This window comes from Fusarium keratoplasticum, chromosome 14 (assembly GCF_025433545.1).
Source record: "Fusarium keratoplasticum isolate Fu6.1 chromosome 14, whole genome shotgun sequence".
Taxonomy (NCBI): Eukaryota; Fungi; Ascomycota; class Sordariomycetes; order Hypocreales; family Nectriaceae; genus Fusarium; species Fusarium keratoplasticum.
The window spans coordinates 565366-704732 of record NC_070542.1 but is presented as its reverse complement, the minus strand read 5'-3'; the positions used below and the strand labels follow the sequence as shown (position 1 = coordinate 704732).

At 49.9% G+C, this 139367-nt stretch overlaps 25 protein-coding genes and 1 pseudogene across 26 annotated transcripts, besides 1 other annotated feature; 10 read left to right on the top strand and 16 right to left on the bottom strand.

Moving 5' to 3' along the window:
* Positions 1-1452: 1452 nt before the first annotated feature.
* On the bottom strand, positions 1453-3201 carry NCS57_01481600 (uncharacterized protein; the record flags this gene model as incomplete). Its single annotated transcript, XM_053064402.1, has 4 exons — positions 1453-1654; positions 1707-1923; positions 1989-2461; positions 2510-3201. 4 exons carry the CDS (start codon positions 3199-3201, stop codon positions 1453-1455), a joined length of 1584 nt encoding a protein of 527 aa, XP_052906286.1.
* Positions 3202-13693: 10492 nt separating this feature from the next.
* On the top strand, positions 13694-14950 carry NCS57_01481500 (uncharacterized protein; the record flags this gene model as incomplete). The annotated part of the gene is made up of 1 exon (XM_053064401.1): positions 13694-14950. One exon carries the CDS (start codon positions 13694-13696, stop codon positions 14948-14950), a length of 1257 nt encoding a protein of 418 aa, XP_052906285.1.
* A 1062-nt stretch (positions 14951-16012) lies between these two features.
* On the top strand, positions 16013-17180 carry NCS57_01481400 (uncharacterized protein; the record flags this gene model as incomplete). The annotated part of the gene is made up of 2 exons (XM_053064400.1): positions 16013-16025; positions 16192-17180. 2 exons carry the CDS (start codon positions 16013-16015, stop codon positions 17178-17180), a joined length of 1002 nt encoding a protein of 333 aa, XP_052906284.1.
* Positions 17181-18933: 1753 nt separating this feature from the next.
* NCS57_01481300 (uncharacterized protein) lies at positions 18934-19580 on the bottom strand (the record flags this gene model as incomplete). Its single annotated transcript, XM_053064399.1, has 4 exons — positions 18934-19049; positions 19107-19149; positions 19242-19309; positions 19412-19580. 4 exons carry the CDS (start codon positions 19578-19580, stop codon positions 18934-18936), a joined length of 396 nt encoding a protein of 131 aa, XP_052906283.1.
* Positions 19581-23521: 3941 nt separating this feature from the next.
* NCS57_01481200 lies at positions 23522-24996 on the bottom strand (annotated as a pseudogene). The gene is made up of 5 exons: positions 24890-24996; positions 24614-24673; positions 24092-24548; positions 23661-24016; positions 23522-23573 (listed from the first exon to the last, which is right to left on the bottom strand).
* Positions 23522-24996: a sequence feature.
* A 998-nt stretch (positions 24997-25994) lies between these two features.
* Positions 25995-26343, top strand: NCS57_01481100 (uncharacterized protein; the record flags this gene model as incomplete). Its single annotated transcript, XM_053064398.1, has 2 exons — positions 25995-26233; positions 26325-26343. 2 exons carry the CDS (start codon positions 25995-25997, stop codon positions 26341-26343), a joined length of 258 nt encoding a protein of 85 aa, XP_052906282.1.
* Positions 26344-29652: 3309 nt separating this feature from the next.
* Positions 29653-30924, bottom strand: NCS57_01481000 (uncharacterized protein; the record flags this gene model as incomplete). Its single annotated transcript, XM_053064397.1, has 3 exons — positions 29653-29998; positions 30053-30176; positions 30231-30924. 3 exons carry the CDS (start codon positions 30922-30924, stop codon positions 29653-29655), a joined length of 1164 nt encoding a protein of 387 aa, XP_052906281.1.
* Positions 30925-37401: 6477 nt separating this feature from the next.
* NCS57_01480900 (Fatty acid synthase subunit alpha) lies at positions 37402-38060 on the top strand (the record flags this gene model as incomplete). Its single annotated transcript, XM_053064396.1, has 2 exons — positions 37402-37896; positions 37950-38060. Exons 1-2 carry the CDS (start codon positions 37552-37554, stop codon positions 38058-38060), a joined length of 456 nt encoding a protein of 151 aa, XP_052906280.1. The 5' UTR covers positions 37402-37551.
* A 3699-nt stretch (positions 38061-41759) lies between these two features.
* Positions 41760-42050, bottom strand: NCS57_01480800 (uncharacterized protein; the record flags this gene model as incomplete). The annotated part of the gene is made up of 1 exon (XM_053064395.1): positions 41760-42050. The coding sequence occupies one exon, from the start codon at positions 42048-42050 to the stop codon at positions 41760-41762; it is 291 nt and encodes a 96-aa protein (XP_052906279.1).
* Positions 42051-45830: 3780 nt separating this feature from the next.
* On the top strand, positions 45831-46163 carry NCS57_01480700 (Espin; the record flags this gene model as incomplete). The annotated part of the gene is made up of 1 exon (XM_053064394.1): positions 45831-46163. One exon carries the CDS (start codon positions 45831-45833, stop codon positions 46161-46163), a length of 333 nt encoding a protein of 110 aa, XP_052906278.1.
* A 5451-nt stretch (positions 46164-51614) lies between these two features.
* Positions 51615-52795, bottom strand: NCS57_01480600 (Vegetative incompatibility protein HET-E-1; the record flags this gene model as incomplete). Its single annotated transcript, XM_053064393.1, has 5 exons — positions 51615-51658; positions 51712-51756; positions 51807-51851; positions 51901-51949; positions 51995-52795. The coding sequence occupies 5 exons, from the start codon at positions 52793-52795 to the stop codon at positions 51615-51617; spliced, it is 984 nt and encodes a 327-aa protein (XP_052906277.1).
* Positions 52796-59574: 6779 nt separating this feature from the next.
* Positions 59575-60145, bottom strand: NCS57_01480500 (uncharacterized protein; the record flags this gene model as incomplete). The annotated part of the gene is made up of 4 exons (XM_053064392.1): positions 59575-59652; positions 59710-59796; positions 59856-59998; positions 60055-60145. 4 exons carry the CDS (start codon positions 60143-60145, stop codon positions 59575-59577), a joined length of 399 nt encoding a protein of 132 aa, XP_052906276.1.
* Positions 60146-62795: 2650 nt separating this feature from the next.
* Positions 62796-63566, bottom strand: NCS57_01480400 (uncharacterized protein; the record flags this gene model as incomplete). The annotated part of the gene is made up of 2 exons (XM_053064391.1): positions 62796-63220; positions 63275-63566. The coding sequence occupies 2 exons, from the start codon at positions 63564-63566 to the stop codon at positions 62796-62798; spliced, it is 717 nt and encodes a 238-aa protein (XP_052906275.1).
* Positions 63567-65206: 1640 nt separating this feature from the next.
* NCS57_01480300 (uncharacterized protein) lies at positions 65207-66525 on the bottom strand (the record flags this gene model as incomplete). Its single annotated transcript, XM_053064390.1, has 4 exons — positions 65207-65395; positions 65449-66025; positions 66110-66219; positions 66271-66525. The coding sequence occupies 4 exons, from the start codon at positions 66523-66525 to the stop codon at positions 65207-65209; spliced, it is 1131 nt and encodes a 376-aa protein (XP_052906274.1).
* A 921-nt stretch (positions 66526-67446) lies between these two features.
* On the bottom strand, positions 67447-69547 carry NCS57_01480200 (uncharacterized protein; the record flags this gene model as incomplete). The annotated part of the gene is made up of 3 exons (XM_053064389.1): positions 67447-67878; positions 67927-69381; positions 69437-69547. The coding sequence occupies 3 exons, from the start codon at positions 69545-69547 to the stop codon at positions 67447-67449; spliced, it is 1998 nt and encodes a 665-aa protein (XP_052906273.1).
* A 13340-nt stretch (positions 69548-82887) lies between these two features.
* NCS57_01480100 (Na-H-Exchanger domain-containing protein) lies at positions 82888-84777 on the bottom strand (the record flags this gene model as incomplete). Its single annotated transcript, XM_053064388.1, has 5 exons — positions 82888-83758; positions 83821-84365; positions 84426-84532; positions 84610-84678; positions 84729-84777. 5 exons carry the CDS (start codon positions 84775-84777, stop codon positions 82888-82890), a joined length of 1641 nt encoding a protein of 546 aa, XP_052906272.1.
* A 2891-nt stretch (positions 84778-87668) lies between these two features.
* Positions 87669-88590, bottom strand: NCS57_01480000 (uncharacterized protein; the record flags this gene model as incomplete). Its single annotated transcript, XM_053064387.1, has 2 exons — positions 87669-87965; positions 88456-88590. The coding sequence occupies 2 exons, from the start codon at positions 88588-88590 to the stop codon at positions 87669-87671; spliced, it is 432 nt and encodes a 143-aa protein (XP_052906271.1).
* A 248-nt stretch (positions 88591-88838) lies between these two features.
* On the bottom strand, positions 88839-90437 carry NCS57_01479900 (Na+-exporting ATPase; the record flags this gene model as incomplete). The annotated part of the gene is made up of 3 exons (XM_053064386.1): positions 88839-89575; positions 89633-89883; positions 89956-90437. The coding sequence occupies 3 exons, from the start codon at positions 90435-90437 to the stop codon at positions 88839-88841; spliced, it is 1470 nt and encodes a 489-aa protein (XP_052906270.1).
* A 4702-nt stretch (positions 90438-95139) lies between these two features.
* NCS57_01479800 (Na-H-Exchanger domain-containing protein) lies at positions 95140-97050 on the top strand (the record flags this gene model as incomplete). The annotated part of the gene is made up of 5 exons (XM_053064385.1): positions 95140-95188; positions 95260-95328; positions 95388-95494; positions 95562-96145; positions 96216-97050. 5 exons carry the CDS (start codon positions 95140-95142, stop codon positions 97048-97050), a joined length of 1644 nt encoding a protein of 547 aa, XP_052906269.1.
* Positions 97051-101749: 4699 nt separating this feature from the next.
* On the top strand, positions 101750-103312 carry NCS57_01479700 (Amino acid transporter; the record flags this gene model as incomplete). The annotated part of the gene is made up of 3 exons (XM_053064384.1): positions 101750-102035; positions 102091-102868; positions 102922-103312. The coding sequence occupies 3 exons, from the start codon at positions 101750-101752 to the stop codon at positions 103310-103312; spliced, it is 1455 nt and encodes a 484-aa protein (XP_052906268.1).
* A 2107-nt stretch (positions 103313-105419) lies between these two features.
* NCS57_01479600 (uncharacterized protein) lies at positions 105420-107898 on the bottom strand (the record flags this gene model as incomplete). The annotated part of the gene is made up of 3 exons (XM_053064383.1): positions 105420-106415; positions 106476-107660; positions 107731-107898. The coding sequence occupies 3 exons, from the start codon at positions 107896-107898 to the stop codon at positions 105420-105422; spliced, it is 2349 nt and encodes a 782-aa protein (XP_052906267.1).
* Positions 107899-115181: 7283 nt separating this feature from the next.
* NCS57_01479500 (Cation-ATPase-N domain-containing protein) lies at positions 115182-118607 on the top strand (the record flags this gene model as incomplete). Its single annotated transcript, XM_053064382.1, has 4 exons — positions 115182-115430; positions 115545-116427; positions 116475-117916; positions 117966-118607. 4 exons carry the CDS (start codon positions 115182-115184, stop codon positions 118605-118607), a joined length of 3216 nt encoding a protein of 1071 aa, XP_052906266.1.
* Positions 118608-122339: 3732 nt separating this feature from the next.
* Positions 122340-123727, top strand: NCS57_01479400 (HAL protein kinase; the record flags this gene model as incomplete). Its single annotated transcript, XM_053064381.1, has 2 exons — positions 122340-123530; positions 123594-123727. 2 exons carry the CDS (start codon positions 122340-122342, stop codon positions 123714-123716), a joined length of 1314 nt encoding a protein of 437 aa, XP_052906265.1. The 3' UTR covers positions 123717-123727.
* A 4066-nt stretch (positions 123728-127793) lies between these two features.
* NCS57_01479300 (Phosphate transporter) lies at positions 127794-129655 on the top strand (the record flags this gene model as incomplete). Its single annotated transcript, XM_053064380.1, has 3 exons — positions 127794-128258; positions 128336-129407; positions 129465-129655. The coding sequence occupies 3 exons, from the start codon at positions 127794-127796 to the stop codon at positions 129653-129655; spliced, it is 1728 nt and encodes a 575-aa protein (XP_052906264.1).
* A 1366-nt stretch (positions 129656-131021) lies between these two features.
* Positions 131022-133752, bottom strand: NCS57_01479200 (Potassium transport protein; the record flags this gene model as incomplete). The annotated part of the gene is made up of 8 exons (XM_053064379.1): positions 131022-131262; positions 131325-131380; positions 131442-132162; positions 132224-132338; positions 132415-132885; positions 132941-133342; positions 133396-133653; positions 133716-133752. The coding sequence occupies 8 exons, from the start codon at positions 133750-133752 to the stop codon at positions 131022-131024; spliced, it is 2301 nt and encodes a 766-aa protein (XP_052906263.1).
* A 2911-nt stretch (positions 133753-136663) lies between these two features.
* Positions 136664-139094, bottom strand: NCS57_01479100 (uncharacterized protein; the record flags this gene model as incomplete). The annotated part of the gene is made up of 2 exons (XM_053064378.1): positions 136664-136870; positions 139083-139094. 2 exons carry the CDS (start codon positions 139092-139094, stop codon positions 136664-136666), a joined length of 219 nt encoding a protein of 72 aa, XP_052906262.1.
* Between the last annotated feature and the right edge of the window lie 273 nt (positions 139095-139367).

Sequence of the window (139367 nt, the reverse complement as noted above, 5' to 3'; positions counted from 1 at the left end):
CAACGAGTCCAGGCAGGGACATCTTACGAATCTATCGAATCGAACGCCAAGAAATTCTTGTCCTGTAGATTCGCATCGAATCGAATGTGTCCTCCGTAGATTCGATATCTATCGAATGCCAAGATTCGATCGAATTCGATTCGAACCCGATCGAACGTAGACCTAATCCCGGCGGAGACCGAAACACCAATAGGACCTAGGACCAAATGGATCGTTGTCATCATCACCAGGCATTCATGACTTCATACCCCGACGTACGAAGGGTAAGAGATGCAGAGGGGTTTTAGAGAACATCACGGCTGTAGATGAGGCGTCGCAGAACATTTTCAATTGTGCAAGGCAGGTAATCAGCGCTCGCAATAGTCCAGACCATTTGGACTATTAGTCCAGACTGCAGATCAGGGCAGGGAATACGGACGCCCGGTGTGGACGCTAAGTACGCTAGGTTGTTGGCATGGTGTTACAAAACCAGGGTACCCATGATTGTTGCTGCGCCAACCATTTGTTTTGGATATTTCTGATCAATTTACTGGTGCGATCCGGATCAACAAGGCTTGTTTCAAGGGACGCATCATCCTAGTCGTCAATCCACGAACGCCCGTCGTGGATTGATTATTGATCTTAGATTGCAGTCTGGACTAATAGTCCAAATGGTCTGGACTATTGCGAGCGCTGCAATAAGATCACACAGGTTTCGCCTACACGAGGCTACGCGATGGAGCTTGGCGCCGCCATCACTGTCCTGCTTGCGTCGCGACTCGGCCTTCCCGTCTCGACCACCCAGTGTTTGACAGGAGCTGTTGTCGGGGTTGCCCTTATGAACGCCGACCTGGGTGCCGTCAACTGGCGCCAGTTACTCTGGATTTTCAGCGGTTGGGTCTTGACGCTTCCGTCGGCTGGTCTGATTGCTGGTCTGCTAACCGTCATGGCCTTGAATGCTCCTCAATTCGGTTAATCTTCATCAATATGATGGAATGCGGATGTTCCTGTATGCTAGTTAATCCAGGTCACTTGTTATGGCGCCGTGAGGTTCCAAAAGGAGGCACTCAGCTAGGCTGGTTTTTCAGCCTTCATCTGAATACCATCCACCTGTCAACCTAGCACCGATCCACGAATGCAGACATTGAAATAAAAGATCAGTGTAGATTCTATTGTTCCCCCATATCTAAGGAGCGACGAAGGTTGGTCTCTTATACTCGTGTTCAATCTGTTGATCTCATAGGCAGCAGGCTGCTGCCTGATGCTAGTTGAGGTCGTTCACGATGATCGTGATCCTTGCCTAATTTTGGCCTCATTCCAACAACCTGATCTTGACAAGTTTCCTCCAACAGTAAGTGAAGGTCTCCGGAGCTTGACAACTATTGGTCTGGACTATTAGGAGCTCTGACTGAACCCTGGTTGGACTACCAAGCCGGTGCAATGGCCATGATCATCATCATTCTAGAAATGGAATCAAGCTTTTTTAAGCCCCACCCAGAGATCATTCGCAAGTTTCGTCGTGATGGCCATGTCATGACGCATCGGCCTGTCGTCCCTCGCCTCTATGCCCTCAAACATCTGAAACAGCCTTACCAGGACATAGCTCATCTGCACAAGCGCAAACTGTTGCCCGATGCAGATCCTCGGGCCACCCGAAAACGGTACGTATTCCCACCTACACCGGGCGTCAGAGACAATAACATCTAATGTGGCCAGGGGCAACTCACAACACGCGCAGATCGTTCCATCGTTCAGGTCGGAATTCCTCCGCGTCGGGACCGAACAAGTCCTCCCTCCGCTGCATGCTATAAAGCGACCATCGGGCGGCTGTTCCCTTGGGGACGAAAAGGGGTGACGTTCCGTCCCGTCCTCCTCCTACAGGAAGGATCGTGTCTCGCACCGCCGAGCGGGACATTGTTGCCACTGGTGCGTAGAGCCGTAGGGCTATGGATGTTAGTCCATGATGCACAAACTTTCGATAGCCGATCGGGGGAACCGTTACGACATACCCTCCTTGAGTACCATATTCAGATACTTCAGATTCTTCATTACCTCCCAAGTGGGCGACCTGTCGTCCAACTCCAAGATCTCCTTTCGTAGGTCCTTGACAACATCAGGACGCCTAGCCAAGACCCAAAACAACGAAGAGAGAACCCCAGCCGTCGTATCTCGGCCGGCAAGGATGAGCGAGAGCAGCTGGGATCGGATGTACAGAGGGCTCCGTTCTGAGTCCATCATTTCATTGAGGAAAACGTAGCCGCGTTCCGGGGTTTTCTTCTCCGCCCGCACCTTTTCCACGTAGTTGTCGACGAACTGGTGGACGATGCGGAGCCCTTCGGCGAACTTCTTGTCGCGGTCTAGCAACGCCATGATGCCGAGACGAGCGCGGGTCGCTGAGCGGGCATTGACATAGTCAAACATCTTGCAGAACTCGACCGCTTCCGGCGAAGGGTCTGTGAGCATGTTTGTCGAGTAGCCGAACCTGCGCCCGTCAGCCCCGTTGACTAGCTCTGATGTAACTGAAACTCACATGAAGTCCGTCGCTGAGTCCATGGTCATCCTGTAGAAGAGGTCCTGCAGATCGACTGTCTCGCCGTTCTTGGGGATAATGTCAAGCAAACGGCCGACATGCCGCTCGAAACATGCCAGATCTGCGATCTGGTTACGGACGAAGGCGGGCCGCATCATAGCCCTGCTGTCATGCCATTTTGCGCCATTAGACGAGAAGATGGAATCCGGGCCGAGGATAGGCAGGACCGCGTCCAGACGTGGTCCAGCGACGGGCCAGTCGTCGAAGGACGTGGAGAGGATGGCTTTTAGGTTCTGCGGGTCGTTGGTCATGAGAATCCACTTGCCCATCGCCTTCACCCAAAATGTGTTCCCCACGCGCTTGAAGGTGCTCTGCCAGGTCTCCAGCAGCGTGTTGCTCTCGAGTGCCTTGAGTGAGAGGCGCAGCCAGTCGAGGCCAAGTATGGGCTCACTATGGAGATAGACGGGGCAGGGACTGCAATTGTGGGTGCGCATCTTGGAAAGGTACTTGGCCTCGTTATACAGGGCCATTGCAATGGGGATGAGAAGAGCCGCAAGACTCGAGCGTGTGATGTGGTGAAGAGGCGTCGGATAGATTGTCCTAGTCAGGGACAGGTAAGTTTCAGCCGCTGTCCAGACGATATAGGTCGTCAAGACGGCGGACAGGGCATAGTAGAGGTATTCTCGCGTCATATCCTACTGTCTGATGTCCGAATTTCTCGCAGTTATGGAGGTTCGTTTTACGCTATATGGAATAGGATGTAGGGAGTGCGACCGATTATTTAAGTAACAACACTCAAGAGGGCGAGTCCCGATCCACGTAAGCGAATGTTACATTCATGATGACGTTTAGTGCTGACGAATTGTGAGAGTTGTGGGACATGTGAGACTAATAGCATACCGAAGCGGGCTTGAAGTTAGATGTGTGGGGAGCAGAGAACTTGCCAATCATGAATCTGACCATCCCACCACCATTTGCGCCCTGTACCCAAGCCTGTCATCTCTGTCTCACTCAGCCGCACGATTCCATGGTATCCGTGGCATCAGCTTGCTCAAGTATCAGCAGCAGCAGCAACAGCCGCTCAGCGAGCCCGGCGTTAGAAAAGCCACAACAGCACCGTATGTGCCGGGAGGTCAAGACAGTCAGGGACTTATGCAGAGAGTGGACAGCTGGGCTACGAGGCCAGGTAGCTATTTCTGCCCTCGATAGCCGCTGGGGAAGCGGGTGGCGGGCGGGCCGGCAGAGCGAGCTGCAGTGGTACTCCTTACGGCTCGAGATCATTAAGGAGATTCGACGTATAGCGCAGGCACAGCGTACAGGCGAGGAGGCTGCTATGCACGCCATGAGCTTGCGGCAGCAGCAGATGGGCTGCTCGCTTGACCAGCTCTGCAAGCTCCTCCGGGCTAATAGAAAGGCCCGGCTGGCTACCCAGAAGAGGAAGAAGTGACGCAGTGACGCAGTGACGATAGGAGTACCGGTAGTAGGTAGGGAGATATTGTATGAGAAGGGTTATCTCCTGGCCACCTTGTAAGGGAGAAGCGAAGATAGAGAGCATATACGTGGAGACCCCACCTTTGGCCAGCACCCCCCTTTAGCCACATCATCATAGACTTCATCCTTGGCGATGCGAATAATTAAGTTGGCCACAGAATTATCATTTTACGTCGTATGAAGCTCAAAATTATATTATTATAATTGGAAATGGACAAAGAACGTGAATATCGAATTTCTTGCGCTCTCAAAGACCTCAAACACGCTCCGCTCGTGCAAGTTGCTTCTACGCACGCCATCTCACGCGGGAGTCTTCGCAACCGCAAAAAAGGCGGCACCAACGCTCGCGATGCTCAAATTCCGGCTCAAAAGTTGAATCCGGATCAAGAGAAGAATCTAGTCAGTTGGATTTTAAACGAAGAAGCTGCTGGCCGCGGCCAAAGCAAGGCAAATATACGCAAGTTTGCGGACCTCATACTCAAGCACGATGGACGAGACGAACACGTCGGCCATAACTGGGTCAACCGCTTTATTGCGCGCCATAAGGACATCAAAATGAAGCCACCACGACCTACAGACGCCGTACGAGCGAATGAGACTACGGAGGAGCAGTTACAGCGCTTTTTTCGACTCCTGGAGCACCAAATCGAGGATAAGGATATCGACTGGACCACGTTGCACAATATCGACGAACATGGAGTTGCTGAAGGGGAGACTAAGGCCGGAAGAGTCGTAGGGACTTCCTTTACATCCTTCGCAACCGTCTCAGCGAGCGATTCTCGTACCTGGGTCTCGATAATCGAGTGTATTTCAGCTTGTGGCACCAGTACGACGCCGGTGGTGATTTTCACCGGTCAGAACCTTCAGGGCCAGTGGTTTGACCCTCCGTGGCCGGATTGGAAGTACGACTGCACATCTACAGGCTGGTCGAATAGCCTGATCTTCAGGAAATGGTTCGTCGAGGTGTTTCTGCCGGAAACAGAGCCTGCTCCCGGGAAATGGCGACTCCTTATTCTCGACGGCCACAGCTCTCATGTGACAGTAGAGATAATGTTCCTGGCTTGGTTAAATAAGGTACAGCTTCTTTACTTACCGCCACACTCGTCTCATACCACACAACCTCTCGACGTTGGGATCTTTGCGGTTCTCAAGCGATTTTTTCACCAGGAGACTGAGAAGTATGCAACCTTCGCAGCCAGGTCTCCTATTCAAAAACGACGCTTCATATACTCTTATGAAATAGCTCGAAAGAAAGCCCTGACCGAGAGAAACATCCGACACTCATTCCGGGGCTCAGGAATCTATCCTATCGACATTGAGAAGCCGATGAAGCAGATTGTCAATACCAAGCGCCCTCCCCCGCCGGATTTGACACCATCAACACCAAAAAAGCAGAAGCCGCTAGCTCGTGATAATCTTCGTACGCCAAAGAACGAGAGGGATGTCAAAAGACGGCTAGATCAGGCCCGGTATGGCGATGGCGGCGTCAATCGTGAAGCCCGACATCTAATTAACCAGAACGGCAAGCAGATCACTCATTTAAATAGCATTATCGCCAGCCAGAAGCAGAGAATTGAGTTCCTAGAGGACAAGCTGGAGTCGCAGAAGCCCACCGGCAGGAAGGCCGTTGATTATGACCCTAACGAGAGGTTTGCGCGCATCGAGGAAATTGCGTACGCTCATTATGAGGCGGCGAAGGCACCTACGGAATACCGCGACCGTGAGGCGCCCAAATTACAAGAGAATTCCATCAGAGTAGCAGAAAAGAAAGAGCAGGGTCTGCAGAGTGTATTCCAGGGTCAACTGAATTGATTACATTATTTTTCGTTGAGAAATTGCTGATTTACGTGATGTGTGCATTTTGGTGTTGAGGCAATTTCCACTGGCCAGAGGGGGGTGGTGGCCAAAGCTAGGGTCCCCACGTTACAGAACACGTACCGGTAATTACAACTTCAATCATCAGCACTCTCGCCTCCAGAGATCAATCAATCATTCATCTCCATATCCACTCCATCTTCCCTCCGTCTTGAATATATATGCTTGAATCCGATAATAGTTATTCCCTCGTGCGACACTCGAGAGGGCAAGGAATTGCGCTCTGGCTGGGTGGCCGTGGAGAGGGGTGAATATTGGAGTGTATCTGACGCAAGCTGACCGGCCGTGCATAAGGGATCCAGCCCATCGTGCGAGATGTTGGGGCCAGCCCTGCTCACGGAGTCGCAGAATTAGTCTGTTGCGCATCACTGTGTCCAGGGTTGAAAGCCACTCCACTCAATCCACTGGCTGCTCGAGTGGAGTGGGTAGATCATAATCCACTGAATATCTCAGTATAGTGGATCCACTGGAAGCTATCGTGGATTGGGTGGATTGGGTGGATTGGCAAGTGCCTCTATTCTTGATGCCATGATGGTGAAGCTATTCCCGAAGCCCTTGCCCACCTACGTCCCTTATTCCAACTTCCACGTGAGACTTATCTCCAACTGGCTTCCATCTCGCCTTGAACGCCCACCACCTGAGTGAGCCACTTTGTTGCCCATCCTTCAAGCTGTTGATCTGACATCTGAGCCAATTCGAGGTTGACTTTTTCTTCGTCTACCGAGATAAAAAAGGGATCTAATTCATGAATAATACCCGCCCTCAGCCATGAGCGCAATACCTGGCACATCCCGATAATCTGGGCTTCAAGCTGGTGGCGCAGAGGGTTCACCATCCGACCTGCTGCTGAGAAAAGACGCTCACACTCAGCAGACATTGGTTGTATCGTGAGAAAATCAAGCGCCATTCGCGATAAGTTTGGATACTTGAATCGCTTCTAGTGCCAGTAAGCGAGAGGATCGTCAATGGAGCCATCGCCACTTTCGCAGTGCGTAATCCAGTGGAGGTATTCGTCTTCGCCTGGCGTGAGGCCATCGTGACCTGCTTCTGGCGCTGTGTAGCGGTTTCGTTTAAGGTATTCTTGGAACGGATTGTCCGAAGTCTTCCGCTGCTTGGGAACTGGCTCAACGGCTAATGGCTCCTCTCCAGGTAATACGGCCTCCCGATACTCAAAACGCCAGACATCATGAACCATGTTTTTTGCCTCGTCAATCCACTCTGGGCGGTCAGTCCAGTTGCGTTCAAACCATTTCCATCGGTATGCCGGATGGAGCGCTAGGCCAGTGTAGTAGATGGGCGTCTCGCTCAATATCTCGTAGTACTCATTCAACTTCTGCCAGCCCAAATTGATGTTGATCCTGAAGTGTTCAGGATCAGGGAAGTCCTTCGCGATATCCTTGAAGCGTTCAAGCTGCTCGAGAAGGAATTTGAAGCCTTGAATAACGTCCCAAATATTGCCATATGACCCAGTCCACCCATGCTTCCGCTTGCGGATCTGGCCGTCGCCTTCAAGCATTTTGATCGTGGCTTCGTAGTAACCAAGGATTTGCGCAAATAATTCGACCACCTCCCAGTCCTTATCGGATAGCTGGTTCTCTGGCTGGCAAATAAAGGGCAATGTGAGTGACTTCTTAGGGCCGCCCCTCTTGGTCTTGTTCTGTTGTTCGAAGTCGATTCGATGGTGGGCAACGAGTCGCTCGATATGGTCGCGAAGCAGTAGAGCTCGTCGTATCATATATACCTGCGATAGCCATCTGGTATCGTTGTCCAAAATGACATCCAATGGCTTTCTGGCTTTGAGTTTGGGGTCAGTTGACTTGTTGAAGGCTTCTTGTTGAATATTGCGAAGCATGCCAGTCAACAAGTCAGATCTATGGATAGCTACCACAAGATTGTGCAATTTGCCTGCTGGCCCCTTCTTGCGCCAAATCAAGTGTTCTGCTTCAGTAAGAGGCTCTGCCCCTGATATCCGCCGCTCAAAGGCGTCAGCATCGTGCCCGAATAGAACGGCTTTGGCGGAGAGGTTCAAGGTATGCCCAAAACAGCGTCCTCGCCTGCGGGCCCCTACGAAGCCGAGCTCTCTACCAATAATCTCCATGGCGGTATCATTGTTTTTCGCGTTGTCAAGCGTGAAATAGCCAATCTTGTCTTGGATCTGATACGATTCAATTACGTCGAGGATTTCGGCGGCGATATTAAGCCCAGTGTGCCTGGCGCTGACTTCGGGGAGCCCGAGCGTAATCTTGCAAGGTTTGTTGTTTTCGTCCCTAAAGAAGCAACAGATACCATATAAGGCGTGCCGGTTTCCAGACCGCCAGCCGTCAAAGGACATGTGGATAAGGCCAGGCGCCTTGCTCAAGGCCTCTATCACCTTCTGCTTGTTTTGTTCGAACCCGGCGACGATCTTTTCTCGAACTGTTGTGTGGGTAATATTGGCTTTACGTGCCGAAACTGACGGGTTCAAGTAATCGAAGATAGCGTGGAGTTCTGCCTCCTCGGCAATTGAAAAGGAGTGATTCCTGGCCACGATCCAGTCGATCAGAAGCCTCCGGAAGTGTTCCTTGTCGAAGCGTTTGATGAAGTCGTTCGCAATTGCTTGTTCTCGTGGGTCGTGTAGATCGAGCTTCATGGATTCAGCGAGAGTCCGCTGCCCCGGAGGCTTTCTGCCCTTAGAATTCGCCTACTTTTCAGCAGTTCCTTTGGTCATCCCAGGAGGAGCGCGAATCCCGTGATCGTTGAACAGATGATTGTACGCGTTGTGAATGCCATCAGCTTCGAAATGACGCGGATGTGGATTATTCTTGCGAATGCACGCTCGACATATCCATCTGCGGTCGTCTTCCTTTTGGATGTCATATCCAAATTGCCAGGCCCAGCAACGCGTCTCTCTGGCTCGCTCAGAGAACGCCCAGCCTGGGAAAAGCCTCCAGAGCGTACGTTCGTACTGTTCATCGCTTGCGGGAGAGGTCGTCAGAGTCGAGACAGGGGTCGAGGTTGAACGGGTAGGATACGGCGTCGGGCAGGGCGTTGATTCGGCAGCGGACCCGAAGCCGCTGTCGGAAATGTCAAAGCAGGAATCAGGCGAGGTCATGGTAAAATAATCTCTTTGTCATGTCGAAATCGCAAAATATGGTGCAGTGATGGGTTAACAACAGGCCGTCAAGTAAGCGCGCATGACGCGTCCAACGCGGTCAGTTGGCACAATAGGCCCTTATCCCGCAGATGTTTCAGATACTTCCTTTCAAGCTAATTTGTTGTGGACAAGCACGTAGCCAGTGTCATCTTGGGGTCGCGTAGTAGATAAGTCCCTAACAGTCTTCAAATCACGAGCTTGACGCGAGTAGTGTCGCTTGCAATTTTTCGCGCAGTATTGAGAAATCGAGGGATCTAGACGCGTTTTTCGAATCAGCTTGCCGGAAGTTATTTAATAGTATAAGTGTTGCGTTATAAATCTAAAATATGGACAGTCGAACCGGATATGTGCTGGAAATGTCATTGTGTAACAGGAAAATGTATAACTCTTGATGGCTCTCAAGACGATATGGCACTCACGGAGCAAGGCTTAAATATACCTATCAAGACTTGTGTTACCCCAATGAGAAAGCCAAGGACATTCCAATGATACTCCCTGAATTTTATGTATTCTAAAATTGCGTTTGTTTAGAAGCTTCATGGTGGTTTTGACACAGGGTAGCAACATTGTAGAAACGTAGGGGCACATCAGGCTCTGTTAGAGGCATTCTGCCAAAATATATGGGCGCCCTTAACTACCCCACTTCAAATCCACCCAATCCACCCACGACATCGTCGAGTGGATTCGGTGGATTAGCCAATCCACTGGAATTTTGCCAGTGGAGTGGACAGTGGAATCCACGAGTGGATCCACTACGTGGATTGAGTGGAGTGGCTTTCAACCCTGGGAATGAACAATTACACGATATCCGAGATATAGACCGATCTCACTGCGGTCGACGCTGGGCAAGATCCCTCAGCCAGCCATTGCAGACAGGGTATCTTACGTTTAGGAGGCGTTGGAGCTGTCACACTCAACAGGGGATTTTGACTGCGTTGAAGCTCTTTATTTCTAAGTAAATGAATGACTGAAGTTGGTCTATTTTATCCTTCCTCGGATATGGTCGTATTCGTCAGCTGTGACGGGGTTTTCCTCACGATCTGTTTCATCCAATCTTGATCGTGTGGGTCACACAGCCCGTGTCGGGGTAGCCCTAGTGATACGATGTGACAGGAGCAAGTCTACAAGGAATGGAGGGCTCACAAGGTCCTTGGCCTGGGCAGCTTCGAGAGTAAGGGTGCTGATGACAGAGCATTCGACGAGAAATTACGCAAGAGCGTTACGCCAAGAGGTATACCTTGCATGCGCGCCTTCTATTGAACAGACAGACATCTGAGAGGTGGGAGCTACCGCAGGTGGGTCTTCCGCATGGATCACTGCTTGCCTCTGTTGTTGTGGGGAGAACCGTCAACACAAAATTTGGCTCGTGGATGACTACTCGCCCTAGGCGGGCAGAGGAGGCAAATTCTCAAAAGCAGATCGACAAGGCACTTATCAGGCGGAGATACCCACACCCTTTTTGATGCACTGGGAAACGAAGAAGAAAAAAAAAGAAAGAAAAAAGAGAGAGAGAGAGAGAGAGAGGGAGATTAAACTATAATCATTTTGTCTCATAATCCCAATTAATCCGAATACGCGAGGTTGAACGGATCAAGGAGTGGCTTAGTTTCTCTTCCTGTATACCACATCCTCCTCATTGCCAGCCGCCTTATTCTCCCATACCGTCGCGTTCATAGCCTTGGTATATTCCCTAGATGGAGTCGAGGGGCATGGCAGCGGCAGCAAATTCTTCATAGGCATTCCAGCACCTGCGGTCTAGTATTATAGTCGGGGTCAGCCTAGGAAGGACTCAATTGCGCCTAGGAGTATCAAACCAGACAGAAATCGCAACGGGTGCCGAACATCAGAACCCTATTGCGGCACTTGATAGGGCCCTCTTCGCGATCAATACGCTGGTCTTCGAGCCAGCTATGGAAACTCACATAGTAATTCGCGCAGGGGCTGGTCATCTTAGTGAAGATGTGGTCGATCAACAATAGCCTGGTCGTATGTTGATTGTCCAACAGAACGAAGGACAAAAGTGTCAAAGGATCAGAAGGAATGAGATCAAGGATCCGGAGGATCCAGAGGATTAAATCCCGCTAACACAGCCTTTAACACAACCCGGCTACAGGGATTAACTGTAAATTCTGATCGTTGTGCACTTTTTAGATACAACTCAGGGGCTTTTCTACATGTTTTTTTCCATTTGACCTTGCGACAAAACGGCTGAAAGTTTATGTCTCTCTACCACACGACACAGCTTATGGGCCGGGATGAGAATACTGCAATTTTAGCTGAAACAAAGGAACGTGAATTAACTAAAGTCCCAATCGACTAGTACGGATGTCATTCTGACGGCAAAACCCCCCAGCAATGACGGTATTGCTGGATAGGTAAAGAGCACGGTCCCTAGCATGACGGCACTCATCGTTCGGCACAATCTATATGTATGTCGATTGAATTGGAAGATCACCTTTCTGTCACAAAATTGGCACACAAAGAACGAACAGTCCTCTGGATCTAGCTCTGCTAAAAGCTGATCAAGTGGAGCTTCGCTGTTCGTGCCGTTGCTTGTACGATTTGGCCGTGGCTGTATCAGTTAGGCAATTCTTGCGTTCAGTTGGCGGGTGGCTGGCGCAAGGACCCCTACTAAGCTCCTAGGAGTGCCACAAGGACCCAACTGTTGGGCTCCGGGCCGGTGAATGCCTCCCCATTCGCCCAACGGCGCACTCAACTGGCCCAGCAGTGAGTTCCGCGTAAGTAGCACGCGGAACGTGGCTGTTGGGTCGAAAGCTGCCGAGACGAAGAATAATCTTGCTTCATGGAGCCGGTTGTAGTGTTAATTCTGTGTCTGTCTGGTGGTGGGGAATCAGTTTCTCAACAACCGAGCCAAGATCCTGAACCAATCTCGAACCTTCCGCTAATTGCGGTGGTAGCCGCTTGTTTCAGAAAGTTCGCCGTTACCATGTCATGTCGTTGTACAGGGGTATGAGTGACAGCTCGCTGACCAAATCGTGCATATGGAAAGATCCGTGCACACTGGCTCATGCTTAGCTGGCAAGTTGGAAGGCTAACCCTATTGCAGCCGAAGCAGTTTTGTGTACATCATGCGAGCCCTAACACTTTAGCTAGGCTTGTAGTCTCGCAATTCGCTTGCTCCTTGGTTATGTAGACATATCTTTGTGTCTCCACAGGATGATATTTTGCACCGAAAGTTGTTTCATAATAGCTGCTCGTAAAAATGTATGCTGTACGCTCGCCGATGTTCCCGCGACATTCAACAGGCATGTATCGTTAACCCTGACGACCACAACACATTTCAAGATGTCACAGAGGCGCCCCCGCTTCTCCCAGTGTCTGCGTCGGTGGCTTACGCCGAGCAAACCCGGGGCACCGTCGATGCTGGCCACATTGTACAGCTCTCCAGATGGAAAATGCGATTGAGTCGCTCAGCCTGGTCGCAATCATGATTTTTTTTTTCTTTTTAAAGCATGGGCAGCCCAACATGCCGTAAATGCCTAGCCCGAGCCTTCTTATCTGAGAAAAAGCCCCTCCTTGAATACCCGTCGGACCATTGGCCAGGCTGTTTACCCGAAAATTTTACGATTAGATAAATATAAGGCTGATACAACAAGGCTCTCTAGCGTGGGCGTTGGCACCAGCGATGATGGAATGAACAGGGTGCCTTTGCGGGTTACGTGGAAGCATTCTCTCCAATGGCCTTTGGTCCCGGTGCCAAAGGAAAACGATACAGAATGCTTGGGCATACGGCACTTATGATGGCGGCGAACTGAGATGTCTGTTCCAGTACTGCATGAACGTAGCACTCAACAATGTAATCTAAGCCAATCCTTCCTCCATCCCACTCCATCTGACACCTACCTTTAACGCACGTCCTTGCAGCTTGTTCAGCTTGTTCCGGGTAAAGCCACATTAACTTTCCCACGATAAGCCGTGTCCCAACGTAAGATTGTCCAGCTCTTGAGTTTGCATGGCCACAGAGCACCTAATTGATATAATGACGCAATCAGACATCTTTGACATGTGAATTATGACTGGAGTGGCGAGTCCATTCACATCATTTGGTTGTACTGCAAAACTGCTGCTGAAGTTCTACTAATTTTATCTGGTCGATCAAGCTGGTGATAAAACATGTGAAACTGGTACTAGTGAGAGATAATGAAGGTAGATATTTGACTAAAGAGGAATCCTGGCCTCTGGCGCATTCGACGGCGACATGGATAATCCCTTTAATGCCAGCCTTAAATACCGAAGCTCCATCTCCTCCATTGCTTTGCCGCCCTCATACTTTCCCTCCACCAGCAAATCGTCAAAACCTCCTTCCCTGCCTTAACTATCAACAGCAGGCCTAGCTTAGCCGAATCCCGCCTCTAAGCCCATTTAAGTTCTACCCTGCCTATTCCGTCCCTCTCTCCCTTGCTTCTTTGCGCGCCGCCCAGTCTTCCTTCCAAAATCGCCCTCAGACCACCTTCATATCAATGCCCCATGCTACACTCAGATTGATCCAGTCTCGCCATCTCAATCTGTTCCTCTATCCATTCCAGATCGAGTGCTCTCGCTTTCATCTATAACTCCTCTCTCAAGCATTCCTGAGTACCTCATCGGCGCTCCCCAATCCAAATAAGTCTTAGCCGACGGCGCACCGCCGGCGTGGTGAGACTTATCAGGAGGACCGTGCTATCATGGACCAAGTTCGCCAAACATGGGGGACGGAGAAGACAATCATGTTGCGAGAGATTGAGGGTCTCAAGGAACGTGTTCATCGCCTTGAAGGTGAGAACTCGATTCTCAAGTCCATCGCCATCCAGGCCACTGGTATCGTGTGGCCAGTGGGCAGCCAGCAGGGCGGTAGTAGTGGCGCTTCAATGGAGAATTCATACTCCTCTACGACCTCAAGTCAGTCGACGTCACGATCCCAAAACCCATCCATTCCGGTCAGCTTCTCCAGGACAGACCCTTTCTCTCTATCTCTAGGCCTCGACGGTGCACCCTGTCGGGCTCACTTCCGCAGTCCTGGCGGCTCTTGTATGGCACCCAGCCGCCCGTCCATCCCTGCGCCCATCGTCCCCTTGGATCCTCTAATCCAGCCCGAAAAATCCATTGACAAAAACTTCCGCTCTTCTCCATCAGGGGATTTCTTTGGGCCGGCTGCGAGCATTGACGTGCAGGACCCCAGGTTGGACGGCATCACCGCCAAGGAAACTGCCGTCAAGAGATATACCTTTACTGTTGGTGACGAGCATGCTGAAACTCCCCCATCTCCAACAACCTCACCTCCAGTCGATGCTGTCCATAACCCGGACAGGAACCGAAACTCCTCCATCGACGGCCCATCATCAGGGAAGAACACTCCATTCGCCCTCACACTCGCAGAACCCACGCGGATGGCAATACATGTCAGTCACACATCCTGTCGCCCTCTCTCACTCATCCCCACCGTCTCTAGCACCGAGATGAGTTCCCTCCATGACCGAAGCTATACCACGACTCCGACACCTGAGATGGTCGCAGATGCGTCAATGCATCCCACAGAGCCGGAAAACTTTGAAAAAAGCGCCACTGGCCAACGATCTCATGAGGCATGGCGAAACGAGCATCCAAATCATCTAGAGCCCATGCTCGACTCCGTGAATAACAAACTACTCAAGGGACCTTTGATTAAGGACATTCGTACTCTAGATGAGATATTCTGTGAGGTGGTCAACCAGAAGCTCAAGCCGGTCGGGCGGAGTTTGCCACAGAGCTCGGAGTTTAATCCTGACCCTCAGGGCATGGATGCCCCGGATTATAGAAGATATAGTTGGTGGAGATCCAATGGCGCGCATGCAAATACCTATGATGACGACTGCGACATACCCGGTCGCGAGAGCGTGGAAGCGGATATTCCCCTCAAGTTCAAGTCCACGTCAAATTTTGGGGCACCATTTGGCACAGTCTAGAACACTGTGTGTCAGACAATTGGTTCCGCAGGGATCTGTCAGACAGCACGTGTATTCGGTCCATTGGTTGAATCAGTGTATTCGTGTTGTGTTCGTTGAGTGTCTGCCCCTGAAGGATCTGCTTTTAATCTTAAGATCCTTGACCCACACGTGACACCCCACATATTCAACAGGATCATTACTGTGGGAGTCTGCAAATGGAGGGTTGATTCGCAAAAAAAAAAACCGAGGTACCTACATTTGTGTAGGTACTCCACCAAATACGAGGTACCATGTTTTTAATACATAAACCCACGGATAACGATTTGGTCATATGCTCAACCCCGCCCTCAGTGAAGCTATCCCTGCTTTTGCGATATCACCACCTTAAACCATTCAGAGTAACTCAACCACAACTATTGCAATTGTGCATCAATTCGCGATATGACTACATCAATGAGCAGTGAATCTTCTAAAGATTGCATAATACAAAAATGGATCAATCCGGCCACCGGGATGCCTAACTTTTTACGCTTTAACGTTGAGAACATTAAGGAACGCACCGTCGCGGCCGTGGAGTTATACGAAGCCGGTTTTTATCGCTCCGTCAAGAAAGCATCCGATGAATTGAAGGTTCCGTATTATAGACTGCGCGGGCGTCTCCTCGGCGCCAAGCCACGCAGCGAAAATGGCGGTAACTGCACGCTTTTAAAGACAGAAGAGGAGGAATCAATACTCTGCTGGGCATACCGCCGGGTGACACAGGGACTGTTGAGATCCATTGTTTAACGGATCAATGGCTATTCCGATCCATTGGTGGCGAGGATGTGGATGTCTTCTTGTCAATAGTTTCCGCTGGTTAGCACCGATCTTTCTTCTTCTTCAATTAACACAACATGCTCATTTCAACACTTTCGGCCTCCCGATAGAGGTTGCAGCGAAATCCTTCTAGCAGTGACGGCATCTATATCGCTTGCTTTTCTGGGGGTTAGAGCGGCCGAGGTCGATAAACTGTCGCCAAACGAAGGTAGCGCTAGCTTTAGCGGGGGCCATCTTTTTGGCGATACCTTCAATTGGGAGAGAATGGCAGAGTTACGTTGGGTTGTCAAGCCAGCAAAGTTTTGTACAGCTAGCTCCGTGCTTGTACGATACGACCCATATATTCCTATATTTGGTATATAGTGGGTCTACCCGTACGTATATAGTACACGTACGTACAACAAGGTTGTACATACTGTACAACATCACTAATAGCACTGCAGTTATAAACCGCAGAACATCTCTATCGCCCAGGCTCTCCGCTTCGTCTCGGCGCTCCAAGTGCGACCGCCAATACTCGTTTGCCTATATCCGGGCTTCCAACCCCTATGGAGAGTCTGACGAGGACGAGATCATCGAGGCTCTGGGACACACCTACGTGCTTCCTGCGCAGTCGCGCCTCAGCAATCATCACGACCGCCGACCCGCGCCATACACTCAAGACTTTAAATACGATCTGGGATTATACACTAATTACGATCACGACGACGGCCCAGAAGCTACCGCCCCCACCGCCTATTATAAAAAGCTCCACGGTCGAGAGCAGATGCCTATGCTCCAGCCCCAGCCTCCCACCAGTTTCATGCATAGCCGCCGTTCCTCGACCGCTGCCCTGCCAACCCAGTCCCAACTCATCCGACCTACCAGCTGCCACTGCATCACAAATCCGACTTTGGCTAGTCCCAAGGCCACCGAGGCTGATGCTAGAATGCACTACATCCCTCAGGGCTACTCACTTAAGAATTGGGATCCCACCGAAGAGCCCGTCTTGCTGCTGGGCAGTGTGTTTGATGCCAATAGCCTTGGCAAGTGGATCTATGACTGGACTAATTACCATCACGGCCCGGCTACCCCCCTCTCCGATATGGCCGGTGAACTCTGGCTTCTCCTCATTCAATTGGCCAGCAAGATGAAGCGAGCTAAGGAAGTTGTGGGTAGGGCGCGTAGCGCTAAGAACCGGGTCCTTGTTGGGGAGTTCATTGACGCCGGTGAGCGTCTTCGTGAGAAGCTGAGGGGGCTTCTTAAGGCCTGCGAGTCCTCCATGCTCAAGGCTGCCGAGCGAAAGACATCAGGTCCAGGCAAGGATGCCGGCATCAAGTTCGTCGAGACGCTCTTTGGCCGGGACAGGGAACTCGACAAGACTGAAAAATTCATGCAAAATGCGAGGCTTTTCAACCTTCGATTCGACGCCATCTGCGAGGAGATTCTCTAGGAACGCAACCGAAGTAAGCGGCCCCACCTCTTTTCATAGCATCTTCTAGAATTTCATGTCTCTGTTGCTTCATGTTTCCACGAACACTTACTCGACTACTTACTCGTACTAGAAGATTTGAAAGGTCTTCTATGGCGTCTATGCTAGAGGACGGAGGGAAGCACTGTCTATTAGAACCCAGCGGGTTATCAGAATATGTTACCTCGGGATCGTTGTGTTCCTTGTTGGTAATTGCAGGTTTAGGGAACGTCCAGCTAAGAGAATTGCGAGTATTGCAGCCTGCGTTCTACCAGCCTCAAATCCTTTCGAATCATCTTAAGCGGGCCCATGAACATGAGATCAAACGTACCGGGGTCAACTGGTCTTACCAAGAAAGGTCTTCGGACTGATGGTGGTACATACATGCTGTCTACATCGTGTCCCCGGCGGCTTAGCCGCTTGGAAACTGATCTAGATGAGCTAAATAGAGCGCCTGGTTGTCTCTGGTATGATCATATTCTGGCAAGAGAACTTCTCCTTTCGCCCTCTTTTTGATGTGGGTTGCGCGACTCTTCGTTAGGTGCGCGGCGGATGGTGACAAGCTGGGTCGATCCTCATCCAGATGAGAAGTATCGGTATATTGGTTTGCAAATCATGCAAGTCGCGTTGCGGGCTACAGACTACAGGAAGTAACCCCAATTGCGAGTCAATACCAATCATAAAACACGACTGATTTGGGATAATCGGACACGTCATCAAGCTTGGGCCGATGGCGGTGAAACGGACCGAGAGAATATGAATGTCAGAAACAGACAAGGACTGGTGTCAGAAGGGTGCACCCTCAGTTCCGAGACTTGTGCCTTGAACGCCTCAGTTTGCAATTAAACAGTGTATATGTCTCGCTCTATTCTGGCCTGTTCATCATAGGCAGCTCCCTTCGTTCCCCTGTTTTCATCACACTAGGTGAAAGATCTTCATGTTACCGGTCACAACATGATGCTGCTTACCCGCATGCAAACACGGCCCTTTTTATCTAGCGCCGGGATGGTAAGTATCCTGTGAATCTACTAGCTTCCGTTACCAAGAGGGAGATTAGACGGAATAGGACAGATCAATACATTCTAACAAAATCAAGCGGCCTCCCTTCATATCCATCAAGCTTAATGCTATGACGGAGACAGGCTTTATAACATACCGCAAGGCAGGAATGAAAAAGAAAAAGAAAAAGAAAAAAACCGATCGTCATCTGCACAACCCACTAAGTAGACTGTAAATTGAAGAGACGTAACTTAACAGGCCGTTGAACCACATCGCCACCGTCCGCCAAAGAAAGTTCAGCCATAATAACATAAACAGCAAGAGAATGCGGCAGTCTGACGGCCCGAAGAGAATGGGAACGCAAACTCCGGGGGCCCTGCCAATCCCATGTGTGCACCCTTGCACCCCAAGCCCCGATTCGCCAAAGTATTGACCACATCAGAGTCATAAGCGGTCCGCCAAGTCTGTGATACTCCGCCAAAGACAATCCACAAGGTGAGGCTACTAAATCAACTAACTGGACTGTCCCATTCGAATACCCCGTCAAACAAGCGAATACGGTCTCGAAAGAGGCATGTAATGCCTGCTCGGTGATAGAAAGAAAGGAAATCCACGAAACCAGAGACGCCGTGAAGATATAAAGGAAGAAAGATGAAAAGTCAAACCGAGAGCCTCGTGAGAAGGAAAGGTCTAAATTGTGGCCGGGGTTGGGGCCGGGTACAGCCAAGGAGTGTGCTTATTGTGGGAGCAGATTCTTGGACTCTTCGTCGCTGAGGAAGATTGCGTGAACAGGGTCTCGGCGGTTCTCAAGCGGAACGTAGTCGCAGTCGACGTAGGAGGGAAGGAAGATCTCTGTGGACGTCACAAATCAGCCCAGAACTGAAGCATATGTATTGTACGGCAGCATACCTGGATTCCAGGCGAAGCCCTGGCTAGAAGAGAGGTAAAAAATCTAATTGAGGTATTGTCAGTACAAGCTAGCAAAGACAGGCATATGTCTCCTCATCTTCTGGGGAGCGGAGGTTAGAGCCTAGACCAACATACCAGCCAAGGCGGACCATCCGGGTCGCCGATGTTGATGACGGTCCATTCTTGCACGGAGATGGCGGAGCCTAGGACGACAGTCAGCAATGTTACGCATGAATGAATGCTGATCAATAATGTCATGCCATTGCCGCTACAGTCACGTCAGATGGGGAGGAGGCTCGACATACCAACAAGGCTCGGTCGGCGGGTGTGCAGGGCCTTGTCCTTGCCGGCCGATGGCGGGGCCGACGAGGGCGAGCTCAAGGAGGAGCTGTTGGCAGAATAGCTGGTGCGCTTGGGCGAGCGATGATATGGTGTAGCTAAGGGGCCAGCGGAAATGGCAATGGAGGACGGCATAGTGTGAGGCTGTAAGAGGCAATGATGAGGCGGGCAGGCCGGCCGGAACGGGAATGAGGGGATATACTGTGTGATGGACGAGGGATGACCTAACTCTTTCTCATATAAATAAGAGTAAACACGAGTCTACGACATACTGTATTCGGTGCCAAAAGCGGGAAGTGCCGTGAACCTCTTGGGTAGCAAGAAAGCGGGGATTGCAGCGAGCCTGACATTCATGAATGCCTCATTACGATAAATGATGCCATTAAAATGACTCGGTCTTGGCGACAATGCTCGAGGTCATCCTGCTTGACTCCTTGTGCTAGGTCATAAGCTTGTCATTTGTCGTACCTCTGGCCCAAGCAAAGAGGCGAGATCTAGGAACAAGATACTCGCCGGCCAACGTACCCTGTCTATCTGACTTATGCTCTCTACAGCTTCCATGAGCAAGGAGTTTACAACGCTGGATGTGATGTCGCATTTCTCGACACTGCCTCATTCTCATCCGACTTGTAGCCATGGTGTGTGGGCGTCCAGATCGAACGGATCCGGGGCAGGCGGGCTGGTCTGTATGTGTCAGACAACTGGCTCCACAGGGATCATTGATGGCACCAGTCAATTGATGAGAATTATCTAAAGAACAAAAGAAATCGAACAGCCATGTGTTCGGGCACAGCTATTTAAGCTCATGTCGTTAGGATTATGCGACAGGCCAGATGTGAAACCGGATAGTTACATCCGGTCACACGAATGTTATGCGACAGTATGCTAATAAAGTAAGGAAGGCGCTTGGACTAGTGGGCAAGGGCCGGCCCGCTTGATCTAGGGTCGCCAGAAGGCTTCGCTCGAGAGCCATCACCAGCATCTGCCCGTGACTGAATCGCCTAGTCCCTTCGTGCCAAGTACATCGTGAGCCTAATGTCGCTGCTGGCTACGGGTGACCCCGAGCTCCTACCGCTGTTTGTCAGCCTAAGCGGCTGGCGGTGAGCACGCCCCGCACACCAACGCCCAGAGCGGACAAGCTCCAGCTCTCCAGCTGGCCACACAGGCGGTTGCTCAAAGAGGGAAGGGAATAAGCCAGTAGGGGCCGAGACTGGGCCGCTCCGACCTCTTAGAGGGAGCAAGTGGAGGCCAAAGTGCGAGAAAACGAAAGTTCGCGCTATGTTTCAGAGATCTGGTAATTAGCTCACGCCTGGGACGCTGGGGAGTCACCAAAGCTACGAGAGCATGACATCATCGGTCAATCAGCGCCGTTCGATCAATGCCGACAGCTTTTCGGGCCTGAGGTTCGAAGCCTTGTCAAGTAACTGTAAGGACAGAGTGAGCTTGATAAGAAATAGTGACTATTAAATCTCGGGCTGACATTGAGATTAGCCCGATTACATAGTGCCTAGCTGTGTCCAGTTACGATCTGAGCGCGACGATGTGAATACGCGCTTGAGACTCCTCAGCCTGTGATGAAGCGAATAATTGTCAGTGATGTTGAAAGGTCTAAGTTACATGTGTCTGAGAGGAGCACAGCTCCTCACATAGTATCCACATCCCTGCCACCAGCAGATCGGACCATCTTAGTCATACAGTCTCAACAGCCTGGCATCGATCCTAGGATTGTTAATGTGAAAGCAACGTGCTTCCAAGTCTGTGCATTGAACAGGACAATCCGTGGTTATCGCTTGGATCATGTTCTCAGTCTAACCGGTGAAATTAACCTCTCGGGTGACTGGCCGCGTGAATACCACGGTGTCTGCCCCGAGCTTTCCGTGTTGACTTAACGCCGATTCACCGGGTGTCCTCTGCGCCCTGGGAGGGGGCTTCTTGCTGGGTTGTTACACTGCAGCGTACGGATAAAGCGATTGCAGAGGTTTCTTCACAGCCAGGGCCCGCCTTGTCGCTAGGACTGACGAGGTGATAGGCTTTCTTGTGCGACAGGGGTAAACTGATGTGAAATGGAATTGGTTTTCCGGGAAGTCCCATGCTCATTGACGCTTGTTTCAATTTCCCTTTTGTTGCGGTCGTGGCCCACTGCGTCACCGTCAGTTCCAGTTCAGAGTAAAAGACAACGCGACCTGAAGAGAGACGGGATTCATCAGGCTGGGCTGGGGTGGTGCGCCGGAGGTACGAGGCCGAAGTACCGCCCGTTCTCTTACACCGCATCAAAACTGAAAAGGCCGGCAAGTAATATCATGGATCCATGCCGAACAAGGAGAGACCGGGGGCCCCGCTTCAGGTACCTGAAGCTAAAGAACCTACACTGACGTATCTACCTCGTACGAGAAGCCCAAGTCCCAAGCCCCACACGAAAACGGGGGCGTGTGTCTTGCCAAACACCTCCACCTGACGTCTGGCGGGGCGCTCATCATGTCCTGGGGGTAGCGGGCGTGAAGATACTCCCGTACCCCCCTTCTCCCTGTCCCGATGGTGCCCTGTATCTTGCGCCCTGGGCTGCTTTACTTCAAGATTACCTTTCACCCGGCGGCACAAACACCAGACCGGCGAGGAATACAAGAAGGGTAGCGACCTCCCTCTTCCCCACGAGGAAGTTGTTGATCATTCTCACCATCGACTCATCAAGAAACTATTTAGGCACTCACCATCGCCTCTTTTCAGCTTGTGCTTCCTTGCAATACACTCGCGCCACTTAACTCTCTCATACAACTACTATCACTACTGCTCAATATTACTCGACACTCAACACTACCAAACATCACGAACTGAGCCAATCGTACCTGGCTCTCTTCACAACTATTCGAAGCTACTCAAGCTACACCACACCACAATCAACATGCCTGCTCAGCGACCTTCGCAACTCCCTCCTTGCCCCGGCCCGCCTCCCAGCCGCCCTCTGCCTCCTCTGCCCAAGCGAGGCTAAGCAGATGGACAAGTCTAGCGATGGTCGAACAACAAACTTCTCACGTCGCCTCAACCTCTGGGAAATCATCGGCTTCAGCCTCCGCCTCTTACAACAACATGACTCTTGGCTTTGACCGGTTCCAGCAGGCGCAGCAACCTCTCGTCCTCGGTTACACAGGCAATGGACAAGGTTCGCCCGGGTCTTGCCAGGCCTTCGCGATGGCGCGCGTGCGCAAACGCACATGGGAGTCCCATCTCCAACACAACACCAACCCGTTTCCACATGCACCTCATGAATCACAACCATACTAGGTTCTTGTGAGCTGGCCTTGACCTGGTCAGTCATCTGCCAATAACACAGCCCCCCTCATCTCATCGATTTGGCCGCCGAATCAATCTACCTGCCTCTACCGGACCTTCACAAAACCGTCCTAGGCCGCTCACCCAACCCAGGCGCTCACGACCCGGCCACATGGCCGGCCTCTTACAGCCACACACCTCTTTCGTCCTTTTTGGCCGGACCGATCGGACTCTTTCAACTTCACTTCTTTGCGTGCGCCTTTCATCACGAGCGCATCACCGTTTCAATACCCCCTTGTCACTATCTAATCACCTTGACTTTTATCTCACTTTTCCCCCTTCTCTACTTCGTTTGATCACTATTTGGGAGGAATTTGTTCCACGGGTTTCAGGAACTGTATTAATAGAGAGGCATTATCACGGCGTCTTACACATACACCGCAAAGTCTGCTGCGTTAGCAATCTTTTTCGCATTGCGCTGTGTTACGGTGGTCGCGATGGAAACGAGGGTGGATTTTTTTAAAAATGAACACGTCGGCTGGGAACATAGATGTCATTAGGATGGGCTTATTTTACCCCTTACTTAGGCGCAAATGGGAGCATGCCCACTGATCACTCAGTGTTGACGGAAATGGAACAGGATACCATTATCATCACTCCGACTAAAATGCTCGTCCATATAACATACCCCGTCCCTTTATCATATGACCTCAGTGCCGCACAGTGTCAAATACGTTTCGTACCTAAGACAAACCCGATAATATCGCTAGCCGGGGGGCAGTATAGAATAAACGCCTTGCGTCGGGCTTCTACAGCCTTAAGACGCCGTCTCCGGTTTCCTGGCATAGACGTTGGGCCTCCCTTGCGTGTCAGCCATAGCCCAGAACGTAAAGACAACTGAAAGGGAAAGGAAGGAAAGAAACAAGAAACAAAAGCAGCATTACTTACACAATATAGTACGGCCTGATCTTGGCATTCCGTATGGATTTCCGCATCCTCGCCACGAATAGCTGGATCTCCGCGTACTCCCACCCCATGATCTCCTTTAGCATGAATAGCGCAAAGCCCTCTAAACTCTCATCCAGGAAGGCGAGGTTGTATAAGCCGATCTGCTTCAGCTTAGGGTCGCTGCTCCACCCGCCGATGGGTACCTGGTTATTCTTCTCGCGAATGTCCACGAAGCTAGCCGCCTCCATATGTTTGCGCATGTTGCCCTCCAAGCCGATGCGCGCCGTCTTGCCCATGCGGTCCGTCGCCTCGAAGAATACCTTAGCCCACTGCTTGAAGATGTGTTCCGGGTCGTTCTTAACTGCGGGGATGTCGCTGTATAGCGTGATATTGAACTCGCAGTCCTCAATCTACCCGCCTGGTAGCAGCACCTTGTATGCCTGTCGGTATAGCTCGGTCCAGTCGTCAATGCTGCCATATAGTCCGCGGATGTGTACAAAGTCGAAGGTTTCCGGGGGGTAGGTCCACTCAAGCTGCGCGTCGTCGATGTGGAACTTGCAATTCGGCGGCACCCAGGCGGGCTGGATGGGGCTGATGTCCGTGCCAATGACCTTAGCCGACGGGTAGGCATCGGCCACATCTATGGCCCAGATGCCCGTGCCCGTACCCACATCTAGAATCTTAGATGGGTTTTTGCCAATGGGTGCCTCGAATAGTCGGTCGCCCTTGAGCATCGTTACGACGTGGTGCGCTATATCCAGGCCCTTATTCTGTTTGTCATCGTTGGGCCCCCAGTATTCGGTTGTCTTGGACCTCTGGAATGTCCGACCGTGGATGTTGCGATAGTCGAGAATGCTCTCTGAGAGGGAGACGGTGGAGGAGATGAAGCTGTAAACGGTTAGGAAATACTCTCGGGGTTGGGCGCGAACATATAAACTGATCGTTAAGTTTACCTTAACTTACCTCTCGTTATCCCTAAATCCGGAAATACCTTCGTCGTCGTCGTCGTCGTTCTAGACGATATTATTTGTTAATACGGAGTCCACCCACGCAAACCACCCAACCAGATAACTTCCCCTGCGGAGAGGGCTATAAAAAAAAAAAAAAGTGGGAAAAAAGGAAAAGCAACAGAGAGGGAAGAGAAAGAGGGCAAGGGAGCGAAACACATACAAAAGGAATCTGCGTGTTAGTGGGGTGTACGCCGCCTGTTTCTGGTGGCTGCTCGTTACCTTCTAGGGATTGAGGTGACCCGGCCAACGACCGGGTCTTGGGACTGTTCTGGCTCCTCGGGCTCGACATGGCAGCCTATGCCTATGCTCTGCGACGCTATGCAGAATTCGGTTCAGACTTGAACTAAACAAAGAGTCTATGGTTGCGAGCTGAACTGTACGGGGCATAGACGTAAAAAGAATTAAATACTTGTTGCCGTAAGGGTGGGGCAACCATAGCCCAACAACGGGCACCAGCGGAACCACGGACTCAATCGCTTATACTGTAGCATCGGTTCGGCAAGGCCTCGACGAATGAGGACGAGCCACGGCGCAGCAGCGGCAGAGCGAGAGGGATGAGGAGATCTCCGACTGGATATCACCGGGCCGATGCAGCGTGACGGGGCTGCAGATTTAGGTGGGTATGTTGCCGTGCCTAATCCTGACGTAGATGGCCAATATTGATTGGCTATCGACAGCCACGACCAGAGATCGTCCGGCAACGTGAACAGTACGTGTGTGTGTGCTAGCTCTCAAAGATGGACTTAAAAGTTCCGAAGTACCAATCGCAGGGCGTTCAGTACTCCATTCTGAACTCTAGTCTGTTCCCGGGAAAGCTTCAGTTCAGAGTCCATAATCGTGGTGAAGTCTCCAGTCGGTGGTGGAAGTGCTAAGCGCGGGGTAATTTGAAGCTCGTGATCTGGGCTGGCCGTCTCTCCGCACGCCCTGTGGACAAAACCCTGCCACCAACTGCGTCTTGGGCCGTTTAGTTGCTCGCCTGCTGTCTGACTGATCAATTACCCCAACTACGGCATCCAAGCACGACGGCCACAGAAGCGGAGCTAGGAGCAGTAAGAGCTGCTAGCATGTAGCACAGTTTGCAAACCGGATAAGTCTCGTGCTGTTTCAGGAACCACTTCGAGCCGCCCTGCCCCAACAAATCTCTGCGGAGAGAGTCACATATACCACCGCATTACTCCCCTCCCAGCCGTTTCTTCTCAGCCTAGCCTCTTTTCCGCGAGGCTCACGACAAATGATCCCGTTTTATCGGCTCCATTTTCGAGCCACACACGATCATATGAGATTCCCTCCACAGAATCGGACCGAGCTATTCTATATATTTAACATGACGAGGACGGACGGGCAGCATCCCCTTCCTAGCTCCGGTCACTACGATCCACATCCAGCCATGATCGGGTCGGTTGGTTGGTACCAGCCACATTCGTCCATTCGTGCTCCTGGCCAACACACCAGCGAGCTTATCGAGACGACAACTAAACCAGACGGCATGCGCGCCATGAGCCCGCGGATGGCAAGCGACGATGTTGAAGCGTTGGAGCGTGAAATGCACGCTGAACTGCGCCGGTTAGTGTAGACTATGGAATCTGCCGTGAACGTTTGATGTGGCCGAGGATGGCCATCTTGGGAACTGCTTATTGACGTTTGTTCCTACTAGGCATGCGAAGGCGTTGTAGGACTCGTTCCTCCTCATCTTTAACCGCGTCGAGGCAGTTAAGAAGGGACATGAGAAGCTAGACAGCAACAACAAGTTGCTGCATAAGTATATTGGGATTTGACTAGCATGCGCTAGACCGTGGCTTAGGGAACCACGAGAAGTACCGAGCCTTTTGTGGGCGGTTTTTGTCGTTCCCCCGAGACCGACGCGCAAATAACCACGACTGGAGCTCGACTTTGAACTTGGTTCCGACAACTGGAAATAAAATCTTTTGACGACTGGATTTCTGTTGTGGCGTTTTGTAGTCTCTAGACGTCCTGGGGCTGAGCCACGAGCCAGCCCATATCTTACATTCAGAAACTCCCCCCAATAAACTGTACTGCCTATTACTAGCGCTTATCTGTCTTGCTTAAGAGACGTCCCTAATCGTGGAAATAATCGTTTGTTGCCCCACCCTTCGCGACGCTGATATTCTCTAGACTATGTAAGCCTGTAGATGAAGTCCGTTGAATAATATAATTGGCTAGGTATTGCTTAATGCTTTTGAGCTTGTCTGCACGTTTGTCCGCACGTCCCCTACGCGCGCTGCGGCCGTACACTTCACTGCGATAAATTCCACTAGGGTTCGTAGTCTGATTCCCTATACTTGTGACGCGAGATAGGGCCGTGTCGCTCCACTCGAGGCCCCGATGCTTAAAGCGCCTGGTGGCGCCAACGGCGAACTGTCAGCGGTTTCGGAACCATCCCCAATCATCGAAAATGCTACAATGGCATCGGTGAACCGTAACGAGTCTACGACGAACTCTATCAGGGACCTGTGCGCCGGCGGTCATAGTAGAGTTCACGTGGGAAACTTACGAAGAATCGAACCGCAATTAGTGCGTTGTCGACCTACTACTGATTGATCCCCGCGACGGCAAGGCATGCGATGGCATCAAGCCATAGGATACCATCACCGAGTGCAATAACCGAGCCCAAAAACCCGTGGTGGCGTAGAGAAGCTACGGTTATTGATCTGTTTGAGAAGCTGGCTGAGGTGGTGAATGGGCCCTATTCGAGAGATCCGGGAAGACCGAACCATATAGATCCATCGCAAACGGATTCGGCATCTGTGGAGGCCCCATCATGGGGGATTGCCATATGGTACTCGTCCCGGCCGGCGCGGGGTAGTTCGAACCATCTAACATAATATCGCTTATCCCGCTCTGGCTCGTCGTGCTGAAGGCGGACGGACTAGATCCGTCCACCACGTTTTCGTTCGGTCGTGTACGGGGCGGGCGATATCGTCTCTCGGGGCGGTGCAGAGAATGGGATTCGGTGGCGTTCCGATGATCGAGCTCTCGCAGCGCGTTTTTTGTCAACACCTGTTGCGAGAAGTTATCCCAGAATCGTGGAGGAGGAAGTGCGGGATTCTCGAGCTTGTGTTTCTTGGTAACGTGTTGTGCCTTTGACGCTTCTGAGGGCTTTTGCACTTTGTCGAGGGGAACCGAGGATCGTGTAGCATAACCATCCTCGTCGATTAAAGACGGTTTGGAAGGCTCCCAGAGTGGGAACCAATAAGATCGGACATGTGGAGACTCTGAGGTTGCCGTTGCCGAAGCTTATCCGGCCCGCTTCTGAGAACGTGAAGGATGCGAATGGGGGAAGCAGAGCCTTTTTGTATCTTGGGACGAGATATTTTTAATACATGCTTGCGTTATTATATAAGCATGCCTGCGTACGCAGATCTGGCCGCACGCAGACCAGCTTACGCAGATTCTATCGTAGGCAGTCCTGCATACGAAACCTACTGCTTAAGCAGATCTGCCCGTAAGGCATTCCCCGCACGCAGGTCTACTTGCGCCAGCATCCGCGTACGCAGCCCCATGGCTTTTTGCAGGGGCAGCGTCGCCCACGCCCAATGCTGCGGAAGCCAGTCATCGTCTACAGATTTACGCTAGAGCAACCGCACGCTAGATATTACTTCAGTCCGTGTTTTTATTATTATTATTATTATTATTATTATTATTATTATTATTATTATTATTATTATTATTATTATTATTATTATTATTATTATTATTATTATTATTATTATTATTATTATTATTATTATTATTATTATTATTATTATTATTATTATTATTATTATTATTATTATTATTATTATTATTATTATTATTATTATTATTATTTTATGTGCGCTACCGCCCACAGGAGACAAAATTCTCGAGGCATAAGTCAGAAAGAGGTGTTGGAGAAGTGGCATGCATGATGATGTTACACAGGCAGCCACCTCAAGGGAAGATGTCACCCCATGATACCTGAATTGTCAGAACAGCGTTACAGATCTGTTACAGGATCAGCAGGTCTAGTATCTTGGTCTTGCCCCCTCAGATACAAAGACAACGAGGGAGAACGAAGAACAAGGAGGACGAAAAAAAAGGAACCTCATCAATACACTCAAGATCATCCCAATATCATCTTTCATCATCAGTGACCTAGTGAGGGCGCGCTGTCTGACAAGAGGGCGCTGACGATTGCGAGCATGACGAAGTCTTGGAAGCAAGCCTTCTCATTGGCCCGGCGATTATTTGGCCCGATTCCGAGGAGTTGCGCCATTTCAAGGAGAGCCATCACAAGCGAGATGCGGTCTACCCCGCCTCCGCATGAGCAAGTGAGTGGCCACGATTATCCTGGAATTAGCGTCTGCCACCCTGGAGAGTTGCGACATTTCTTTGGCCGCCTATTATTAGTTACCCACGGATTCCTCCTGTCTCTGGACACTGCGTCTAACATTCGAACTTCGAAGCTCACATAACTTATCTCCCTCCTGGACCATGGCTGCAAATAACGCTATCAGGATTCAGCTCCTATGTGTCCCTGATTGCCTATTAGTGGGAAAGGTTCGCAGTATCGTCGAGCATTGCTTAGCCGAAACGAACATAGACACAAAGATCGAGGAACTTATTGGGGAGTATAATTCTCCTACCCTCCTCATTGACGGCGTTGACGTCACGGGTCATCCACCAGCTCCAAAAGGGCAAACTGCATGTAGGCTGGATATTCCGAGTGAAGAGCAAGTACTCGCTGCTCTTCGGATTTGTCGCGGCCAGGCAGAGCCGAGTCGTGGAGGGAAAGCCTGAGAGGTAGTTGTATACGTCCGGGTAGCCGAACTTCTTTCTGACACTGCGTTAGTGAAGCTTTCTTAAAGCTCCAATGGTGCCGAGGTCTCCTGCACCGCTTTGAGCTATGAATGTTCTTGATGGGGTAACTCTTTTGCTCCTTCTAGGCCAGATGACGGACTATCCACGCGTCTGCGATGAAGTGCAGCCTGGAATATCTGAGACTAGTTAAGGCCAGATTGTTGGTTTGTGTTTGAGCCACCGTACATGGGCATTCCATTCTGACCTGGAGGCATACTGTAGCCAGGCATCTGCTGGTTGTTTATCGTGTTCGGGTCGGTGCCGTAGGGCTGGGAAGCACCCATAACTTGACCGTTCATGTTGCGTCTGTCAGCGTTGTTACTGTTGTCAAGGCGGCCGAGCGAGCTGGATCGAGAGAGCTGGCTCTGGTCCTGGGCCATGTTGTTTATGCCGTCCGAGACGGGGACCATGCTAAAAGGGTGGACCATGTTGTCTCCGGGCAGGTTGTTTAGGCCATTGAGATGGTTTAGGTCTCCCTCGTGGGCGAGTCTAGTAGCCTTCTGTGCCTGTTGGTTCTTCTTGGCATGGGCTTAGGGGTAGGACAAGTGACTAGCTCCAGTGGGGTTTCCACGGCGGATAGAATACTTCTGGAAGTGGCGCTTTAGGATATTACTTCGAGAAAACGTATCGCGGCAAAGGACACACATGTAGGGACGGTCGCCAGTGTCTAATGCGCGCATGTTAGCAATCATTGTTTGGTCCGTAACTCATCTATACTTACGTCGCAGAAGGTGGCGCTTGAGGTGCTTGGCGTGGAGATATGTCTTAGTACAGTGAGGGCAAGGGAATCTGCCGTTAGCGTCCTTCATAGGCATGTCTGTGTTCCTGGTTCCACCGGTGCCAGCAGTAGGAGCAGCAGGCCGGCTAGGAGCACTGGGCAGAATGCCGCGTCGTCCCGGGGAGCCTATGACGTGGGTAGGCTGCATGAGGGAGCTGGGGCCGCAGGGCGAGGAGACGCCAGGCTGGGATATAATGCCGCCGGGAGGCATGGGACGAAGCACAGGAGGCCCTGGACCACCGGCGGGAGCGGGAGCGATCGGCTGAGGGTGCGATGCGGCGGTTGTCGCCTGGGGCATCATGGGCGCAGAAGTTCCATAGGCCTGAGGAGGCGGGTATTGACTCTTAGGCATTAAGTAGAGACCGGCGCAGTTGGCAGGCTGTGATGTCTGCTGCTGGTAGCTAGGCAGGTTGGAAGCGGAACAGGGCGTGTTTGGGGTGCCCGGAGTCCGCGGTGTGTGCGGATGGCTGCCGTAGATGTTTTGCATTGCCGAAGTGGGAGGCCATAACGGCGGCAGGGTCTGGGAAAGAGGCGCGCCGGTTTGCAGCTGGGTGGGAGACATAGCGGTAGGCGACAGATATGTCTGACCAGAAGAAGTCGTGCTTATATCATTGGAGAGGTACTGCGAACGGTCCAAGCTACTCTTGGTAGACGCGAAGTTGGTTACAAGGGACGTGTTGAAGAAAACCGCGACGTAAGACGCCCGGGGTTTGATGGACTTTGTCGGTAGATGACAAGTCTAAGCCGAGGATTGCGGAGAAGGAGAAGGAGGAAGAAGGGTCGAACGGATCCGAATAGAAGTTTGCAAACTTCGACAGTAAACAAGGATCAAGCAAGATGCCTTGTAGAGCTCCGCAGACGAGGTTCCTAGATGGTGGGAGATGAGGCTCGTGGCAGGTCCCTCTTCGAAGGTGGTGTTTGGAGCGGATGCGCAGACCGGAGAACTGGGTCTCAAACCTTTTTAGTATTTTTTTTCCCCTTCAGGCGGGCAAGCTGTCAGGGCAGCCAGGTCGGAAAGGAGGGTTGCGTTGAGTGGGTTTTTGCGTGGGTGCGAGGGCGTGAAAGGAAGAGACGTGAGGGACGGGGAAAAAAAGAAGTGGGTTGGGGCGGGTGTGAGAAAAAGAAGCGTTGCGGTAGCTGCAGCCCTGGCACAATGACGGCTCCTTGTTTGGGATGGGGCCGAAACCCGACCCCGACGGTTTGGCACGAGTTCCGGAAGGAAGCCTTCATGACGTCAGTATACACCAGCCCGAGCTGCAGATGTGCGCACTGAAGCCGAGGATTACCCGGCGGATTTTCTGGGGCATGATTCACCGGCTTCCTTGCACACACCATATACCTAGCTGCCTATTAGTCGCGTGTCGCATAACATTCGTGAGACTGGATGTGCCTACCCGGTTTCACATCTGGCCTGTCGCATAATCCTAACGACATCAGCTTAAATAGCTGTGCCCGAACACATGGCTGTTCAATTTCTTTTGTTCTTTAGATAATTCTCATCAATTGACTGGTGCCATCAATGATCCCTGTGGAGCCAGTTGTCTGACAAAGACCTAGAGGATATACTCTCTTTAAAGAAAGCGGCCGTCAAGGAGGAACTCGACAAGGCTATTACCTAGGTACATATCAGCTTCGATCTCTGGACCTCTCCAAATAGATTAGCTTTCATTTCGATCTTTGGTCACTATATTGATCAGAGCAACTTATACCCAGGGTGGGGAATCAATCCACGACTTCCACGGTATTGATCAATATGTTGACTTCAATCCACGTCAACGTCAATCCACGAGACCTGTTGCTACGTAATCAATCCATCCACGGTTGAGGGCTCATGGATTGAGATGTGGATTGACGTGGACGCTAGTCAGGGGTATGGGTACCCTGATATATTTCGTTAATATTTGCTATGTATGTCTGCGCAAATACTAATAGATCTAATCAGGCAAAATATCCGACGCGTTGTGACACGTCGCGACGCGTTATAACGCCTGAACCCAAATGTCTCCTCCCTTACTCGATTCCTACGGTCGGTGAACCTTTAATTTCGAGATGGCGGACTTACCTCTTGACCCTGAACTACCGACCAACAACGAGGGGCATGCCAAAGTCCCTCGGCGTTCTCTGGATCCAGGCCCCGAAGTCCGCTAGCCTTCTACTTGGGCACCAACAAGTGATGAGGAGCGGAGAATCTTCCGCGTCTGGAAGGGATTCACGCTGGCCGAGCGCAGCAAAGATACCCTATCATGGGTATGGAACTACGGGGTCGAGATTTAATCCAAAACATCCCGACGATGGATCTGTATGCCATGTGTGCGCCAAAAGACCCCCACGCCATAGTCATACGAATCCAAAGGCACCCAAAACGCTGAACTCCACCTCTAGAAAGCTCACGGCTACTGGGATCCATCAGGACGACGATCAACACCGTCAGAGAAGAAAGGAGGCAAGAGGGTTCTTGCTTCTATTTCGGACTTCATGAGCCTCAAACGTTCCGATCCAAAGGAGCAAGCGCTGGCCAATAGCTTGATCAAACGCTTCGATCGAGGAGAGTTCCAGAAGCTCATTGTCAACTGGATAGTCGAAAGCCAGCAATCGTTTAAGCAGGTTGAACACCCTCGATTGCAATAGATTTTCGAATACCTTAATCCGGCGGTTAAGGTTACGAGCGCGCATATTACGGCGAAGACTGTGCACAGACTGGCGGTTCAACAATTCGAGCGATATCATGGCACGGTCCAACAGGTCTTGAAGAGGTCGCCGGGTCAGATCCACATTGCCTTTGACGGCGCAAGGACTAGGAATCGTCACGCGTTATATGGCGTGACGGCTGTCTTTAGAGACCACGAGAATTAGCTCCAAAAAGTTATGCTCGGCATTCCGGAGCTGGTAGAACGACATACTGGCGAGAATATTGCCGCCGAGATCCTCGAGATCATTAGGTCGTTTAGCATCGAGGACAAGGTCGGTTACTTCACTCTCGATAATGCAGCAAATAATGAAACGGCAATGTCAGAGATTGCAGAAGAGCTAAAGTTCGACCCGGTTCAACGACGAGTTCGATGCATGGGACATATCCTCAACCTTGTTGTTAAATCCCTTCTCTTTGGAAAGGATATTGATGCGTTTGAGAAATCTCTTGTCAAGGAGGAGCCTTTAGCGAGAGCAAACTATGACCAGTGGATGCAGAAGGGTCCTATCGGGAAAGCGCATAACTTCGTCGTTTGGGTCTATCGGGCCGACTTACTGACTCAGTTGCTTCGTCAACTGCAACGAGACTCATTTGCAGCTTCTAACGATCCTAAAAGTGGAAAGCAACGGCTAGTTGACGTTATCCTTGACAACGATACTAGATAGTTATCCCAATACTACATAATAAAACGAATGCTTCGCTTGCAGCCCATCTACGAAGAATTCATCGCCAAAGCTAAGAGGCTATTCCGAGACGCTCGGAAAGGTAAGGGTAGATAGAAGCTTCCTCCCTGCCTCGAGGAGTCGAGCTTTATTAACGAGAGCGATTAGGCGGTGCTAAGGACATTTGATGAGATACTCTCTGATTTCCACGTCGTTATGCAAGTACTTCAGGGAGATAGACAGCCGCGATATCGATCGTCTGGAGTTAGGGAAGCTTTTGGTTCCATGACTAATGTGCTGGAGGCGTTTGAATTCCTACTTGGGAGGCTCGAGGACGCAAAATCGCGTATTGAGAGGCATCCTGAACCGGAGCAATTCTGTGTCAATGTCAACCTTAGTTGGAAGAAGCTCGATAAATATTATAATACTCTGAGGGACTCGCTAGCATACTACGCCGCCGCCGCCTTGCACCCTAGCCTACGATGGGACTATTTCGACGAGGTTTGGGGTCAATAGCATCCGGGTTGGGTCGATGAAGCGAAGGAAACCGTGCAACGTCTTTGGGATACGGAATACAGAGACCTACAGATCACAGACACCTCTCCTGAAGGTCCGGTTGTGAAGAGGCGAAAGACGACTTTGTCCTCCTTTGATCGGTATCGTAATCGATACCGTCAAAGCCAACCCTCCGCTGCTCAAGCGGATGAATATATCCGCTGGCAGGCCAGTGTGTCTGGGAGCGAGAAGGACGTCGCAGACCCAGTTGAGTATTGGGTCCTTAAGAGGTTTGAGTATCCAAGGCTATCTCGAATGGCTCTTGATGTCATGATAGTGCCGGCCATGAGCTCGGAGTGCGAGAGACTATTCTCCGCCACCGGGTTGATGGTCACGCCCCTCCGAAACCGCTTAGACGCTGGGACGATTAGACTAATCCAAACGCTGCGATCTTAGTTACGCGCAGGCATTATCAAAGATGTCGATAGCATACTGCTTGACGATACAGCGTTACAGGAGGCTGTTGGACGGGCTGGCTTGGAGGAGCGCCAGGAGTAAGGCAATAGAAAGTTGTTGGAGATTATAAGTGTGAGGCGACTAAGTCGGTAGCAAGGTGTGGAAGAAGGAGGAACATTCTATAAGAAATCGGGCCTATACATAAATAGTGGTTCCCTTACTGCACTTTGAGATAGAATTAAGCAATTAGCATCTTCTCATTTCAACAAAAGTTTTAGCGACGGGTTCCTGAATTGCCTGATTAGGAAATCCGAGTTAATGTGACAGGGGTCTTCCACGGGTTCAATATTATGGACATCAATCCACAGATGGCTTCGTGGACATCAATCCACGAGCACTTTGCTGAGTAAGCCGTCAATTCCATCCACAAAGTCGGATATTGACGTGGATGGATTGATTCCCTACCCTGCTTATACCAAAGCCGGCTGCTGGCTTTCAGGAGGCAGATCGGGTCTCACGCCGGCGAGAATATCGCCTACACTATAAGGAATGTCGTCCGTGATTGGGGGATCGATTCGAAGCTTGGGGTCTCGATCTGTGATAATGCGACCAGCAACGATGTTTGCTTGCGAAGCCTCTACACAACTCTCGATGCCTCGATGACTCGAGCGAATACGGAGGCACGAAGGATGCGATGTTTCGGGCATATTCTAAACCTTGTTGCCCAAGCTTTCCTCTATGGCGATGATGCAGCTTCTTTCGAACTTCAATCTGAGGCTTATGGCATGCTGGAGCGGGTTGAAGAAGACCTCGAACACTGGCGAGCTAAGGGTCCAGTTGGGAAGCTTCATAATATCGTCAGGTTCATCCGAGCCTCTCCGCAACGCACCGAAGCATTCAAAGCACATGCCAGGGAGCAGGAGGAGGCGGAACATACAAGCTTGCAGAAGAATCAACGGCCGAGCTTGAAGTCATACAGAACAACGCTACGAGATGGAATTCGACCTATATGATGATCGAACGCGCCTTGATCAAGCAGTCTGAGCTCAATAGCTTCATTCAAGAGCTAGGGCTGGAAGCAGACGCCTCAAGAAGGGTTCCTACAGCTGACATCCTGACCTCTGATGACTGGAAGGTCCTCAGGGAAGTTAGTCATATCTTGGAGCCGATCTATAATATGACGATGAGAACACAGGGATGGGGTACAAGCGGGGGTCACGGCCGGCTCTGGGAGGTCATGACAGGGATGGAGTTTATTCTGGAACATCTCGAAGACTGGAGGGTTCTCTACGAGGATGAAACTGCTCATCTAGCTGCGGAAGTAAGGCATACGATCCAGGGAGAGGAGCCCGAACCAGCTACGGGTGTGAAATCAACATCTGCGCGACCATCAGCAGTCGGACAAACCCGAGAGCGACCCTCACGCCAGCCACGACTACCATCACGACTTCAGGGGTATGAGATCACGCCGTTACGCCGCCGCCGCGAAATAGCTCTTCCGGCCCATCCACTTGTCAGCCCACAGTTTAATGAAGATGCCCTCCCTGCACATTCTCGAGAGGACTACCTACAGGGCGATGCTCGTTCCGTGAGCAATATTGCTAGTATGGAGGGCCAAGAGCGTGCAAGTATTAGGGCAAGCATCAATAATGCTTGGATTAAGCTTAACGAGTACTACATTCTCCTCGGGCGATCGCCTCTGTTTGCGGCCTCTGTTGTTCTAAATCCGGACCTTGGCCTCCGGTGGCTCGAGACTAACTGGACCTCCCCGGAGCAGCTACAATGGCTTCGGGATGCAAAGGATGGCATCAAAGGCTACTTTGAGCGTTGGTACTCAAACGACGATGATGCCTCTGAGGAGAGTATTTTCGCCACGCCCTCGTTAACGCCCCGACCTGAGCAAAGTAGGTTTGAGCAGTGGGTAAAAAGCCGGCAGCCTAAGCTCTCAGCAACAGGCAGTGAGCTTGGACGATACTACAGGCTTGAGCCGGAGCAGGTGAATGACCCTATTCAGTGGTGGATTGATCATAGGAACGCTTTCCCGCGTTTAAGCAGATTTGCATTGGACGTCCTTGCTATTCCGGCCATGGCAACTGACTGTGAGAGAGCGTTCAGTCTTGCGAAGCTTACAGTCACCTCACAGCGGCATTCCCTGCTTGGATCGAGCATTGAGTCGGTCCAATTACTGAAGAACTGGATCAGGGGAGGGCGTGTTACTCTAGGGGGCTTATGCTTGAGCAACAAGGCCAGTTAGAACCTAGGGCAGGATGCCGAAGCTGGGGATAGCTTCACGCGACCTATGATATATCAGATATCTATCAACCAATCAATCAAATCAGATATAGAGGGCAAATTATCAGTTCAGATCAGATTTGGGTCCTGATCTGATTTGACTGATCTGACGGCAACCCTGCATGCTTGCGAGGGCTGCGGAAGAGATCTGACGACGAGAAGAGGTTATCCACAAAGACGTGATATGTCGCTTTTGGCAGCATATTTGCTAGGGCAACAACGACGTTCTGGGTCGAGTTCAAGGCGATAGGCTTGTCTTCTATGGCAGGCTTCTTCCCTGCGGCCTTGGCTGCACCCTGCCTCTACCGCCTCTTCGCCCTCCCTGGCCTTGTGTAGATGACTTGTTGGAAGAACTGTTGGAAGAACTGAGAGTTCCCCCTTAACTTCAGGATCAAGATTAAAGTTTGAAGTCCTACGATTAAGGTTCAAAGTCCTAGATGGAATCACTCAAGGATATAAGGCCCCAAAGGGCCTCTCATTGAGATCATGAAAACTTAACTAAGAATAATTACAATCACGACAACAAGAACTACCTTTTGTCAAGTGCACTCAGCATCCCTGCGCGACTCAACAACACGCTAAGGATCAGCTCAGCAAGGTATTACTAAACCCTGACGCCCGCGTCTCGGAGGATAAGAAGTCTACCGAGCTCAAGTTTAGTACCGACTTCATGAAACAGTCTGAGAAAATCGTCCCCAGCGTCAAGGCCAAGGAGACCCAGCAGGTCATAGAGGCTCTTGCCCAGAAGGTAACCAGCAAGAACAGCAATATTGGTGTCGACGTCGAGGACATCTCGGCCGTCAACATCAACAACGAAACTTTCGTGGAGCGCAACTTCACCGCCAATGAGATTACGTATTGCCGACAGGCTCCCAGCCCCCAAATCTCCTTCGCCGGTCGGTGGAGTGCCAAGGAGGCCGTGTTCAAGTCACTGGGTGTTGCTAGCCAGGGAGCTAGCGCCGCTCTGAAGGATATTGAGATCATCAAGGGTGAAACTGGTGCTCCCACAGTTTCGGTAAGATCCCCAACAAGCCTTGATGGGTAAACAATGTACTAACAACTCTCTAGCTCCATGGCGATGCTGCTGCTGCTGCCAAGAAGTCCGATGTGAAGGATATCACCGTGTACATCTCGCACTCTGACAGCCAGGCAATTGCTGTTGCTGTTACCAGCTTTTAGGTGCATAATGGATGAGGGGCAAAGAAAGGTGCATGTTCGGACTGGGATGATGACTACCGGTAGGCTTTGACTAAACGTAGGAATTTATCGGATGGCGTGCTTTTAAGTTATGAAAATAGCCAGGGTATTAGGCTTTTAGGACACCAGGGGATAAAATGCGTCCTTATGTGATAAAATAGCTACGTATTTATAGCTATAGAGCATACTAATAGAGAGGAAATATCAGGCAAGATCATGTATGAGTCTGAACCCTGACTCGGATGCTGATGATATTTAGGCACGAGAATTGTGAGAGTCGTTGAGTGACACATGTTCATATATAAGGGGCAAGATAAGATGGCATGCCCACTAGCTTAAGGCACCTCTAATCCTAGACTTGCATTATAAATTCTCCTCGAATAGTAATAGCAAAACCCTCCTATTTTCTATATTTATATCCTCCTAATTTCGTCCCTCCATAAACTCCGCACTATCGCCCGCCCGCTAGAGGTACCATAAACTGACACTCCAAATCTTCTCAAACCTCTCATCTTCCTTATGTTTCCCACGCCTAATTCACTATCTCCCTTCTATGCCTAATAAAAGTGCCCCTTAATAGCCATAGTATCTCATCCGCCGCTTATTTTCTGAACCATAACTTTACGCGCGCGGTATACCCAACATAGAAACTTAATATATATATTGAGAAGATGCGATAGAGGGGCAAGGACGGAGAGTAGGAGGAGTTCGCAGTGGAGGTAAGCGAGAAACTACGCTATATCGCCGTTTACACCTCGCCTATTAAGCTAGCCGAATTCCTAGTTAACGAACGTAGGTGTCTAGTTATCTACTTCGTTAGGGGATTGCATAAGGATAGAGCTTTGGGTGAAGTCGCCTATAGTCAAGGACCAGGAGTAAGTTAACGTGGGGGCGCAAAAGTCAGCCTCAGCGCGTGCGTAGAGCTTCTCCGCGTTATGAATCTCCTTGAGACGGGAGAGTAGGGGCTTAATTGCGGCGGCATAGATGATACGCGATGTGAGGGAATGCATAAGCTTTGCGGCGACTTAAGGATGTGAGGCTTAGACTTAAGTGGCTGTCTCAGGGCTATGGATCGCTGCGAAGATAGTTCCGAGGTTATACGCTAGCTTTGTTATATTGGGCGAGATTTCTTCCTATTGGCGATGGGATTAAGCAATGAGGAAGTTAAAGAATTAATAAGGTTGCCGAGATCGCTTAGCACGAGGACCAAGGTTTCTTCGTTAGAGGGCGTGAGACCTAGGGCTGATCTTGTGCCTTCCTGGTGGTATAGATACTAGGGTAAGTTCCAGTAGGGTGTTTTCCCTAAAGAGAAAAGCGCGCTGTCTCGAGAGAAGAGGTTAAGAAAGATAGCTTTAATTTCCTAGGCAATTATAAGTAAGCTAAGTATTAACTATGTGGGAAGGGGTATTACCTGATGCTTAGTGGTGAATGCCTATTTGGGGCCCGCGGCTTTAATATAAGGTCTTGTATGCTTGATAATGATGGACTTAGGTGCGTCGGTGCTGAATTAGGACATTTGTGTTGTACAAACGGTGGTGTTGACGAGGCCACCTGAGAGGCGGGTCGTGGACTATGTTGTGTTGGGGTAGAGGGAAGAGAGGTATTTGTTGTAGTCTGCTACTACTATGTTGTTTCCCAGTCGCAAATATTTTATGTTGAGTGGATTGAAACTAAAGTCAAATGGTTGTTGGTGGTTACCCGTTGGCTCATGTGGGGCTAGGGCCCCAGGCGATCCAACCTAGCAAACTAGGTTGGTTACGGCAGGCTATAGGGGGGTGACTGTTGCAAAACCCCAAAATCCACCTCGAAAGTGTCGAAATGGGCTAGCGGTATGGACACCCCGCCCCGCAGTACATTGCTCCATGTACCTCAGCGTAGGTTACCTGCATTTTTTTTGCCTTCCAACAGATGCAAGTAAAGCAGCGGGGCCGCAGCGGACCAGCAAAGCGCATTTTCATTCCCGTTCTACAGACATCGTTGGAAGAAACTGCGAGTTCCCCTTAACTTCAGGATCAAGATTAAAGTTCGAAGTCCTACCATTAAGGCTCAAAGTCCTAGATGGGATCACTCAAAGATATAAAGCCTCAAAGGAATAATTTAACCAAGAATAATTACAATCAGTACAATAATTACTTTTTCGTCAAGTGCACGCAGCACCCCTGCGCAATCCAACAACAGATCAGCCGCCACCATGGCGGTCGAATCGGGAGACACCAACGCTTAACTGTCCTCTTCCTCTTCCTCCTCATCCGGCTTGTTGAGCTGCTGAGCGTCGAGTTAGCAGTGAAAATGTATTTGACGACTTGATCCTGTTGAAATGAGAAGATGCAGGTTGCTTTTTTCATATCTCAAAGTGAAGTAGGGGAACTACTATTTATGTACAGGCACGATTTCTTGTAGAACGTTCCTCCTTCTTCCACACCTTGCCACCGACTTGGTCGCCTCACACTTGTGATCTCCAACAGAAGGCACTGGACAAGGGCATCGATCTCTTTGCTTGCGCGAAGACATCCAACGCGTACTCGCCCCACTGCTAACGCACTATCTAAGTGTCTCGAAAGTTCAGTAGAGGGTTGTTATTATCATATTGCAGCCAAAGTGAGCTAAGTGAGCCGCTAACCATAATTGGTTTAGATCCTTGCACAGTACGCGTTGGATGTCTTCGCGCAAGCAAAGAGATAAGCTAGAGGGGAAAAAAAAAAAAAAAGGATAAAGGTCATGAGTGGTTACACTACGGCGATCACAAGCTCAAGAAGGTATGCCTTCCCCATTTACAAGCACATGGTCGCTGTCAGCACTCTCCTCGTCACAGATGGCACGTGCCAGATGTGTGGCACCCCTGATGATAACAGCATTCCGACTTTCGAGCTGCTGGATGGGGCACTTTTACCACTGATACAAAATGCAGGAGAAACCCACCTGCCGAAAAGCCGGATTGCCCGAAGTACCGATGCGGTGGATGCTGCAGGAGGCGGATGTGGGCGTGTTCAAGACTGGAAGGCCAAACAAACAACAATGGAGCAAAATACCGTAGAAACTCGAGAAATTCAGGCTCTTGGCATTTCCACTTTTTCCTCGCTTATGCACGATTTGCCCCAGAGAGCCCCGCTATGCTGACTTGAGCCAATCACAACTACAAGAGATCTTGCAATATCCCCCTTATTTCCAGAGCAGCCATTGGGTTCCAAGGGGCCCACTTTGCCAAGCGCCCGAATTTCTCGAGCTTCTACGGGTATGTCAAGGGCAAGGATCACTACCATCGTGAATAGCTTCACGGTCAGTGTGAACGCTACACCATAACTAGCATGAGGCAACAGCCTGCTGCCTATAGGATTGGCAGACAGAACACAGGTATAAAAGACCGACTCTTGTCGCTCCTTTAGATAGAAAATTAAGCGCTCATTTGATCCTCATGGCCCATCAGTACTTGAGGGGGCCTATAGTCCGGCCTATTCCCGTGACTCGGTCTTCCGCAACTCCGTTGTGCTCGGAAGACCAAGCACGGGGGGGCCGTTGACTAAGGAAAGGGGCTCTTGATTGGGGAAAAAAGGTACTTATATTCATAGCTAATTACAGTGGGAATAGAAGTCACTTCATTATGTTCAAAAGCACACATTACTGCAAGTCAAAAATGAAGCTATTCACATATGCGATGAAAATCGACAAACCATTAGACAACCCCTATGAGCTTTCCTCCTCTTTAGGCACCCAAAAAGGCGTCTGACAGACTTCAATAACGTCTCCAATAAGCACGTCGTCGTCGTCGTCGTCGTCGTCTGCGCTTATCTCTTCTTCGTCATCGACGATTTCCAACCCATCAGACTCGAGAGACAGAACCTTCTTTCCCTCGTGCCGTATCCGCTCCTCGTCGGCAAGCAAATCCACTGCTTCTTGCACAACCTCGCCGTCGTAGTCGAGGGGCATCGTGATAGGAGGTTTCCAGTGAGGAAGAAGTCCTTGGTCTTCTCTCATCTCGCGATGCAGCGCGTATCTCTTGCTCATCCACTTCGCGGACGAGAGATAGAGACGTCTATCAGTCTTAGTCCACCACTCTCTCCGTGGCCGGCCTTTGAGTCCTTTCCAAGCAGTCTGAGAGGAAGCCAGATAGATGTTCTCAACCTTCAGCTTCTGGATACTCTCACGGACGACTCCTCGCACCCTCATAACCCACCTCCGTACATATATCATCTCGTCCTTCACGGCTTTCTTCCTAACCCGCCGTTCCTCTTCTTCCTGTTGTGATTGTCGATTGTAATCGTCTTTGGCGACGCGCAGTCTGGCATCGCTCATGCGAATTGGACCGTAATTAGCCACGATTGACGTCCCCTGGTCGCGAGCCCGGCGACTAAGATTCTTCTCCTTAAGACGGCGCATCTCCTGAGTCGCCGTGATGCCATTGATCGCCAGTGTTGTAGAGGCTTTCCTTGCCTTTTCATTGACGTGCGCCACGGATGGTGTCAGCGCAACCCCGGACATGATTGACGCATCGATTCGAAGCTTCACATAATGCTCGTATTGTTGAATCCTATGTATACGGAAGGGGGGGGTCTCCAGGGCGCCCCAGTTGACCGTTGGAGGCGTAGAGGGCATCATTATAATCTCCTTGTCATGAGCTTCATCCGGATATATATTTTGGAAGGCATCGTCGCCGTCTTCCTCCTCATTTTCGTCATGAGAGTCAGAGTCGTCATCAGAGGAAGACCCAAAGGAGGTATAACCCGGAAGTTGAGTCTCAGCCACTTCCGCAGTCAGGGACGACAACGGATTCACCATGCGGTCTAAGACAACAGCTGGATTATAAGGAAAAAGACCGCACTTCTGCCATGAAGAGAGGATCGTCGACTTCTTTGTCGTGCGCCTTCGTATCTCCTGAAGATGGAATAGAAAGTCCGCTTTATTAAAGTCGGTTGCACCGTCCGCAATCTCCCTCGTCAGGACCTCCTGATGCCAGTGTTTATAGCAGCTAAACATACCAACATCAAGAGGTTGAAGGATATGTGTGAGATGCGGAGGAAAGGGGAAAAGAGTGATATTATGAGACTCGCAATGTGCGAAAAGATCCTTCGTAAAGTGAGATTCGCAACCATCTAATAGGATAATCCTTTTCTGCCACTCTCGAGATGGCTTCGTATGTCTGACGAAGTGTTCAAACCATTCCAAAGCGATAATATCATTAATATATCCCTTTGGAGATGTCGTGATGACAGCCTCGCCGTCAAGATCATTATCAACCCACTTGGACGGGATTTGGACACCGGGCATAATTATAAACGGCGGTATCACCGCCCCGGCTGCCGATATAGCTTCAATAATCGTGATGGAGATAGTCTCGTGGGCGTCAGTCAGGACTGGCTGGTTTATTTCGCTGAAAGTCCACACGAAGATACCATTTTTCAAGTATCCGATCTGGAACCCTGTCTCATCGATGTTCCAGATATTCTCGGTTTTCACGCCGCTGCGGGAGAAGTAATACCACTCCAAAAACCACTTCTGAATAGAGGCACGATCCTCCATCGCTTTACGCTGTGCATCTCTCGTCGTCGCCTTTCTTCTATGAAAGATCTGACGATGACGTCTCATAAAGCGGCGAGCCCAGAAGCGCGAGGCCGTAGCCTTCCTGCCGGTGGCCCTAAGGATCGCATTGGCATGTTGACGAAGAGTACGATATTGTATGTGATGTCCCTGCGTGACACGCCGCCAACACCACACAATTATCGACTGTTCCTCTTCTGGTGAGAAAAGAGTGTTGTTCCCGCCATTTTGGCTGCGTGGATTCGCTCCTCTTACCCTCGAAAGAAGTCTCTTGTATGAGACTTTAAAGGCCCGGGCAGCAGCCGCGACAGAGGGGAAAAACCTTGACTTGACGAGAGCTGCTGCGGCGACGGTACGTTCTTCGAGGTTCTCGGAGTTAAGCGGTGGAAGTGCGGCAAACCGGTCTCCGGGTCAATCCACCTTTGATGAATAGAATCTCCAGAATCGTGGCTTTCCAATGATGTATTCATATCTCGGATTGATGAAGAATTGCAATTGTTGTGGTTGAGTGAAGTTGAGGTGGTTGGAAGAGGTTTGTCGTGATGCCCTCACGACGGGTGGGGTAATGACATATTAGGAGCATCATCGGTGCAGAATACGGGACAATCGCAATAACCGAGTGACTTCTCTTTGTGTGTAATGCACACGTAATTAGAAGTATCTTTCTTATTGCCCTAATCAACCGGCCTTTTCCTTAGTCAACGGCCCCCCCGTGCTTGGTCTTCCGAGCACAACGGAGTTGCGGAAGACCGAGTCACGGGAATAGGCCGGACTATAGGCCCCCTCAAGTATCACTAGTGGGGTCGTGCAGAACAAATCGGACATTAGTCGTCTCGAAACGAGCCGGCTATGGCGATGGTGATCGTCGTGGAAGAGGAGAATTATCCCCGGGATTGCTTGGATCGTCCAGGGTCATGTTGGTTACCTTGAGTTGTGTGGGAGGATGAGCGGGACCAGGAGCAGGAACTGCACCCGGAATTGGGCCTGGAGCCATGGCTGCGACTAACTTTGTTACAGTTTTCTAGGATTGTTCCTCTCCTTCAGTCACGGCTGCCTGCACCATTCCGCAATGAAAACGGTCTCGTGCTAGACGATAAAGTGAAAGGAAGGGCGACGCAGACTGCGAGTTTGCCCTGTCAGTCGGAAGGAGGTTTGCCTGGGTTGGGTCCTGAGAACCTAAATGAAAGACGCGCGTGGCCAACAGAAGGCGCAGGTCCTGACTGAAAAGCGACCTGGCGCGGTTAAAGACACGAGTGAACCCACTGATCCAGTGAATGTTTCGCAAACAATCCCTCATGCGACGAGCCAACGATGCCGGCCGATCTAGTTTGCGCCTCAGACTTTTGTTAGGTTGTCTGTGAGGCTCGAGATGAAAGTGGCGATGTTTGATTGTCCAGCGGGTGTTGAGAGTCTGCAGGGACTGGCCGGGGGAACGCGTTCACCAACAGCGCTTAGCGCGTCTCACCGGCCACACCTACGGAGGCCGATAGGGGAACACTGTTGCAAAACTCCCCTGTCAGTTGTCTTTAGGGCCCCTTCCCACTATTAACCCAGATATCACCCCACACCTTATTTGTCCAGATGGGCATGACTAGCAGAGCGGGTACTGCAGACCAGCAGCGGGCCCGCGCGACGTTCTAGAATCTTGATCTACACATTATGGTCTAAGTAGTTTAGTTCTTCCAAGCAATTCTTAGCGAGCGACACGATATTCTAATCAACCTGATTTTCATTGGCTGTGGTTGAAAGTCGAACGGCGCGCTGTGCCGGATGATAATCGCTTTGTCCGGCTTCAAAAGCTGTGGACGTGTATATGCCAGCGTCCCCTTTTCTACAGCCTCAACTTTCAATTCAGCGACTCGCATTGCGAACCCCATTTGAGCAACAGGCACTGTCCTTGCATAAGCGATTTTCACTCCAGGTGCCAACATCTATGTGTGAGCACTCAGCACCCCTGCGTAATATTCACAACAATTGAAAGCTCGCACGCAACAGGGTAGCAGTGCGGCTAAACTTCGCTAGGCTTGCGCGCCAACCATATTAGGAAATGTAACGCTCGACCGATTGTCAACATGCCGCGACAGTAATAGTTCTAAAAAAAAAAATAGAAGTGTTTTTCCGTATTCTTTAGACAGTAAATCATACATTAAAACTACATTTGAGTCTAACAATTGGCTGTGATCTTGAAAACCTAAGTGCTGATTCCCCCCTGGAATAGCAATGAATGGCCGCCATGATATGGTAAAGTCGTTGATTGAGGCAGGAGCGGCTATGAATATTCTGGACGCATCTGGAAACACGCCGCTACTCTGGGCTTCATACAAGGGGCATATGAGAGTCGTTGAGTATCTATGGGAAGACACGAATCAAAAGCTGCGAGACAATGACGGCAGGACTGCCTTGCATCTAGCAGCGACAGCGGGAATGGAGGAAGTAGTACGGTGGCTCATTGACATGGGTGCCGATAAGGAGGCCAAGAACCGCGCTGGTAAGACGCCGCTGTACTATGCCGCTAGGAATGGGCATGAGGCCGTCGTGGGGATGCTCGAATAAGACGTGGCAAGTGGAAGGCCTAAGAAAGTGGAAGAATATTACTTCGCTCGCATATGTTGGATTGTGGCATGCGGCAATCAGGCTAGCAGCGCTCTGCTGGCATCTCATAGTGGCATGGATTTTCAGTCCAAAGGGATTAGCAGCCACAGGCTCAATGTTCGCTCTCGACTGGTCTGGTCGGGGAAGAAGACATCGGGAGGACGGTCTGAAGAGGGTGTTACTATGAGAAGTTGCATGCAGAGCTCATTTAGCTAGTTGGTAAATGGTAACGGTGATGATAATGTCTCATTGACTGAAGCTCCTTCTAGTAGGCTCACTTGGAGAACAGCATGTTCCTCCGCCACAAGAAATGGCCATTGCGGGACTCGGGGTTACCAATTACCACAGAATAGAATAATAGGTAGAAGATTTGTTAACCATACTCTTAGCCACATTCTGTATTGAGTGGTCATCAGAGATCGTCGCTTGAGAATCCTTTCCATCCTTTTTGATCCATTGCAGTGCGTCGGTAAAGCGATGTAATCTCTACATAACCGGGAGTATCCGAGCAATTTTGAAATGAGACATCGACCAGTGCCCCGTCATCGCAACCGGAAATGGCCAGATATTCCAACACTCCAGGTATCTGTTTCAGCATGCTTCGCTCTGTTGGAGACCTGGACCAAGGCAAGTTGTCAGCGATGCTCAGACAATGTTGACCGTGTCGAGATGGCTCGGCTTCTTACATTCGTCCTAGCAGGATGTCTTTGTCGGCTTTTATCTTTTCGTCCGAGGCGTCGAAATGCTGCCATGTCCTGGTCTCGTTCTCTGGCTCCTTCCTCTCCCACAGTGCTCGGATGATATTTATCATGCTCTCATTGTGGGCGAGGTATGCCCGAGGCACGTCCTCACAATGAAATTCAAACGTCTCGTCGTCCTCGTGGAAGCGCGTTATAAAGACGTCGCCATACCAGAAATGTTCGTCGATTCCAAGCGTCTCAATTCCTAGGAGGGACATCAGGCTTTGGTTTGGCGAAAGCGCGGTGTTCCGACACCAATAGAAGAGGTATTCCCCATCAAGCTCCTCCAGATTTTGTTTTGCGACTGTGATCCGACGGTACGCGCGCTCAAAGTTTGAGATGCCCCAGTAGGCTCTGAAGTCAGGGATACAGAAGGGCGAAGGCTCACGGCCGTGATAGTCATCAGGATATCCGTAGAACTTAATGCTCACAAGATGGGGCGACTCTCCGGTGGCAGGAATTCTAAGGCACTCCCGAGAACAAACGAAATCTTTTAGAATATGGACATCAGACTTTATGCGCTCTGGTTTTGTACAGGACTCGGCTAGTCTCTGTTTTGCAAGTGCACACCGTTTAAGCGGACCTCCCGCAACGGTAACATTCGCGGAAGATTCAGCCACTGCGGGTCGCTGTATGCGAGATAAGGTCTGGAGTCGCTGAAGCATCATGCCCTGGATATTCTGGAGAGTAGCAGAGAGGTAAAAATGGACGCTAGGGTCGGGGGCCGGTTCAATTGGCAGTGCGATACGCCAGAGCGGGTAGACTCGGCCATGGCAAAATCTCGTTTGGTAAAGGCCTGTCGTTTGCGATCTCTTGTCCTTGTAGAGAGAGAGAAGCTGGTTACATAGCCAACATGACTTCTTGCTGCATCCAATATACGGGAAGGGCTCTGCCATAGACGGTATGCAACACTCAAAATGCATAAGGATCTGGGCCTCGGCGTGGCAAGGAGTCAACACCGCTGCCCCCTCCCCGAGAGCGTTCGCAATACGTCCTTTTTTGGGCCTGGGAATGCCATTCTTCCCTGCCAGTTCTTCAATTCGTCTCTCATATTGATTTCTTGGAAGTCGCCCAGCCTCGGGTGCTTGGAGGCACACAATCGTCAACTTGGAAAACGACCTTCGGAGTTGAATGGCGGTCTCTTTTAATGTTTCGTACGCTGCCCTCAGACGCCCTAAGAAGCAAGCCGTACGCCTCGCTCTTTTGCCGATGCTCGACGATGAGTCAGGTGCAGGCTCGTATCGTAATCTGTACGCAACAGATATCATTTGCTGGAGCGTTTCAAGGGACCTATCGGTCTTGAATTTCGCAGACAAACTGTGCAATTCTCTTGCGAGAGCAACTCCATCCGATCCTTCTGCAAAAGCAGCGACAAGGTCCGACTGGGATATGCACTCGATCTGCGCGGCGTAGATATCCAGCCGCTGCTTGCAGTAGTTCACAAGCTTCATCCACATGATATCCTTGTCGATGGCCGGCCGCTTTTTGGTAGCAGCGAGAGCCCGGATCCAGATGGTGAGGTTCCGAGCCAGGTCTTTGTCCACGTCATCTACTCCCCCATTTTTTGCGACATAGACCGTTGGCTCTCGATTTGCTATCACCAGGCCCGACGCAGCAACGTGACTGGCTCCCCTGCCACTTCTGTTGCCACTCCGCCGCTCATGGCGCTTTGCTTGGGATGGAGGAATGGACTTTTCGCGGGCGAAGGTTTCGGCAAGATGGTCAAGAAACCTGATAAGCAGTCTCTCATTTGGCTCCAAGCTCGGTAATTCATGTAGCATAACTGAGTCTTTCTCAGACCCAAGATCCCAGTCTTCATTGCCAGAACTCTCTGCTTCACTCGCAGCATCGTCAGGTTCTTGCTGTCCTTGGTACACGCTGAGAAGCGTATTTCGTCGAATTCTTCAAAGGTAGCCATGAGTCGTTTTTCACGTAGGTCTGTCGCTGCTTGCTGGTCTCGGAACAAGTGTCACTGGGAACCCGGCCGAAATACCAAGGAACCATTAGGCACTGACACGCCGCGTACTCTGAATAGAGGGTATCTGCGGATTTATGCAACTGGTGCGCGGGTAATGCATCTCTCGTAGTGCCTGAAGTGGGGTACGTTGGTTGCCCCCATGTCATGCTAGCGCCCCAAAACCATGCGTGCACGGGCCAGCTTGTAGGTATTGTGTCGTAATACCCGCAGGCATCATGGTCGTAGGTAATGGGAGATGCAGTTGTGAAGTGTGGAACTGCCACGTGTTGCTGATCTGCTAAAGTATGGAGAAGCTTCCCTCTGCCCCCAGCACAAGAATAGTGCTCTCGCCTGTTTCAGCCGCCAAGCACCATTTCATGTCAGGAATCTCTCTTATTACTGAAATCACTGGACTTAGGAGCAAAGGAAAGACGAAAATTATTCACCGCGCATTATATCTACCCCATGAGATTCTTAGAACATCGTAACTTTTTTTTACCATTTATTTCTGCCCCCTTCGTGATGAGGTATCACTCTTGCAAGCCATGTCCTCATTGTCGCTCTGTCACCTGCAGACCAATCAGAATTTTCGTGTTCAAAACTAATCCTCTTTTGATTTTCAAAACTAAACTTCATTTGTAATCGCGGACACGCTGTTCTGGGTGTGGAACCCATTTCGGCGCTGGCCCCGGCCTCACTACCCCGGACCACAAAGAGTGGCCCACTATGGCCCACAACACCAAAGCCTATCAGGCTGCAACGATGGAATGGCGTGCGCCTCCTGGAGCCAATGTCTCGTCAGGATGCACGTCTTGAACAACACAACGAGGGCCGCTTGATCCCTGACAGCCGCTGGAGCCTCCCTCAAACGTATCACGGCGGATCACGCGCCCCCGCAACCCCCGGTAAGCCACCTCAGCTCGACCAAGGCAACGTGCAGTTCAACCGGCACAGTGCATAACTCTTTTGGTGTTGCAATGGGTTAATGCATTTCCGGCAACATTGGCTGAGAAAACACCGCATCTTGCCGGGTTTGTCCGCCTTAGCTGCTGCCGATAGACAAGCAACTCATGGGTCTTCGTATCGTGTGAGGTAAGACAGGGAGCTCCGTTACAACCAACAGCTGCAATGCAGCAGTAAGTTTTTTGCTTTGAGGCGGACTAGATAACGCAGGTCATCTAGTAAGCTCTTAGCGATCGGCACGGGGCGAGCCGGTTTATCCCACTACGATTTGACCTGACAGGGTTTTGCGGGGTAAGTGACGGACTGCATGTGCCCACTGCTGCAACCTTCAGTACCGCCTCAAACTGAGGCAAGATGCAAGATACCACGGCCAATGATTCCAATCCGACCGCACTTGCTGCTGAGTAGGCAGATTCCTCTCTAACTGCCCCACCACGATTTCCTAGTACATAGTATACGTCTTCCTCCAAGACAATTGCGGCTTACCCCTCCCACACCAGCCAGTGACCCGCTGAGCTGAACAAACGCTTCCCCGCCCTTGGGTTCGCCTACCCCACACCCGCCCGCCGATCAAGCGCAACCGAAGGTCCGATACCCATATGTCCCGCCACGACTTGATCAGCTACTTGCAATTAGGCACCTATCTAGCGTGTGCTCATGTCCGTCCTACCTGTAAGATTCGATCCCTGCGACGGGGCTGTTGTGGCTGCGGCCGGTCAAACAATCCCGTCTTAGACAAGGGTTTCCATCAAAACCAAAAACGCAATGGATCGATGCAATTTTCTCTTTCCTCAGAGGGGAGATAACGTAGATTATCCCCTCAGGGCCCCTGGTCCTCCCACTTCACGTTGAAGCCCTGGCCTGAGAGCTTTGTAAGCTAGCTAAAGGGCACTTGAGAGATACTGCGAATGTGAGACCAATAGTTCCTAAACTAAGGCCATTTCTAGCTTTTTGTCTTTGGGTAGAAATAAGAGGAGTGTAGGCTGGGTTTAATTTAATTATCTCCCTATATGCTTGTCATTAGGTATTTTCTCTTCTATTTTAAAAATTAAGCCGATTAAGCGGCTTCTTATTTGCATAGTGGTTGAGGCTTGGTCGGCGACTTGGATGTAACCCGAGCTCCGAGTCTCTATCCACTAGACGAGGGCTCTGATGTGAACTCTCCAGAGGTCGATAACCCGCAGCCGAGATTTCCATGTAGAGAAGCCACGGTGGGAAGTGGGAATATCAACCTCTCGTAGTATCCAACAAGCGACAGCCCAAGCGCTAATGCTGAGACCACCATAAGAAGCGAGCCCAGGAGCGACAAATGATCAGCCGTATGTTTCGGTATCTCTACTGATGGTATGACTCGAGAAGCGAAAAGTACGGCTCTAGCAGTGGTGGCTTGGGAGGTGAATGGTGCAATGTAGGTAAGTTCGAGGGGAGTCGGAATCTCCGGAACCATTGCAAAGATAACAATGAACGTTACTTTAACGCATTCAATCATTGCAAAACCCACGAATCTTTCTTGATGGCAACTGCAAACGAATAGATAATTGCAGTGATTTAGTCAACACGCCAGAATAGCAATATGTTGGCTGTACTCGAGAGAAAAGAGTATCAAGGCCACCAGCTCTAACATGATCCATCCTCCTATCAAGCACACCAGGTACGTCTCCCCCCGAACACTTCGTTCCAAGACCACTTTCGTCCACGGGTTATGGGACCATCCCGTTGGGATATTGTCGAACTCGGAAGGAAGATAGATGGTTATCGCAGTGGGCAGTCTTTGGCATAATGGCCATATTCACCGCCTATATCAATTGATGTTAGGAGCCATCAAATGACGGGACCACTAGGAACTGACATTCATAGCAGTGAACCTCATTGGCATAATGTCCAAATTTGCCGCCTAATCTCTACATTAGCTGCCATCAAGTGATGAGGTCACTAAGAACTGACAATCGTAGCAGTGAACGTCGTTGGCGTAGTGTCCATATTCGCCGCCTATATTAACTTAGGTTAGTAGTTGAGAAATAACGGGGCTACAGGAAACAGGCATTTGTAGCAGTGGGGGTCGTTGGCATAATGTCCAAATTTGTGACCTAGTAGTTGGCAGTTAGCTTATATGGCCTATTCATCTCAGACACGTAAAGGAACGAACACTTGAAGCACTTGGGCTGGTAGGTGATAGGTGCCGAGAGCTTGCTCTTCGAAACCTTGTCAATCTCTTCTTGGAGTCGTTTGAATGCCTTTTCTCTCCCTTCCCCATAGAGAAGAGGCATTTGGACATCGAAGATGCCAAACAGCGAGTACGCCTTGTCCTCGTCGCGGGTAGTATTGCGTCTCTTTATCCAGGACATCCGCTGAGAAACACTGAAGTTAGGCAAAGGACTGCCTCGAAGGGCATCAGGAGGGATTCCCGTTGTTTCACGGATCGGTTCCTCTAGAGAACTCTTGTTCCCCAGCTTCGTGCCCTCTTTAGAAAAGAACTCAATCGACGCTGGAGCAATAAGCTCTTGAAGAGTCCAGCCACGGGTGAACCATCTGCTATTCCGAAAAGCCGGCATCCACTGCTGTCGACCAGAGTTGTCGTTAGCATCGGAGGCAGGTCTCGAGACATCGGAAAGGTAGACGTAGCATTTGGCTGCATCCCTGTACCAGCGATACATGTAGTTGAAAGCCTCTTGAAGCTCGGTGCTGTTTGACTTGTCGATGCAACATGTGTCCACCCAAAAGTATAGCAAGCCATCCCGCAAGGCCTGTTTTCCGCAAAACCGGATCTTGTCATACCCGAGTTTATCCTGACCTGTAACATCCATGAGGTCTTTGAAACTGACCTCCTCAGCGCCCCAAGTATGCGAAAGTATCGCATATGGTGGAACATCGTTGCCAACATATTCCCTGGTCAGGCGGATCTCCCCCTTAGAGTTGTGTTGTAGGAGACGCATTGATACCCGCGCAACTGACTTCCGTAATGGTGGTAGGCTTGATTTCTTGTCGACAGTTATGTTTCGATCATAGAAACGACAGGTTGCTTCCCGTATCCAGCACCAGGTAATTGCAATAGAATATGTTTACGTCTTATGCATCTGATCCATGTCTGCCTTGCTTGCTGCCTAATTCGAGAGCCTTCGGGTTCGGAAAATCGTGTTTGGCCCTGTGAAGACCGACTAGAGACGCGGATAATCTCAATCCGTCTCTCCTCTGCACAGAGGTCATGACTAATTAATCCGATCATCGCTGATTGGCCTAGAATTACCCCAGAATAAGCCTATCGACCAAGCTCTAAGCATCGGTATCAGGGAAATAACTTGCTTCACAAGACTAAACGCCTTCCGGAATCCTTAAATTTCTAAAGGATCCTACGACTGCCGTCGTATCAATAATACCTTCGGATCGAAACTGCTTCTGTACCACGCGTCCTCGGATCGCGAAGCTCCAGGGCCACTGATGATCCAGGGCATACTTGGGCATTGTAGAGTAGAGGGAGCTCTACCCACTTCTCTACCCTACCCAGGTAGAGGAGTGGTCTCCTCTACCCTACCCGGGTAGAGTGGGTAGAGTGGTGGGTAGAGTAGTGGGTAGAGTGCCGGTAGTGGGTAGATTGGTGGGTAGACCATAAGGTAGGTAGGGAAGGTAGATGCTGTATATATGCTCAATTCTTCGAAATATGCCACTTTATATTATACATCCCAATCCTCCTCCTCGAAATCAATATTCATCTCATCATCCATCTCCACAACCTCTACCATCATCGCTAGCAGCTCCTCCGAAGAGATAAGCTTCCTCGCAAACCAGTTGCCCATGCACTCTAACCTCTGCAGGTTCTCTGGCGATAACCTAAGCCTATCCCAGCTCTGTGTACGGCGTGCGCCCGAGAATTGTTGTTCTGGTTCAGCGGATGAGGGTGCGATTGAGAGGATATTGATGGCCATACGGTGGAGACGAGGATAGCGTCGGCGCTGCTCTGGAACTAACCACCACTGAAGAGGAGTTATCTTTAGAGCATCAAGATCGATAGTTTTATCTTCACTAAACGCCATAAACGTATCTTCATCCTCTTGCGAAGTAGGTTGAACTCTTAGACGACGTTTCAGCCGGTCTAATTCATTCTCTACCCTCTTCTTCGAGGATGGGTGAGACGTATCGATATCAGCAGCAGCAGCAGCAGGGAGTGATTCATGAGGGAGATGCGCGTATTCCTTCTGCCAGATCGAATAAGCAGCATCAATAGTCTTCTGATGCCACTCTTCAGGCCAGTTCTGAAAAAGATAATGCTTCCGCTTCGAGGGATCGAGAAGCATCGCGGCGGCGTATACTGGCGTTGACTCAACGAGGGCATAGTATTTATCAAGGATAAACCAGCCCATCTCAATAGAATGAACCATGCGGAGGTCCTTCTCTGGGCCTGATTTATATAGCGCCTATAAAACATCAGCTTTAAGCATTGTTTTGATGAAATAGGATAAACCTTCTGATCCTCAAAGAAGGTGAGGATAGCATCCATCAGGGTAAGGCTCTGGGATAATGAAGCCTCACTGCCTTCAACCCATAGCGTACCACTAGCAAATACAGAGAGAAACCTCTCCGTACGCTTAAGTGTATCCCACTCAACACCATTGAGTCGAAAGTTATCGCATTCAGGGTGTTTATCAATGAAGTCCTTAATCTCTCGCTCCTTGCGTGTCGTACGCTTGATGAGATGATACCATGAGGACCATCGAGTGTCGTTATCAATCCCTAATGTAATGCCGACAGCCTCTATCCATCGGTCATGATGGATAGAGCTGTTTCGAAGCCATACAGCTAGGTTATGAAGCTTCTGGAGCGCAGTAGTAGCACCCCAGCCTTCGAAACCTTTATGCTTCGCTTTAACTTTACCCCCTCTTCTCTGGGCTTGTTCATGAGCTCTTATTGAGGCCGGATTATCCTCAACAACCGGTACATCAAGATAGGCGGAGAATAGCTCGTAAGGGTCGGTGTCTTCCGTCTCTTCAATAGCCGCAAGAGCAGCTTTGAGTGCTTCTTTTGAGGTGGCAAGGAGAAAGGCTTGAAGGGCAAGGTTAAGAATATGATCAAGGCAGCGGATGCGGTGCGTAGTTGGATCATAATCAATCTGTTCGATATAAGTGAATGCCCATCTAAAAGCTAGTGTATACAAACCCCAAATTCAAGTTTTAGAGACCGAGAGAGCTCTATGAGTAGAGTATCATTTGAAGTGGCGTTATCTCCAGTGTGATAGCCGAGTTTAGTTGTTATCCCGAATGATTTAAGGGTGCGGAGGATGATAGCTGCCTGGATCTCTCCAGAGTGGCTAAAGAGCACCTGTGGGAGTGCTAGCATCCCGTGTTTGAACTGGTAATCCTGGGAGATCCACCTAACACAGATGCAGAGGTATGCCTTTCGAGCTGGAGATGTCCACATATCTGTTGATATATGGATATCCCCAATAGCTTCCTGGATGTTGTTCTGGAGTATTTGACGATATCTCTCGTAGTTGAGAACCAGGGCACGAGTGAATGTTCTTCTGCTAAACTGTGCAAGATCCGAGATCTCTGGATTAGCAGAGAGGAGGAGATCATGGAGTTCTGGCCACTCAATAGCATTGAGAGGAAGCCTCCTTCTGGCCCAGAGTGCTAGCAACGCCTGGAGATGTCGCGGCCGATCATAAGCCTCTCGGAGGACCAGTTCTCTCGAAGCCTCATCCTTTTGAAACAAAAAAGAATTCATGACCTGCTGGCCAGGCACTAATTTAGGCTTGGAAGAGGTTTGCCGGTCTTCTATATCCAGCCATCTCTTCCACAGAGATGGGTGGTTGAGACGAAGATGATCCCGGGCTCCTGATGTGTATATTGTACTCCAACTCTTCTTATTATTATCCCAGCAGGCGATGCAGTAATGTAGGCGTTTATTTGAGGACTTCCCCCTTCGATCAGATCTCTCTTTTGGCCTGAATTCGGGCTCCGAACCTCTGGCATATCGAAAGAAGGTCCAGATTGAAAGTTTCTGGGTGGGAATCGAGGCAATACTCGGAGGAGCACTGGAAGCAACACTGGGCGCCGGCAAGGGGAGGTTCGGCGTGGAGGGCGTTGTAGGGACGGTAAAGGATAATGAATCCTGTGAGAAAGACATGGTTAGAGATGTATATAATAAAGATTGGTATAAAACAATATCTTCGTGTGGATGCCAGTAGTAAGAGGTGTCACATTCACTAGCAGGGTGCAAAGGAAGTCATAGGAAGCTCTTGATTTCTATCTAAGGACTGTAACAGGGTCGGTCTTTTATATATGAGTTCAATGACCTCCAGGGCCTCTGTGTTACAGAACTTGCTTTTTGGGAGACACAGTTGATACCAACCTCTGACTGGAAGTCCGGACCTCCGGGCAGCCGGTTTGATCAATCGTATGACCCTCGTGACAAGAGGCAGGGAAGGGGATAAAACTAGACGACTCCTCAAGGACTTCAGCATCCACAATCTTACAATCTTATCAAATGATAAGATCTAATTGACCAATCAGGAGTGGGTAGAGTGGGTAGCTCTACCCACTTCTACTCTACTCTACCTGGGTAGAGTAGAGGAGATACCTCCTCTACCCTACCGGGTAGAGTGGGTAGAGCTCCCTCTACAATGCCCAAGTATGCGCGGTGGTATCAATCGAACCAGCGGAAGGATGAGTTACAGTCGAAGTCTGCTCCGTCGTCAACGAACAGGGGTAAGGAGGGTGATCACTACACGCAATGGATCAACAGCAGAACGAAAAAGGCATTTGCAACGGGCAACAGTGCTAGCGAGATGGACAAGTACTTCCGTCTCGAGCCACAAGATACGCAAGAGCCAATCCAATGGTGGAGGGACCACAAACCTTCATTCCCGGTGCTAAGCAGCTTTGCCTTGGACGTCTTTGCCATTCCGGCGATGGCAACTGACTGCGAGAGGCAACTCAGCCTAGCAAAGCTGACATTAACATCTCAAAGGCTCTCAATGGGCGCAGACACGCTGGAGCGTGTTCATTGTCTGAGGAACTGGGTCCGACACGGCGGGGTAAAGCTGGGCGGTTGGGTCGGTAATTGAGACGTAGGAGCCGGCGAAATACATTCACATACCATATATAGGCCTCCCATACAGTTGACTGAGAGGAGCCAATCAAATCAAACAAATCAACTTTTACCTCAAAATTGATTTGATTGATTTATGATGAGCGCTGACCACATCTAGGCCATTTCTTCTAATGCTTTAATGATTGGCAAGGTAGACTCGAGGAGAGGGGCGGATATGCCTCTCTAGCCAGGAAGCGAAGATACTGATCCTTTAAGGTCAACTAATCAGTAGGCGTCGCCAATAGGTTGGATCTATTATAAGGGTCAAAGGATTAGTAAGATGTAGCAAGGATTAGAGGCACGGTGTTATGGCGGCAAATGGATCTCGGGTGCCTTTTTCCTTTTTACTACCTGGAAGCGGATCCTTATTCTAAGATTTTTAAGTCTTTGCCATAACTATTCTACTCTAAATAGAGTATTTAAGCCTAATGGTATTAAAGGACCTATATGGAGCGGTTGCTTTTACCTGATCTGCTGATGATATTAAGAAAGATATTATAATAGGAGTTAGGTTAGTATTATATATTCTCGTGCTATACTCTTAGGTGAGTAGAGGATAGGGACTAATAAAAGGGATAAAGGAGATAAGGAGGAATTACTCTATAGTAGGCTTATTTTTTGCTTTCTTAATTAGTTAGTATTTATAAGTGTCACGGCCCATGCCGCGATCGAATGCGTGTCGCCACACGGCACGGATCAACGTATTCCGCTCACTCGCACCGAGTGAGCGGGACCTACTTTCTCACTCCGGGCAAGTGAGAATGTAACACTATCTCACGATGGGCATCGTGAGATGCTCCCCAGACCCTACCTATAAAAAACCACACAACATCCCTTAGACAGACACTCTCGCTACCTCAGCTTTCAATACAACTTGATTACTCAAGAATACTTCTTGATATTATCAGACGTGATTCGCCACCCTATACTCAGTACGCCACGCCCCGTTGCAACTGCCAACATAAACCAAATCAGGTTACGGTTTACTACGTTGGGAACCTTGACCGTCACAATAAGGGATTATTTAAAAGATTTATTAATTATTAGCGAAGTTAGCGTAGAGCTTGCCTATATAAGGTAATAAGTTATGTGAGTCTTAGATCTTTAGCCCTTCCTGGCAAAGGGGCTAATTATACAGCGGGCAGTGACTTATTGCCTTCTATTCTTTAATTATATAGGCAAGTATCTAGAAGGATCAATGGATTTAAGTGACCTAAACCTAGTTAACTACTGATAATAGCCCTAATGGATAGGATTAGGGGGAATATAATGACTTATAACTAGGAATGGATCTTTATTTCCTTATCTTATTATTTACTACTTAAAGCGGACTTTGGTAATTTTGAATTAAGTGTCTAAGATATGTGAGTTGCTTCTAAATGTCTAGTAGGATTATGCCTTGTTGATGACCTCTAGGCAGGAGTTGAAGAGCCTAGCGAGACCGGTAACCCTAATGACAAAGCCGGTAGTCTCTATGGCGATATATCGTTAATATGACTAATTTGAGCTAATAAGGGGTGCCTCATGTTATATCTCTTACTTAGCCACTTATGCACGAGGCGGCCTATTTAGCGGGCGTATAGTGTATATTAGTATGGCTATATAAGCTAGTTTTTAGCGCTTCTGCTAGGCCGTAGCTGCGAGAGCTCTGCTGAATATAAGGACTTGCCTCTCGCCCTAGCTATTATAAAGAATAGCCTGACGCATGGTCACCTGTAACTTGGCTCTAACTTAGCACTTCTAATTTCTCGTTAGAACTCTCCCTAGTCTATAGGTCAAGGACATATCGCAGATAGGCTTAAGAGCATAGCTGCTAATAGTTCCTCTATCCCGATAGAAGCTACTCTGTCTAGAATACTAAGGTCTTTTAGCTTATAAATTAACTCGCCTAAGTATATAATAATAAGAGTATAGAGATTTAGATACCTTAAAAAAAACTAAAAGAATAATTTTACTAGTTATTTCTCGTAGAATATGCATCGTAAAGATTATGCATATATAAATATACCTATTTATTATTATTATCATAGACTAGTCTATTTAGCTTACTACTTTACTTCTAGCCCTATCTATTAGCTATCTAGCAGATAGCATATACTAAGCCTACTAAGACAGGCACCTCGATAAGCGGACTAATAGTAGATGCTAGGGCTTGATCACTGTAAGGGCCAAAAGTCACTACTGCCACTATTATAGCTAACTCAAAATTATTACTCGTAGCCATAAAGCTCTAGGTCATAACTATTAAGAACTAGAAGCCAAGTAGTCTACTAATCCATAAAGTAATAAAGAAGATAAGCATAAAATACATAATTAGTAGCGCAGCTACCTAGATGACTAATATAATCTAATAAATAACTTGTCTGCCCTGGGATTTAAATAGAATAAAGATAATATAAAGTAGGCCGATAAGGGACTAAGGCGCAAGGAATTTAAGAAATATATATTAATACTAGTTAGGTCTAATAACTTTATAAAGAACAAATCGCATAATAATAGCTACCCTAAGCGGGATGCCAAGGAAAACAGCTATACTCGTTGCAATGATATTATAGGATATATTAATCGTACCCGATTCGTGACTAATGACGCGGATGAAGAAGATGGCCAAGGGGGTAAAGAGGACTATCTAGAGTATCAAGTTAATAGCGACGAGGATAGCGTAGTATTTGTCGCTGCCGCCGGCGAGATTATTCCAAATGAGGACCTAAAGGCAAGGTGTTAGTATTGTTTATAAATGTCTAAAGGCGATAGATAGACGAACTATCGCAATATATCTCCTAAGGCCCACGAGAATAAGACCGGTGTGAAGCTCTGGCTCGTCAGGGAGAAAAGCCCAGGCCAGGGTAAGCTAAGAGAAACGTTAGTATGCCGTCTGCGAAAGGAGGCGTACCGGGTGACGGGATTCACCATGAGGAAAGGAGCAAGGATCCAGTTGACGAAAAGGCTGAAGCAGATCTGCTTCCACATCTCCCTGTGCGAAAAGAGCTCGTGCAGCGATTCGTACCGTACTTTGCAAAGGATGGGATACATCATGGCAAGCAAGCCAACAGCTTGTGCATCTGTCAGCTTCAGGTACCAGAAGTTCAAGTCTCTGAGGAAAACATACCAATCGGCACTGAAACACCCACAAATTTGCCCTTCTGCAAGGCTGGCCCCGTCTCGGGAACAAAGTTGCCCAAGATGATGCCAATAGCCATTGCCAGGAAAATCCACAGAGCTAGGTAGCGATCCAGAAGACCGAGTCCTTTGAAGGCAGACAGCCGGCATTAAAAATAAGCCTTCTTCGCCACACCCTCCGAGTTCGCACTTTCACAAGCAACCTCTACGCAAGCATGCCTTTCCATAGGCTTCTTCTTTATTAATATTTCTCTAGTAGTATCTTAGCAAAGTAGACCTAGAACCTTGGCCTCGCGATAAATAAATACGGAGATTTAAATAACTCCCACGCTAGGAGGGCAGCAATTAAGCTTATTGCTAATCCCGCCTATAGCTATTAGTCCCTCGCTATTAACTCCGACGAAGATAATATTGGAATCCGAGAGTAATATTGCCCTTTTTTTTTTAATAATAGTCCTTCTACCGATAACTAGATCTTAGAATTAGAGCTGAGCATAGTAATTAAGATAGTATAGTCAGAGATCTTAGATAGAGGGCTTAATCGCCTCTGCATTCTAGTTCTCTATAGTAGTCTTAGAAGTTAGTAAGTATTATAGATAAAGATAGATGTTATTATTTAATCTTTTACTATCTATTTTAGCTTAGATATTACTAATCTTACTTATTATCCCTAGATTATATTCCTATCTACTTGCCTACGAAGTAGCGCATATTTTTTTCCGCCTTGGCTATAATATCTAAGTCTTTAACCCTGCTAGTTTACCCTAGAAAGACGACGTCTAATATTACTATCCTAAAGTATAAGAACTGCGGGAATTAAGCAAGTAGAATAACGGGCATATATGGGTTAGCCCTGAGTAGCATAGTAACTTAGTAAACCCCCCTTAACTATAATTAAATATAATAGAAATATAAACCTAATCAACATCATAGACAGGCATCTTTAAGCAGTAGATTAACTAGATCCCATTATCCTCCAGCTCTGTGCGTCCTACTTAAGGAAAAACCCTAGCCATTACCTAAGTCAGCGGAGGATCATAGTCTTTCAACGCTATTAACTCGCTTCGGATACTTAGACGGTAGATACGCATATTTGCCATTCCCAACCAGAGCTCAGTGCCAAAGGCATATACGTAGTTCATATCTAAGCCTGAGGGCAGCCGTATGCTTGCCAGCTTAAACCGCGACCGCCTTATTGATTGCATAGAAGAGCTTATGAAGTATACTATCATCATGAGACCCCACTTTGACTTATTTGGGGATCGATTTAGTAAGCGCGAGGAGCGCAGAGCCAAGGAGATATAAGGGGAAATAGGAAAGTAGGCTACATAATATAGAGATTTCTATAGACCAGTTACATATTGCTCGAGCCAATCGATCCGGTGTGCACAGGTCTATTTTAATGTAGTTTATTAAACTACGACCTGCCCTTATGTGACGGTCAGTATTCCCAACGTAGTAGTGTCCCCCAGATCTCCTAATGATGGTGCCCGCAATGGGCGGTCCAGTGAGTGTTGCGATAGTATTTATCGTAAACACCATAACGTACATGATAAGCGAGTGTTACAAACAAGCGAGTGTTACAGCATACTTGTTACGAGCAGAAAGAGCAAACAGGATACGAACGGAAAACGTCGGAGCTCGGAATGGAATGAATAGACCCCGGAGGAAGTGGTGTGTGGTCGAATAGGTCAAATGAGAGCCCGTTTGACTATGATCGACTAAGCGAATCAGAATAGTATATATAGCTTTACTTACTCCCACTTCCCTGTCTAGATAGCTCTCTAGCTTTTAATATAACTTGATTACTTAAGAATACTTCTTGATATTATTAGACGTGATTCGCCACCCTACGCTTAGTACTACGCCCCATTATAACTGCCAATATAAACCAATTCGGTTATGGTTTATCTTGGTGCAGAGATATTTGCCTGTGTCTCCCTCTCGCTTGGGGGTCTGCTGATTCTGGTAGCCCGACATCTGAAGGGCGTTCATAGATGAGATTGCTGTTCTTTCGAGAATTCGGAGTCATACCAACACCGGCAAGATGCCACTCGCGCATGCCATATATCTTCTAGTCTCATTCTCGGAAGCCCTCAAATTTCTGCTTAATTAAACTTGAGCTATAGAGTAGATGTATTGTATATATTGACTATTGAGTATTTTGCCCAACTTGGGGCAATGAATCGTGGATAATGAACAATCCGGGACTTGTGCATAATTACTACCCGCAGCTATAACAGCATCTGGATGGAATAAAGTGAGATGTGATAATACATGCAAGATCGATCGTAGACAAGGGTAACAAAAAAAAAATGGAGGAAGAAAAACTCTTCCCAAGACACACGATAATTTCTCGCGAGGCATCATGCACAAGAGTTACTGATCGGCCAAATAAAGTCGCTGATGATCTGACAAGAAGATCGGTTGGTGGAGAAGGAAAAAAATGTCTCGGCATCATGCGATTGCCGTGGAAATTTTGATTGCTCGTAACATCGTAGAAGACGCCGCTTCTGTTTAATACAAACAAGTAAATAAATAAGAAAAAAGAAGGGAAAAAAAAGGAAAAGATACAGGCCAGGTCAACAATGAATCCTCCGTCTAAATGTGGTGTGAGCTTCGGCGCTCCTCGATAGCCGCCTCACTACTAGATCTCCTCCCACCAAATCCAAACACGTCAAGAAACGAGCTCCGCCGATGCTCCGTCGCGTGATCGTGCGACTCCCTCCTCTAGCTCGGGGTAGACGCCTTGAACCCCAGAAACCCCATAAACGAGCTCCGCCTCGAGTCGGGCATCCTGGGCGGCGAGCACACCATGATCTGCAGCTCGATCTTGTCGAGCTCGCCCTCGGCCATCTCGACGACGGTGCACCCGCAGTTGGAGAAGCTGGTGCCCGAGTAGAAGACGTAGCCGCTGAAGGGGCTGGCCAGGGCCGCCGCGACGAGGCCCTTTTGCCGCGCCACCTGCAGGCTCTGCTTGCACAGGAGCTTGGCGAAGCCCCGGAGCTTGTAGTGGGGATGCGTGATGACGGCATGAATAAACATTAGCTGGCCGTAGCGGGCAAGGTATGTCTGCTGCGTCTGTGTGACGACCGCCTGTAGTGCTGCAATTCGCTTCGCCACCTTGTCCCTGGCGGTGCTGGGAGCATCGAGGACTGAACAAGGAGTCAGAAGCAATCTCAGAAGATCAAGTTGGAGGGTTAGCTTACCTCGGTGAATTTGATTAGCGACGCTGTTCTCCTCGCTGTCGTTCTCGTGGAGCATCTGCCAGACGGCCACGGCCACAGGCTTGTGTGTCTTGGGGGCATCGACCACGGAGACGAGCCAGTTGGAGTTTCGGGGCTCGAGGCACTTTTTGAGAATGCTCTCGACGTAGTCTCCGGCCTCCGACGTAGAACAGTTGGAGAAGCAGTAGTGCCAGATGGAGTCGTTGGAGAGACCACTGAGGACGATATCCTTCAGGGCTGGGAGGTCTGTTTCGGTTGCGGGACGGATACCCATAGCTTGGTGTAGTGATGATGTGTGAAAAGTGGTTGATGTAAAGTCTTGAGTTTGCACTTGATTGATGATGAACAATTAATCTCCTGGATAAAGGACTCAGAGGGAATGGTCAATTATACCCTCCCATCGGCATCTCAACTTTGGCATCCAGTGGTTGAGACGTCATACGACCAAGAACGACCATCATGCGCCTCCCGTGGCCCATGGGCTGAGCCAAGTGGCACACACAGCGACAATGGATCTATGCCCAGCGGCTGCAACAAAGGCCCTAGATCGGTCGATGGGCGGTTGGCGGCCTCCTGGAAACCCCGCAGGATCGCCTGATGGTGAGTAACGCAAGTCCCCTCACAGGACTGCTGATCTTCTAGGCCAGGTCATGCCCGTTGGCAATTTTTTTAAGCTTAATAAAGCCAGATTAAGCTAGCTTGTAGGGCAAAAGACTTAGCGGGTGAAAATCATGGTAATTAATCCTGCCGATTTGTGTGGCCCTGATCTCCCACTCCCGAGAGTCTCCATAACTGCTGTGCTTTTTCCTAATCATGAACTTGCTTGTTTGGGCACCAACGCTCCTTTATTAACGCGGAGCTGACCGCCGAGACGGTGGCGTATTGATTATTTGTACGCCACACAAAGTACGAGGCGCGCGAGGCCGGCCGCCAAATCTGTGGCCAACGGGTCACCCGATGTTTGCCTTGACTTGACTCAGTCAGTTGCTGTAAGCAGTCCTTGGCTGATGCGGTTGGTTGCGGTTGGTTGTCAGCCCCAGCAACAAATTCTGGGCAGTAAGCTGAGCAACCGTCTTGAAACATGAACTCTTTGTCTGAATTGCTTGATGAGTGTGCCGATTATTGGAAACGATAGAATTCTTTTCAGGGATATCCACTTCTGTTGGCTATTCACACAAGGTTCTTACAAGTCCGAGGCCTAGTTCGGGTAGATGCGTAAATTCCTTGGTGTAACGCCAAGACCGAAACTCGACGTGGTCTGGCAAACTAGGGCTTTATATCAACCGGTCCAAGGATAGAAGTTTGTCACGTGTGGCGTTTCTGAGGGCTTCTATCCGTACTACGTAGAGTTTTGTGATGTCGTTGGATGGGACCACGTGCTCGGGATCTCGCCATCCGATGGCCTCGCACATTCGTTCAAACCTGTTAAAAAGTTAAAAACATCAAAACTCGTTGAAGATTATCAATAATCTCAAACTCGCATGTAGTAAGTAGTGTCCGAGAGATGGCCACTTCGTTCGTATTTTTGGCTTTGAACGATATTGGTTTCATCTCATCACTTCTGTCATATTATGAAACAGTGAAACGCCCGTGTTGTGCTTCCAAGCTGGGGGCTCTATATTTCATCCTGGTTTAAGAAGCTTTATTCATAAAGGCAGCCTTACCAACTCCCCACTTCAATCATAATCCATGAGAATCATGCGCATTGAGTAATAGTCATTACAACAACTTCAGCCCCAGACTCGGCAGCACCCGTGTTGACGGCCGCAGCACTGGTCACAACAGCATCTCCTCCACCCCCATTCACATTGCCACTACCACCGTCGACTCCGAGCCCAGAGTTGAAAACATCTGCAGCAGTCTGGTCCTGGGTTGTTGCCTTTGCAGCGGCAGCAGCGCTGGTGCAGCTGGCGACTACATCCGCATCGGCCTGCAGCTGTCTCCAAGACGTTGGCAGATAAAGTCGGCGATGATGCCAATCTTCTGCGCAGATCCGTGGTTAAAGTCTGCCTCGTTCGACGGCGCGAAAGCCTCTTCCTTGCGACCGTTAAGGCCTGCAGCGAAAATGATGCTAAGATCAGAGCAGGAGCCAAAGCTGCCATTCTGTCGCTTCTTGAGAGTATTGGTGGCTCGGCATCCACTACTTTGTGTCTCACACTGAGCTGTACCGCCAGCAAGCTGTCTAGAGTTGGCGGCGTTGGCATAAGCATTGTGCTGGGTATCGCAAGATCGGCTGAGAGCAGCGCCGGCATCGGTGAAGGTGTGGCCATTGACCGAGAAGGGACGGTCACCGGCCGAAGAGACGACGGGGGAGGCGGACCGCCGAGGATGCCGGTGAAAGACTGTATGTTGACTCCGGCTGAGGTGACTTGACCAACGGTGGCAGATGTGAGAGTCGCGAGAACAGCAGAGGTTGCATCAGCAGCCACGGTTTTGACAATTGTAGAGCACGCAGCCTGTTTTGACGGAGCCACGGGGGTGATGGCCGTTGTCACAACGGCGCATCCTTCCGCTGTTGTGGCTTCGACTGCCGTGGTCGCTGCGACATCAATAGCGCTACTGCTGTTGTTTCCACCGGCATCATTAGTCACAGCAGCAGCGTCGGACGTTGAAGAGATCCCAGAAGCATCTCCAGCAGATCCTGTAGCTACTCCAGAAGCTGCTCCGGTGGTATCACCAGATCCTCCCTTGACAATGGTGGCAAGGTCAACGTTTCCGGTAACAGACGCGACACTAAATCATCCCAGGTCAATGAGGTCGATGGCCGAGATACCTCCAGTGCCCGTAAAGGTCTGCGCGACGCCAGCTACGGAAGACGAGATCTCCTCCTCGGTGGCATCAAGCACGACAAGCTTCTCGGAAAAGATGCAGCCGAGATCAGGTTCCTCGGCGTCGCAAGAGCTTCCTTTTCCAGTCGAGTCGCTAGGCTAAAAGCTGTCAGCGTCAATTGAGACAGATCGAGGAGTTGCAACACTCACATCACCAGGAGCAAACGTTCCACTCAGCAGAGCCAAGTTGGAATCGGCACCAATACCAGCCAACTGCTTCGCCAGCTCGAGAGTAATGGCCTTGTTCAGAGCACCAGCATTCTCCAAGGCAGTGTCTTGATGCTGTGTCAGAGCCCCAATCTCCGGGTTGACAGCCTTCTCAGTGCAGAGCTTGCTGGCGACACCAACTCCGGCGGTGTTGCGCTCAATTCTACACACCGTGAGATGCCTTGTATACGAAGCCATCGGGTCAGTAGAAATTACCCTTTTGAGTTTCACGGTCTCTACACCAGCCTATTTGGGATTTAGCGCTCAAATCTCTAGCCAACCAGAATTTAGTGGTAATGCACTAGCTTCATTTGATTTTGGCAGTCACGCACTAGCCTAGTCAGGATTTCGCAGTCAATTCAGGGGCAGCGTCATTTCATCAAGCTGCAGGAACTTCAACACAGCCCAAGTCAATAACTGTAATATTGCATCTTGCTCACTATGCCTGATCCACCAAAAAAGCGTGGGTGGCCTCAAAAGTACGACACGTCAGAGGAGAAAGCAAGGCAAGATGTCATTGCTTCGGAACCCCTCCGTGCACGGAGATAACCGATTTCAAATCTGTCTCCCAACCGATAGAAGCTTTGCCACCTTCATCCGAACCCGTCGGCATTGAAAGGTGGCCCTGTAGTGGATTCTATTGGATCAGCAGCGAGTGCAACATGCAAGTAGTCGTCATGTATTTGTCTCAGCCTCCTATTGAATCTTCTGTTTTACTGAAAGGTTGTTTTCTCAGAACCCACATTCTCTTGCTCTCTCTTAATCCTTATGTATCGCTCGCGACTGGTTGTTGCGCTAGAACAGCCGGCACACTGAAGTACTAGGAGAAGCAGGAGCCTCAGGAGGTCGAGAAGAAAGAAAACGCGGAAGAGAAAAGAGAAGGCGAAGAAGAAAAACCCACAGGAGGGCAAGTTTCGAAGAAGGAGGCTAGTGAGAAAGAATCAAAATCTAGTTAGATGTAGTATTGTCGATTTGTTACAAAGGCTGGGTTCATGTCATTCATCAAGTTTTGTAAGCTTCAACTGTGAGGTTCAAGTATAAGAACTATAATACATTGCAATATTATGCTCAACTAGAACTAAACCAACAGTCACCCAACGATTGTGTCAACACACGAACTCAACGCTCCGGAATATCAGCATCTCGGCGCAGACCCCCCTTGCCCTTCTCGCCCGAGTCCCGGCTCTCAACGCCTTCGTGGTGCTCCTCCTCCATGACCTCGCTCTGTCTCATCTCCAGAGGAGCGACAGCCACGTGAGGTGCGTAGAAGGTCTTGCTGAGGTGGAGCTTCTCAGGGGGCACAAAGACGTCAAACCAGCGGGGCAGGATGAAGCCGCAGGCAATGATGAGCATGACTCCATGAATAGCGCCAAAGGCAAAGATGTGCAGGGGGTCGTTGCGCTTCTTGTAAAAGGCTGGATACGCAAACGAGACGATGATGGACAGGATGGGAGCCGAGATGTAGCGAAGGATAGTGGGCCAGAACCATGGAATGCTCCAGTTCTTACCCGTGGCGACGACAACGTTGAGGTCGTGGCGGAGTTGGTTGCCCTGTCTGATGTCAGTGAAGGGGAGCCTTGAAGGACTTGATAAACTCACCGAGTAGAATGACAGCCACCAGAACTTGCTCAGCAAGGGGTTCTTACCCCAGAACCTCGGAGCTCCAGCGTCAGGCGCCTTGGACATGAAAACAGCGACGATGTTGGTCACAACAAAGATACCAAAGCCCGTGCCTGCGCCGGCTTCAGGTCCTGCAGCTTGGCCGACAGCAACTCCAAGGACCATGGACAGGATGTAGCCAGCACTGTACACCGAGTATCCAACCACGCCGACCTGGCCAATCACATCCGTGAAGCGGTAGAGCGTCGTGGCGCACACGGCCTCGCACCAGACGACAAAGATGAGGCACAGGTTGTTGGTCCAAGTGTCGACGGCATCCAAAAGGTAGAATCCAAACTGGGTGCAGTAGATGAGCGAGAGGAGGAACGCGATAACGACGATGACCGTGCAGATGAGTGTGCGAGAGTACCTTCGACCCAAGCCCGAGTCACAAATGAGCGTCACAAACGACTCGAGCAGAGCGAATGCAGAGCTGAGACCCAGCATGGCCAAGGTGAGGAAGAAGAGGACGGCCCAGACATTTGATCCAGGCATCTCAGCAAGACCGAGGGGATAAGTCAGGAAGCCGACGGTGAAGGTGGTGAGGGAGATATTGGGGTCGTCGGGGGAGTATCCCAAAAAGCCAATGACACCAAAGACTGCGAAGCCGGCGGTGATCTCGTACAGGGAGTTGCAGCATCCAATGATGAGGGCGTCCTGGACGGCATTGGCGAACTTGGTGTTGTACGAGGCGTAAGACGTGAAATATCCAAAGCCGACACCGATGGAAAAGAAGATCTGGCCGCAAGCTGCCTGCCAGATGTCGCCATTTCCGAGCCGCCAGCCGTTCCACTCAGCAAAATAGTACTTGATGCCGTCGCGGGCGTTGGGGAGGGACACAGATCGTCCAAGGATGATGATGAGCATGATGACTGGGAGGCCCATGGTGACATAGACAGCCCTGCCCGTCGTGCCAACGCCCTTGAACATGCAGAGCCAGACAAGGAACCACATGAAGGCGCACCAGCCGACAGACTCGCCAACCATGCCCATGCCGGGATACTCGACATATCCCGAATCAGGGGTAATGGGGTCCTTGTTGGCAATGACATCCTGCATGTAAAACTCCATGCCACGGCCCTTCCACGGCAGGGGGCTTTGGAACGAGGCCCGGAAGTAATGCAGGACCCAAGACAAGATGGGGACGTAGTAGGTGGCGACGATGAAACCCGTCATGATGACGGCAAGGCCAAGGCCCTTGGTATGCTTGTTAATGCCGTTGAAGGCAACGACGACACTGCCTCGGTAGGCCTGTCCGATGGAGATTTCAAGAATCAGGGTAGGGATGCCCAGGAAGAGGAGGGCGATAAAGTATGGGATGAACCACTGGAGGCCATTGTTGGCAAAGACGACAGATGGGTATCGCAGGAGGTTTCCAAGACCGACGGCACCGCCCTGAGAGGCAGAGTCAGCGATTGAGCAGCAGCGGCGATGTTCTCATGTTGCTTGCCATGGCAGCCAGGACAAAGGCGGTCCGCGATGGCCACTTGTCGCGCCCATCTTCCTCCTTATCGGCCTCGGGCGCGAAAAAATTGACGACGTTTTTGAATGAGACACCCATGGTTGCTTGCTTGTAGGCACGAGGGATTCTCGCTCTCTCTCTCTATCTCTCATTCGCAGCAAATGGCCCCAAGAAGGACGAACGAGGTGCTCCTTGAAACGCAGCAAACAATGCGATGATCTTTTATGCAACGGCAAGGGCAGACACTGGCTATTTATGTTCGCCCCTCGACTCCAATCCTTCGAGGCTCGCGTCGCGTCATACGGTCTTGGCCCCGGGGGAATCTTACCCCTCGTCCATCCTTGAGGGATTGTGGGGGCGGACGCCTGGGGCATCTTGGCGCCTAGACGACAGAATCCGGAGGTGGGCAGCTCAACTGGCCATGATTCGTCTCGCGTGTGGCGAGTCAAGACGTTGAGCCACCGGTGCGGGGTCGCCAAGCAAGCACGATACCGAGTCGAGCAGAGATGATGCCCTCAGCCTCCGGACGGCGGTTTATCGCATGGGTATCGATCCTCACGATGCAGTGTAACGGGTCGAGACGGAGGGTTGAGAGTTTGGAGGTTTTTGGAGTTGAAGCGCCGCAGGACTTAGCCTCTGCCCTCTCTCCCAAAGGGGGTAGGATTTGGAGTCGGACCCTGCTAGTCTGGAGCTGGGAGTCAGAAGGTAAGGCAAACCACTGGTAACAAGTAACATCAGACCATCAGTCGACCTCCGGGGCCAAGGGGGTCAACATCTCGTCTTTTGTCGGGATAAGCTTGCCTCGCGCCAAGGCCGATGCGATCCGGCCTCTGAAGGGAGACGGATGGCTTCACCTGCTCTTGTCTCTAGAAACAGAGCCCGACACCTTCCTCATCAAGCTAAGCTGAAGAACCCCTTTCTGGAAGGTCAGGTAGAACGCGGAATCCGACATGGGGGAGGCGATAAGACATTGGTTGATGGGAGAGAAGCCGCTCGGGTGGGGAAGGATATTCGTACTGGGAATTACAAAGGGTATGCTTATGTGCATGCGCTAGCAGGTGACCAACCCATGATAGGCACCCTTGACGCTTCATTTCTGGGGTGCTGATTCGCGGCGCTTGGCGCGCCCACGGGGGAGGACCCCGGGTGCTACCTTACGCGCTTCCGGTATCTTCATGTACTCGCTGTTGATTGGGGCCAAGCGGCCAAGACTCTCTTGGCAGTGTTGGCATGCTCAGCTGTCACGAGAGGTCAGGAAACCTGTTTTGCTGATAGCTGGAATAGGGGAAGGCGACCTTGCTAACCATTGTCTTGAAACTACAAACGAGGTTCTCAAGTGAGACCTTATCGCTCAAGTGAGACCTTATCGCCCAAGAGGCGACGAGATACTGACATGCTTGGCGGGCACACAAATATCAATTGTTGCCATTAAGCCAAGCTGCGATGATCAACATTGCACAAAAGAGGTCACACGCTGCGCCACTTTCGCGTCATGGCGACGACGGGGTCTTACTGACAAGCAGCCACCAACACAACAATGACAGCACGACGACTGCCGGCAGCGACAGGCTCCAAAGCGCTTAAGATGCACAAGGTCGGTACATGGACGTCAAGATAAAGCGCCGCTGCGCCTGTCGGGTATCACAAACGCTAAAATGTTCAAGGTTGGCAGGCATTTGCCGCACAAGATGAGGCTGTGCATCTTTCAAGACTCTAGAACCACGGAAATAAACCTTATCGCGAGTAAGCTGAGAAACAAGCCGAGCACGACGATCGATTGGTTATCAACATTTCTTCCAGAAAACTCCCTCTTTCAACCGGCCATGGATCGATCCATCATCTCAGAAATCTTGTTACTAGGGGTCTGCTCGACCTTGCGCCGAAAAAGGCGCCTCTCTTTTATGATGAGATCAGCGAGTGCGCACTACACTGATGAATCCTTCGCCGGGCCAAGAGCGTGTAATTATTACATGGGCACTTTCGTTCGTTCGTTCGTTCCGTTTAAAACGTTTATGCATGTTAAATCGTTTAACCGTTTAAGGGCGCCCTAAAACCGTTTGAACGGTTAAACGATTTTCCAGCCCTGGCACTCGAAAAATCTTTCAAAATGTCAAGCTCCGGAGACCTTCGCTTGGGTCAAGCGCAAGGATCACGACCATCGTGAATAGCTTCACGGTCAGCGTGAAGGCTACACCATACCTAGCGTCAGGTAACAGCCTGCTGCCTATGAGATCGGCAGACTGAACACAGGTATAAGAGACCGACTCTCGTCGCTCCTTAGATAGAAGAGATGGTCCTCAATCTACACTGATCTTTTGTTCAATGTCTGCATTCGTGTATCAGTGCTAGGTTGACACAAAACCCATTGATATCGGGTCTCAATCCATGATACCAAGTTCAAAATCTCGCCTTTTAACTACCAATATGTCATCTGACACATCGTCTATTATTGGTGCTACAGAAAACCCCCCAGATGTCAATGGATTGCCGTCAAACTTCCTCTCAATTATGGACATCACGAAGGACCGTTCAAATACACGCGGACGCAAGGCTGGAGGTAAAACCATCTATACTTGCACTGTGTGTCGAGATAAACGATACGACCATAAGGCAAATGCTGCCAATCACGTCAGAAACAACCATCCCGTCGCATCCAGATCCACCGTGTTACGAGCAGAAAGAGCAAACAGGATACGAACGGAAAACGTCGGAGCTCGGAACGGAACGAACAGACCCCGGAGGAAGTGGTGTGTGGTCGAACGGGTCGAACGGGGACGAGTTTGACCACGTTCGACCAAAAGTGAACCTTAACCTTAAATGGTCGAACAGGTCAAACGAGAGCCCGTTCGACCATGATCGACCAAGCGAATCAGAATAGTATATATCCCTTCAATTGTCGAGGAGCTCCGGTCGGGTCACAGCAGGGGTTGGCAGCCAATAAAAATGCATCGGATTAAAGGTACCTAGCCCCTCACCTATTTTAGCCTATGGTAGAAGTACCAGCAATCTCTCGAGTTACAAATCGCTACATCACACTGCTCACATCCCCAAACTGTCTGGCGCCTCCTTTTATTACGACTGACCGGCGCCAACGGCTTTCTTGAGCTTCTTGACCTTGGCTGCCCTAATTGAAGTCCCTGACAAGCGTGGCAATTCGACTTTTTCCCTCTTCGGACGTGCTTATGTTATGCAACAGGCGTAAATTCGTCCCCAGCTCGAAAAAGCTGCCTCGATTGACTTTTCGGATGGAAGGCTTTAAAGACCTCGTTGTAGAGGCGTTCCCTCCACTTCTTCTGGTTAGTATAACGGCTCCAAGCCGGCTGGCCGTATAGCTGTAAGAGGAAGCTATTCACAAGCACCACATCTAATAAGAAGGTCCAAGCAATAGCCTGCCAAGCGCCCCGGCGGATTGGATGATCGTATCCTAGATATGACCTTCTTTGGTCGCCTCGGTCAACATGGTTCATTTCGTCATTATAAGAAGCAGCGATTGTAGGGATCGATATAAGCTTGACTGGCTCACTACCAAAAAAGTGCTGTATTGGCCGTGCCATTGGGGTCTTTGTTAATGGTCTCTTCCTCCAACGCTCAGTCATCTCATCGCCAGTGAAGACGGTTAAAAGGAATAATACGAGGGCATTATCCTTCCACGCGATTTGGTTGACCTAAGGAAGAAGACTAGTCAGCAGATAGATAAGAAGAAGATCAAATTATCTTACCTGATTATCAGCCGTTGGGATGACCTTGATCTCATTGAATTGGAACCCTGACTTCCCTGCCTTATCGGCCTTTTTGGCCTCTACAAGACCTTTGTAGATGCCACAGTTAGGCCGGGCTGTGCCGGTAGCACCGTGGCCGTGCTGACGAAGGGAGCGGAAAAGGTCCGGCGACGAGAAGAGGTTATCCACGAAGACGTGATATATCGATATCGGCAATAGGTTAATAAGGGCAATAACGACGCTTTGAGTCGAGTTGAGAGCTATGATCTTAGCTCCGGCTTCCGTAGCCACGTAGATAACCTCCTTAACCTCGTCAGCCTTATCGGCCTTGCCTTTTCCCTTGCTTTTCTTCTTTTGTGATGCCGGCTTCTTCTGAATGCCAACTGGGCCGTATTTTGCGCCGGGCTGGTGCCATATCCACCTCATAAAGAGGCCTAGCTGGGCAGCTATCCACACCTTGAAGCCTGTGTCGATAGGCTTATTGGGGATATACGTAACTTGCTTATTCCTTCCCGTATATCGGATCATAGCCTCGTCGACGGCAAGATGCGAGCCCGGCTCACAGAGCTCTGTTGTAGCAAGTTGAACGTGCTGAGACCATGACTCAACGCATTGGAAGACGATAGGGAAGTCGTCGTAACCATCAGTGAATTTGGTGTGGTCAAAAAGGCGGATATGACGATAAAGAAGCTGGAATCGATTGTAAGTCATGAACTTGATTATTGAGTGTTTAGCCCGCTGATCCTCTAGCTGAGAGGACTTCCAATGGTCTTCAACCGTTATTTCGCTATGGACTCCTATATAAATAAGGATTCCAAGCTAGATATATACCTCTGTAGCCGTGGTTGGCTTCTAGGCGTGGAGGCGTGACTGTTCTGTTATTTCGTGTTCTTGGCTATTAATAACGCCGCTTTGGATGAGGCTGCTGACCTAATTATTGGTGTACTTAACCCAGTTATTAACTAGGGAAATGGGTATAAAGTGTTGGAAAAGTAACAGCGGGTTCTGGGGCAGCTTATTGACGAGAAACTCTCGTCGTGGCACCTCGAGAGGTTGAAAATTGAAGCCTCGGTCGTTGGTAGCCGGAAAAGCCGGTCTCTGGGTGCTATCACCCTCATGTTCGTGGTGGCTATTATCTTTATTGATAAAGCTATTATTATCATACGCGTTGACTGCCTCTATAGGTAGTGATGAAGGTACCGATTGGGAAGTCATTATTTAATTGAGAATGGTTTGTATGAGGATTTAGGTGGTGATGATTGATGATGCGTCTTAGGTTCCCCTCATGTACTGGTCATGTGACAGGGGTGGTGTGGGGCGAGGTACTTGCCGGAGCTCCTTGACAATTGAAGGGATAGCTTCACTCACTCCTACTTCCCTGTCTAGATAGCTCTCCAGCTTTTAATACAACTTGATTACTTAAGAATACTTCTTAATATTATCAGACGTGATTCGCCACCCTATGCTCAGTACTACGCCCTGTTATAACTGCTAATATAAACTAATTTGGTTATGGTTTACCATGTAGTACCCACTTACCGGCAGTACCCACCTACCGGTAAGCAAAAAAAAATTTTTCCTATAACGTACATGTCACCCGTGCGTCGCATCCAACCATGCGTCGCACTTGGATTTTCACCTTAAATCGCGATTTTAAAATAATTCTTAGAAATTCAAACTAAGCCTAAAACAGCCCAAATTCCTAGATTAAATAGTTTATAATATAAACTATTTTAAAGAGTTTTCTTTAGATTTTATATATATATAGCGCTAGCGCAATAGAATTCGCACTGTTCTTTTTACTATTTTTATATATATATCACTTAATAATTTTTTATAAAAATCTAAAAAAAGACTAGTTTATAACTCTTTTAGTTAAGGATTTAGAATTAGTTTTCTGAAAATCCTAGGACTATATAGGCTATTTTAGAAAATTTAAGATTTAACATTTTAGGTATACAGTATAAGTGCGACGCATGGTTGGATGCGACGCACGGGTGACATGTACGTTATAAAATGCTTAATTTTACTTACATGGTGTTTGGCTAAGATTAAAGCTATTGGCATGATATAATATCTGTTGTATTGAGAATTTTATGCTGTTTGATATTATTATATTAATTTTTTGATTATATATGCGGTATAGTCGCATAGCACTAATATAAAATTTCTTAAAACGCCTCCTTCGCCACTTAGCCTCCCTAATACTCCTTTGAATGTTTCTCTATACCAGCCTTCTACAATTGCCTTGAAAATGCCTTGAGTGTCTTATATAGAGGATAAAGTTATTGAAGCCATATTAGATGTTATAGATAATGGCCTCTCCTAGAACGAATCCGCCTAGAAGCATGAGATCCCTCGATCGACCCTCGGAGACCGATTAAGAGGCCTACTGTTAAAGTCCGAGGTCACCTAGCCTTCCTAGCTGTTATCTAAGTCTCAGGAGTCCAGATTAGTCACCTGGATACTTTGATAAGAGGCCTTAGGCTATGCTCCCTCTCATAGTCAAGTTCGCGCTACCGTCGCTGCCCTCTTGAGGCAGTAAGGCCGGGAAAGGCCTATCGGTGTATACTAGGTAGTAAGGTTCGTAAAATGCCATCTAGCTATTAAGACTAAGATAGGGAAACGTTAGGAGGCATCGAGGTTTAATTCTTTTACCCTAATGGCTATTAATTGGTACTTTGATATCCGGGAGAGCGAATATGGCTAGATCAAGCCGGAGAACATAGTTAATGTTAACGAGGGCGGTATCATGGCTGGATTTGGTGAGTATTGATTATTTTTGCTATAAAACTTACTAATCTACTGAAATACTAGGCTTGGATTCCTTGGTTATTGGCAGTAGCGATCCTAGGAGGAAGGCCTTCCTCAAAGGCTCTTAGTCCCGCACTTAGATGAGCTTTATTGAAGCCGTTACTATAGATAGCTGTCTTCTAAAGCCAGGGATTATCTTTAAAGGCAAAGAACTTTAGTAGCAGTGGTTTATTAATGAGTTTAAGAAGATAGCTGACTGGTATTATATTACTTCTGAAAATGGCTAGATGGACAATTATATTGCAGTCGAGTGGCTTAGAGAGGTCTATCTGCCTTAAACCCGACTAGAAGATAAGTCTAATGCGAGGCTTATTATATTAGATAGTTATTGAAGCTATGTATCTATGAGTATTTACCTATTCTGAATCTTGTGAATTAAAAATGTCGCTGACTTGAAATCTAGGATGAGTAGATGGCTACTTGCTTTTTGAATAATATATATTGTTGTTACTTGCCCGCTCATTGCTCTCATGGCCTTCAGCCGCTAGATAATGGCGTTTTTAATGCCTCTAAAGCTGCATACCGCAAAGAACTGTAAAAGCTGGCAAGCCTGATTGATTCTGCGCCGGTGGATAAGGTTAACTTTATCAAGGCATATGCCAAAGCTAGGGAAGTGGGCATAATGAAGAAAAATATACTCTTAGGCTAGAGAGTGACTAGAAATTGGCTAATTTCATGACGGAAAGCCCTTATATATCCAGAGATTTAACTAGATAAGAAGGAAACTATACCTGCATTAGAGGGTCATAGAGACGGGTAACTTGACTCTGATAATACGCTAAAGATTAGCCGCTATATCAGAGATCTAGGGAAGAATAAGAGCCCTTTAACTAGAAGATGGTATTTTATGATATTGAAAGGGTTTGAAGCGTAAGAGTTAAAGATTGCCTTGCTAAGCTTAAGAATAGCTAGTCTGGAGGAGGAAGTCGGCCGGTTGAGCAGAGGCAAGAAGAGGAAGGCGATATTGAATCCTAATAAGAAGTTCATGACATTGGCAGAGGCTCTAGTGACTAATAATACTATTTCTGAGCCAAACGAAGTAACTATAGAGGCAGATGCTGTTGAGGATGTGATTGAGGTGGGAGGGATGGGAGAGGATGAGAGCTTAAATTCGGAGGCGGAAGAATTACCCGTTGTATACACTCGTATAGGCCGTGAGGTAAAAAGACCTAGAAGATATTAAAATCTATTTAATTATGATTTAAATTCTATAAAGAAACTTATTTTTACTATTTTTATTAAGTTTTTCCTATGAGGTTAAAAAAGTGCATTTTGTATGGGAGAATTTTTTTTTTGCTTGCCGGTGGGTGGGTACTGCTGGTAGGTGGGTACTGCATGGTACTATGTTGGGAACCTTGACCGTCACACACCGGGTCTGTATCGGGCACCTAGCGCTCAATCTCTGCACATTTTCGCCCTGTAGCAAGCGAAAACGCACTTCGAAATGCCTTCAACCCGCAAGCATATCAGGAAGCATTGATCAGCATACTCACGCGTCGGAGAGTGCCCTTTTCGGCTATTGAATGGGACGAGTTTAAACAACTAGCTCTCGCGTGTAACCTATATATCAAAGACTCCCTCATTACCTCACGGCGTACGATGGCCCGATATATTGCAGCAAACTATGATTTTACAGCAGCGAGATCAAGGACAGTCTCACCACCGCGTCAAGTCCGATTCATATCTCAACAGACCTCTAGACATCACCGCATAGATATTCTCTACTTGCTGTATGTGCACAATGGGTAGATAAAGACTACAAGCTTCGTAAGGCACTACTATCTCTACCAGAATGTGCAGAGTCATTCTGGAGAAGCTCAAGCGCAGGCTGTTATCGATACTTTAGAGAAGTACGGGATATAGTCAAAACTTAGTTGGCACACGGGTGACAACGCGACATCAAACGACACATGTCTTGAGTCTATACAACGCAAGCTAATGAGTAGACATAAGGTTAATTAACTACGCAGTTTAGGCTACAGGCTGACATTGAGTAGATTAAATTCAACGCAAAAGGACGTCGTATACGCTGTATCGCGCATATCATTAATCTATCCCTTTAAGCCTTCCTTCTCGCATCTTCTAAAGAGGCTCTAGTCGCAGCACTCGAGTCAGCATCCGGTGTCACTGGAGAGGAGCTTCTCTCCCAGTTTTCCGAGGTCCTGGCCTCTCATCGAAAGAAGGCTGCCGCCGAACGAAATACAGCAAAGAGAAAGAACGGAGAGCCGGCCAGAAAGCACAAGCGCAAGGGCAGCACGGCTAGCAATACGTCCGTGATATCGGCTAGCGACTTTAGCGGCGTTGAGAATGTCCCTGCATTACGCAAGCTTCATGGATTAGCTGTGTGGCTAAGTTCATCAAGCCTCCACCAGAATGCGTGGGATAAGGCAGTGGGACTGCGTTTAGGGATGGATAATCGTACCCGCTGGTCGTCCTGGTATCAGGTCATTGATCGTGCGATTAGAAAGAAGGACAAAATCTAGTCCTTCATGTCTGATCACGAAGAGGCCATCGGAGATAATCGGCTATTAGTTGGAGATTGGGAGTTGCTAGGCAAAGTACATACGTTTCTTCAGCCATTTGCTTCAGCAACATTATATGCAGAGGGAGATGACTCGTCTATCTCACAATCGTTGATGCTGATGGATATGTTGTTACTCCATTACGAAGAACAACAGGTACCCTTCAGTCTATCCACATCAAGTCGATTACTAACATTGTATCAGAAGATATATCAGTCGGATGAACACTCCGACGAACGGATGGTTCGAGCCATCGATATAGGATGGTTTATCCTCTCTAAATACTACCGCCTAACTAACGAGGTTCCCGTATACGCCGCCGCTGTCCTCCTTGATCCCCGTAAACGCATCGCGTATATCAAGCAGAACTGGCCAGAGGAATGGCATGAAGATACTATTGCCTCGGCCACAGCATTCTGGCAATAGGAATTTCATTACGAGCAACCCAGCGACCATCCCTCCACCCCCACGTCGATGCCACCACCGCTGGCAAAGAAGCCAAATCAACTCGCGATACTATCAAAGAAGCTGGAGGTTAGGACTATTAACGCGAGTGTCAGGGATGATTTCACTAGCTTCATCAACGTTGATGCAACAGATATCCCTCCGGATTGTACGCCTCTGGAGTGGTGGTGTCAACCACAGCAGAGAAAGCAGTATCCGAAACTTAGCCGCATGGCTATTTGCATTCTTTCTATCCCAGCAGAGTCATCGGAGCCGGAGAGGACGTTTTCTGGGATAAGAAGAACATGTTCATGGGATAGATTACGAATCATATGCAAAACTATCGAGATGATTGAATGTACGGGCAATTGGTTGCGTCAAGGACTCTTACGGCCTCTGCATGAGAATGGGATGGGTCTAATCGGAATCCCACGGCCGGAGGGTGACTCTCAGGACGTTGACGATGATAGTGGGCATTATTTCGACTGGTATTAGAGCAGGCGCGGTGGATATTTCTCACCGTCATAAATCGTTCATTCGTTCGTTTAAATCGTTTATTCGTTCGTTTAACCGTTTGCAATATTTTTGAACCGTTCAAACATTTGAGGAAATATTCGACCGTTTAAACGGTTTGCCCATGTATGTTGCTCAGTCTCTGTACGGGATGCAATGTCCTTGACGATCGGTCTTTGTTGGGCTGATTCCATCGGGGCTGTGTCGTTCCTGGATACCATGCTTCTACCCCATGAAGTAAGACAGGCTCGACACATGCTCTGACCGCACTCCGGACGGTCGGCCTGTTAAGGTACGTACATCACAGACCCCCGGGTAGGACTAGGACTTCAAACTTTTATCTTCGTCCTGAAGTTGAAGGGAACTCTCAGTTCTTCCAACTGTTGTCGAATTGCGCAGTGATGCTGGGTGTTATTGATAAAATCAAGGTTATCATTATTATTGTCATGGTGAGAGCTCCCTAGGGGTTTATATCCCATGCGATTCCATCTAGGACTTTCAACTTTCAATCTAGGACTTTGTGATGTGACCCTGAAGTGAGGGGGAAGCTCCCAATTATTCCAACACCAACAAGGATTCTTTCCAACATTCTTGTGGCTGTAGAAACTGATGAGAGGGGTATTTTGAAAAACGATACGGCTAGTGGATCGGCATAGAATGCCTGTGACGGGTGGTCGAATTTGTCGAGAAACGGAGCAGGGAAACGAGCAGTATACGCCCAAAGATGCGTTGAGTCACGACTAGTCGTGGCCAAGACATGAACCTGACAAGGATGGTCTTAGTGACAGAAACTGTGTTGAGAAGACTAAACTAACCTGCATAGAGGAGGCCATGGGGTCTATCACATGTCGTAATGATCTCGTACTTGCGTCCGGCTTAAGGATGGCGGAAGGTGTCGAGGCAGCATTGCCTATGAGACAGAACCGCCGCCTTCCCTGTGCCAAAGCCACCAAGACCGCCAGAATAAAGGGGTCGTACTGTGGTGTGGAGGGTTGAATTCGGCGCAACTTAGTCTGGAGAATCATTTCCACGGGCTTATTGTTTGGCCATTTCATAAATAGTTTTCGATGCCAACTGGTGTAGACGGTGTCGGTTCGTAGCGATTCTAGGTGATCCAGATCTAGATAAGCCGCAGATGCGGATGAATGTGAGAACACACGATCCACTTTGAGAGATGCCACAGCGCGCGTGCCATAACCAAGCGGGAGAAGATCGTGTCCAGAAGAACTTGGTTGTTTTCGGTAGACAAAACCGTAAGCAGCCATTAGATAATCCATAGCCAATCTCTGGACTGTCTTGTTGTTAATTTCTGACCACAACAATTTCAAAGCCTTTCGAGCATCTGGCGACACGATCACAGTGTGCCGAGGTCGCAAGTCCTGGTTCGGATCACTCGGTGTGATCTCTTCCAGAGGGGGGCTAAGCCCCCAGCTCTGAGTAACAAACTGACAGCCGAGTATATGCAAGTGTTGCGATGTCCACTGCAATGGATGGACATACAGCCGTCCTCGATGTTGTCGAATCAGGTCGTCCAGAGACGATGTTGAAGGGGACTGAGGAGTTGGAGTTGGAGGGGAAGACGTGACATCCTCCTCATTTGCACAGAGATATGTTGCATGAACCTGGGATATTGCCTGAAAATCGCATGGAATGTGTAGGCCAACGTCATAATAGGCTCGTCGTCGCTGAGGAGGATGTGGAAGGTCGCTATCGGCTTTTCGCTTCCCTGTTTTAGTGGAGAAAGGCGAGAGTACGCTGTCAGATGCACGCTCATCCTTTGCTGAAGACGTAGCGGACAAAAGCGTGGTGTCCTTCGCGGTGTGAATTTGTGTTGAACGAATCGATGCTGCCATGCTGAATTGGTAATAAACACGCATTCGCTGGCGCGCGGCTGGATTCAAGAACCAAAAAGATTGCCTACATCACGTGAGTCGCACATGACTGGTTATTGTGTTGATTAGTCAGCCAAAGTACGCTCTGGTTCCCACTGGAACGGCACCCAGGCGCCGCAATAAAACCAGCGCCTGGGCGCCATGATAAGATTATAGCGGGCCACCCTGCCTTTTGATTGGCCGTCAACTTCACCTTCATCCCACAACTCTACCGGGTGAAAATTTCTTTCCCCGCAGCTGTTAGCACCTTACTAGTGGAGAGGCATTGTTCAGGCCACCCGACCACGCTTTTGCCTATGAGGCCCTATCGAGGCCTTAACAGGCACAGAGAAGACCTTGGGAGAGTTCATCTTCCTCTGCGAGAAGCTGGTCTCGACACTCAGCCGGACCTCGTGACTGCCTTCAGACCCAAGGCAGACCGAGGTGTTGGAGGGCGCGCAAGGCCCTCCAAACAACGACGGCTAGTTGCAGAGGATTTTCTCCCCGAAGGCAAGCTGCGCGCCAGCCTCTGATCCCTTCGAGGGTTTTTCCTACTGCCACGCCGTGACCAGTTCTATCGCTTGGCTCCTGAAGGATAGACTGCGTCGACAGCTTTGACCAAAGATGTGAGAGAATTCTGACTCGTTGAAAACCATGGGTTGACTACCCGTGCCTGCACATCCCGCTGACGGCCCACGGGTAACAGGCTTGACACAGAGCGCCTTTGAGCCGATGGCACGCTGGATGAGCTGGATGGAGAAGCAGCTACGTGGAAGCTTTACCAGGATCACTTGTATTGACGTTTTCTGTGACGTGCTTTAGCGAAACCTACAGTAGGGCGAGCTGCGCGTAGGAAAGTGCCGCTTGGGGGGGTTGAGCATGTGTACGGCTCCCCGTTGATCTAAGAGGCCTTGCAAGATGGATTTGGCAGAGCGAAGGTTGGCAGCGACTGTAGACAGCTTAGCTCAGCACGTCCTGTGCCCCAATACGGGACCTGCCCGGACGGAAAATATTCTTACTTACTTACTTCCCATCTGATCTTGACATAGATCGTACCAACAACATTAAGGCATTATATGCGGCTCGAGACCCTAGGGCGAAGAGTGCAAAGGCATCTTACTGGGGCTCCAGAATCGGCTACGTTCGCGGTCCGATCTTCTATACCCGTGCTGCGAGTAAAGGCAAACTCGCTCCACTCACTCCACTCGTTCCCGACTCGCACACCCTCGTCATCTCTTCGCTCTTGGTGTCCTTTGCCTAGTTTCTCCCCGCGATCCCTTCAGTCTTCTCCACAGCGGCCTCGGACAAGATACTGTCGGTATGGTCGATGTTGCTGTTGTTGGCGGGTTGAGGAACCAAGAACGCCAGTCGGTTACGGTGCTTGAAATTTAACGAGAGACTATGTTGAGTAATAATTGGACTGATTCACCTCATTCATCCATACAGAAGAAGTGGCGACAGTGTCCAGATCCGTTGCACGTTATACGCTAATATATCCCCCGTTTCCTAGCACCAGGCCAGAAGCAGCTTTAGGAATTGAAGCAATTGGTCGCTGACTAAACAAGGTACATGATAGTTCGTCTCTTCACCCGTCTCTTCTCTGCTTCCAGATCGTCCTCATCGTTCAGAGAACTCGTGTCGTCAAATTTGGATTCATTCGCCGGAACCCCCTCGACAGTGGGCAAGTCAAGACTATTCAAGACAGGTCGACTGAAGCGATTATGCACAATAAATGTGTTTTCGCCAGTCTGAGTAGCGTTGATAGGCCTCGGGATCTGCATTGACGCACGGCGAACCTCGATGCCGTCTTCCTGGATGGGCTTGACGTTCATATACGAATAGATGACACTGAGCGCCGGGATCGAGAGCCCATGGACGACAATGGAGAAGAGCACGAGCCAGTAGACGACAGGACCCATGAGCCTGACCAAATTAGTCTCCTCTTCATCGCCATGGCCAAGTTCAGGGAACTGGTGACGGGCGTGCTCGACATAGAAGACGGCTCCAGCGCCAATGGGGCCAAAATAACCCATAAAGAGGGCCTCCTTCCAGTTCTTGCAGACGGCTGGCATCAGCTTGTACGTCATCAGGATGGCAGGAATGCGACGGAACAGGAGGACTGTGAAGCCGAGGAGGATAAGTCGACCATAAGTTAGGCCGGTTCCCTCTGGGTCGTGAAACTCGGACCAAGGCATGATGGACCCGATGTACATGAAACCGCCAAAGTTGAGTAATACATCGACACACGAGTTGACTTCATCGTGGCGCTCCTCCGTCTCTCGAAGGTAATCGCCGTCCCAGTTGAGGGCACTGCCCGCAACAAAGCAGGCCAGAAGGTCGTCAGTACCGATGGCGCCGCACGTTCCGACAATGAACAGGCCCAAGGCGGTGGGAAACAGAACGTAGGACTCGTTGTCGATCAATTTCCTACAGGCAGGGGTTAGAAACCATCAGTGAAGATAAAAGGAACTTAACTCTGGTTGACGAACTTCTTCAGCGCGAAGCGGATACCTTTGCAGGCACCATAGCCGACGATGGCTCCGTAGAAGACCGACATGATAACGACGTAAAGCCAGGTCTCGAGGACCCAGGACTTGAGGGCCTCGCCGACGCCGCCACCCAAACGTCCCACTTCTTCAGACCGGGCCACCACATGCTCGGCACTCTCGGCATGGCGGATGAGATAAGTGGCAAGCATCAGGAATGGGAAGCCGAACCCGTCATTCGCACCAGCCTCAGAAGAGATGATCTCCCGCAGAGGTCGAGCAACATACTTGTCAGCAAAGGGTCCCTTGGCGATGGCTTGTGAGAGGATAGGGTCAGTGCAGGTGACGCAGGACCCGATGACCAATGCAGTGAGCAAGGTCAGGTTAGAGACGGTGGCCATGATGCAGGCCGTTGTGCAGAGCCACATCAGGGTCATGATGGGCAACAGGCACATGGCCATTTCTTTCCAGCGCATCCAGTTGTACTTGGCTGGGAGCTGGTAACCGGCGATGACCAGCTGGACGCCGATCATCAAACGCGCAACACCCTACAGTCCAACATCGTCAGCACGCTATGAATATTTCGCAGCCATAGCGAAGAGACGAACTAGAGTGATGGCGTTGGTCTGTCCAGACTCTGCAGAGCCCCATCTTTCACTATCGATAAACTTGGCGGCGATGGGGCCGAGGGCAACGCCAAGGGCGACGGCAGGGACTGTGAATTGCCAGGAGAAGGAGTCAACAAGGGGTCGTTGGAGGATGGGATGGGATGCAATAGATGGAAGGACTGACGCGCTTCTCCCAGGTACCATGCCTGCTTGATCTTCACGGAGATAATGCCATATAGGACAGTGTAAGCACCTGCAACGGTGTAAGCATTTTCCCGCGTTTGGTGGCCGATGAGGACGGACCTAGAACGCCCAGGACGACGTTTAGCTCGCTGATATTGAGAGTCGGCATATTATACGAGAGCAATGTCGACGACCAGCGTGCGACAAGAGGAGGGTGGCGGGAATTAAGAAGAGAGAAGAGGAGAGGGAGAGAGGGTCGAGGATTGTTGGCGACGAAGATCGAGGCTGCTGAAGAGTGGAGAGAATTCTATGTTAAGGGTTCCAACTTGGAGCGAGCGGGAGCAAGATGGTATAAAGGGCAAGCTAAAGAAACGCGTTGAAGAGGCCGGTTAGATATCAGTTGAAGACTGAGGGAGGGCGGGGTGGTCTCACCTCGAGGGACGGAGAGGGGCCGAGGGCCAGGAAACGAGACTAATAATAGATCCAACCAAAATATAAACATGGAGAAATGGACTATGATGCACAAGTGGTGAGAGAAAGACGGCTGGACATCACGGACCGAGCCTTGGCGGATGAGTCCAGACACTTTTTTCGTCTATCTCTGGGACGTAGACGACCGACGACCAACTGAACGAGGGCTCTCGGAAGATCATGATCCATGAGGTTGTACGTGGTACGAGTGAAGCAAGCAACAAAAGGGGCCCGTCCTGGACTCCGAGACAGCCCACAGACTTCCAGACAAGCATGTTCCAATAATTTAAAAATCAGCCCCTGTAAGAATGACGCAGGGGACTCCGCTCCGGATAAAGGCTTGCCAAGCCCATCTAGCTTAATTCGGCGCAAGAAGCTACGGGATTATTAGTCATGACTCAAGTGAGGCGTAATGAGTCTCAACTCTCGACGGCAAATGAAGTCTCGGCGATCGCAATTGGCGACGATTCAGTCCGTTCGACGGTAATGTTTCACTCGTTTCCCGCGCGGCAAGGGTTACACGCAGGCTGATGTGCATCCAGCAAATCTCCAAAGGTTGAATCAATTTGCAGATTTTCAGCAGAGTCTCACAATCTTTGTCCATACACTCGTGAAGTGCTATCTGTCCGAAGTTGGCCTCCACAATCCCTGCGCCCCGTTTATCCATGTCATGCATAGGTCGCATCACAGCGATCGCTTTGTTAATCCTCTCCACATTCTCATGGACCAAGCAAGCCAACGGGGGTAAATAAAAAGATAGGGAATCAAAACGAACAGACCAACGAAGACAGAAGAAGAGAAAACATCCCCCACTCTGTCATGTCTTGCCACTTGTCGCGGGATGTGGTCTGAGTGAGTCAGATCTCAATGACTAAAAAACTGATTGGAATGAGAGAACAGAGTCTTACCGGGGGGCGCCCGGTCCACGTGGTTACTGGCGTTTTAGTTACGGAAACTCCACGACACGAACATCGTTACAAATCTAGATAGCGGTTTGCGGAGATTTGAAGATCTTCGGCGCGTGCGTCACCCAGAATCGAATAGAGACACCATGGCGGTGCGAATGAATTACAAACGAATTACAGCAGCCCCTCGATGGTCCTATTCCGTTTCACAAGTTACAATCCCCCTTCGACAGCCCAACAACAATACGCCAAGCTTGCCAAGACCGCACCATCGCCTCACACAAGAGTGCAAGTCCAAGAAAAGGACCCAGTACGCCCATCAACAAAATCCCTCAGCCTTTACAGTCACGGACACTCGCTCATTCACTCGCCCCGTTTGCGTTTGCGTCATCCCAGAAGTTAGAACAGGGCGGGCATGGACATGAACCCCGTGTTGCGCAAAGATTACTTTGGGCTTAGGCTTCTCCGTACTAAAATTAAGCATCTATCTACCCGTTGGCTCATGTGAGCCAACTTAGCAAGCTAAATACGCATAAACCCTGCTTCCATCCTTGCATTCTGCCCCGACGGCCCTGACATAGCGCGTGTTTAGGGCCTTTGGGGCTGTGCTCCACCGCCTCTCCACCGAATTGATCTTCATTGCTCATCGCTAGTCGCGCCACTCCGTGTCAACTTTACCAGAAGTCGGTCCGTCTTTGGTCTCACCTAACGCTGAAATTGTGCAATATGTCTCATGCCTATTAATGGCTGGCGTGTATTATATGTACCAGTTTGGGCCCTACCGGCGTTTTCATGTGCGGCTTGTGCTTGAAACCGCATCTCTATCGCATCGTGTTTGCGGATGAATCGACAAATGTCAAATACGATATGTCTCACCATTTCCTTATCTCCGTCCCTGGGCCCTCCACCAATGTTTACCTAACCCCAGAGAATCCGCATTATCTCCTCTAGCCTCGCCATCGCTCTGGAAGTCTCATCACTGCTGACCTCTCCATCCTTGTAGCCTTTACTGCCACGCGACCATACCTTTTCTTAACATCTTCCTCTCCATTTCGTAGAAACCAATTAATTCGCCACTTAATTCAATAAGGGATCCATGCACAAATACATTTCTCTTCTCAACTTTTTGGGGTCAAAGTCACATTCTATTTAACTTACGTGTTTTGACCTACCAAGCGCCTCCCTTATAGCCTAAGATTCCTTGTTAACCCATTCCCATCATCCCCGTACATTCCGGGATCTCTATCTGTCGGTCTAAACCGGGAATTTCATCCATCAGTTTTTCTACCCTCTCCTCTAGGCGTGAAGACACTTCCTCTACCTAAGCTGTTTCGCCGTGGAGTACCGTCTTTCAGACTCCCCTCCAGTTCTGCAGCCACGGGAAAAATACCCGTGTCAACGACTTTTTTTTCCCACGCCACTTCCTCAACAGGCTTGCTTTTCCTGGCTGACCTCCTCGTCCTGGCTGCCGCTGGATATTTCGTAGTAGTGTCCAAAGACGCGTGTCTCGAGGTCAACCACGCCACTAGTCGCCTCGCGGGCCTGGCGGCGGAAGTGAAGCGCTTCATCCACTTCCAGGTCTCGATGCCCAGGAAGAAGATGACAGCCTCAACAAAGGCAATACCCCACTGCCAAGAGATGGAAGCGTGCCTGGAGACGACAGTGTTCAGCGTATGGATGTGGATTAAAGGCACATAGTGACGAAGCCTGCCACGATGGCCCAGAAGAGGAACTGGTTGCGCCAGACGTCGTGCATCCACTGAGTGAACTGCATTCGGAACAGGGAGGGACGCATATTGACCATTTCCCAAGCGAGGAAGAGCGCCAACCAGGTCAGGCAAGCAAAAGTCGTCGCGCGAGCACGGAAGATGACCTTGCAATCCTCGCTGTACTCGTTGTTGTAGTTCTCGCCAATATCGGCCTTACCGAGGCCAAATTCGTAAAGAATAAGGACGAACGAAGCTAGGTAAAGAGCAGACATCTAGAGGCCATAAGCAATCATAGTCATAAGCAGCTCGGAAGCGAAGACACCTTGTTTCAACTATAGATAGGTTATGTCAAGGTTTCAGCAGCATGAAAAAGGGTAAGTCTACGTTTTGGGGAGGTCGCTGCATGATATCGGGTGCGGCAATCTCAAGGCCCAGTCCCATATCAGGCATGCTCCGAGGTGATTATAATTACCCAGAGGATCTCGACGGGAGCAAGAGAAAACACAGATTATCCATTCTTATCCTTAAAGGCAAGGCCAATGAACAACGTGTTAAAACAAAAATGGGTTACCCCCAGAAGACTGTTGAGACTTATACTTCAACACAACGTGCAAGCCTGAGCAATGTTCTCGGCCAAGTTAGGGAGGATGAACTTCTGGATGTTGTCAAATATACGTCGGCCCTCCTCAATGGCGTTGAGGATAGATGCAAAGTTATCGTCAGTCAGGACAATATCAGAAGCCTCCTTGGCGACATCAGAACGGCGAGACCCATGACAATACCAATACCAGACTGCTTTAAGCCGGGGGAGTCGTTGACGCCGTCACCAGTCATGGAAACGAAGCACTTGCGGTGATGGAGGGCGTTGATCATGCGGACCTTGGTCTGGGGGCACATCGGGACACGACGAGGGGCAACAAGGGGAGTTAATCGATTCCATCATTTGAAGCTTATCAAAGTCCGAGGCAGCCATTACAATCGTCTTGGCAACATCGGCAGGGATCTAGAACATCTTGGTAGGCAGGATGCCCACCTCAAGAGCGATAGCACGGGCAGTCTCAGGGTGGTCACCAGTGAGCATGGGAACGCTGACGCCGGCCTCATGGCACTGGCGGACAGAAGGCGCAGACTCGGGGCGAGGACGATTATACAGGCCGATAAGACCGTGGAAAGACAAGGTCAGTCTCGAAAAGATCTCGGTCCAGTTCAGCTTCGTTATCGACAACGTGGCGAATATCAGTTCGGCTAGCCAGGGCGAGAACCTGGAGTCCAAGTCGGGGAGGTGCTTCCATGTTTCTGAGGACAGATTGCTCAACAACGGGAATGAGCCGCTTGATCTCATCACTGACAGCATAGCGAGGGCAAGAGAAGATGGCTCGCTCGACGGCGCCTTTGGTGAAGACCCATTGCTTCTGCGACTGGTCTTTTTCGAAAATGACAGACATCTCCACGTCAGAGTCGAACGGGAATTCGGCAACCTCGTGCCATTGAGGCTTCTCTCCGGTAACGATGCGGAGACGGTTCCAGTTAAATCGCGAGGTGAAGACCTGGATAGCAATCCCAGTGGGGTTACCACGACCATGCCATTCGCCTTCAACCTGATAAACAGTGGCGAGGTTAGCCAGAGAAGCAACGTTTAAGTATTCCTGAAGCGTGGAATCCCAGGCGACGACCTCCTCGGAGTTCATGGGGGTTGTCTTCGGTGCCACTATGCTGGAAGTCGATGTCCTTGGGCTGAGCATCCTGGAGGCCGAGTTGCCCTGGGTCGGATTGAAGGGCCCGCTAGTGGCGCCGACAGAATAGGTGCCACGGCCAGGAAACCATACCTTCTTGACGATCATGGTGCCTTGAGTAAGGGTACCTGTCTTGTCAGAACAGATATCTAAGCGCGTGTTAGTAACAAGTTCGACTTGGGATGGAGGAACTCGACGGGACATACTGGTGACTCCACCAAGAGCCTCGAGACTCTTGAGGTTGCGGACAATGACGTTCCTCGGGGCCATGCGCTTCGTGTCAACGGCCATGGTAATAGTAAGAACGACGATCAGAGAAGCCAGGATCATGGACAAGCCAGTGACGACAGCGTAGATGATGATTTCCCGCTTGGGGTTGAACTCGTTGGCGCCGAGGACAATAATGAGAGACAATAGAAGTTCCCAAAAGAAGAATGGCCAGCTTGGACATTTTGCGCTGGAGGGGAGTGCCAACGTTGACACCGAGGAAACGGCCAACAGCATCAGAAAAGGCCAAGGTCAAGCCTGCATCCAACGACGAGTCCAGAGACTTCCATCCTCGCGGCGCTTGGGCTCACGGCGACGAGAGGACTTGCCACGGAGAGCAACAGCGATCTGGCCGATTTCGGGGTAGATACCAGTAGCAAAGACGATACCATGAGCACGACCTTTGGGGACAGTCGCCGAGCTATAGACAACATTGAGGCGGCCACCAGGGCCGGTATCGTCAGAGAAAATGGACGCCGTTTCATTTCGGACAGGGAGAGACTCGCCAGTGAGGAGAGCCTCGTTGGTCTCGAAGTTGACAGCTTCAATGAGGCGGATGTCGGCAGGGATGGTGTCACCCGTCTTGAGCGCAACTAAGCCACCAGGGATAATCTCAGCAGTCACGACAACCTCATTTTCCCCGTCACGCACGGCATGAGCTGTGGGGGAGCTTAGCGAGCGGAGGGAGTCCATGGTCTTGGCAGCTTGGAACTCCTGGAAGAAGCCCACGACAATGTTGAGCATGATAACTGCGGCGGGACGGTAAATGTTTTGGCTTCAAGTAATTCAGGAAGAATAATTTGAACATGGCAAACTCAATGTGCATTGGCACCTGAACTCGGCATAAACCTCTCTCCGACCGTGATCTTTTGCCGTCTCATTAACCAGCTGGTATAACCTAACTACTCGATGATAATAAATTGAGAGCTGTTTGACGGTCGAGACGTTTAGATTCTGAAAGGGCTCTTGCCCATCCTTCCTTCTGCCCTGGTTTTGATCTTAGTGATCGAAATTTTGTTGGAACTGTTTATCTATGGCTGCCGATGTGGTTCCTACCAGTGCTCTAACATGCTTATCTAGCGCTTTTTTCGTTTTTTAGTCTCCGTTGTGGTGGTAATTCACGTCTTCACACCCGGGTGATGTCTTTCATCAAGGTCCTTCCAATTGCGTTTAGGCATGACGGGCAGGCCTGGGATATGAGATCTAGGGATGTTACTATCGGCAAGTGATCAGAGTCGTGGTTCATGTCCTTATCGATCTCGCACTCGATCAGTCTGTCGATTAGACCTATCGTCGTGAGACATAAGTCAGTGGTTGTACGTCGGTTTCCTTCCTTGTATGTCGATCGCGCCTGGGGGTAGGTCGCTTGTCAGATCTTAATCTTCCATGATCTCGATAAGTTCTCTAGTGCCGGCATCCGCTTATCGAATTCGATTGCCTCCCTAGCGTGCGCGGTGGAGGTTGAGGGCGCCGATAACGACTTGTTCGCTTTGCGTCGATACTTCTAAGGTACGTCATAGAAGCTGAAGTGTGCTTCCCCCTGCTTTCTGCTTGTTGAGTTGGATCTTAGACGTTGTGTATCGTAATTCAGCCATCACCATGCGGGCCAGCCGACAGGCCTAGCCTGCATAGATCTCTCTTTCCCTCCCTTTGAAATGCTATTTGGAGTGATCGAGTCGCTTGTTGATGAAGAAGCATACTCTAGCCGGACCTTTTTTGTCTCTTGTTGCGTAGCAGAGGTGGAATCTGCCATTGGCGGGATGATGGGTTGTCGCGTGGAAAGGGTTCACCCATGGTTCCTAGATGGCCAGGACGTCGTACTCCTCTAGCCTTTAATACTGCAAGAGCGTGGCCATTACTGTGTCCAGCGATCTTCCGATGTTATGCTGCAGTATAGAGAGTGGCTTGGGTTGGCTCATTCACTGTTGTCGATTGGTAATCGCTATGTAGTCTCGCCGAGTTTGCGACAAGGGCTTCTAGAGCCCTTCTGGATGGTGTTACGATCGTTTGGGGCGGTTGGCTGCCCGTATCGGCTTTAATTTCATTTCCCACAGCGTTCGAAGAAGCCATGCTATTTGCAAGCTTGGCCCTTTTCTGTCCCCTTTTTGTCGGTGACCTGCTTCTTCTTTGTTGACTCCGCTGGGTTTGGCTGGGTGCGAGCGACAGTATTCCCTCTCGGGTAGCTCTTCTTGTCAGTCATTCCTGGATTCTTACAACCTGGGTCGCCTGACTGGTCGTTCTGGTGCTCTCTGGTACCAGGTGGCACCTAGGACGTGCGGCGTAGGCGGTCTTGATCTTGGCCATTTCATCTTTACTAACTGGGCATTGGTTGCTCCATGCCTCGTGTTCGCTTTTGCAGTTGGCGCATTTTCCTGGTACCGTTTTGCCAGATTTGATAGGACATTCCCAGGAAGCATGTTCTTGGGCACAGTAGCCGCACCTCGTTTTGGCCTTGCACTAAGCTCCTATGTCGCTGTATCCCTGGCAACTAAAGTAATGCCTCCTCAGTCGGCATGGTACGCTACATAAATCGCACTAAAAGACTTCCCCTTACCAACTCAAACCCTCATCGATGATTATATTAACATCCTAAAGTCTGGTAAACTCAATGATGATTGAACAGGCAGACTTTGCCTCAGATATCCTCGTGAGCCAGCCTATATATTTTGTTCCAGAGTTTGAGATGAAAGGCTCGTTATCCTGGAGAATATTCTCTGGCGTCCTCCAAGTTACTCACAGCCATGGAGCTAGTGCGGATACCATGTATAAGTACCCCATATACTGGGATGCCGACGGTGCTCCGTTTCCGAGTCGGTGCCCCAAGTACTTAGCGAACTGCATTAACAATTCCGTGTCTTTAGGTCGTAGCCGTTTTTCTGCTAAAGTCACCACTCTTGAGCTGGTTAGATAAGACAATCCTGATGTTCTCTATATGTTCGTTACGGCTTTGTTCTATAGCGCGGTCTACGTGTGCTTTCAGGCTACGAGGATTCACGGCCCATGAGCTGGCTATACGGATAGCGTAGTCCGGGTACCCTTTCAGACATTAGTTCTCAAAACCTCCTTGATGTATAGTGCGTGAGCTGCCACGATGTTCTTGCTGAAGTGTCTAAAAGTCGATTATATTTCTTGGTTTGTTGTGATTGGGTAGCTGAATCTTTTTCGACGTTGTTGAGAATCATAGTAGGTCCAGGCGGTCTAAGGCCTTCTGAAGCAGTGCGCTCCCATCGTTGCTGCTGCTGTTGCTGCTCCGCTTTCGGACCTCGGACGGTCGGCCAATCTGTTCTTCGGTTGGTGCAGTCTCGTCCCGTATCGGGTGCTCTTTTCCGTTTCTTGCGAGGTGTCTTCCAGCTGTCGCGCCGTGTCTCGGACTGCACACGTGGGCTTCACCACGCGACATGATCGTTTCGGTGCCGAAAAGGAGGTACCACCGCGATCTTGGCCACCACTAGATCCGCCATGACGGAAAGGCACACTTCCAGTGGAACCAGCCAGTCCTCAAATTGTCCTTTTTAGTGCAGCTAAAATTACAGTGAAGCTCTCACGGTTCAATTCTACCCATGGTAACAACTTTTGCATGCACTTAAAGAGGAGCTCTCAGAAACCTGGAATCCTAACGCTAACAAGAGTGGGGAGCTGCCAGGCTTGGGTGTGGTACGTGCTCGTTAACCCAGAGGCAAAAAACATCACCCTGGGACATACTCTCTTGAACCACACCCGGGCCCTCATGGCAGGCGAGATACCGCATACGGCAGCCAAACACATCTCACCTACCCTTTACGACCCGGTCCCTCAAAGCTCGAGTGGCATGTCGATACCGGCAAAGAGCACGAATTCCTCTCCCTCGACTCTAATGACAAAAAGATGGGCGGGATCCTCAATACCAAGGCTGATCACTTTATGGTCGATATCCATTGATCGGTATCTTTGAAGCCGATGTCCGGCGAGCACGCGACCATCGTGACGAACTGGCAAGGGAGTGACGATAACATCACGTTCACTGGCTTTGGCCCCCTTCGACGAAGACGATCAGGAGGTTCCTCTGGCAACTGCTGCCTCCAAATATTGCCACCTAGATGACAGGCAAATCGAAGGATTCCTTGTTATTAGAGATCATCGCTGCCGATCGAGCTTGGTACACCGTATCTGATGAAGAGTCAGTCAGAGGTGCCCTCATTCCTGCCGCTGCCCCTGCTCCTGGGCTAGCTGACTGGCTGTCGGAGGCAAGTGGATGCTATGTTGCAGCCACGAGGGGTCTAAAAGCCATATAAGCTAGCTCTTCTTTCTATTCAAGGGCACATATAAAGTACACTTTGAGATGACTAGGGCGACAGGCTGGGCCGGCGAAGGGGCTCTCGCAAGCTAGATGGGTCACTTCACTGAAATGGGAAATGATGTGAACAGTAATTGCTACCAAATCTTGCATGATTTTGCTTCCACTCTATTTTTAAGCGTATATTACTGCCTATAGAGTTCTAGCTGGTTTATCAGTTTCGGCTCAAAAATATCCTCTGGCTTTGTAACTTGTCAATTACGTAGGTGCGCGTTTTACTCATCAGTCCGGTTTGGCCTCCTTAGCCGTTTTCCGTCCCGTGCTCATCGACTGCTTGAAATGATCCGCCGTGCACGGGCACCGAACCCACCTACCCCTCTCGTCTCACACCACCCGTGGTGAGACATGATGGTAATGTGGCCTGTCAAGGGCGCATACTTATCTCTGCGCCTCCCTGCCCCTTCTGCGGGATTAACAGGATACGAATATTGAGATGTAATGAGCTCAGCTGCCCTAAGCGGTAGCTAGTTATGCTTAAGTCGTTTCGCGGCTAGTTAATCTCGTTAGATCAGGTTTAAACGCGCGTCTATCTGAATGCTTGCTATGCTTGCTCGAAACACAGTACAGGAGGCTACAAGTCTTATCCGGAAAGCCGCATGAAGGGCATGCCAAGCAATACGACATGATCTATCTGTATTGCCTGAATTGGGATTGACAAGGCCCTAATTGCGGAAGCTTTGCGTCGTCAGTATGTACGGATTGCTGTCCGCCAAGAAGACTTGGCGACGGCCAAGACGTGCCACTTCCTTGGCATCATCAATCCCCCTGGTTAGTGGTCTGGCCCTATCATTATTTCCGCGACGTGTCCTGTTTCCATGACGGTTCCGTTTGTCCGTAAGACTCTCTAGCCGCGGAGTCATCGAGGCGAGGAGGCCCCTATGCAAGTCAGGGCTCGAGGGAAGAGTGACGGCGTGCGTCTGGCATATCCCTCATGCCCGAGCTTTTAAGGGCCTTATTGCAGCCGTCGATTTCCCTCTTGGATCCTTCTCCTCCATCTATCTTTGATGTTTTCGTTGTCTTTTTTGTTTTCTCGTCCCACTCTCAAATCTCGCTCATCGCTCCTCCCATCCAGGTATATATACTCGGTCACCAACTTAGAATATATCAGCCGAAATGCCCACCTTGAACGTAAGCGACCTTAACATTGTCCTTGGCGTACTGGGTAAGTACATTTTGGCCAAGAATCTTGGCTTCACATGCCAAGATGCCAAGCGACTACTTACATGTGCCCAGGTGCCTTCACAGTTTTGTACGGTATCATTTCGGTCAAGATCAAGCAGGCTTGGTATCTTGGAGAAGCCCGTCAGCACTCCGTTTTCAGCACTGGTATCCAAGTCCCAGCTAAACATGTTCTTTTTCAGTCCCCGCCGTCGCCGTTGGGATTATTCTTGGTCCTGTATCAGCAAAATTCCTCGAAAGTGAGAACTGGGGTTCCGCCACCCCTGGCCAGACCAATGCCATTACCCTGGTTTGCCTCTCCGTCTTGGCACTACGATTCCCTTACCTTGAGCCGATTTGCTGATATTGGAACACAGGGTGCTGCACGTGTTATGATTGGCGTACAGCTTGTCATTGCGGGTTACCAGCTTCCAGCTAAATATGGTTATACGCGATGGAAGGAGATGGCGATGTGTCTTTTGCCTATCATGACCATAATGTGGCTTTGTACAACATTGTGCATCTTGGCTACCATCCCTAAGGTGACCTTTCTAGCAGCCCTCGTGATTGGATCTTGTGTTACCTGCACTGATCCTATCCTCTCGCAAGCAATTGCCAAAGGTCCCTTTGCCGACAAATATGTAGCCCGCCCACTCCGTGAGATCATCTCCGCCGAGGCTGGGGCTAATGATGGTTTTGGATTCCCTTTCTTAATGCTTGCGACTTATTTGCTTCGGCATATCAACGTCCCTGCGGGAGGCGACCATGACATCGACGCTGGCGACTCGACCCATTCTCTCATGCCGCGATCTACGGGCGTTGGTCGGCTTGGAGGTGGTGTTGGCGCAGCTATGGAGGAATGGTTTATTGAGACTTGGCTCTATACGATTCTACTGTCAGTCGTATATGGTGCTGCTGTTGGCTACGGTTCCTGTAAGGGCATCAGCTTCGTTCTCCGAAGGTGAGTTGCTGGGGCACATATCCTTGCGTATTGCACTTTAACCTCAGTTGATTATTAATCGTTTCTGTAGGAGATGGGTCGATTGCGAGTCCTATCTGCTATTTCCAGTCGCTCTAGGTTCGTTTCTCATTGGTACTTGTGGTGCTCTTGGTACCGATGACCTCCTGGCCTGCTTTGTTGCTGGTTGTGCCCTCAACTGGGATGGCAGCTACTTGAGAGAAACTCAAATTCGACACGACGAAGTTAACTCTTGCATAGATGTCCTGCTTAACTTTGGCGGTTTTATGTATATTGGAACGATACTGCCGTGGTCCGACTTTAACGACCCTCAAGTGACCGGAATCACCTGGGGTCGACTCTTCGCCTTAGGCTTTCTGGTCCTTATCTTCCGTCGGTTACCAGCTGTCCTCGGCTTATACAAGCTGATGCCGGGAGTTTGCTCGAATTGGAAGGAGGCCTTTTTTATGGGATACTTCGGTCCTATTGGTGCTGGCGCTGTATTTTACGTTGAGCATGCACGCCATCTCTTCCCCGAGGCCGGCGAAGGTGACGAAGAAGTGGCAAATCTTACCCGGGCGTTGGGGCCGACAGTTTACTGGCTGGTGGTATTTTCTATCGTGGTCCACGGGTTGTCCATTCCGGCATTGAGCGCCATCTATCACTTCAGAGGAGTGAAGCCGATCAAGGAGGACGCCGCTGAGGTGCGACGCCTCTCTATACATGTTTCGCCACCCGCCAATGCTGTTGAAACTGATCAGAACACTTTCCTCGCTTACAACCGATTTAGTCGGCCGGGAGTCAATAGCGTTGACCTCCCAGTCTCTGAAGGCATTCGGTGGCAGGGCGAATCCGGGGAAATGCAGGACAATCCAGGCAAAGGTGGCAGCAGCTCATCTCAAGGTTAAAGGGCAGATAGATAGACGAGAAGAGTCAAGCATTCCATTCTTCTATGACTTGCTTGCAATATCCCACGACTGTTGCGGGAAGGCTCTAGTCTTCGTGTACGACGTCCATGATTAAGAAACTTATATTTCGGGCGGAACCGAAACAGTGAGACGCCATTCAAACCCTCGAGCTCCGGGGTTTGGTAATGGGTGCGAAGCGGAACCCAAAAAAGAGAACTCAAGCATCATTTATGCATACTCAATACGACGTTTCAAGTGAACTTTCAGTCTGCTAAGCCACAATCATCGCAAGTGTAGCTGATGAGTGGACGCGGTATGGGGACAGGTGGTGTTACAGGATGCGTGTAAAGCAAAAAATGCAGGAACGCATCCGGTTTGGTCCTTAGCTATGATTGGATGAGTTTTTGCTATCACATTACTCACTTTAATTGGTGGCTCTTTGAATTGTCATCTGGCAAAGGGCAATTGGAAAAAAGAATCGGGATTTAAAGCGGGTTTACAGGGACCGGAGTTGGACGATGGTGTAGTGGAGGCCATGCTTTTTGGTCATCTGATACCTGTTTCACCTTAACCTTTCAGCTCCTCGTAGTGCATCGAATTGCGAGCATGATGCCAACGACGAAACCAAAGCCACCAGCGCCTAAGATCTCCCACCTTCTAGCGCGAATTGTCCCCCATATCGTCGACATCCGAGCCATCCCGAACTACAAGCACGTCTATGGTAACTGGTGGGCCATATATGGTACCGCTGCTGGGGAGACATGGCCTCATCATACTCTGAGCCGGCAGTCTCAAAATCTGATGGAATTGCCGTGTCCAAGAAGCGCAGCGACAAAGACGGTGTAGATGGAGAGGGCCAAATCAAATGAGAATCAAGATGAGCCGTCTAGCCTAGTATCTCCATTACCCAAGAGTCAGCCAAGCTCTCGTTACTCTCTAATGAGAGCCTTCTTCAATGAGACGATACTATGACTACTGCAAACCCTGTGGTACATATAACTACATTTCAGCCGTTGAGAGCTGAGACGACATGAGTTACCGTAGAAGCAATCAATATGTCGTTGGTGCAATGGCAACAGGAGCTGACTAGGTCAAGGCAAGATCGTGGATGATCATCGAAATTCGTTACATTGAGGAGTTATGGATGCTAGGTACGAGGCCCGCACTCGCAACCACCGCCAGCATGCTACCAAAAGAAAGAGTTTGCTTTCGAAGGACACGCGGCCTAGGGCTGAGTAATAGTATTTATAGGTCTTCCTCGAGGCAAATAAAAGTCAATATTATCATGTATTCCTCCAGGCGGGCACCGGTTGGTTTAAACCACTCGGATGGAATGGCGAATGACGAGTAAAGGGTTCATTTATGTTTTCAGTTCGGTTCTAACTCTACCAACACCAACAAAATAAAGATCCTGTTTCTAAAGTCCGTTGCCTTAGGTGCCTTATCCATAAAACACAATACCTGATCTGGATACCATCTGACTTCCTCGTTATCCGGGACGATTATCATATCCACCGCACGATCGCATAGAAGCACAGCAAGCCCCAGGTATCCTGTCGGTGCCCGTAGGGAACCTCCTGGGTCAAGTCGAAAAGCCTGAGGTGGCGCATCCCGGGGTCCCTTCAAACTCACGACCCTCATTCTGATACTCTCAATCATTGATACGATTGCGCTAGCCTATGGACTAGTCAGTGATAATAATGACCGGATGCCTGGTTTGTGAACCTGTCTCTGCACAAAACCACACAATTGTGGAAACGGATTTGGTAATCCATGGCCTCCGGATCGTTTGCGATGCAGAGCTGGGGCTAAGCCCACAATGTCCTTGCTTGCCGTTTGTCTGAAACCCTCAGAAACTCTGTCCAAGGGGAGGAATTTATACAAGGGAGTCGGTGGAAGGTTCACTTGCTTGGTATGTTGACTGTTACACCTTATATGAGAAGTCGAAGGGTTGTAGCCGTTGGGATACGGAAGATGCCCCTTTTCGCGGCCGCCAAGGACGTAGTTCGTGGCTTGTCGAGTTTCTTCGCCACTCTTGTCGGCTTTAACGTTGGTGTTGATGCCATGCATTTGCAGAGCACCCTCGACACCCTCACGACTTCTAGGTCAGTGACGAACACACAAGCTTTTAGAAGACATACGTGAAATGCTCTGCGTAAAGTTCAAAGACAACATTAGGGATACGGAGACAAGTTGAATCCAACAGTTCCTCAGGTTTGTAGATCGTGTTTGACGCTCCATCAGACAGATACTGCTGGAGGAACTGGAAATGTCTATCAGTGAAGTGGGCAGCCTGGTTGAGGAATGGTCCTGTTTAATGTTAGTAGATTGTCTCAGGTGCGATTTTGCGCTTACATACTGCAGCGGCGTATTGGCAGCTCATAGGCGCGATTGGCGACAACCTCACTCATGTGGAGCATATCTAAGAATAGGATGTACTTGGGGGTTGCCCTTCGCTTTCCATCAAGCGTACTCTCGGGCTCGTTCAGGCAAGTCCCCATAATGCTTCGTACCTCCTTGCCCTCCAATTTGCCAAGCTTCATCCCTACCGCACTTGCGGCAGCCAAGATTGCGACGTGCAGCTCCGACTGGGGGTTCACGGTCTGGGCAAACTTCTGGAGCAGCTCTCTGCAGGTCATTTTCGTGCGGTCGGCACGGGGAATATGGCTCAACGTAACTTGGTTGAACAGGCCAGTGACTTCCTGCGGGGACTGCGGATCGCCATCTGCCCAGTCCTCCTTCCCCTTAGGGAATCCTCTCAAAATGGTCATCACATCCCGCTCCACATTATCTTTTGACTTCCCTAAGCGCGGGTTTTTCTTGAACTCGATGACATGATCCATGGAAATTAAACGAGTCGGGGGCATTGTGATCCGTGATAATCAGACCGATGGTGGATTAAAGCTTGGGAATAAATGGGATAATGAATTCGGGACCGAGATCCCTACACTTGTCGGCCAGCGCGCTCTTGAAATAAGCCTCTAATTCGGCGGCTGAGATCAGTATTTAACCTCGTGGCATGTGTGTAGCTAACAGGGCTTAACACCGTGGGCCAATCACGAGGCTTAGACTAGCCGAGCGCCTGGAAATTGGCCGTGGGGCCAGAGTGGGTTATTTAGGGTAGCAAAGCTGGTCAAGCCTCAACCAAAGAATGCACCCAAACGAAAGCATCACTCAAACAAGCAACAACTTGTTTCGCCTCCGCTTGCTCCCAGCCTCTTAGCTTGCACGAGAAAGCGGCCCCGCCTTGGCTTGTGAAACCCAAGGCCAATCACCGCCAAGTGTGAACCTATACCCAATGGACCACCACGACGAGGTCGATTTCCCGTAAAATCGGTGACTCGGCCACCTTTATGGGCCGTTTGTCACCGCCAAGGATTTCGAGGTGGACCGGTGGTGGCAGGTTACATCAATTACCCAACGGAGACTCTTGGTCTTGGGAAGACGGCTAGAGACGGACTGAACTCCAGATTTCACGCGACCTCCCTCGACGAGTTTCCAAGACTTTCACACTTGCCTGTTCTGGTATAGTCCCGCTCGAACCCTCGTCCTGCCAAGGCGACCGGCTGTCACAAGTGAGATGTGCTGGGCAATGATAATGCTCACCAGGTTAGCATCCTAACAGTTATGATCCGACATGACGAATGACCTCGAGCTTTGCTTTCCTTGCTACAGCAAACTGACTTCGGGCCGTGGTACCACCGCCTGTTTTCATCTTACGGTGAAGGTGGTTTTTCACACGTAACATCTTTTAGAGAGCTCCCAAGGGGCCTTAGTGAGGCCCCACCCCCAGTGGCCAGGGTGACGCTCGCTGACAGTCGGGGGCAAACCTCGTTCCAGTCCCAGGTACACATATTTGGCATGATGCGTCTCCCCCGTGATGAGAGGGTCTGCCCGCAACAATATCAAGTTAAGGTGGTGGGGGTCCTTAGCGCTATTCCTTGGCAGTTACCCTCTCATGGCATCGGACGCCACTGTATCGGTGGCATCCTTCGCTACCACGGCGCCAATCATATAGCGTCGAGACGACGGCCGTAGCAAGAAAACCGTTATCGACGTATTGGTAGGATATTCGCAATGTCGACGCTGGCGGGGGCTCTGCGCTGCGTCCTGTCTCTAAGGCACCAACAACGTACTCTGTATGCCCAAACACATAACAGAAAGTCCGGGTGCATCCATGCTCGCCAACCCCATCCCTGTACAACATGTTGGGTCATGGTCCCTCGCCATGATTTGTGTGTCCACCTTCTTGGCATCACCTCCTCCTTTGGCAAATCCCTCACCCTCAGCTGCTCACCACTTTGCCGTCCAGTGAGCGACCTGTTAGTTTGTCCCGTCATCACTACCCCTCAAAGCCAAGCAATGGCTAAGCAAGGGCCCAGCAATGGACAACCCCTATGGCCGCCCGATGCTTGTCGTCTGGGTCTGGAGATTATTTTACAACCTTCCTCTTTGAGCCGCAGCATCACCGAGCTGCTTATTCTTGGAGACGGATCCGCCCAGGGCATATCACCCGTGCAGGATGCCAGACTGTCGGCTCTCTATCTAGGGAGGCTATTGGCTTATCGAGAGGGTAACGAGCTATTTAAGTTATCATTAACTCCTCCAGGCCAACTCCGTGTGATAATTTGAGTCTGGTTATCCCCTCCATCGAAAAGCACCTTGTCGAACGTAATCGCTACTCTTTTTATGTTCTGCCATGGCTACCAACTACACGAACAACGAGGCCGCGAAAACGAGACCGCAGCCGGTCCGGTCCAATTCCAGCCAGGATGTCAATATTACTACATCCGAGGAACACGTCAATAAGCCATGGTGGCACTCAATCAAGGAGCCTGGATCGGCTCTGCAAATTATCACGGCCGCGCTCTTGGCCATTGCCGTTGGTCTGATTATTTCAACTCAGGCCCCCAGCGTCCCTGCCGCAGCTCGAGTCATTGTGTCGATCCCTGGTGATCTGTGGTTGCGTGCCCTCAAGGCTGTCGGTAAGTATGCAACTTGACAGAGGCCCAGAGAGGCCCTTGGCTGACATGAACCCAGTTCTTCCTTTGATCGTTTGCTCAATGCTTCTTGCTGTGCAGCGGCTGCGTGAGATGTCCAACGGAGGCAGCCTGTTAGCCAGGTGGACGGTCGGATACTATGTTATCACCACACTCATCTCCATCACGATCAGTTGTATCATGGTGGGATTGGTCTGGTCAAAGCAGTTTTTCCCTGTTGATGAAGATCAATTGAAGCTTGCCGAGGACGACGATTCACTCCCCGATACATCTGAGCGCCCCATCCACACTGTCGTCCTAGACATGTTTCGGTCGTTCATTCCCTCCAACGTTGTGTACGCCATGGCGAATGACGAGCTGCTTGCTGTCATTATCACCGCTATCATTGTCGGATATCTCATTGAGAGCCCTCGATCCCCCATCGTCCGTGTCACCGAGGAAATCGAGCGGATGATCACCAAGATCATCACCTTTCTCATCCAGGTTGCTCCTGTTGGGGTTTTCTTCCTCATTTTGAGCAACCTCATGAAGCTTGATATTACAACGATTGGCAAGAATCTCGGGTTGCTGATTGGGGCGACACTATCGACAATGCTAATCCACGTCCTCATTATACTGCCAATCATCTTCTTTAGCTTCACCAGAATGAACCCTTACGCATACTGGATCAAAATCGCTCCCGCTTGGGTCACTGCATGGGGTTCTGCCTCTTCTGCTGCCACACTCTCGGTAACGCTCCGTTGTGCTCAGGCTCAAGGGGTCCCTTCGACTGTATACAAGTTCTCATGCCCCTTGGGTTGCTTGATTAATATGGACGGGTAAGTGCCTTTCAGATTCCTCACTTTCCGTATGAAAATCTAAACTTTACCAGCACGGCTATTTATCTCCCTGCGGCTGTGGTATTCTTGGCTGCGACACAGAACATCACCCTGAGCCCTGCCGATTATGTGATTATTGCTCTTCTATCCACTCTGGCATCCATTGGTGTGAGCCCCATTCCTTCGGCTTCCCTTGTGCTTTCAGTCATGATTGCTCGCTCGGTCAATGTCGAGCTCACTGGAATGTTTGCTGTCATTGTTGCCATCGACTGGTTTCTGGACAGATTCCGTACCGCTGTTAATGTGTCTGGGGATCTCTTTGCCGCCATGATTGTTTATAAGATGACCAAGATTGAGGACTCGCCGGAGGTTCAGGGGCAAGACGCTCGAGAGCAGGGGGAGCAGGGCAGGTGCAACATGGAGGACGTCGCCAATAAAGTGTAAAGGAGAAAACTGCGTTCGCTTAGCAAATCATGACACAGCATTGAAATGAAATAGTGTATTGATGCTGGTATTGTTACATGTTGATAATGACAGTCTCCGCGCACCGGTAACCGCGACGATACAGAGGAACCTTCGCCAATATCGGATAATTAGTTGACTAGCACCCCAAGTCGGGTTCCTCTGTACATCATATTTCCTCGATAAATCAGAAGATAAGTTATACCAACCATTTAGTCACGCCGCCCACATTTCATATACTGCATGTCAGATCCAGAAACCTCCCCAGCGGTCACAGCATCACACATCTCGTGATCTGCTAGGGATGGGAAATTATCCTCTTGCACGGTTGGCGAGAGCGTTCCCCAACCCGTATGCGGGACAAGGGAGTGTTGCTGCAACATTATTGCCTGATTTTCCCCACGCAATCCGTTATGCCACGCTCACACAAGAACCAATTTTGTTCAGTCAAAACAAATTCCTGTGAAATCTGCCGGGTGGATCGGTCATCCATGTATCGCAATCAGGTGATCCAGCCAACCACAGTCTGCTGACCTTGAACTGAGCCACATCCAGGTGGTCAGAGTTCCGTCCATCACGGTTGTTCGCACGATTGACGGGCTGGCCATTTGAACCCAGTGCTCGATGATACCGATAGCAGCAGTTTGGGGAGGGCTCTTTGGACAAGTCTCCATTGAACTCTTAGTATATCCCTCGATCAACACGGGTTTTAGCAGAATCAACGATTTTGGATGCGGAATACCCATGAGCAAGAATATGAAGTAGCCAAAACCGACACCAACGGAAAAGATCTGTCCAATGGTTTGGCGCCGTTGCCGAGTCATCAGTCACTCCACTCAGCAAAGTAATAAAAAAGAAAGACATGTCGGGCGAATCGGACTGCAAATTCAATAAGGTCAAGGTTATGCCTACTCCTCACAACTAGGTAAAAAAAACCCTCGACTACTCTTGCTATGTTTCCCTTACTACTTTGTTATTTCACGCTGCAGGCGGATCAAGTTGCGTAGAAGGATATCACACTCTATTACTCTTATCAACTGTATTCAAAGGAGATAAGAAATGTGAGCGCTAGAGAGAGAAGCCGTCAATGAAGGAGGCTATGGCATAGTCGATACGGCGTATCTTTGGTGATGAGACAGTCAAGCTAATACCAATTCCTACAGTTGGTGTTTCTTATAACGATGAGGTGAATCGTGTGGATAGAGGGGACTAACGGAGGGCATATCAGGGCAATAACCACCCTATCCGCCGCGGCGCTTAGCCGGCTCGTGGTTAGACCTACCAGCTTGATGTGGGCCTTGTGAATGATTACCTTCTTCAACTCCACGGGCAGCCTAATTAGAGGCGCTATACGAGTCAAAAGGAGTGGCGCCGGCGCATTCATGACGAGCTTTTTAAAGTGTTCCACAAGGAAAGTCAGTCAAGGAGAAAGCTTCGGAATAGGGACGAATTGATGACCATTGCACAGCACAAATTAGTCTCAAGAGGGAAGGATCAGATTGTGTAGCTGAGTAGGGCCATAGGCTTGGGCAACCCAGATTGAGGCGCTCGAGGAGGCCTATAGCGCCAGTCAACAGCAATACAAGGAGGCCAGGGGCAGCAATTAACGAAGGATTGTTAGCAATATGACTTTGCAATATCTACCTGGCGATATTGTTGGGACTTCTATTACGGGCTGATTCAGATGGGGCTTGAAGTATCAACATGAGGGCTTGCCGATGGTGGCTCAACCTCGACACCCCCGAAGCAAGTCAATGGCGAATTAACTCTGAACAAGCAATTGATTATCGCGATTATCATCTTGCATCATCTCCCCGGACAATAATGAGCGGTGAGATGCCCCGTTGATCTTTGGTACCCAAAGCCATCCCCCAATGAAGAGCTCTCAAGACCACCGCCTCCGAATATCCGGAGTGTCGGCCTGACTCGCCCGACACGGCCGATCGCGCGATGCGCGGGCCGCTCGCTCCAGCGGCTGCCAAAGTTCCCAGGAAACAGAGGTCTTTCAATTTATGCCGTCTAATTGGCATGGCACCCCTGTAGTGGCTGCCACAGAGGCTTTTGGCAAACAATGGAATAGATTTTTCCTTCAAATCTCTGTTACAAACCCTACCTCGACAAGGCCCTCAGGATTGATGTCGAGGTTGGCCAACTTCGTGTTTGTGTTCTCTCGTATCCACAAAAAAGCCTCTAGTGAGACACGCCGCAACATGTTTCTGATACTCTGGCCTTCCATTTTTTGAACCCGCATGAGATGCTTACCCATAAAATACACCGTCTGGGCCTCTCCTGCAGCGCGAAGGGCTTCTAGCTCTTGTCGCACTCCTGGGGGTAGATCGCTTTCGCTGGGTTCGAGTGGGCCTCTCGTAATGAACATCATAAGCTCTCCCATAATAATGCGCGCAAGATCCGGTGTAAGGATATCATCCATATAGCCATGCCGCAGGATAATGCTGTAGCAGGATGGCATCTTTGAGTTGACTCGGGCGATAATAAACCGCTGGTCAACCGGCACACTAGGTTGGGAGAGTGATCGCAGGTGGAAAAAGACGACAACCTGCGGCCGTGTCCGAAACTTACGGACAAAGTGCGTAAAAACCTTGGGGATATGATCTCCAGCGCCACCAACTTTATCGAAGAAAATTCCCAGGCCAGGAACAAGTGTGATGCTGTCGGCTGCAATTTCGGGCGCCAGCCTCAAGCGGGATACCGAACCATCTCTTGGGATATCTCTGGAAGCAGACATCGAGCTATTATGGGACATATTGCAAGGCGTGAGAGGTCTGGGGGGGTCCACCACGCCCTTGATTTCCGCCGCCCATTGCTGCTCCTTACCCCATCGCCAAAGAACGAATACAGTGGAAAGAATAAAGGACAAGATCAGAGCGAACCAGGCTCCATCCGGCACCTTACTCAACGCTGCAGCAAGATAAACGCCATCAAGTAGGATGAAAACAAGAAATAAGACGAGCACGACCAGAGGGGGGACACGCCAGATAACAAGTGCCACAAGAGAAACCATGCACGTCGTGATAAAAGCGACGGTTATGGCGCAAGCGCCGTATGCATGGCCGAGGCTAGTTGTCTACAGGGGCAATATTAGAATTGGGCCACTTTAGGGTGGGAGCATATCGGTAACACTCACATTATTATAGACCGCGGTGACCACCACGGTGCCAATCATCAAGAGCCAGTTCGCGAAAGGCATATAGATTTGGCCATAGAACCGGCGGCTGGTATGGACCGTCTTGATGTGAGGAAAGTAACTCAACCTCATCAGCTGGGAGATGAGCTGAAACGAGCTGGTGATCAAGGCCTGGCTAGCCACGATCGCAGCCAAGATAGCAATAATGAGGCTGAAATAGAGAGTGCCCCCGGGAACGGTATAGAAGAATGGGTTTGTGAAGGCCGTCTTGGTCTCATCACAAACGATATAGGCTGCCTGGCCCGCATAAGTTATGAGCAAGCACGGGTAAACAAGTACCAGCCAGGAAAGCTGGATAGGACGCTTGCCAAAGGCACCAAGAGCAGCAAAGAGTGACTCCACACCGGTGAGTGCGAGAAGGAGGCCGCCGAGAGATTTCCAACCACTGGAACCGTTTTGGATAAAGTATGCAAAGGCAAAATGTGGGCTGAATGCCTTGAGGACGGTGTGGTCGTACACTTTCAGGTTGTAGATACCAACGGAGAGGTTGAAGAGAAGCCAAATCAAGACGATGGGTGCAAAAGATGTGCCGATTTTTGATGTCCCGAGAGGTTGCAGCATGAAGAGGAGAATAAATATACCAGAGGTGATGCCAACGATGGCAGGTCTGCCCAGATCAGGTCTCACAACCTCGATGCCTTGAACCGCACCGAGGACGGATTGGGCTGGTGCTAAGACGCTGTCGGCCATTGTCATAGAAATACCCAATATGCCGACGATCTGGAGAATTGCCTTTGCCGTTCTGTTTTTTTCGATAAATTCTCGAGTCCATCTTCCCGCCGGGGACAATTCGTCAACAGTTCCAGAATCCAGACGGAAAATGGCCCTTTCGGGGCCGTTGGGGTTGCTGCGGGCAATATTGGCATACCGGGCGAGTAAGGAGTAGACAGCAAATGTGCCGCCCTGACCATTGTCGTCGGCTGAAAGCACAATAAAACAATACTTAACAGTGACGATGAGAGTGAGCGACCATATGATGATGGATAAGGCGCCAACCAGATCGTGCCATGATGGCTGCTCGGCGAAGGTCGAGCTAAAGACATAGAGAGGACTCGTGCCAATATAACCGTACACAACACCGGTGCTCTGCCAGGCGAGCCATAGCAGGAGGACGCTACTATATGTCTTTTGTCAAAGTCAAGGTACAAAGTCAGAACATAGATTATTTCATGCCGCACAGTCCAAGGGGACTTACCCGCTTGTTCTCGCGGCATAGATCTTCGTGCTCGATGCGCTGGACTTTTTCCCGATCACGCAAGTCGCGGGCTTCAGGGTCGGTGGGGACGGCAGATTCGCTTTCTTCAGCGACCGCCTGGGCCCAGGCTGCAATTCTTTGGTTGCGCTCATAATGTAAGGGTCCCATTTCAATCTTGATTATCACGGAGCCTTTTGGTGAGGCTGGAGGACTACCAGGTGAAAGATCGGCCCGAGAGAGCAGACATTATGTCTTTTGGCCATCAGGGGTCAAGAGGATGGCGCACGATGGCGAGCCAGGGCCCTTCAGAATGAAAATAGGCAATCCGCACTTGTCTGTGTGAGCCCTTCCATCACCTTCCCCTCCAGGGCAACAAGCCGGACTTCTAAGCTGCCAAGGAATTACAGGGATGGTCTTTTGCTGCCCTGATAGGTCCGTGATGGTCTTGGACCCAATTTCTGTGGACATTTCCATTCGGTAGAAGCTTCAAGCGCATGGAGGCTGAGCCTGTGTTGCATGCCAAGTCCTCCGAGCCTCCCTTCCAATCTCGTCATCGGCATTGAGGCTCCGTGGCCAAGATCTGGCCCAGATGTCAACATCCCAAGTGGTAAAAAGGGGAAAGTTTTCCCGGCCGGCATGACTGCGCAGCCTTGCCACTAATGGTGCAAACCAAGCTCCTTGAACTCCTTGCAATCTAGCCGTTGAAAAGTGGTCGGGATGGTTAAGCTAGGACAACGTTGCCTCAAGACGACCCGAGGATGGCTCAGGACGGTCATCTCCGGCAACCACAGAACAAGCCGCTAAAAAGTCTGGGTCTGGCTTGGCTGCTTCATTTTCTCTTGGCCTTTGTTTCCTTGTGGGTCCTTCCGGTCGTTCACTGTCTTGCCGCGAAGATTGACACGGTGAAGTGCACCATGAAACTACACCAGCACTGTGCGGAGCATAGTACGTCTCCGACACAGGTTTGAGGGAAATTTGTGATTCGGTTTAATATTTCTTGGCGAGAATGCATCAACAATGTACTTTCCTTGGCACTCCGCCACTTGCGCCTTCACTTTCAGGTAAACGCTGTAAGCGCAGCAGATATTGATCGCAGTGGCTTGGCTTGGAGGGAAAGGTGGGCCCTGGGGTCCGAGGCCTTTGTGCCGAGTCCATGACGACCCAAGACTAAGCTTTACCGAGCTGTCCAGCATCCCCAATGTGACTGCCGACGGTGGCCATTTTGTGACGAGCCCAAATTCTCTAATGGGTCTGATTGGATGTGTGTATGTTCTTGGTTTCGTCAGGACCCCGCTCTGAGTTCCTATACATCCTTATGCTGGAGTAGCTAGAAGGATATTGCTATAGCAGTGACACGCCATGTACACGCCCTGCTACCCTAAATACACATCGTGACACACCCCCTTAGCCGAGGCCATTCCAGAGGACTTGGCTACCCTTTTGTTTGTGGTCTTTTTGGGTCTTTGTAGCTTTCCTCCTCGATATCTGAGTCTTGCCTCCTTGTCAGGGCCATTATCTTCCTTCTGGCTGCGTGCTTTCACAATCTAATCCTTCATAGCTTCCATTCGCTGTTCCATGATAATCTGATCTGAAATATCCTCCATTTGAAGCATCTTAACGAACGTTGCATGCCGTTATCTAGGTAAGGCCTTTGTCATCCCATCGGCAATCATCTTCGATGTTGGGACCCAGCCGAACTTAACTCTCTTCTCACTGTATTCCTGTCGTAACTAGTATCGATGAATGTCCACATGCCGAAGCTTCGTAGTCAACTTGGCTGATTCCTCAGTCAGGAGCCTAATCGTCTGGGTATTATCGCATTTAATATGCAATGGCCCGTTAATCTAGACTTCCAGCTCCTTGAGAATCCTACTTGCAAAGATAGCTTCCTTAGCCGTCTCCGATAAAGCGATTAATTTAGCTTCGGTGCTTGATGTGGTGATAGTGGGCTGTTTCGTTGCCTTCCAGGCAATTAGTCCTCTAAATAGCATTATCACGTAGCCTTATGAGCTCTTTCTGTCCATCGTGTTATCTGCGTAGGAGGCATTACTCGCACACAGGAAACTCTTGAGGAATCTTGTCCCTCCCAGTCTTATACCTAGTGATCGTATTCCATGCAAATACTGCAATACTCGGTCTGCGGCCTTGTGATGCGTCTGATCTGGATTCTGATTGAACCTAGCCAGCCTTGCGGCTGCGAAGGCAATATCAGGCCGTGTTGAGATCGCTGCGAACAATATTGATCTGACTTTCTTCAAATATTTCTCGATTGAATGTCGGTCGGCTTGATAGGTTGCTGGTAATAGTTCTTCCTCTGTCATCGGGGTCTCGGGAATCTTGGCCTCCAGATCAACTCTATGCTGGTGAGCGATCTTATTGATATATGCATCCTGGGTTAGCCAGATAGTTCGCCTGGCTCTGTTTCGTATGATATGAATTCCAAGGAACCACTTCGGTTCTCCTAGCATAGTCATGTTGTATTTCTGCTGCAGACTTTCCATAGCCTTCCTTGCTTTAGCTACCCTCTCTTTTCAGTATGCCCAGATAAGATCGTCAATAAAGAAGAAGACAATCACCTCATCTCTAAGCATGACACAGGGTTCTTCTGGAATAGTCTTGAAGCCGAGATCTCGGAGGGTTTGCGTTAGATCTTGTTGCCACAATAATGGAGACCTTCGGAGCCCGTAGAGCGCCTTTCGCAGCTTTAGGACTATACCATATTTTTGGAATCCTGGTGGCATTCTCATAAATACCAGCTCGTCCAGCTCGCAATGTATGAAAGCATTCATAGCGTCTATTTGCACGAGCTCCAAGTCGTGTTCTGCTGCTATTGCTATGAGCGCCCTAAACGATATACTCGCAAGTGTTATCGCTCGAGTAGGCAGATCTCCCTTAACCTATTGATTGCCATATACCACAAGGCGGGCTTTATACTTAACAAGGTATCCATGCTTATCTGTTTTGTAGGTAAATACCCACATATAGCTTAGCACTTGTTGTCCCTTTGCCTGACTCTACGGCACTTTAACGAATGACTTTATCTGTCGGTGAGATGCCATATGGTCTTCTTGTGCGTTGCGGAATTGTTCCTTGAACGGGTGGCTGTTAAGATCCTTGAGTGTCTTCGGCTCGTCTGGTAGGTTTCGCTTATGTATCTTCTTCGGCTTGAACTTCATTCTAGCGACAAAACTCCCATGATAAGTAGTCTTAATTGGAACCGGGATAAAGTCGTCTAGATAGCTTTCCATGATTGCGGCTAGTGGGTTATCTGCTCTTACCCCCTCAGCTCTAGCGACTGGTAAGAAGACTGAAAGAGCTGCATCTTGCTCTTGGTCTGGTTCAGTTGGTGGAGGTGTATGGAATGCTTCTTTCATAGCCCTTGCTAGTTTGTAGTCTTCTTTGTCCGCTTGGTCGTCCTGGTCTTCTTCCCGATCATCATCTGGAACCATTTCTCCTTCGTCGTCATCCTGACCTTCACCATGGTTGCCAGATTCAAAGACTAGCTCATCTTCTTTAAGAATTGTTTAGTTGTTCAGCTGGCTCGGCGGAATAGCGACTTTTTCTACCAGCTCGTCGACGCTGTCAATGAGTTCTTTTTCCGTATATTTGCCATCGAAGAATGTATCTTCGTCAAAGATAATATCTCGAGTTGAAATGACTTTTCCTTTGTGCGGAACCTAGACGCGAAAGATATTCGTCGAGTCATAGCTAATAAGATAGCCGATGTGCGCTCTTGGGTCGAGCTTGCGGAGCTTCTTTCGTTTGAGTTATGCTCGTGATGTCATGGCATAGGCCCTGCAGCCATACGCCTTCAGATGTGATAGATATGGCTGCTTTGAGTAGAACAACTCATAAGGGGTCTTCCATCTATTCGAGTCTCTCGGCGTTCTGTTCTTCAGGTACACGGCTGCGCTGATTATCTCTCTCCAAAGGTCATGCGGTAGATTGGCCGTGATTCTCATCACCTGACTCTTCTCGATTATCACACCCCCGGAGCGCTCAGCTCCTCCGTTCTAGGCTTGCGTATTCGGCGCTGATGGTTTCCCAACGATGCCTCTCCATATCATCCAGTATTTGATCTTCTTTGTGAAGAGCTCGTTGTCTGAGCGAACCACTCTAACCAGGTAGCCATAGTGATTCTTTATCTAAAGATAGAAGTATCTTAATATCTTGCCACTCTCTCGTCTGTCATATGTCTTGGTGTAGTATGGAAAGACTATACTAGACTATGCGTCCGTGATAAATATAGCTCGAATAAATCCCTTTGCATCTTCATTAATGTCGGTCTAGTCAATCTAGATTTCGTAACATGGCTTATCTTTCTCTCGGTCTGGTGGCCGTCGAGATATCTGTCGATGTATCTTCCCTTGGCTGCAGCCTAAACATTGTGTCGTCTTCGGTCCGTGGATTCTTATCCCTAGGGAATTCTTTCCCAAGTGATATAATACTAATGGACTTGGATGTCCCATTTGAAGATGCCATAAGGATCTATTCATTACCGCCGGTGCCCTCGGGTTTCGCGATGTTCTTCGCCTGTATTGCGTGCTAAAGATAGCATTCTTAGTGTCGCGCGTAATCTCTTGATACTGCAGCACGAATTGATTATGCATCTGGTGGACGATGCATATAGTTGAGCCGTCCCTTTGGATTAGGAGGTTGTTAATGGTATCCCAGAAGATTCTGTTTTCTTGAAGCAATTGAAAGGATATAAGGTTTGTGTTGAAATCGGTATAATATATTGCGTTCCATAGGCGTAATATCCCGACCTCTCCTCCTAGAAGTGCGACCTCTAAGTTAACTCTGCCAAAACCTAGGATTAGAACTTCTGATGCTCCTGCAATAACTGCCTCTCCGCCTATTGCTTTGCGGAAGGTCTTGAACCTAGTTAGATTATTAAAAATATGCAATGTTGTACTAGAATCCAAGATCGTTAATAAACGTAGCGGATACATAGTGGTTGTCGAGGTAAAGGCTGATCGTAGGTGCGCTGTGTTCGCCGCTCCTATGATCTTTACCCTGACCTTTCTCTCCTGTGATTGTCAGTTCCCTTTCTGTTCTCGTAAAGCATCAACCCTTCTCTGCAGCTCGCGGTTGTCTTCTAGCGCCTTCTTAGCCTTTCGCATACGATGATCGTTGCGAGGTATGCCCTCTGGTCTCTTTTCTTCGAACACATACTAATAGTTAGGTAGGTCATGCCCTCTCATACCGCAGGCTGGGCACGTAAGTGCTGGCCTCTTTCCAGAGCGTCCTCCGGAGCCAGACTTCGTCCTCTTCCCACCCTTTGGCGTGGATGCCTCCTCACTGTGGTCACTCTCCTCGTCGCCTCCCTCTGTGTGAAACGCCCTGCCCCTCATGGTGTTACTACTCGTGGGCCTTTTGCGGGATGCCCATTCACGCATCGTTGAGGCAACCTCTTGAGGTGTCCAAACCTTTGAGCCATTGGGAGCAGGTCGCTGTACACCCGGTGCAATCAGGTTAATACCTCCCGGTCCAGATTGGGAATCTGGTTCTAAGGTTATACTCCCACTGCTTGCTTGGAGTCGTCGCTGCTCAGCCGCTTTTGCTTGGGCAGCCTGGTAGGCGAGCGCGTCTTGTAAGCGTCTTCTCTGAAGAACTGCTTCGGCATCTAGAGTCTTGGCCCCCTCTGTGAAAGCTGTTGCATAGCTTTGATGGATTGGTTCGATTAGGTTAGCAAACTCTCGAAGCCATTGACCGGTCTTAGTCTCCGCTAGGTGATACTTCTTCGCCTTGATTATCATTGATTCCCACGACTCCAGCCATTGTGGGAAGGCTTTCTGGTTCTTGAAGCCTTTCATCACGGCAATGTATTCATCTTTCACCTTAGCCATCATAAAGCCTTCTGATGGAGCAGCAGAGCTCTTGAGTAGCTGCATCTACTCTCGTAGTGTGTCTTTTCGATCGAGCGGTTGCCTGTACTTAGCTGAAACTGTCTCCAGGATGGTATTGTATACCGTATTGATCTCTGTCTCCTGCTTTCCAAAGTCCCGCTTCCTGACTTCCCATTGCCTAAACACAGCATCATACGCTCGCTGCTGCGACTGCGATAGCTGGGTATAGTCTGTGGCAGTAGCGTTGAAGTCGCTATACTGAGGTTCTCTTGGTTCTTGTAATAGTTCCCCAGTAGGGTTATCAGGATGCATGTAGGACCATATCTTCCTTGGAATCTTGGCTGATATGGACTGAGTCTATGCATCCCAATTTTCCTTTCTAGTCAACATCACTCTCAGGTCTTTTGAGGTCATGTTCGGATCGGCCGGAAGGCCCGGAACGGACGGTATCGATCGATCTGGGTCGCGCCACGATGTATTCTATCTAAACAACGATGGATATCGGTCCTTCGAGGATCTGGCTCTATGTGAATCGTCTTGTAACTGTCTTTTCAATGGAATGAACGCGAACCGGGCTCATAACTGTGACGAGCCTAAATTCTCTGATGGGTCTGATTGGATGTGTGTATGTTCTTGGTTTCGTTAGGACCCCGCTCTGAGTTCTTGTACATCCTTATGCTGGAGTAGCTAGAAGGATATTGCTATAGCAGTGATACGCTATGTACACGCCCTGCTACCCTAAATACACATCGTGACACATTTGAGGGGCACTGGATGAATTCTGTTAGATTGGCGCCTGTGTGCGGATAGAAGGGAGTTTGCTCCTCGTTATAACAATGTGTGGCTTGTGGCGGTGAAAACATGAGAATGGACAAACGCCCCCGCACGATGACGAAGCGAGCAAGAACAAGATCATTAAGACTTCAATCAATAAGATCATCAATTTGTGGCCCACAATCTACTGAATTCACCCCTACCCCATCGCGTATCCAACAAATTCCGTTATTTTCTCCTCCTTTTTTCTTTCTTTTGTCCTTTTTCTTTTCTTTTCTTTTCTTTTTTTTTTTTTTTTTTTTTTTTTTTTTTTTTTTGCCACCCGGGCCGGATGTGATGTGAATAGGGGAGGCTAGTGGAAAGGGCCGTGTTCGTTATGTTCTGATGCCTTAACCCTATCAAAGAAGTTCGGTTTTCGTGGTGCCTGACGCCCCCAGAATGGCCAGCAGTGACGTTGATGCCGTCTGTTGGGCTTCCCCACATATTCTCCTCAAAAGACTCAGAGCGAAGATCGGCGCGCTAGAACCAAATTGGAAAAGTGAGAGTCGAAGTCCCACGGCAGATGCACCAGCAAAGAAAAAAAAAAAAAAAAAAAAACAGAATGAAAAAAGGTTGAAAACGCTCTTCTCCCTCCTCCCTTTCCTGTCCATAAAAGATGTGGCTCCTCTCCTTCACCCGACACTTATCATCCAATTTGCAATTCTCGCACAGCTACTGCATACCTTGGAAACCGAACTCAGGGTCCCCGACACGTACTTCTTTCCCACAGGCTACTTTCCTCTTTTCCCGTCTGGGCCGTGCCCTTGCTAATCGTCGTCAATCGTCGCGATGAGTCAGCAACCGCTTGAAGTGTCGGAGCATGTCTCTGGCCAGGCCAACAAGCCCATGTCCGCTCCCGCACATGCTCTCACTTTTCAGCAAGTGGCGGAGGAGCTCGGCGCCAATCTCGAAGACGGACTGACTAACGGAGAGGCCAAAAACCGCCTAGAGGAATATGGTCGCAATGAGTTTGGCGCCGAGAAGGGTGTTCAACCACTCAAGATCTTCATCGGTCAGATAGCCAATGCCTTGACTCTAGTGAGCGCCCCACCCTTGGAGCAGGTTTCCTAGAGACTTCTCCAAGGGTCTCCCCCCAACAGCTTAGGGTTGCTGTTGGTGTTTTTAGGCGACCGCTGATTCGTCGGTTCACAGGTGCTCATTCTCGCCATGGCAGCGTCTTTTGGCATCCAGTCGTGGATCGAAGGCGGTGTTGTTGCGGCGGTCATTATCCTGAACATTGTCGTGGGCTTCTTCCAGGAGTTCCAAGCTGCCAAGACCATGGATTCTCTGCGCTCGCTCAGCTCTCCTACTGCTCACGCTGTCCGAGGTGGCAACAACGAAACCGTTGTGACTGCCGAGATCGTTCCCGGAGACATGGTCGAACTCAAGACCGGCGACACTATCCCCGCCGATATCCGCCTCGTTGAGGCAGTTAACTTCGAGACCAACGAGGCGCTTCTAACTGGCGAGTCTCTCCCTGTGCGCAAAGACGTCGCTGCGATCTTCGCCGAAGATACAGGCCCAGGCGATCGACTCAACGTTGCCTATAGCTCCTCCACGGTTACCAAGGGTCGCGCCCGTGGCATTGTCTTTGCAACAGGCATGTACACCGAGATCGGTCAGATTGCTGCTGCGCTCCGCGGTAAATCTTCACGCCGTCGGGAGCCGAAGCGCAGAGCCGACGGCACGGCACACATTGGTCGATGGATGGAGGCCTGGACCTTGACATTTTCCGATGCGGTTGGTCGCTTTCTGGGCGTCAATGTTGGAACTCCACTGCAACGCAAGCTCTCGAAATTGGCGATTCTACTCCTAGGCACTGCCATCATCTGTGCTATCATTGTCCTCGGGGCCAATGAATTCAGCGCTAAACGAGAGGTGATTATCTATGCTGTTGCCACCGGCCTCTCTATGATCCCAGCATCCCTGATTGTCGTCCTCACCATCACCATGGCTGCCGGCACTAAGCGGATGGTTCAGAGACATGTCATTGTTCGTAACCTAAAGAGCTTGGAGGCTCTTGGTGGTGTAACCAGTATGTATTCCCAAAATCCTGGACTGAACCTGTTGCTGACCCTTCAGATATTTGCTCTGACAAGACTGGCACTTTAACCCAGGGCAACATGATCGTGAAAAAAGCATGGATTCCTGGTCGAGGCACATACTCTGTGGGTTCCACTAGTGAACCATTCAACCCCACGGTTGGAGATCTCGGCTTTAAAGAAGCTCAGCCCAAGGACATCAACTTTCAAGAAAATGACGCGGAGGGCACCTTGGTAAACGCCGAAGACCTCGTGGCTCGAGACAAGACCCTCCAAGAATACTTGAACGTCGCATCGCTGGCCAACCTGGCCACTGTCCACATGGTCAATAACGAATGGCATGCACGCGGAGACCCAACGGAGATTGCTATGCAGGTATTTGCTTCACGCTTCGACTGGAATCGTCTTCGCCTCTCCACAGGCGAGAAGGCGAGATGGCACGAAGTAGCCGAGTTTCCCTTTGACTCGGACGTGAAGAAAATGTCCGTTATCTTCGAGGACAAGCAGACTCAAAAGCAATGGGTGTTCACTAAGGGGGCCGTCGAGCGGGTCCTCACGTCATGTCCCCGTTACAGCCTCGGTGACGAGGTCAACGAGTTCACTGATGATATCAAGGATGAGGTCCTCCGTAACATGGAAGCCTTGGCCCGCCTTGGATTGCGAGTGCTTGCCCTGGCCAGCCGGACCGATATCCGCCACGTCAAGGACAACGAAGCTGAGCTAGACCGAGGGCAATTTGAGCATAATCTCATCTTTCGTGGATTGATTGGTCTCTATGATCCTCCTCGACCCGAATCTGCGTCGTCCGTCAGGATGTGTCACGAGGCTGGCGTCAGCGTCCACATGTTGACTGGTGACCATCCGGAAACCGCGCGGGCTATCGCTCTCGAGGTTGGTATCCTGCCTAGCAAGATGTCCCAGATTCCAAGCGATGTTGCCAAGACAATGGTTATGGCAGCATCGGAGTTTGACAAGCTGACGGACGAGCAAATCGATGAGCTCCCTCTGCTCCCCTTGGTTGTTGCACGATGCGCCCCTCAAACCAAAGTACGCATGATTGACGCCCTCCACCGACGCAAGCGCTTTGTCGCCATGACCGGCGATGGCGTCAACGATTCGCCAAGTTTGAAGCGGTCGGATGTTGGGATTGCCATGGGCATGGCGGGGTCAGACGTCGCTAAAGAGGCTTCTGATATCGTTCTTACTGATGATAACTTCGCATCGATCCTCAACGCTGTTGAGGAAGGCCGTCGCATGTTCGACAATATTCAGAAATTCATTCTACACGTTTTGGCCGAGAATATCGCCCAGGCTTGTACGCTGCTTATCGGCCTTGCTTTCAAGGACAGGAACAACATATCTGTGTTCCCTCTAGCCCCCGTGGAGATCCTATGGATCATCATGATCACTTCCGGTATGCCAGATATGGGTTTGGGGTTTGAGATCGCGGCGCCCGACATCATGCAGCGCCCGCCTCAAAATGTATGTGTGACCCTCTGACACGCAAATATTCAGGCTAACGTACTCGCAGTTGAAGCAAGGAGTTTTCACGCCGGAGCTGCTGATTGACATGGTGGTATATGGCCTCTGGATGTCGGCATTGTGCCTGTCGTCATTCGTACTCGTTCTATATGGATTCGGCCAAGGTTCTGCCGACATTGGCGAGAATTGCAACAACGATTACAGCGAGGGCTGCAGGGTGGTTTTTCGTGCTCGTGCGACAACCTTTGCTTGCCTGACATGGTTCGCACTCTTTCTTGCTTGGGAAATGGTTAACATGCGCCGATCCTTCTTCCGCATGCAACCCAAGAGCAAGCGCTACTTCACCCAGTGGATGTTTGATGTTTGGCGTAACCAGTTCTTGTTTTGGTCTATCGTGGCTGGTTTCGTCACAATGTTTCCCTTGATCTATATCCCGAAGCTCAACACGGTCGTGTTCAAGCACGCCCCAATCTCGTGGGAGTGGGGTATTGTCTTCGTCGAAGCGCTCCTCTTCTTCCTAGGCATCGAGTCGTGGAAATGGGCGAAGCGCATTTACTTCCGGCGCCAGGCTCGCAAAACGACAGGCCATGTTCAAGATCTGGAGACTCGGGCATTTGGACAATACTATAGCATGTCGACCAGAAGCCAAGATGAAGAGAGCGGACCAGCTCGGGAAAAGGTCACTCGATAAGGCTTGAAGTCTCGAAGATCCTCCGGGTCTCGGAGGGATCAGTTCTCCCAGGGAAGCAGACTGGATAAGCCAGCTTCTCAACCAAGTATGAAAAACGGGATGGGCCAAGGGCAGAGTGGAGGTAAGAAGGAAGGGGTGAAGTGGACCAACAAGTTCTTGAAAAGGTAGGTCGTACGTTTAATTTGGGGGAATGACGTCGGAGTACTTTGACATCACATCGTTAAGGACGATGACTACGTGGGGGAGAGATGTAATGCATAACAAGTGTTCCAAGACCTCAGCGCCTCTGTTTGTAGGTTAGGCCGACTAGCTGAAGAACAAACTCAGGCTGAGTGAGTTTTCATAATTGAGTTCACTGCCAATGCAAACTGCGATTTCAGTCGACTCAGCTGCCAGCATAAACGGAATTAACAGGGCATTTAATGATGATTCAAGTTGCCTAACTATCCATCTATCCGTTGGGAAACCTATGAGAAGCGGACTGAAGATGTGCATTAGATTATAAGACGTTCCTCAAATGAGTGACAACTTGGTATGCATACATATATTACCTTAAGTCATTCGAGATACCAATGGATCAGATAAACAGAAGTGGTGCTCATCAGTTTACGGCTGGGTCCTCCGTAAGCGGAACAAGGCTTCATAAGGGAGCTGATGAACCTAATTGGTTGCTACCATTGTGATCAAATGCCCAATCTTTTACCCTGTGCGGTAACGGCATAGATGCCCGTAACCCGAGACAGATACCGTCCGACGGCACTACAATGGAACGGAGAATACATTACCTCTACTCTTACGATACCGCTGATTCTTACAGCACTAAAGCTTGGCCCATTGGGACTGATATGTCAGAGTGAACATCACCTTCAATTGACACCCGGTCTGGGCAAAACGGGCTATAACGACAACTCATGTCACGCTATAGCATGCTAGATGCAGACCCGACCTAGCGTAAGCGGAGTTACTCCCACAAGGAATACTACAGAAGGTAGCAGAAGGATAGGACTGGATGGCAAGGTTTAGAAGGCGACGCTGGCACGACGGTAGGTGGATCTTTCTCAACGAAGCCTATTAGCAGAGGTTCGCCAAATGACTAACGAGAGGGTAAAAGCAGTTCGAAGTAGTTCAGGGAATCCAGTGAAGAGGCTTGCTCCCTTGGTGACGGTAAGTATCCTAAGATCTCGTCTGTTTCTCGAGGAAATACCAAGCGAGCCGATATTGAAGGCCCTATCTTAGTTATCAAACCACCCACTTAGCGAAATTTGATCTACAGGGGATGGAAACCGAACCCATTTCATTAATTTGTGCCCGGCAGGCCCTGGTGGAATTTGATGATGCAATTTGCAAGCTCCTCCAAGTCATTGTTAGATCCTATCTTATTCATCCTTGAACTGTTGTTCGGCAACGCTCTCTAGAGACGTGGAGCGGATTTAGAAAGAGTAAAGCGCTGGTACTGGCTCATCCAATCTATTAACTAATCCCCCGTTTGTTCCACCCCAGCCTACATTACAGTCTCTGCCACTTACTCTAATTATTTTTATTTTAGCATATTGACTTTCGTTAGGGATCCTTACTCTTGTGCCTTGGGTAGAGTGTTATCTCAGAGACAGGCTCCATTTTTAATCAGCAGTGATCTTGTTGGATTGGACTGGACTGGATTTCGAGATCGGATCCAGTCCAGTTCAATGCACAGGGCTGGGGACTCCAGGAGCGCCAATGCAAATCCAATTCTCCAAATGAATTACAAGTATTCCGCATTTGCCAAAAGAGTCGCAGCGAGATCTACTGTTGGAAGAACTGAGAGTTCCCCCCTGAGCTTCAGGATCAAGATTAAAGTTTGAAGTCCTATGATTAAGGTTCAAAGTCCTAGATGGATCATTCAAAGATATAAGGCCCCAAGGGGCCTCTCATTGAGATCATAAAAACTTAACCAAGAATAATTACAATCTCGACAACAAGACTACCTTTTGTCAAGTGCACTCAGCATCCCTGCGTGACACAACAACATCTACTGCGGAATCGACCCTTAATGCTCTTGCGGTGGGTATTTAACATCTAAACACTGGGTTACCGCAGGCCCTCCTAAGCAGAATTTTCCTCATCAAGACGACCATCTTGATCGACGATCTGAAGGTCCTTATGCCCCATTCGAATTTTAGATCCCTCCCCAGACTGCCGAGTCCCCTACAGATTAGACTCCCTTCTAGTCTCCCGTGCTCAAAAAATATTCCGTGCAGGTGGGTCTACGATCCGAGGCACTCGCTGGCTGCAAAGATATCTCTCCTAAGCCTCGACCGCCGGTCGGAAAGCAGTATCTTGGCACTGTTGAAAGAGCATCCAGGAGTCATACGTGCTAGGTCCGGCTGTGGAGAGTAGCGATCCTTCTAATAACGGATAGGGTCAAAGGCTTCGCCCGCACCAAGCCGGATAAGGTCTGTTACAACGGCGGAAGTGTCAGTTGCCAAATTTCTGAAGCCGTGAATCCCGTCCAGCCAAATCCAGTCCATCCAAATCTACTCCAATGCTAGTCCAGTCCAACAAGATCACTGTTCGCAACTGTGAGGGACATGACAGCCAGTTCTGGTTGCGAGGGGTATCGTCTGCTGACTAGCATGCGCTCCAGCGCACGATTATAGGGGATGGCGGCGGTTGTCGAAGAATTTGGGGTGAAAGCCCTGGAGAGGAAGATACACTTGCTTTAATGAGATTTTTGAAGGGGAATCGGGTACGCGGTGGTTGGGTCGAAAGACGGATGAGAAATGACATACAAATCAAGACCGAGATGTGTGGGGTGAGAGCAATCACTTACCGGTGCCACGAAGAACTGGGCATTCTTGGCAGGCTAGGCTTGCTTTGGCAACAGCATTCCGTGTGCCGAATCAACGTCCAGAGGTCACAACACGCCAAGATCTTGCCAGAACCTTCCGCTGGAGACCCCGCCTTCCACTACCTGCATTCCGAGTGGATGAAGAGGCCATTAACCATGCAACGGCCGCGCTAGGTGAGAGGTCGCAATAAACCATCGGTTTCCTCTCCACTACTTACTGGGTTCACCCTGTCGTGCGTTCGAGATACGTACCGCGTATTCAACATTCTTTCTCCTCTAACTCCTCTCTCATTTCACTGGCACTCTGGCTCGGGGGTTATTCGCGGCGAGATGTCGCACAGCAGCACAACTGTGGAACCGATACGCATGTAGCACTGAAAGTGCCAACTCGAACCAACGGACAAGAGTCACATGCCGCAACCGAATAATTCCGTCTGCCCTAGGCACCAGGTCCGCCGCAAGCCTTGCTACGTAACATTGCCAAGATCCTTCCAAGACCTGCCAAGAACTCCCAAAATCTGATGGCCTAACAAATGCACGGTGCCACTCGGCGTTCCCCCACTCAGGTGCTCCGCCCAGTCCTGTGCATACTCTAGGATGACGAGTCCTTATGCGGCACATAAAGGCCAAGCACACTCACTCGCCGCGCCGGAAACGTCGACGTCTACCTCGACTAAATTTCCCCAGGTAGGAGCAGAAACCATTATAAGCGAGCCCATTCTCTACTTCAGCCCATCTTTATTGCCAACGGAGAAGTCGGGGTCCCCTGTTACAGTTATCGAATTGAACACCGCACTGTAGTTTGCTTTCTGCCCACTGAACCACCCTCTTTCGGGTCCATCGCCTATCCACCAAGACGAACTTCGTCGAAGGGTCATATTCGCGACCATCCTCAGATCTTTATCATGGAGGGCTATCCAAGTGAGCGCTCACCGGGTGCTCTGCTGCAACAAGCGGGGAAAGGCTCCGCTAAGGAGACACTGAGGCGGATATTCTCTAAAAGAAACATCAAGCCGACATCGCTGCAGAACAACGCCGCTACCCCCAACGCTATCCAGAGCGGTAGGCTGCCGATCGCTATTAGTAGCTTGGACGCCCCAGACAGCCCTGTGCTGCCCTCGGCCTCGGCTGCAGATCCAGCCCCTCATGCCCGAAAACCGTTATTAACGGATCAGAACCTGGACGAAGGTCCTCTGATTTCGGAATCCACCACTTTCGACGGCGGCAACGTCGCGCCGCTGCGACGGTTCATCGCGCTGCAAGGAGGACATGAGCATCATCTCGAGCCAAGGCTGCGCCAAGAGACCCTGTTAGGTTTATGGAAGAAGCTACTGAGCAAGGACCAGCCGTCGGAGTTGTTGGCGAAGTACGGCAAGTGCCGCGAAGAGGTGGGATATGGGACGTCCGGCATCGTGCGCATCACGCACAAGAAAAAGGAGAGTGGGACTGGCGAAGACCTATACGCGGTGAAGGAATTCCAGCGTCGGTCAAGGGAGGCGGAGGATAAGTATATCAGGCGCTTGACGGCTGAGTTCTGCATTGTCAGCGAGCTGCGCCATCCCAATGTGATACGCACGCTTGAACTACTGACGGATGCGAAGGGGAACTATTGCCAGGTGATGGAGTACTGCGAGGGTGGTGACCTGTTCACGCTAGTGCACTCGGCGCGGAAGCTAGAGATTCAGGAGGCGGACTGCTTCTTTAAGCAGATGATGCGCGGTGTTGAGTATATGCATGAGATGGGTGTAGTGCACCGTGATCTCAAACCTGAAAATTTGCTGCTTACTAGGAATGGCGGACTCAAGATCAGTGATTTCGGCAACAGCGACTGCTTTCGTATGGCATGGGAGAACGACGTCCATATGGTGTCTGGGCTATGCGGTTCAGGGCCATATATAGCTCCAGAAGTGTATATGGACCAGGAGTACGATGGCCGAGCAGTCGATGTCTGGGCATGCGGTGTCGTTTACATGGCAATGCGTACGGGTAGTTTCCTCTGGCAAAAAGCAGAGAAAGATGAAGATGAGCTATTTGCACAATACCTCGAGGATCGTCGTCAGGAGGAGGGATTCAGCCAGATTGAGTCGTTAAGCTCAGTAGGTTCCGTTTCGTCATGCCTGGCTCTTCACGATCAGTCTACTGACGTATAGATCGTTTAGTTAAGCTGTCGGAATACCATCTACTGCATGTTAGATCCGACTCCATCTCGCCGTATCACGGCATCACAAGTCTTGCGGTCCGAATGGGGTCGAGGAATACAACTCTGCCAGGCGGCCTGCTAGCGCCAGTATAATCGAGTGCGTCGCCACCTTTCGCAAGGTCTCCAGAAGCTGGAAAGGTTGGGATGAGGCTTGATCCAGATACTGTCATGTCATCACACCATAGCTATGAGCTTTTATTAGTCCTACAGATGGATGGCTAGGAATCGGCGTATATTTGATCGGGAAACTGCTGTATGAATCTGAAGCTGCGCTATGGTTGTATGCATTTGCCCAATTCTGCGAGACGGTACACCCCATTGAATATCAGTTTCTTCTCAGGTATACATCCCGTTCCTTACGTAAACTTTAGCAATCTAGCTCGCAACAAATGTGCCACTGATGCTGTTGATGATTTGGCATATCCCTTGGCGCGAGGATTTCATGAATATCTGGCTGCCGGGCTAACCCTGTATACACAGCGTTCGGTCTATGTGCGTCGCACTGTTCACGCTGATTTAAGTCGAGTCTGCGAGGGGCCTGTCCCGGTGTTTGAGTTTTCTTCTAAGTAAAGTTGTTTGGATACATAGACAAGGAATCCCGAGTATGCATGAGCGGCGTTTATGTGGACAAACACGAGCCATATGGGTGGCCGACGGTTCGGGCAAAGTCGTCTGCATTGTTCATTCCTGCAGATGAGTGTTATTTCGGAAAACTAGCATATATTAATTTGAGTGAGTGCATCCTGCGATTTCCGCTGATGATTCTATCATTTCATGAAGGTTTAATCCTGTCTCTTGAGATCACTTTCCTAATTATACAATGATTGGTGTCCTATGATACTCTATGCCCACCTAGCTTCGTGCCTGTTAACTGCTACGCCACTGTTGAATAAAATGGCAAGGAATAATGACAATGATCAACTCTAAGGTGACCACTGTTGGCACTAACCAATTGAGCCTTTCTGTTGACACCCTCATAGGTAAGTGCTTTTCTTTGGCTATGTTGCATCAGGTTGTCAATAGGCACGACGAGGTGTGATGGGGATGGCCAACTGCTTCTAGTATTCAACCAGAGTTAGATTTGGTAAATTGTTGAATTTCCTCTTATCTTCACTACATTCGTAATTGAGGGTAATCTTAGTCGAAGGCGAAAAGGACAAATGTTCAAATTGTTATTTCCATCAGTTATATCGTTCGAAATATAAAAACATATCTCGACACCTCGGTGATTCCATGCGTACAAGCCTTCGGGACAGGGATTTTGTTCTTAATGACTCGTTGCGTCTGTTAGTGAGCTGTTCGTTGATTAGCGGGGTATCAATTTGGTCGATGTCGTTTAGAACAGAGCGATTGGTGAGCGGAAAAGGGCCAAGCCTACTCGAGCCAAAGAGAGGAACTCTGGAGCACCGGAAGGATTCCAACAAGTCGGAATCTCGATGCCCACCACACGAGGGCGGCGGTAGAATTATTTGATGTTCTCTCGTAATACGGACATGGTTCGAGACAGCTAGCGAGGCAGAAATTGAGGAATATGGATACAAAGCTTGCATAAAGCTGAGAGAAGTGAAGACGAACAGTTAAACACTTTCACTGGGACGCTCTATCCAGCCATGGTTCTCCATCCTCGACTACCTTGGACATACAATGAATGATCCTCAGCCAATAGCAGGCCAACTTGAGCTTGGATAGCCTCCTCATCGGGGCGTCTTCTGCATCTTCATGACCAAATAAGTCTCGAAGAACAATCTCATGGGGGTAAGGCTACTGGTTCCTATTTTCTCCCCAGGGACTACATGGACTCCGTTCTACGATCGCCAGTAAATATTCCCACCGCAACCCCAGAACATGAGCTGACATTTAACAAGAAACAATGATTGTCGTTAGAAGCGAATGAGGCAACGACGGCCAAGATATGCGTGAGGAGTAGTTGGCGGTTTAGCAGACCGAGGGCAGTCCAACATCTGGGAGCATCATCTCAGGACGTTCACGATGCAGAGTTTCGCGATCGCGTGGCTTAACTCGTCCAAAGGGCTCCAAGAGACATCACCGAAGCTCTCCACGATCCGGGACTCTTTCCATCGAACAAACGAAGCATTGCGCTTCTGTCCAAGCACAAAAAGTTAAGGAAACATGGAAGACGCGAGAAAGAAGGGGTGGCGATACAAGGGCAGGGGCCTGGTGAGGATGGCATTCCAAGAGCGCTAAACCTTTTTAGATACCGAGAAGTCGGCCGAGAGCGTGCCAAGAATTTTTGGGGGAGGGCATCGATGGGTTCGCATGGGGGAGAACTTCACGAGAAAATCCGGCTTCCATCCAGTCTCTGGCAACGTTCGTTGCCGCAGCATGTGGGAGAAGAGGCGCCACAGCGAACCATAGGAAGAGAGTCTGTGCGATAATGGTCAACATTTACCATTGCTCCTCAGGTTTTCGACTTCAAATGATTTTTAAACGACTTCTGAGCGCGAACAATGTTATCAATCATGCTCTCGATAGGATTTTTTCGTAAGACCTCCATGGTGCGATGAAAACTGTCGTGGCCCGTGAAGAAGGTTCCTTTCAGCCAAGCGTGGCGGTTGTCGGTGTTAAGAGCCTCCTCGTTGCAACGTGCTCGAGGCATGCAGACTGGCTGGTCAAAAAGTTTCACTGACATGGAGGTGGCTGATCAAAGGAGGACACTGCTGATCCATCGTCGGCTGATGGATGCCAAGAGTGGGGGCGGTAAGTTCGACCAAAATCCTCTCCGCACCTGGTTCGTGAACGTACATAGCTACGGTCCACTACTGGTCGGCTGTTCACTGCGGCCTGTGGTTTCCCATTCGCGTTCGTTGCCACAAGGCATTCGCCACTCAGGTGGACCTCTCACCCATCCTAGCCTCCAAATGCACGATCAATGGGAACGAAGGGTGCAATTATGGGAGGGGAAATTAGCACGCGACACAAATCCCAATCCATCACCGACGCTACAGGTGCAAGTGCAGGCGAGAATGTTAGCGGGCAGGGTCCGACATAAACGTAGCTCATTACAGGACGAAGCATGGAGTAAGGCAGAAGTGGCTAAACGGAGCCAACAATCAAGTGGGTGGTAGATTTGTTGACACCAGCAACAGCTAGCCATACACCATCTGTCGATCTCATCCGAGCTTCAAGAGAAGCCGAGGCTCCTTCACGTGTTCTACGGGCTCAGATGGCCAGACGGCCAGACGGTGATAGATTCAGGTTGCCATTCTCATGCGGAGCAGCGGATGCTTCAGGTGCAAGCTCTCGTGATCGGCGAGCTTGGTTGACTCCCGCAGGCCCCGCTTCTCGCTTGTCTATCTAGAAGCCGCGGCCTGGCGAAATGTTTCTGGGGAGCTCAGCGGATAGGGCTTGCGCCATGCATTGAGTCTCGGTATCCTAATCGAGCTAGGACCTCAGGTGCTGAGGGGGAAGGGCAAAAGAGACGGGCCATATCATGGATCATGGCCAAGACGACAATCCGGAAATCCATGTTGGGTAGGGATGCAGAAGTCCCATAAGCCAACTCTAATCGTGAATAAAGCCAGGCCACTTACCTCCTTGGGCGTAGTCCGTGATGGCTTGCGGATGGCTGCACAGGCCAAGACCTGTGGGGGTACCACACAAAGATCGTCCTGGTGGCTTTCAGCCAATCAGGAACAAAGACAATTCCCACGTGCAGAAGGTCAATGTCAGAGTGGCTGCTTGGAATCAACTGTTGCAGGCACCCTCGTTTTGTATCGGACGGTTGTGGCATGAAATTTCACGACAGAGAATACAGAAGCCAAGGGGCCAAGGAACCAGGACCAGGACCTTTTCTGAGTGTCGTTTCGTTTTTCTTGGGACGCTCGATATGTGGCTGGGGCGACCCGCAAGTCCTGTATCTTCTCTTGGATTTCTCTACATCCCCACTCACATATTTATTCATCCTTTTGCTCCTCTTAAACTCCCTCACCCTTCTTCTCCTCAATCACATCCTTAACTATCTTCCACCTTCTCGCCTTTCGCTCTTGCCTTTGCAAAGCAAACTCACCACCATAGTGTCACTGCCTGGTGGTTTCTACCGCGTCGCTCTTCTCTCTTTCTGGTTATACCCCCATATCTTCTCCAAGCAGCATCTACACAAGCCGAGAGATTTTCTTCGGAAAGCTTCAATACTGCCACGATGGCCGTCCTCGGGCAGTACGACTACCTCTTCGCAGTCGGTACCATCTTTGCCTTCCTCGATGCCTGGAACATCGGAGCCAATGATGTCGCCAACTCTTGGGCCTCTTCCGTATCCTCCCGTTCCATCACCTACTTACAAGCCATGTGTGGTGCCTCCGTGATGGAGTTCAGTGGCGCGCTCGGTGTTGGTGGTCGTGTCGCTGATACAATCCGAACAAAGATTGTCGACGTCGAAGCCTTTGACGAGAGCCCGGCTCTGCTGATGCTTGGTATGGTCTGCGCCGTGATTGCCTCTTCTGTCTATCTCACTATTGCTACCCGCTTCGGTTTCCCTGTTTCTACCACCCACTCCATTCTCGGTGGTGTTCTGGGTATGGGCGTCGGTGCTCTGGGTGGTTCTGGGATTACTTGGGTTGGCTACAAGGATGATGGCTCGCTCGATATTCAGAAAGGTGTCGTCCAGGTAAGTGATTCCTTGACGCCTATAAATGTTCCTCTAGCCCCTTGCCGCAACGTTACCAACGCCGCTTTTCCGACTAGGTCTTCCTCGCGTGGATTATAGCTCCCGTACTTTCCGGCGCCTTCGGCGCTATAATTTTCCTCTTCACCAAGTACGGCGTTCTTCTCCGCAGTAACCCAGCCATGAGGGGCCTTATCCTCGTTCCCTTCTACTTCTGGCTTACTGGCTCTCTCATTACTATGCTGCTCCTTTGGAAGGGTGGCTCTTACGAGGTTAGCCTTAGTGGTGCTGAGATTCCTGGTGTCATCGTCGCCGCCGGTGCCGCATGGGGCCTTCTCATGGCCGTTTTCCTCGTTCCCTGGCTGTACCGTGTCGTTATCAAGGAGGATTGGCAGCTCAAGGGCTACCATATTTTCCTCGGCCCTCTCCTGCTCCGCCGAGGCCCTGTACCCCCTCCCCCGGCCGACTTCAAGGGCGTCGTTCGCAACTTCTACGAGGGTCATCTTACCCGCGAGGAGCTTGAGGCCCGCCATGCCCAGCGCGCCGCCGACCTCACTGGCGACATCGAGGGTCAACGCGAGAAGAAGACCGCTATTGATAATGACACGGAGCAAAATTCTCCCGATAACACCCAAGTCACCCCGCACAAGTCTCTGATCGGACCCAAGCCTCATGCTCCCTGGTACTCTGGTGCCTTTGTTTGGTGGGCCATCAAATTTGCTATCTTGCGCGGTGTCGACCGAGATATCGTTAGCTCCCAGAGCGAGAAGTCTGTTGTTGCTGGTGATGTGGAGGAGATCCATGCCCGAGCCCGCCATTTTGACAACCGTACTGAATTTCTTTACACTTTCCTCCAAGTCATGACTGCTGCCGCTACTTCTTTCACCCACGGTGCTAACGATGTGGCTAACGCCGTGGGTCCCTACGCCTCCATATACCAGATCTGGCAGTCTGGAGCGGTTCCTGGCTCCAAGGCTCAGGTCCCTATCTGGATTCTCGCCTTTGGCGGCGCTGGTATTGTGATCGGCCTCTGGACTTACGGCTATAATATCATGCGCAACCTGGGTAACCGTGTCACACTCATGTCCCCTGCTCGAGGGTTCTCCATGGAGCTTGGCACTGTCATTACCATTATCCTAGCCACTCGACTTAGTGTGTAATTTCCCATGTTTTTTTTCCGCAGCTACATATACTAACCGAGTCTTTTAGAGCTACCTATCTCCACTACTCAGTGCATTACGGGTGCTATTGTCGGCGTCGGTCTCTGCAACGGCGACTGGCGGTCTATCAATTGGCGCATGGTCGGCTGGATCTATTTAGGTTGGTTTATTACTGTTCCAACGGCCGGGCTTATGTCTGGAATTCTGATGGGTTTTATTACCTACGCGCCTAACTGGTAGATGGTTCGTCTGCTAGCAAACTAGGATCAAAGCGCTTATCATAGGCATCCACGATGAACGCTGCGTAATGAGCGTTGCCTACTTTTTGTTTCCTTTATATGGGTAAATTGAATGTTTGTCCAGACTACTCTTCGAGCCCTTCGTTCTTGATCACTCATTTGAGTCTACCGTGATACCGCGGCGCCCCTCAATCCTAGGGGATAATGCTTTGACTGGGATATGGTATTATAGAAATCTTTGACCAATAGTCTGTAGACGATATTCGGCCTGCAATTTACGCGACTCTATTATTATGTCTTGTGGTTAGGTTATTTCGCCTAGCCACGACCTCAGCTCAACTCGGATCGTCTTCGATCCGCATTGCTTACTCCACTCCCACGTTCTCCTTAACTTTGGTTCAATAATAGAAAACCCGGACACGCTACGAAATGTTGTCTCCTTTCTGCAGTCTTAAAAACGTGAAACTATGCTCTAACCCGATGTCTTCTGCTAGCATCAAGTTGAGGGAAAAAAAATCTCGGCTTGCCCCGGCAACGTCGCTACCCGCATCTGGGTGATTTACTGGATGTGCCTAGGCCAGCCTGGCCGCCATGAACGGGGCCGTAGACAATGTCTGCAGATCTCCCATAATATATGGGCAGAGTGCTGTGATGAGCCACAGCGTGTAGGGTGCTGGGATGGGGCGGCATAGGGGATTGCCGTCAGCCTCTCGTTGATATTAGATCTTGAACCCATGGCATCAAGCAGCCGAGCAGAAGGCTGAGGAGAGACCGAGGCTGCCCTACTTTCTCACTCTCCAGGAATGCCATCTTCCGGTACAAAGAGTCCTTTGCTGGTTCCAAGCATTACTCCTAGCCATGACTTTGGAGCTAAATTGATGACAGCATCATCGACTGGATATAGCGTGTTACAACTTGGGCTAGCATAGACTGGGATAAGTTGACGAGCTGCCTAATATTTGGCCGTTAAATCAATGCACTTCTATGGTGCTGATTTCGTGTAAATTACGACGTTCGAGCTTGACATGCTTGACGATGAGAAGGCTGAGAAGTGGAGAATTCCGTAATCCGCTCAGCAGCAGTCCCAGTCATACGGCTGAACCTAGTTTTTTGCGTCTTCTGGTCATAAACTTGGGAGGCGACGTAAAAAAGGACTTTCCCCGCTAGAGACATGTATTGGTAACGTGAATTCGATCAGATAAGGTTATCCAAGGTCCAAAGGTTATCTTTATAACCATGTATTTCCGCGAGACACTAAGAAAACCGATGGCCAGGCGATAAGAGGCCTACTGACCCCATGGCTTCGTATGCTTGAACAACCGCCTATTGATAATGTACCATCTAGATGCCTTTGTAAACTCCACTTTCTACGTGGCTTCATTGTCAATCTCGCCAGTCAATAGAGGTCTGCGAGACGGGAGTGGCTCGGCGTTGTCATCGACAAGGCGTTCGCTTGGCAACTGGATGGCGCGGTCAACTTCGTAAGGTAAGCCGCGATGACGGCCTCGAATCATCATAGCGCATATGACAAGCTTGCTACAGACGGAGAACTGGCCAGACAAAGACGTCTGAACGCCCGGGTGACCGAGACTGAGGCCAACGTTACCACTGCAGGAGGATAAGTCTCAGACCTTAGCTACATGATGAGGGAGGGATAGAACAAAACTTACTATGCCGAGGTTACCTCGAAGAAGATAGGAAACACAGAAAATTCCTGCGATTGGAGCTATTATTATCATATTTTCAAGGCGAAGCATAGGGCAAGTTGGTAGAGGTGAGATACTCACAGGTTGTGAGGTATCCATGATCTTATCTGACTCGGCAATACAAATAAGAAAGATCCCCAGGAATATATACCAAAGATCGAAACTGAGTTGATTTCGCATGTGCGCCATGACGTACTTGCCGCCTGTCTTAGCCTCTTCCGGGTTAACCTGCTCAGGAGCGTATTTTCCCAGCGCCCGCTCCTCGTACGTATTAGAGGCACGAATAGTCAAGGCAATAGGATAAACAGAGATGTACATCATCACCAGTAGGCTAAACTGTGCGGCCGGGTTCAGTCCGGAGAGATCGAAGGTAGATGTTCCCGTATGACGTGATGAAGCGGCTTGAAAGATGGCTGCTAAGATGCGCTGGGCAAGTGGTAGGTCCGTGACGGATGGGTTGTCAAGGTCTAGGACGATAAGCAGCAGCACATCCAAGAAATTTAGGCCGAAGAGGATGCCGAAGAGAATCCACGTTGGGCGACTTGGGAACAGGAGCATACAACATCGGCGTGGGTGCTCTAGAAGGAAAGCTAGTGGTCCTCGCAGGGCCGAATTCTTGGGTACAAGCTTGTAGAAGCTCCAAATGAGGAGACGTAGAAAGATGGGATAGAAGTTGTACCCGGTATAGGCCAGAAAAGTCATGACTAGCATCGGAAAAGTCGCGTCGCGAAAATGGACCATGGAATCCGGTGTTAAAGTGAAACCGAGATTATTCGCCATGGTTTGCGCAGAATAAAAAGCCCTATTGCAATGAGTAAAGCAGAGCAACGCAGGGCCGGGTGGAGCGAGAGGAACGGACTCACCACCAAATCTTGTTCTGGCCTACCTCGTCGAGGTAGTCGGTGTACTTGGAAGGGGCATGCTGAATCCAAGGCAGAAGACAGATGACTCCCAAAACGTGCAAACCCACAAAGTATCCTTCCATCGAGTCAGCTTCGGCCCCCACGTGAATAAGCTTACAAAGAGGTGATCCCCTTCCGTCTATAAGACTCACCAATACAAATCCAGAGAAGGAGTTTCAAGCTGCGATATTCAATGCCACCCAAAAGCTCCCGTTCCTCAGCGGACAGACCATGAAATTGCGAGTTTCTTCCAATAGTTACCTGTGAAGACAGCTGGGGTAGGTCAGACACTCGGGTGTATGGTGCTGAAGGCCGCGAAGCACCGCGGTCACTCTTACTTAACTCGCGACTGCGGTTACATATTTGGCCTAGAACAAAAATAGACGATGCGACACGCTCAATAGAAGTGGCTCGCTCCAGACTAAGGCGCTCACGACTGCGCCAGCGGGAGTCTCTGCTCATTCTGCTAGTCGTTGGGGTGATAGGCTTTTGGATGGTCCCTTCATCTGTACTGACAGGAACGTCTGTCGAGATAGGTTGCGATTCCGATATGTTTACCGTACTATCCTCTATATATCCCATGGAGCCGCGCTGGCCTTCTCGGGTGGTGGGGAACGAACATCCTACCCAAGATTATTCTCAATCCAATAAAATAGCTAATTAGTTGATGCGTCTTACTGCGGTCGCGCCCGCCAAGGGGTGGGTTGTAGATGGTTACGGAATCTCTCCGATGGCCTTGCAACGTCGAATCAAAAGTGATGCGAAGGCTCTGGTCGAGTTTCGCTTGTTGTTCTGGTAGTGGCAAAGCGGCCTGCTTGTGGATAAGCCCAGAGCACTCGTCATCTAGCGGCTCCCTTAGTTTAGCCGTGGGATTTTGGGAGAGCAAAGCTGAATCTCGGTTTGCAGGACCCTCGCTGTTCTTATCGGGGCAGTCCCCGTTATGCCCTGTATTCTCTAGAGCTGGAGAAAAAGAGACGGCGTTAGGCCAATCGGGAAGCTGGATCTCGAAGTCGGCAGTGAGCGGTCTACCTGGACGATCGCCTTGCGCTGTATAAGATTTCCAGCGGAGCATGGACGGAGCTATGCGTGCATCAGCGTCATAAGCAAACTATGGCGGGCAATGATAGCAATACCAACTTGCTTGAGACGCCGCTCGAACCAGTAGAGTCGAGTTGCGATGACCACGATATTGATCACAGCCATATGGGCAATGGTGGGAATAACGTAGATGACAAGTTGTTGGTATGTCTTGAGATTTTTGACGTCAAAAGTGTTGAGGCCGGATTCTGTAGACGCGCTGGCGCCGAAGAAGAAAGCATCTATAGCAGCGACATTACCGTAGGGTAAGATCACGGCAAAGCCGACTAGGCCAACCACGATAATATAGGCATCTGGAATGTGGATTAGCCCTTGTCAGTCTGCCTGAGAGCTTCGTGCGATATGGCAAACCCACAGTGTAGTGTGAAGAAATTTATGGAAGGTTTCCACATGGCGGTGAAACACGTCGTGTAGCAGGCTTGATATCCTCAAGACCTGTTTATTTGGGGCAGGGAGAAAAATAAGCAAGGGGACAGTTAGGGGTACAGTAGTTATTATAGCCACTTGCACGGAGCCCGCTGAGGGCTCCTTTGGGTGGGGTTCGGTGGCTTGGCATTGGTGGCTTAGGCTTTCAAAACCAATCTTAAGCCACGCTGGGGTGACACGCGGCCCCCCAAAAGCCTGGGCTAGAAACATGACTTGGAACCACCGAGATTTCATGGCCATGCCACGGCCAGGTGGTCACAGGCGGCAGAATGACCCCGTTGGAAGGAACAACATGTCCCCGCTCACGCCGAACCAAGTGAGCCAAGCCCGCTTACTCACTCGTCCCAAGTGAGCCGCAAGGTGTGACGATCGTAGGATTCCCAAGGGATAAACCGGTCGCGCTGGGTTTATGTTGGCAGAGGGGATGCAGGCGTTGTCTTGAACAGGGTGTAAGTCACGTCTGGTAATGTGCTCAAGGGTATTGAGTGTAACCAAGTTGTATTGATAGCTGAGGTAGCTGTTACATAGGAAAGTGCAAATGAGCGTGTTCTATACTTCGTGATGTCCCCTGGGAGCGCTGGGAGCGTTGGGAGCGTTGACGATACAAGCCGTCGCTCCGGGTCGCTCCATCACTCCTACTGTGGTTCGCCGGGCTGGCTGACTCATTACTTCCTTTCCCGTGGGCGCCCGCTACAGAGGCGCCCGGGCGCGCTTTTAGATTTTTTACGTTTTGAATTTTACAAAATTAGTAGAATTTATTTAAAAATTAAGAGAAATTATTTATGATATCTATTATATTATATCTATATATATATCTTACTTTAATTACTATATCTTTAATATTCAATTAGTTATAAGGTATTTAAAGGGGCCCCATAGGGACACGCCTAGGCGCGCCTCCACTCGCGAACGCGTAGGCGTGCAGATTATGTCAGCCCTCAATTTGGCTTAAACCCCACAGTCGCAGTTTCAGGGGCTCCGTCTGTTGCTGCCACTGCTGAACACAACTACAGTCTCCAGGAGCGGGCTTCCGCTATGGCCCAAGCAACATTTCCTGATGATGTGCTCCCGCCGGAGGGTACATACGATTCACGAGAGGCTCTACTCGCAGCTATCAACGAATGGGCAGCACCCAGAGGATACGCATTCATAACTGGGAGGTCTTCGCGATCAACTAGTGGAAGGCAGATTGTTACATACGCATGTGATCGGTGGTGTCGTCCACCTAGCGCCTCAAAAGATCGCCAGCGCAAGACTACTACACGAGGAACCAATTGTCGGTTCTCAATCATTGCGAAGGAATCCCTGGATAAGGCGACCTGGTCTTTAAGGCATCGTCCAGACAGCCGATTTTCCTTACACAACCACGAGCCAAGCTGGCACAAATCGGCTCATCCAGTCCATCGGCAGCTCTCTGATGCGGACAAGTCAACAGTCAGCCGCCTTACGAATGCCGGGGTAGCGCCAAAGGATATCAGGACTTATATCCGTCAGAACTCGAACACCATTGCAACCCAGCAAGATATCTATAATCGTATCGCAGATAGCAAACGAGAGCTGTGTGAGGGACAGAGCACTATACACGCCTTTGCTAACCAGCTGGATAAGGAAGGGTTCTGGAACCGGATGCAGCTTGATTCAGATGACCGAATCACGGCAGTGTTATTCGCCCATCCAGAGTCATTGGCATACCTCCAGGCTTATCCAGACCTACTTTTCCTGGACTGCACATACAAGACGAACAAATATGGGATGCCACTCCTTGATATGATTGGCGTTGATGCCTGCCAGCGATCCTTCTGCATCGCCTTTGCATTCCTTAGTGGCGAGACTGAGCAGGACTACCTATGGGCCTTGGACCGGCTCAGGTCCCTGTATGAACTCTGCAATACAAGGTTTCCATCTGTTATCTTAACAGACCGCGATAAGGCTTGTATGAACGCCGCAGAGATCTGCTTTCCATCTTCAATCTCGCTGCTATGCCTATGGCACGCGAACAAGGCAGTCCTCCGCTATTGCCAGCCGACATTCGTGCGCCACCAACAAGGATCGGAGGCCTATCAGCAGGGTCTGAGCGATTGGAGTGAGTTTTTTCAACCACTGGCACTCAATTATGAAGTCACCAGACGAAGAGGCCTTTGATCAGCGCGTACAAGAGCTTGAAAGGCGCTACCTACCGCAATACATTGAAGAGGTTGGCTATATCAAGGCCAATTGGCTCGATCCATACAAGGAAAAGCTGGTGAAGGCTTGGGTTGATCAGCACCCTCATTTTGGTAATGTAGTTACCTCGCGGGTTGAGGGTATCCATGGGCTCCTTAAGAGCCACCTCAAGAAATCTACGCTGGATCTCTTCGAGGCTTGGAGGGCTATGAAGCATGCGCTTCTTAATCAATTAGCCGAACTGCGATCCAACCAAGCGAGACAGCAAATGAGAATACCAATTGAGCTCTCTGGATCACTATATAGTGCCATACGTGGCTGGGTATCTCACGAAGCTTTACGCAAAGTTGAAGAACAGCGGAAGCTGCTCTTGAAAGAAAACCTGCCTAGTTGCACCGGCGCATTCTCTCGATCTCACGGCCTCCCTTGCGCCCATACTCTCAAGGCTCTACAAGAACAAGGTCAAGCCCTTCGCCTAGAGCATTTTCACACGCATTGGCACCTCAATCGCCATGGTGTTCATCAGTTACTACTAGAGCCTCGGCATCGACCTGATCGAATAGCCGCCGGTTCGACTACTGGTAGACCGCAATCAAGCACCCAGAGAGAGCCAAGTGCATTCGAGGCAGTTCAGGCAACAGTACGGCCAAAGGCACAACCCAAATGCAGCAGATGCCACCAAGTAGGTCATAGAATGACTTCAAAGGCATGCCCTCAGCGATACGAGGAACTTTTGCAGTCGTCAGCATCGTCGGCGCAGGTAGGGGCAATGCCAGCGGCGTTGCCGTCGGCATTATCAGGGCAGGTACGACCAGTGCCGACGACATCTTCATCAGCACCATCTTTGCAGGCAGGGGAAGCTCTAAGACCAATGTCTTCAGGGTCATCAGGGCAGGCAAGGCCAATCAGGGATAGTGCTAGCTGCATTGTTGTTAGTATCGACGACACAGACAGTACAGTGCCGGCAGCATCATCATCAGCACCGTCGGCTCAGGCAAGGATGGTGCCGGCACCTAGGTATGATGACCCGCGGGCTATCTATCAGAGATATGTTGCTGCTCGAGATGCCTGGTACAAGGCGCAGCCTCGTGGCAGTATTAAAACCAACCAGCAATATCGGAGGGCGCTAGGTCTACCTCTGCGGTATGACAAATCAAGCTATCAGTGGTGTCTCGATTGGAAGCAGATGGGCAAGCGCTGCGATACGCCAACTGGCTCTAGAGATTGGACTAAAGAGGAGATGATGGCCTACCTAGATTGGAGCAAAGCAGAAGATGACCGGGTCGAGGCTCAGGTAGCCACGGAGATGGAACGCATGCCTTTTTCTAGTAGAAGAGGTATGTGTGATATTTGGGAGGCGGCAGCGGCAGATGGCGAGGCCCAGCAGGCTATTTATTCAGGTAGATAATCAACTATTCCTCACCGTTCGGGATCATAGGATTTTAGTACTCAGTAGTAGTAGTAGAGTTTATAGGATTTTAAGAACTACCTCAGAACTCGGAATTACAGCTGTGCGGGGTTTAAGCCAAATTGAGGGCTGACATAATCTGCACGCCTACGCGTTCGCGAGTGGAGGCGCGCCTAGGCGTGTCCCTATGGGGCCCCGTATTTAAACCTGCGCTTAGTCATTATTCATTAAATTCACGCGCCCAGGTGCGCGATTAGTCTCATTCAACTTTCAATAATTATAATAAAATTAAAGAAAGTTATAATAAGAAAATTAGGATCATAAGCATATTTATGATGCTATTACATATTACATACAGAGTTTTTATAATTTAATATAAATGAAATGTTAGATTATTATAGAAAACGTAAAAAAATCTAAATGCGCATCCGGGCGCGCATGTAGCGGGCGCCCTTTCCCGTGTGGTCCAGATGACGTAACAGGGTTTCAGCCTCAAGCTGGCAGACCATGCTTCAGCTGCTGAAGATAGGATGCTGAACACTTGGAGAAATTGGCCTTCAAGCAGGCCTGTCACACATAATCGAGCGAGGCGAGACCAACCAGCGGATGAGGAAGAATGTAGGGTTTTCGGGAGACGCGAGCAGAATGGCGCAGAACTGTAAATAGCCTAGCGTACTTGAATTAATTTCATTCATTCAGTAACAGGGTTTCTGCCATGGCCTACCGCCTGCTGCGGTTTGGACCGTGGCAACTATGATCGCTACTATAGCGATTATAGCCCAACCTTTTGCCCTGCGGCGTGACGGTTAGGGGTACCGTTACAGATCGGGCCTGATTTTACGGACATCAAAATTTGGAATTTATATGGGAGGATCGAAATTTTGGTGGTGTATTAGGTATGGGTGTCCACTAGGTGGTGCCGGATGGTACGGCATGTGGACTCTTCAGTTGATGAAGATGCTACAATACAATGCAGTCCAAAGGAGAGCATGACGGTGATGATGACGAAGAAAAGAATGATGAGGATTAAGAAGATGAAGAAGAGGAGAAGGACTACAATGGAGATTACGGTTAAGACCGCTGAGTGGAGCGATACTGGATCAGTCACAATTTGGTCATCCGGCACTGAATAGGCTAAAAATACTGCGTCACCCCATGCACGTTGGATTGTGGTGCAAGGGGTAGCATCAGCCGAAGGCTGTCCGCGGGCTGGGCAGGCTATTGCCACTGGTCCAGTCGTCTAGCCATTCTTGGTATTGTGTATCTTGTAAGGATTCCGTGTAAGAACCTGGCGTCTCCTAAGCTCCTAATCCCTCATCTTCATCTTCATGCCATCCGGGGGAGACTCGTAGATCAGGCGATTCCGATCAAATGGCGCATCCAACATCAGACCCTCGAGCGTTTTCACACGAGAGACAGCCACGTAGCTCAAACCAGTCTGAAAGTCCCGACAGGAGAGATCGGTAACGATCATGTCTTCTGTGATGCTTTGTGACTTATGCACGGTAATTACGTAGCATACTATCAGGGGAAACTAGGTGCGAGTGCAGAGCGTAGCTCTAATGAGGAAGTCCCTCTCAACTAGGAGAATCGGGACAATCTTCCTGCCGTCAGGGGTGGTCAGGAACACCGGTCCGCCATAACTATCAAACTCCATCATAATAACACAGGGAGGGTCTTGGATGGGGTCGGCCCCGGGTGCCCAGCCGATATCGTAAACTATACCGCGAGCGCCATTGCAGAGGCCAACGGGCTGCCAAAGGTTAGACGTCAGCATTAGACGGGCGCCAATGCATATAGGGATCTGCTTCGCAAGGTTGCCCGCCTTGTCGTCAGGGGCAGCAGCCCCGCCAGGGCCGACGTTCTTAGCCGTAACCTGGATGACCGGCCGGCTGAGGCGGTCGAGGTGATAGTGGTTATATTCGTTCACCCTATCTTTAGTGGCGTATACTCGCAAGGCGTTGACGAATCTCGCGACCTCCCGATCGTCTAGCTTTGCCTGTACGCGGC